The 144,179-nt window shown below is 42.6% G+C and overlaps 1 protein-coding gene across 1 annotated transcript; it reads left to right on the forward strand.

Moving 5' to 3' along the window:
- Nucleotides 1–15,848: 15,848 nt before the first annotated feature.
- mtnr1aa (melatonin receptor 1A a) lies at nucleotides 15,849–74,955 on the forward strand. The gene is made up of 2 exons (XM_014195255.2): nucleotides 15,849–16,310; nucleotides 73,288–74,955. The coding sequence occupies exons 1-2, from the start codon at nucleotides 16,127–16,129 to the stop codon at nucleotides 74,154–74,156; spliced, it is 1,053 nt and encodes a 350-aa protein (XP_014050730.1). The 5' UTR covers nucleotides 15,849–16,126; the 3' UTR covers nucleotides 74,157–74,955.
- The last annotated feature ends 69,224 nt before the right edge of the window (nucleotides 74,956–144,179 follow it).

Consider the following 144,179-nt stretch of genomic DNA (forward strand, 5'->3'; position numbering starts at 1 on the left):
GAATGGTAGAGTTATTTCTTTCATGGCGTTATCAGAATTGTACGGGAAGGTCTGCTCAATCCAAGAGTACAACCAATTGATTACAGCATTACCCCAAAAATGGAGGAGGCAGGTGGCCGCGGGAGGAGGTAGGGAATTGGTCTGTCTGCACAATATAAAGGATCAAATCTGGCGGAGGAATAAAAATAACATAAATAGGAAAGTATACCAGTTTCATGTTGACAACTACAGATTGCAAAATAGTTGGGAGGAGATTTTTGATGTACCGATTCTATAGTACAGGGTGCATGAGTGGATATATAAAACAACGCAAGATTCAAGACTTCATGCTTTTCAGCTAAAATTATTATATAGAATTCTTGCCACCAACAAAATGTTGAATATTTGGGGCACAACAACATCGAAGCTCTGCAGATTCTGTTGTGAGGATACAGAATCCATAGACCATTTATTTTGGTATTGCTCTAAGGTAGCCTGTATCTGGTCTCAGGTTCAGGAATGGCTGAAAATGCATAGCATTGATCTAAAATTGACCCTAGAAATAGTACTGTTAGGAGATCTGGAGAGACCAGGTCAGTCTATTACTAATATACTAATAGTCTTAGTAAAAGTATTTATCTTCAACGCGCAATCTGTGGATTCTATTCGATTAGATAGATTGAAATTGTACGTTAAACATCACAGGATAGTTGAAAGATATGTGTTGCGTAGAAACCCGAAGTGGGATGAAGCTGAGGGTTGGGATGTGGAATTGGAGACAAGTGGGAGTGGAGTTGCTGTGCGAGATATAGAATGATGGTCAAAGGTTTGCCTGAGGCTGATGCCATGCAGGTGTTTGTACAAACACTCTCATTCAAATAAACGCATACAAGAACACACACATACATGTAATAGTGCTAGACATGCACACAAACATATACAGTTGGCATTGCTGTTATTATTTTAGTTGTCCTTGATGTCCTTTGTTTTAAATGTATTTTTATTTGTAATTTTTTTGCATTGTTGTTTGCTGTTTTTGCTGTCTTTTTATTTTTTCTCTTTAGTTCATTATCTTGGTTGTTTGTGCATTGGGTGGGGAATGGAATTCATTTTATTTTTTATTTGATTATTTTCTTCTGGGGGGGACTGTGGGAGGGGTCTCGAATGGTTGAGGGACAGCTATTGGGGAACTGTGGGGGGATCTTGGAGGGTTTGGGTTCATAATTTTTGGCCTGGTGGGAGATCTGTTAACATGCCCTTGAGCAGGGCATTGACCCGGGATGCTTCTGTGTGCCGCTCTAAATGGGAGTCTGTTGGATGACTGGTATGATGTAGTTGTTGAGCGGCTTAACTGCAAGTATATTGTATGTTTCGGATATTCAATATAAAAAAATACAAAATACACACAAAAAAAACGCCATCCTTCTACACACCGTTCTTAAATATACTCTGTCTGTCTGCACACACTTGAAACATGGCAATTACAATTCTTACACTGCAATGATTTGGGGACGAAAGCTCTTACAGTGCATATTATATAACCAAGCTTCACATGCGTAGGTATTTGCTCTTTATCAAAAAACAACAGGACTGACAAACCTTCTTATTTTTCTCCGTTCACCCAACGGGTCAGATGCCGGGCACCAATCACACCAGGAATTCTCTTCAGGCATTAAATCTGAACATCCGTCATCACCCCTGAGATGACTCCTTTGACTAATGTGCTACTCCGAAGTTCAAAACACAAAACTTCTGTTGTCCAGATTCTTTTGAGGCTCACCGCAATCTTCCTCAGTTCTTCGGAAATACAATGAATCAAAATACTCTGGCAGACTCCACTCCAGTGCATACTTCACCATTTTCAACACCTCAAAGGGGTCTCCCACATATGTATCCTTTCTCAACAAACTCATCCCAACAAGAAGTGATTCATATTCATTCATAGAAGTATCCACTTGTCTATCCAGGCTGTATCACAACCGGCCGTGATTGGGAGTCCCATAGGGCGGTGCAAAATTGGACCAGCGTCGTCCGGGTTTGGCCGGTGTAGGCCGTCATTGTAAATAAAAAAAATTCATAACTGGCTTGCCAAGTTAAATAAAGGTTAAATTGAAATAAAATAAAACATTTAAAAAATCCTCCACTGCAATTTTTGGCGATTTCCTTTTTGTTCAAGGTTTTGATACGACTCGTTACATTTTGAATGCTTAGTAGGACAAGACAAGGGTCCAATTCACACACTTATCAAGAGAACATCCCTGGTCATCCCTACTGCCTCTGATCTGGACTCACTAAACACAATTTCTTCATTTGTAAAGGATATCTAAGTGTTGGAGTGTGCCATTGGCTATCCGTAAATGTAAAAAAAAACATGAAAATGTTGTCGTCTGGAGTATAAAAGAATATATTTTAAATGATTTATACTTTTACTTTTGACAAGTATATTTAAAACCCAATACTTTTACACTTTTACTCAATTAGTATTTTACTGGGTGACTAACTTTTACATTTTCTATAAGGTATTTTTACTTTTACTCAAGTATGACAATTGGGTACTTTTTCTACCACTATTTATTATTATGTTTTTATTTTTTGCATTACTAGGCTTCCATTTGCTGTCCTGGCGATATGGGGTAAGGGGTTGGGATGTATTTATTATTGTTTTGTTTTTTTGCGGACCGCAACCCCAAAAGGTGTGTTGAAGCCACCTACTGGATGCGGTGATTCCAAGTGAATACATCCTAAATCAGGCTTCTCACACTGACGGCCTGGGGGCCGAATTTGGCACGCAGGGGTTTTATTTGGCACCCCAAGTTTTCGGAGCAATTTATTTTATATATACAGTGCCAGTCAGTAGTTTGGACACACCTACTCATTCAAGGGTTTTTCTTTATTTTTACTATTTTCTACATTGTTGAATAATAGTGAAGACATCAAAATGATGAAATAACACTTATGGAATCATGCAGTAACCAAAAAAGTGTAAAACAAATCAAAATATGTTTTATATTTGAGATTATTCAAAGTAGCCAGCCTTGGCCTTGATGACAGTTTTGTAAACTATTGGCATTCTCTCAACCAGCTTCATGAGGTAGTCACCTGGAATGCATTTCAATTAACAGGTGTGCCTTCTTAAAAGTTAATTTGTCGAATTGCTTTCCTTCTTAATGCGTTTGAGCCAATCAGTTGTCTTGTGACAAGGTAATGGTTATATACAAAAGAAAACCCTATTTGGTAAAAGACCAAGTCCATATTATGGCAAGAACAGCTTAAATAAGCAAAGAGAAATGACAGTCCATCATTACTTTAAGACATGAAGGTCAGTCAGTCAGGAATATTTCAAAAACTTTGAAGGTTTCTTCAAATGCAGTAACAAAAATCATTAAGCGCTATGATGAAATTGGCTCTCATGAGGACTGCTACAGGAAAGGAAGACCCAGAGTTACCTCTGCTGCAGAGGATAAGTTCATTAGAGTTACCAGCCTCAGAAATTGCAGGCCAAAAAATTGCTTCACAGAGTTCAAGTAACAGACAGGTCTCTTCATGAACTGTTCAGAGGAAACCGCGTGAATCTGGCCTTCATGGCCGAAATACTGCAAAGAATCCACTACTAAAGGACACTAATAATAAGAAGAGACTCGCTTCGGCCAAGAAACATGAGCAATGGGCATTAGACTGGTGGAAATCTGTCCTTTGGTCTGATGAGTCCAAATTTGGATTTTTGGTTCCAACCGCCGTGTCTTTGTGAGACACAGAGTAGGTGAATGGATGGTCTCCACAAGTATGGTTCCCACTGTGAGGCATGGAGGAGGTAGTGTGATGGTGTGGGGGTGCTTTGCTGGTGACACTGTGATTTATTTTGAATTCAAGGCACACTTAACTAGCATGGCTACCACAGCATTCTGCAGCGATACACCATTCCATCTGGGACCATCATTTCTTTTTCAACAGGACAAAGACCCAAAACACACCACCAGGCTATTTGTCCATGAAGGAGAGTGATAGAGTGCTGCATCAGATGACCTGGCTTCCACAATCACCAGACCTCCATCCAATTGAGATGGTTTGGGATTAGTTGGACCGCGGCGTGAAGGAAAAACAGCCAACAAGTGGGAACTCCTTCAAGACTGTTGGAAAAGCATTCCTAATGAATCTGGATGAGAAAATACCAAAAGTGTGCAAAGCTGTCATCAAGGCAAAAGGTGGCTACTTTGAAGAATATAAAATCTAAAATATATTTTGATTTGTTTAGTACTGTATTGGTTACTACATGATTCCATATCTGTTATTTCATAGTTGTGTCTTCACTATTATTCTATAATGTAGAACATTTAAAAAAATTAAGAAAAATCCTTGATTGAGTAGGTGTGTCCAATCTTTTGACTGGTAATTGTAAGTATTCAGACCCTTCACTCAGTACTTTGTTGAAGCACTTCTGGCAGCGATTACAGCCTCGAGTCTTCATGGGTATGACGCTACAAGCTTGGCACACCTGTATTTGGGGAGTTTCTCCCATTCTTCTCTGCAGATCCTCTCATGTTCTGTCAGGTTGGATGGGGAGCATCGTTGCACAGCTATTTTCAGGTCTTTCCAGAGATGTTCGATCGGGTTCAAGTCCGGGCTCTGGCTGGGCCACTCATGGACATTCAGAGACCTGTCCCGAAGCCACTCCTGCTTTGTCTTTGCTGTGTGCTTAGGGTCATTGTCCTGTTGGAAGGTGAACCTTTGCCCCAGTCTGAGATCCTGAGCACTCTGGAGCAGGTTTTCATCAAGGATCTCACTGTACTTTGCTCTGTTCATCTTTCCCTCAATCCTGACTAGTCTCCCAGTCCCTGCCACTGAAAAACATCCCCACAGCATGATTCTGCCACCACCATGCTTCACTGTAGGGATGGTGCCAGGTTTCCTCCAGACAGGATGCTTGGCATTCAGGCCAAAGAGTTAAATCTTGGTTTCATCAGATCAGGCTGTCATGTGCCTTTTGCTGAGTGATTGGTCAGTTTGGCTAAGTGGCCAGCTCTAGGAAGAGTCTTGGTGGTTCCAAACTTCTTTAATTTAAGAATGATGGAGTCCACTGTGTTCTTGGGGACCTTCAATACTGCACAAATGTTTGGTAACCTTCCCCAGATCTGTGCCTCGACACAATCCCGTCTCTGAGCTCTATGGACAAATCCTTCGACCTCATTGCTTGGCACTGTCAACTGTGGGACCTTATATAGACAGGTGTGTGCCTTTCCAAATTATGTCCAATAAATTGAATTGACCCCAAGTGAACTCCAATCAAGTTGTAGAAACATCTCAAGGATGATCAGTGGAAACAGGATGCACTTGAGCTCAATGTTGAATCTCAAAGCAAAGGTTCTGAATATTTATGTAAATAAGGCATTTCTGTAACAAAATGTGGAAAAAGTCAAGCGGTCTGAATACTTTCCGAATGCACTGTATTTTGGGTAACATTCCACTCAATAGGAGTAAAATGGGTGGATAGGCCTTACTAATGTTGGATATGGTAAGTCACATTTTAGAAAGGTGTTACTGTCCAGTGTTACAAAGGGCAGAAATGTCTTTATACAATAATATAATTCACCCACACTTATGTGGATGATGTCGCCATAGTCTAGGACCGGAAGGCAAGTTGACTGAATGATCTGATTCTACTACTTAGTGAGAGGCATTTTTCCTGCTGCTCCTATGAGCCGTTCTGGCTCCCACAAGCCAAGGCTCCTGCAAGGCTTCTTCTTACTTACCTACATGGAGGTATTGGAACCATGAGGTACACTCCACCACACTTTTTGCTTTATCTGGTGATATGTGAGTTATTGTAGATCATCATCTACAGCCCATAAGTTAACATCCTAAATGATCAATTTGAGAAACATACAGTTTAAAGTAATTTACCAATGGATTGGGAAAGGAAGATGCTACATCCATTGCTGTTTTGTTAGACTTCAGTGTGGCTTTGTCATTATTGATCATAGTCTGCTGCTGGAAAAACATATTTGTTATGGCTTTACACCACCCTGCTATATTGGATAAAGAGTTACCTATCTAACAGAACACAGAGGGTGTTCTTTAATGAAAGCCTTTCCAACATAATCCATGTAGAATCAGGAATCCCCAGGGCTGCTGTCTAGGACCCTTACATTTTTCAATCTTTACTAACGGCATGCCAAAGGCTTTGAGTAAAGGCTTTGAGCCAGTGTGTCTATGTATCCGGATGACTCAGCACTATACACGTCAGCTACTACAGCTACTGAAATTACTGCAACACTTAACAAAGAGCTGCAGTTAGTTTCAGAATGGGTGGCAAGGGATAAATTAGTTCTAAATATAAAAAAACTAAAAGGATTGTATTTAGGACAAATAATTCACTAAACCCTAAACCTCAACTAAATCTTGTAAAGAATAATGTGGAAATTGAGCAAGTTGAGGTGACTAAACTGCTTGGAGTAACCCTGGCTTGTAAACTGTCATGGTCAAAACATATTCTGGGATACTGTAAAGTCCATAGAGAATAAGAGCACCTCCTCCCAGCTGTCCACTGCGCTGAGGCTAGGAAACACTGTCACCACTGCAAAATCCATGATAATTGAGAATTTCAATAAGCATTTCTCTACGGCTGGCCATGCTTTCCACCTGGCTACCTCCACCCCGGTCAACAGCTCAGCACCCCCCCACAGCAACTTGCCCAAGCCTCCCCATTTCTCCTTCACCCAAATCCAGATAGCTGATATTCTGAAAGAGCTGCAAAATCTGGACCCCTACAAGTCAGCCGGGCTAGACAATCTGGACCCTCTCTAAAATTATCCGCCGCAATTGTTGCAACCCCTATTACTAGCCTGTTCAACCTCTCTTTCGTATCATCTGAGATCCCCAAAGATTGGAAAGCTGCCTTGGTCATCCCCCTCTTCAAAGGGGGAGACACTCTAGACCCAAACTGTTACAGACCTATATCTATCTTACCCTGCCTTTCTAAGGTCTTCGAAAGCCAAGTTAACAAACAGATTACTGACCATTTCGAATCCCACCGTACCTTCTCCGCTATGCAATCTGGTTTCCGAGCTGGTCATGGGTGCACCTCAGTCACGCTCAAGATCCTAATCGATATCATAACCGCCATCGATAAAAGACAATACTGTGCAGCAGTATATTCATCGACCTGGCCATGGCTTTTGACTCTGTCAATCACAGCATTCTTATCGGCAGACTCAACAGCCTTGGTTTCTCATATGACTGCCACGCTTGGTTCACCAACTACTTCTCAGACAGAGTTCAGGGTTAAATTCTCGGGCCGACTCTTTTCTCTGTATACATCAAAGATGTCGCTATTGCTGTTGTTGATTCTCTGATCCACCTCTACGCAGACGACACCATTCTGTATACTTGTGTTAACTAACCTCCAGACGAGCTTCAATGCCATACAACTCTCCTTCCGTGGCTTCCAACTGCTCTTAAAATGCAAGTGAAACTAAATGCATGCTCTTCAACTGATCGCTGCCCGCACCTACCCGCCCGTCTAGCATCACTACTCTGGACGGTTCCGACTTAGAATATGTGGACAACTACAAATACCTAGGTGTCTGGTTAGAGGTTATCGACTGTTCAGAAATGTTCTCTCAGACACAGCTTCTGTTCCTAACTACTCTTGAGTACCCTCCCAGAAGTTACCCCAGCACTCCCAACACTCAGAAGGTGAGCTAGTGTTCTTAATACATATAACAATTAACACACATTGACATACAACAATTACCACACATTGACTTATACATGAGAGAATTCTCAAGAGAATTCGAGAGAATTCTCAAGAGATTTCGAGAGAATTCTCAAGAGATTTCAAGAGAATTCTCAAGAGATTTCAAGAGAATTCTCAAGAGATTTCAAGAGAATTCTCTTCGATCATAATCACAGTCGTATATATTCCCCCCAAGCAGACACATCGACCGCCCTGAAAGAACTTCATTCGACTCAATGTAAACTGGAAACCACATATCCTGAGGCTGCATTTATTGTAGCTGGGGATTTTAACAAGGCTAATCTGAAAACAAGGCTCCCTAAATTCTATCAGCATATCGATTGTGCGACCCGAGCTGGCAAAACCCTGGATCATTGTTATTCTAACTTCTGCGACGCATATAAGGCCCTCCCCGCCCTCCTTTCGGAAAAGCTGACCACGACTCAATTTTGATGCTCCCAGCCTATAGACAGAAATTAAAACAGGAAGCACCCGCCCTCAGGTCTGTTCAACGCTGGTCTGACCAATCGGATTCCATGCTTCAAGATTGCTTCGATCACGTGGACTGGGATATGTTCCGCATAGCGTCGAACAACAACATTGATGAATACGCTGATTCGGTGAGCGAGTTTATTAGCAAGTGCATCGGTGATGTTGTACCCACAGCATCTATTAAAACATTCCCCAACCAGAAACCGTGGATTGATGGCAGCATTCGCGCAAAACTTAAAGCACGAACCACAGCTTTTAATCATGGCAATGTGACCGGAAACATTACCGAATACAAACAGTGCAGCTATTCCCTCCGCAAGGCAATCAAACAAGCAAAGCATCAGTATAGAGACAAAGTAGAGTCGCAATTCAACGGCTCAAACACGAGGTGTATGTGGCAGGGTCTACAGTCAATCACGGATTACAAAAAGAAAACCAGTCCTGTTGCGGACATCGACGTCTTGCTCTCAGACAAATTAAACAACTTCTTTGCTCGCTTTGAGGACAATACAGTGCCACTGACACCGCCCGCTACCAAAGCCTGTGGGCTCTCCTTCTCTGTGGCCAACGTGAGTAAAACATTTAAACGTGTTGACCCTCGCAAGGCTGCCGGCCCAGACGACATCCCACGCCTCGTGTTCAGAGCATGTGCAGACCAGCTGGTTGGTATGTTAATGTGCATATTCAACCAATCCCTATCCCAGTCTGTTGTCCCAACATGCTTCAAGATGGCACCCATTGTTCCTGTTCCCAAGAAAGCTAAGGTAATTGAACTAAATGACTATTGTCCCATTGCACTCATCATGAATTGCTTTGAGAGATTAGTCAAGGATCATACCACCTCCACCCTACCTGATACCCTAGATCCACTCCAATTTGCTTACCGCCCCAATAGGTCCACTGACGATGCAATCGCCATCACAATGCACACTGCCCTATCCCATCTGGACAAGAGGAATACCTATGTAAGAATGTTGTTCATTAACTACAGCTCAGCATATAACACCGTAGTACCCTCCAAACTCATCATTAAGATCCCCTGCGTTTCGATCCCACCCTGTGCAACTGGGTCCTGGACTTTCTGATGGGCCGCACCCAGGTGGTGAAGGTAGGAAACAACATCTCCACCCCGCTGATCCTCAACACTGGGGCCCCACAAGGGTGCGTTCTCAGCCCTCTCCTGTACTCCCTGTTCACCCATGACTGCATGGCCATGCACTCTTCCAACTCAATCATCAAGTTTGCAGACGACACTGCAGTGGTAGGCCTGATTACCAACAATGAGGAGATGGCCTACGTGGAGGAGGTGAGGGCCCTCGCAGTGTGGTGTCAGGAAAATAACCTCACTCAACATCAACAAAGCAAAGGAGATGATTGTGGACTTCAGGAAACAGCAGAGGGAGCACCCCCCCCATCCACATCGACGGGACAGTAGTCACGGACAAACTGAAATGGTCCACCCACACAGACAGCGTGGGGAAGGAGGCGCATTAGCGCCTCTTAAACCTCAGGAGGCTGAAGAAATTTGGCTTGTCATCTAAAACACTCACAAACTTTTACAGATGCACAATCGAGAGCATCCTGTCAGGCTGTATCACCGCCTGGTACGGCAATTGCACCGCTCTCAACCACAAGGCTCTCCAGAGGGTGGTGTGGTCTGCACAACGCATCACCGGGGGCAAACTACCTACTCTCCAGGACACCTACAGCACCTGATGTCACAGGAAGGCCAAAAAGATAATCAAGGACAACAACCACCCGAGCCACTGCCTGTGTATCCCGCTATCATCCAGAAGGTGAGGTCAGTACAGGTGCATCAAAGCTGGGACCGAGAGACTGAAAAACAGCTCCTATCTCAAATACATCAGGCTGTTAAACAGCCATCACTAACACAGAGAGTCTGCTGCCAACATACAGACTCAAATCTCTGGCCACTTAAATAAATGGACTTAGTAAAGGTATCACTATTCACTTTAAATAATTCCTCTTTAATAATGTTTACATATAGGTATCAGTAGAACATCTAGGCCATGTGCTGTTATAATCTCCACCTGGCACAGCCAGAAGAGGACTGGCCACCCCTCATAGCCTGGTTCCTCTCTAGGTTTCTTCCTAGGTTTTGGCCTTTCTAGGGAGTTTTTCCTAGCCACCGTGCTTCTACACCTGCATTGCTGGCTGTTTGGGGTTTTAGGCTGGGTTTCTGTACAGCACTTTGTGATATCAGCTGATGTAAGAAGGGCTATATAAATAAATTTGATTTGATTTGATTTAGTCACTTTAAATAATGCCACATTAATAATGTTTACATATCCTACATTACTCATCTCATATGTATATACTGTATTCTACACCATCTACTGCATCTTGCCTATGCCGCACGCCATCGCTCAACCATATATACTGCTCAAAAAAATAAAGGGAACACTAAAATAACACATCCTAGATCTGAATGAATGAAATAATCTTATTAAATACTTTTTTCTTTACATAGTTGAATGTGCTGACAACAAAATCACACAAAAATAATCAATGGAAATCCAATTTATCAACCCATGGAGGTCTGGATTTGGAGTCACACTCAAAATTAAAGTGGAAAACCACACTACAGGCTGACCCAACTTTGATGTAATGTCCTTAAAACAAGTCAAAATGAGGCTCAGTAGTGTGTGTGGCCTCCACGTGCCTGTATGACCTCCCTACAACGCCTGGGCATGCTCCTGATGAGGTGGCGGATGGTCTCCTGAGGGATCTCCTCCCAGACCTGGACTAAAGCATCCGCCAACTCCTGGACAGTCTGTGGTGCAACGTGGCGTTGGTGGATGGAGCGAGACATGATGTCCCAGATGTGCTCAATTGGATTCAGGTCTGGGGAACGGGCGGGCCAGTCCATAGCATCAATGCCTTCCTCTTGCAGGAACTGCTGACACACTCCAGCCACATGAGGTCTAGCATTGTCTTGCGTTAGGAGGAACCCAGGGACAACCGCACCAGCATATGGTCTCAAAGGGGTCTGAGGATCTCATCTCGGTACCTAATGGTAGTCAGGCTACCTCTGGCGAGCACATGGAGGGCTTTGCGGGCCCCCAAAGAAATGCCACCCCACACCATGACTGACCCACCGCCAAACCGGTCATGCTGGAGGATGTTGCAGGCAGCAGAACGTTCTCCACGACGTCTCCAGACTCTGTCACGTCTGTCACATGTGCTCAGTGTGAACCTGCTTCATCTGTGAAGAGCACAGGGCGCCAGTGGCGAATTTGCCAATCTTGGTGTTCTCTGGCAAATGCCAAACCTCCTGCACGGTGTTGGGCTGTAAGCACAACCCCCACCTGTGGACGTCGGGCCCTCATACCACCCTCATGGAGTCTGTTTCTGACCATTTGAGCAGACACATGCACATTTGTGGCCTGCTGGAGGTCCTTTTGCAGGGCTCTGGCAGTGCTCCTCCTGCTCCTCCTTGCACAAAGGCGGAGGTAGCGGTCCTGCTGCTGGGTTGTTGCCCTCCTACGGCCTCCTCCACGTTTCCTGATGTACTGGCCTGTCTCCTGGTAGTGCCTCCATGCTCTGGACACTACGCTGACAGACACAGCAAACCTTCTTGCCACAGCTCGCATTGATGTGCCATCCTGGATGAGCTGCACTACCTGAGCCACTTGTGTGGGTTGTAGACTCCGTCTCATGCTACCACTAGAGTGAAAGCACCGCCAGCATTCAAAAGTGACCAAAACATCAGCCAGGAAGCATAAGAACTGAGAAGTGGTCTGTGGTCACCACCTGCCGAACCACTCCTTTATTGGGGGTGTCTTGCTAATTGCCTATAATTTCCACCTGTTGTCTATTCAATTTGCACAAGAGCATGTGAAATTTGTCAATCAGTGTTGCTTCCTAAGTGGACAGTTTGATTTCACAGAAGTGTGATTGACTTGGAGTTACACTGTGTTGTTTAAGTGTTCCCTTTATTTTTTTGAGCAGTGTATTTATATTTACATATTCTTATTCATCCCTTTACATTTGTGTGTATTTGTGTGTATAAGGTAGTTGTTGTGAATTTGTTAGATTACTTGTTAGATATTACTGCATAGTCGGAACTAGAAGCACAAGCATTTCACTACACTCGCATGAACATCTTCTAACCATGTGTATGTGACAAATACAATTTGATTTGATTTGAGTCTCAGTGGTCAGGTATTCTGTCACTGCGTACTCTCTGTTTAGGGCCAAATAGCATTCTAGTTTGCTCAGTTTTTTTGTAAATTCTCTCCAATGTGTCAAGTAATTATCTTTTTGTTTTCTCATGATTTGGTTGGATCTAATTGTGTTGCCGTCTTTCTACTCACTCTCTGTCTTTGCTCTGTTTCTCTCTCACACACACACACACACACACACACACACACACACACACACACACACACACACACACACACACACACACACACACACACACACACACAATCTGCCCCCCCCTCTCTTGCTCTCGTTCATTCAGAAGTGTGTGCTCTGTTCTGAGGTCAATGTTCTGTTCATTGCCTGCATGCCCTTTAGTCAGTGTTCCCCCTTCACCGTCTCTGCTCACATCAGTGCCTTTGTATTTTATTCAAACCATTGATTTATTATTGACTGACAATGCAGCAGAACCATGTGTATGATTCTGTTCATTGCGGATGCTTTGTGAGACTCAGTTCCACTGTGACCAGGGTTCTTGTTTGGACTAAAACGTTTGGATGCATTGGTATTCCCACTCCGTCTCTATTGTCTGAAATAGTTTGGGGGTGTTTGGGTTTGGTTGGCCAGTATCAGACCCAAAGTGGATGATAGAAATCTCAACAGATCACAGCACTGTGTCAAAGGGTCTCAGAGCTCAGAATCTCTCTCTTTTTCTTTCTCTCTCTCTCCCCTCTCCCATTCTCTCCCCTCCCCATATCTCTCTCTCTCTGGATAAACAAAAGTAAAACAAACAATGGCTAGAATCTGCTGACTGAAGCTGGTCATTTTCACAAGCAGTCAAACCTTAATGAGTGTGGGACGAAGCCACATCAAAGACATGCAATGAATTACATTGCTAGCGTGAGACGTGTGTGTGTGCGGATGTGTGTGCTCTCTCTCTCTCCCACCCTCTATCTCTCCTCCCTCTCTCAATTCAAATCAAGGGGCTTTATTGGCATGGGAAACACGTTTACATTGCCAAAGCAAGTGAAATGGACAAACAAAAGTAAAACAAACAAAAAGTCTACAGTAAATCTCCCTCTCTGTCTCTCTCTTCCTCTCTCTCTCTCTCTCTGTCTCCCTCTCTTGTTTTCTCTGTCTGTAGTGTATCATGAGATTAAGCAGTGAAAAATAGAGGTAGGGTTGTAGAGAATCGAAGGACCATGAATGTAATAAGAAACCTTAGGTGCTGGCTTAAGGCCGGTCGTAACCACTACAGGATGTCTGGTCAGAACAAGGATGAGGCGGATGACCAGGTTAGGGAGAGTTTAATGGAAGAAGATGTCCACATGCACACATCTGAGAACTGACATGAACTATGTGGTGGTTTGGATGCATGCACAATTAAACATCAGACATAGAGGGATTCAGTCTAGAGGAGGAAAAGTTCAGCAGGAGGGAAAACTTTTTGAAGTACTCATTATGATGGGGAAAGCATGTTTCGGACCACACAGCGGGCTGGGATCATTAACTAACTGAAACTGAAGTCCTGGGAATCAAAGCCACTGATAGGCTGAAGGAGATGTGGTGATAAGTGTTTTGCATGACCTTGACCAATAAGACACTAACAAAAGTGGGGGTCCTCTGAATGGGAGACTAAGCTGCCCGACTAGAACTAACCAGAAGGAATGGCTAGAATCAGCTGACTGAAGCTGGTCATTTTCACAAGCAGTCAAACCTTAATGAGTGTGGGACGAAGCCACATCAAAGACATGCAATGAATTACATTGGTAGCGTGAGACGTGTGTGTGTGCGGATGTGTGTGTATGTATATGTCTGCAAGTTCGAATCCAGCGATAGAAAGTTGTTTTTGAGATTTTTGTTCAACTATACCAAACCTTAACCCTTACCTTAACCATTCAGAGTTAATGCCTAAACTTAAGATTTTGGGGTTAATGCCTAAACTTAACCCCTAACCTCAAAAATTCGAAGTTAATGCCTAAACTTAACCTTAAACACTTCAACATTTGACTTCGAAAGTTGTTTGTGAAACATGGATGAATGTCTAATTGTCAGACCTAGTTGGTTTATGTCCTGGTACTCAATGTGCCTTCCTCTGCAAAGACAGCAAGTGCTTGTTTTACTTCTGCAAAATGCAGCGCTGTGGTTTTTGTTTTCTGACTGGTTGAAGATGTTCCAATCGCTTTAAAATGGGTTTTTCTGCAACTCCACTCGGGCAAAAAGGCTTCAATGGTATCTTTTCCAGCAGTAATCAGACTATTTTAACTAAGTGGTCTGGCTCACAGCATCTGGACTCACTCACTGACACACACACACACACACACACACACACACACACACACACACACACACACACACACACACACACACACACACACACACACACACACACACACACACAGAGAGAGAAGGATAATGTGGAGAGGTAGAGCTGAAGAGGGAAAGAGAGTAAATGAACAAAAGAGAGAACGCATGAGGAGGTTTGGCAGAGGAGGTTTGGGTGACAACCCCTTAACAGTGTGTGTGTGTGTGTGTGTGTGTGTGTGTGTGTGTGTGTGTGTGTGTGTGTGTGTGTGTGTGTGTGTGTGTGTGTGTGTGTGTGTGCGCATGTGTAAGGGTAGGTGGGAGTGTAGAGTACCTGCCACGCGCTGATATTTGTGTGTGTCTCTGTGTGTGTGCGTGTGTGTGGTAATTTGTGCAGAAGAAACGATTATAATAGTACTTATAGGTCGCAGGGGCTCAGTTTTCTTTCGTAAAATTAATTCAATTTACCATGTGTTGGTTTTTCAAGTCAGGTCCACTAAATTTCCCCAGCTCAGCTACAAGCAGTCTCCTCAACCTGTCTCTATAAGTCTGCATATTCCCATATAGTGCACTACTTTTGACCAGATCCCAATGAGACCTGACCCTGACTAGTACATAGGGTGCCATTTGAGGCGCAATTAATGTTTCTATGTTAGAGTTTGTAGTTTATTTTGATATTCTGTAGATACTAATAATGTGGATTATTCTTTACAACACCTGCTGTTGGGACACAGATATGAGAGAGAGAGAGAGAGAGAGAGAGAGAGAGAGAGAGAATTTTCTCTATCCTAGTAATTGGAATAATTCCAATAATTGATATTAAGCATAATCCTCATGATTATCTTAATAATATCATAGTCTAGTCAACATCCTTATATTGATATGTTAGAAAAGGTGCATGTTATCCGTTTCTTTAATTGTGAATGAATCAATGTGGGAAAGGATAAAAAAAACATGAACGAATCCTTAAAAAAATTATCAATGAACGCTTGAATAAAGGAACGACGAGTCGCTGGAACCAAAGCAATAATTGCGAGGAGAGCTCGCAAACATGCTTCAAAAGACACTGGAAACGAGTGCGCCGCGTGCCGTCCACTGTTTTTTCCCTCTTTCAGCCGCTGAGAGGCAGCACTAGGCAACCACTTACCCGTCAGCCACTACGGGCCCACTAATCACACCATGTTAACATGGGAAGGTCTGAAGTTTCCTCTGAATGTCACATACCAACAATGTGATGGGGACACATATAGCCATATAAGTGTAGACTCTGACACACGAGCATTGTGACTAGAAGGAAAAACAGAAGGTTGTCTACGGGAGCTTATAACGGGCAATATGGAGAGGAGGAAAGCCACGGGAGAATACCACTGCATCTCTGTGTCCAAAATGTAGACTGCATATTATGGGACAGGCGGCACGTTTATTTCGCTAATTGGGAAAGTTACAAAATATACAATGATTATAAATGGGTCTTATCTGAACAGGTCGTCGCTGGACCCGTACGAGGAAGTGTTGAACCGCCCACCGTGGGTTACTACAACTTTGGGGTGCTTTCTGATATTCACTATCGTGGTTGATATTTTGGGCAACCTTTTGGTGATATTCTCTGTCTACCGGAATAAGAAGCTAAGGAATGCAGGTGAGTAATGTATACTATTGTGCATGAGGTCGGAGTAGCCAAAGTATTGTATTGTGTTTATAAACAAGTTTCAAAGTGCTGTATTTGACACGACATTGTTGTTTTGATACATTTGAGTCCGAAATATAACGATAAAGGACGGGCGTTTGGGTAAAGCTGTATACGCTGTTCGCGCGCAAATGTAGAAATTAACTAAACAAGTAGGCTTATTTGTGCAGACTTTGTGATAGGCCTACTACCTATATCGAAGAAAATCAATAAAATGCACTGGTATATCCCAATTAATTTAGTTTGAGCTTAAAGCAACGGTGAAAGTAATGGCCCGGTGGCAATTGGAGGTAGCTATCCGCGCGTTATAGAGGATGCCGTGCAAATTTGGTAGTCTGATCGTATGCCCTATGATATTATACCCCAGGCAATAACAATAGCTAGAGAGGCTCAATGAAAAATATACTCGCGGAGATAGATTGACACGCGCCGCCCGGAGCTACCCAAGATAAACTTTAGGATGGACAGCCGTGTATTTCAGCAGACATGTGCGCCACAGGCTCCACATGCTTAGTTTGGGTTTGCATTTCACATCCTATCAATCATGTAACTAAACTGGGATGTCTGAATGAGAACATCTTCAACTATTCGTTTTATTTTTCAATGGAAAAATTGGATTAAGTGACGGAACATGCGTCACGTGCGCACTTGGAGTTTTATAAATTGGGATCGGAGTGGGGCTGCCTACTATCCTGCCTATTATCACCAGATGGCAAATTGGATATAGAATGTGTTTGATATTATAATGTAGGATAATGTTGTATGTAGGATAATGTTGTATGTTGTACAGTATGGATATTTTAAATGCATTATAGTATTGTACTGTGATGTGGTTGTTTAACTTATGTTTTGATATTTCTTGTCTTAATGATTATATTCCAAAGTACAGTACTGCTGTAACCCTGTGATAAGAACCTACGACATTCTTGTGTGAAAACGCAATAATATACATATCATAAAAAAAAAAAAATATCTTCAGTAATAACATTGTGATTTGATAGGCTACAGATAACATGTGCGCCAGGTAGAAGTTAAGCTGTTGAGAAAATACATATTTAGTCCTACGTTATTACTGACTGGTGAGTTCTCCAAACACCAAATGGACATGCTTTGGGCTCCGGTACCGCTCTGGCCATTCAATGTCAGATTGGAATTTTAGACGAATCCACATTGTACACAGATTTGAGGGTTTATTGTTTACTGGACTGTGTATCTAGCTAAATTACAATTTTTTTTAACCCCCCCCCCCATAACTTTTTTTTTCTTTGACGTTTCATGATATTAGTTGAGTTTGATTGGCACAGCCTAGACCTAATGTCAAACGCAGAGCATCTTTTAAGTGATTTAAGAAAAATTGATTTGTGCCAGTCATATTAAGACCCTCCCCCCTAATGTGAAGAATATGATTATTATTAAGACTAACTGTAATTCCTCGTCCCACGCCCCTCTCCATCCTGATTTATCATTATAATCACTTCCGTTTGATATAAACATACACAGAATTGCACAATCGCTTTGTCCTGGATTTGAGTCTTTTAATAGTTTATACAGTAAATAGAATTGCAGATTCCATCAGGTGCAGAAAAAAAATCACATATTTTAAATTTGGTATTACAGGTTTGATCACATTTTATGGTGCCCAGTCTGTGACAAAAACCAATACTTATTTAGGGAGCACATCTTTGAGGAGGGGAGGGACGATACATTTAAGTGCACAGAGTTCAATTGATTTAGCAAGTGCAGTCTCTCTGGGTGCATCTCAATAGTCTGACGTGGCTCCCTCTCCTTCTGCGTCAATAATGGCTTCATCTCAACAGTCTAAAGTGGCGCCCACTCCTTGTCTCATGTCCTTCATTTGCACTGATCTGAAAGTCCTAATGGTAGTCCCGAATTATTAAACTGCTTCACCTATCCAGTCCAGTCCTTTCACATCAGAGCAGATGAAGGAAAGGAGACAAGTCGAGGAAGCTACTTTAGACTATTGAGATGAAGCCGTTATTGTAAACTTCACAGTAGCTGGTGTCCTATTTATCCTTGTACATACTCACCCTAAAGTTATTGTTTGAGTTGTCAGTTATCTCCTTGCGTTGTCATTATAGTTGCAAATCCTTGCTACGCCACTGCTTAAAACGAACTATAAATTAAGTATCTAAGATGTGCCAAATCAATTGTCTCCAGCTCAGGGCTCCAGCTAGGTATTTTGGCTCCCGAGTGGCGCAGCGGCTTAAGGCACTGCATCTCAGTGGAAGAGATGTCACTACAGACCCTGGTTCAAATCCAGGCTGAATCACATCCGTCTGTGATTGGGACTCCCCTAGGGAGCGGTGCACAATTGGCCCAGGTTTGGCCAGGGTAGGCCGTCATTGTAAATAAGAGTTTGTTCTTAACTGACTTGCCTAGTTAAATAAAATAAAAATGTGGTTTGTGAGCTAACTTGCTAGATCAACCTTCTTGGTTACAGCAGAGACAATTAATCCCCAGCTGGATCAAGATCCCTGCTGCCTAAATGCTTTTTTATTTATTTTATTTTTATGCTTGGAAAGAAATAGCGCCCCTTGTCTGCGCTGCTGGCGATACCGTATACCCCGGTATGGTACAGGAACGGTATGAAGGTATGAAATACCGCCCAACCCTAGTTAGAATATCTGCTTTGAATGAAACCATTTACATTGACATGAATATCCATTCAGTCTTTTGTCAGCTTTCTACACAACAATAATTGGCTCTGTATGATGTCATCAATAATGGACCTATGTGACAGGCTTCATTTGAGCCACGAATACTAACATCCCTTAAGCAGGCCAGCCACCCAGTTCCCCTGTATCCGTAGTTTTATGCCTTTCAGGAGCGTTTGCAATTTCCCAGCCCTGTTCCCAAAGATCGTGCATGTCCAACTCAAAGCCCTCACAATTTTCCTTATTTTCAAGCCCCCCAAAAAGGAAAAAACCCTACATTGGCAAATCGTATGCCTCATGGCGGCCATATTGATTGACACTTTTCCTTAGTACTTTCTAGGTCTATTGGCATGGAGGTGTCTCACCAGACTACATAATGTTTGACATGGTTGTTATTTATGGGATGGAATGGAATGCATGTGCCGGTTCGTTTTGTCAATGTAAACACGGATTATGACTTGACTCGTCGAGCAGTCTGCGAGTGATGGATAAACCGCAGACAACCAAAGTCTGTTTGTTGATGCTGACCAAAATGGAGTTTTGTGGTATGGGAAAACTCAGGCATGGGAATAAACTAAAATAACAGAATGGGTTTGAATTCCATGCAAGTTTCCATTTATATGCATCCCAAATGGCACCCTCTCTATGCGGTGCACTACTTTTGACCAGGGCCCATAAGGAGAATAGTGAGCCATTTGGGACACTGCACATGCCTATTTTCCCCTCAGCGGATATTTAAGTCTTTTGTAAAGTTCAGACAAAGTGCAAAGTCCCATAGCGTTGCTTTGGGACAGACACTCCCGGTTAGGGAGGGACCCGGTGGACTGGCCTGGCGTCAAATGGGCATTAAACAGATTGGTCCAATTGTGGAGTAAGGCTCATTTTGGGCATCCGGGGAATGTGGAAGCCACCACCACCTCTGCCCATGTGACCTGCCCCTCTGCCAGCGAACGGAATGGCTGTGCCGCAGGAGAGTGTGTGTGTGTGTGATTGACTGCACATTGAACTTTAATCTGAAGCACTCTCGCTCAACCCAGTGATGTTGCATTGTTTTCCATCCTTTCAGAAGCAGAATGTTGTTTGTGTGCCCAAGTTTTGTATACACACAACTTGCACGATGGTGTGTGTGTGTGTTTGTAGTACACCAGGCACAACAACAGTGTTTACTTGTCGTTTTGTGTATGATTGAGGGCAGGTCATTCAATTCAATTCATCAATTCAAGTTGTGCCAGACAATAAATCTTGGCAACAGAGAACTTGAAGACATGACATACATGTACAGTGCATTGGGAAAGTATTCAGAACCCTTCACTCTATCCACATTTTCTTACATTACAGCCTTATTCTAAAATGGCTGAAACCTTTTTTTCCCTCATCAATCTACACACAATTACCCATAATAAAAATAGGTTTTTAGAATTTTTGGCAAATGTATTAATAAATAAAAAACAGAAATACCTTATTTACATAATTATTCAGATACTATACTATTAAACACAAGTGCATCCTGTTTCAATTTATCATTCTTGAGATTATTTTTTTAACCGTTATTTAACTAGGCAAGTCAGTTAAGAACAAATTCTTATTTACAGTTCCAGCCTATGAACACTGGGTTAACTGCCTTATTCAGGGGCAGAACGACAGATGTTTACCTTGTCAGGGATGCGATCTACCAACCTTTCAGTTACGGGCCCAACGCTCTAACCACTAGGCTACCTGCCACCCCATGTGTCTACCTCTGGTAAATTCAATTGATTGGACATGATTTGGAAAGGCAGACACCTGTCTATATAAGGTCCCACAGTTGGCAGTGCATGTCAGAGTAAAAACCAAGTCATGAGTTTGAAGAAATTGTCCCTAGAGCTCAGAGACAGTATTGTGTCAAGGCACAGATCTGGGGAAGGGTACCAAAACATTTCTGCAGAATTTCAGGTCCCAAAGAACAGTGGCCTCCATCATTCTTAAATGGAAGGTTTGGAACCACAAACACTCTTCCTAGAGCTTAGCCAAACTGAGCAATCGGGGGAGAAGGGCCTTGGCCAGGGAGGACACCAAGAACCCGATGGTCACTCTGACAGAGCTCCAGACTTCCTCTGTGGAGATGGGCGAACCTTCCAGAAGGACAACCATCTCTGCAGCACTCCACCAATCAGGCCTTTATGGTAGAGTAGGCAGAAGGAAGCCACTCCTCAGTAAACGGCACATGACAGCCCGCTACGAATTTGCCAAAAAGCACTTGAAGACTCTCAGACCGTGAGAAATAAGATTTTCTGGTCTGATGAAACCAAGATTGAACTCTTTGGCCTGAATGCCAAGCGTCACATATGGAGGAAACCTGGCACCATCCCTATGGTGAAGCATGGTAGTGGCAGCATCATGCTGTGGGGATGTTTTTCAATGACAGGGACTGGCAGACTAGTCAGCATTGAGGGAAAGACGAACGGAGCAAAGTACAGAGAGATCCTTGATGAAAGCCTGCTCCAGAGCACTCAAGACCTCAGACTGGGGTGAATGTTCACCTTCCAACAGGACAATGACCCTAAGCACACAGCCAAGACAATGCAGGAGTGGCTTCGGGACCAGTCTCTGAAAGTCCTTGGGTGGCCCATCCAGAGCCCGGACTTGAACCAAATCGAACATCTTTGGAGAGAACTGAAAATAGGTGTGGGGCGATGCTCCCCATCCAACCTGACAGAGCTTAAGAGGATCTGCAGAGAAGAATTAGAGAAACTTCCCAAATACAGGTGTGCGAAACTTGTAACGTCATACCCAAGAAGACTTATGGCTGTAATCTCTGCCAAAGGTGCTTCAACAAAGTAATGACTAAAGGGTCTGAATACTTATGTAAATGTTATACTTCCATTTTTCTTTAAAGAAATTTTGTACAATTTCCAAAACCTGTTTTGCTTTGTCATTGTGGGATATTAAAGTACCAGTCAAAAGTTTAGACACACCTACTCATTCCTTGGATTTTCTTAGTTTTTACTATTTTCTACATTGTAGAATAATAGTGAAGGCATCAAAACTATGAAATAACACACATGGAATCATGTAGTAACCAATATACACTGCTCAAAAAAATAAAGGGAACACTTAAACAACACATTATAGATCTGAATGAAATAAATAATCTTATTAAATACTTTTTTCTTTACAGAGTTGAATGTGCTGACAACAAAATCACACAAAAATAATCAATGGAAATCCAATTTATCAACCCATGGAGGTCTGGATTTGGAGTCATACTCAAAATTAAAGTGGAAAACCACACTACGGGCTGATCCAACTTTGATGTAATGTCCTTAAAACAAGTCAAAATGAGGCTCAGTAGTGTGTGTGGCCTCCACGTGCCTGTATGACCTCCCTACAACACCTGGGCATGCTCCTGATGAGGTGGCGGATGGTCTCCTGAGGGATCTCCTCCCAGACCTGGACTAAAGCATCCGCCAACTCCTGGACAGTCTGTGGTGCAACGTGGCGTTGGTGGATGGAGCGAGACATGATGTCCCAGATGTGCTCAATTGGATTCAGGTCTGGGGAACGGGAGGGCCAGTCCATAGCATCAATGCCTTCCTCTTGCAAGAACTGCTGACACACTCCAGCCACATGAGGTCTAGCATTGTCTTGCATTAGGAGGAACCCAGGGCCAACCTCACCAGCATATGGTCTCACAAGGGGTCTGAGGATCTCATCTCGGTACCTAATGGCAGTCAGGCTACCTCTGGCGAGCACATGGAGGGCTGTGCGGGCCCCCAAAGAAATGCCACCCCACACCATGACTGACCCACCGCCAAACCGGTCATGCTGGAGGATGTTGCAGGCAGCAGAACGTTCTCCACGGTGTCTCCAGACTCTGTCACGTCTATCACGTGCTCAGTGTGAACCTGCTTTCATCTGTGAAGAGCACAGGGCGCCTGTGGCGAATTTGCCAATCTTGGTGTTTTCTGGCAAATGCCAAATGTCCTGCACGGTGTTGGGCTGTAAGCACAACCCCCACCTGTGGACGTCGGGCCCTCATACCACCCTCATGGAGTCTGTTTCTGGCCGTTTGAGCAGACACATGCACATTTGTGGCCTGCTGGAGGTCATTTTGCAGGGCTCTGGCAGTGCTCCTCCTGCTCCTCCTTGCACAAAGGCGGAGGTAGCGGTCCTGCTGCTGGGTTGTTGCCCTCCTACGGCCTCCTCCACGTCTCCTGATGTACTGGCCTGTCTCCTGGTAGCGCCTCCATGCTCTGGACACTACGCTGACAGACACAGCAAACCTTCTTGCCACAGCTCGCATTGATGTGCCATCCTGGATGAGCTGCACTACCTGAGCCACTTGTGTGGGTTGTAGACTCTGTCTCATGCTACCACTAGAGTGAAAGCACCGCCAGCATTCAAAAGTGACCAAAACATCAGCCAGGAAGCATAGAAACTGAGAAGTGGTCTGTGGTCTCCACCTGCAGAACCACTCCTTTATTGGGGGTGTCTTGCTTATTGACTATAATTTCCACCTGTTGTCTATTCCATTTGCACAACAGCATGTGAAATGTATTGTCAATCAGTGTTGCTTCCTAAGTGGACAGTTTGATTTCACAGAAGTGTGATTGACTTGGAGTTACATTGTGTTGTTTAAGTGTTCCCTTTATTTTTTTGAGCAGTATATTTTATATTTGAGATTATTCAAAGTAACCACCCTTTGCCTTGATGACAGCTTTTCACACTCTTGGCATTCTCTCAACCAGCTTCATGAGGTAGTCACCTGGAATGCATTTCAAATAACAGGTGTTCCTTGTTAAAAGTTAATTTGTGGAATTTCTTTCCTTCTTGATGCATTTGAGCCAATCAGTTGTGTTGTGACATGGTAGGGGTGGTATACAGAAGATAGCCCTATTTGGTAAAAAAACAAGTCCATAATATGGCAGCTCAAATAAGCAAATAGAAACAACAGTCCATCATTCCTTTAAGACATGAAGGTCAGTAAAGGCAGAAAATTTCAAGAACTTTGAAAGTTTCTTCAAGTGCAGTCGCAAAAACCATCAAGCGCTATGATGAAACTTGCTCTCATGAGGACCGCCACAGGAAAGGAAGACCCAGAGTTACCTCTGCTGCAGAGGATAAGTTCATTAGAGTTACCAGCCTCAGAAATTGCAGCCCAAATAAATGCTTCACAGAGTTCAAGTAACAGACACGTCTCAACATCAACTGTTCAGAGGAGACCGCGTGAATCTGGCCTTCATGGCCGAATTGCTGCAAACAATCAACTACTAAAGGACACTAATAAGAAGAGACTTGCTTCGGCCAAGAAACACGCGCAAGGACATTAGACCGGTGGAAATCTGTCCTTTGGTCTGATGAGTCCAAATTTGAGATTTTTGGTTCCTACCGCCGTGTCTTTGTGAGATGCAGAGTAGTTGAGCGGATAATCTCCGCATGTGTGAAGCATGGAAGAGGAGATGTGATGGTGTGGGGTGCTTTAATGGTGACATTTTCTGTGATTTATTTAGAATTCAAGGCACACTTAGCCAGCATGGCTACCACAGCATTCTGCGGAGATATGCCATCCCATCTGATTTGCACTTAGTGGGACTATCATTTGTTTTTCAACAGGACAATAACCCAATACACCTCCAGGGTGTGTAAGGGCCATTTGACCAAGAAGGAGTGTGATGGAGTTCTAGGTCAGATTACCTGGCCTCAATCACCCAACCTCAACCCGATTTGGGATGAGTTGGACCGCAGAGTGAAGGAAAAGCAGCCATCAAGTGCTCAGCATATGTCGGAACTCCTTCAAGACTGTTGGAAAAGCATTTCAGGTGAAGCTGGTTGATAGAATGCAAAGAGTGTGCAAAGATGTCATCAAAGCAAAGGGTGGCTACTTTGAAGAATCTCAAATATAAAATATATGTTGATATGTTTAACACTTTTTTGGTTACTACAATTCCATATGTGTTATTTCATAGTTTTGATGTCTTCACAATTATTCTACAATGTAGAAAATACTAAAAATAAAGAAAAACCCTTGAATGAGTAGGTGTGTCCAAACCTTTGACTGGTACTATATGTGTAGATTGATGAAGAAGAAAAAACGATTTCATCTATTTTATAATAAGGCTGCAACATAACAGAATGTGGATAAATCCAAAGGGTCTGAATACTTCCCGAATGCACTGTATGTCTATACTACAGAGTCTGATTATAGAGTCTGGTGTAAAAGCTATATATGGTCTACAAGTCATTCGTATACTATCAAATGCATGTCTTTTCATGTATTCACATTACAAGTTTCAATGATGTTTAGGTAAACTTCAGATTCAAACTTCAAGTTCAAAGTTTGTTTTCGTTTCATTAATGTTATTTTGGATCATCATAGAATCCAAACCCCGCTGCCACTCCTGAGTTTGTTATTGTAGCTCCAAGCATAATACATGATTTCTAAGCATATAATACGGCATTAAGTGCTTTGCGTATGTCTCCATTTATGACAAGCGTTTACGGCCCCTAAATATCCCACTGGCTTTGTTGCTAAACCTCTTTAACGGAAATGGGTACACAGCACAGTGACGTCAAATTAGAGAGCTCAGTGAAAAACAAAAGAGAAATCTTCTTTTTGGAAGGAAATTGATATTTTTAATTGCAGTGATTCCCCCCAGCGCCCTGTTTGAATTTCATCTAGAGGGAAGCCATTTTAAACCCCAATTCAACTCTGGATCAAACTAGATTGAGGTTTGTATTTTTGGGACTATTCCGTTGTACTAGACACACCGAACCAACAGCAACTCTAAAGTATAAAAAAAGTGTTTAAATATTTAGATTAGATTAGATAGTACTTTATTATGTGTTTACACAGAAATGTGTATTAGGTACAGAATTTGCACTGCGTTCAAAGAGATTCCACAACAAAAGAGAGACATGATATAGTCATAACATCAGACATACAAATTCATGAATTTATTCATATTTGACACAGGTCTAGTATTCACTAATCATCTCGATGGTCAATGGACAGCCTAGAATGTTTGAGTGACAGGGAAATACATGGGATGTTATGAACAAAGCTGTTTGTTCACCTCTCTGAAAATCTGCTGCCCAATATCTGTCATTGGAGGGCACCATACAGAAGAAGAGTCCCATTTTAGACCTGTTTTGTAAAGTCCAAGGTTCCTTTTGCTGGATGCAACGTGGCAAACAAAGTATTACCAGAATGTAGTGTATCGTATTGTATTTACATCACAAGGATTGGAATGAGTACATGTTGGCACCAGGTGGATTTGTTAGATCTAGTTGCAGCAGTCAACTTCTGTTGCATAGTCAAAACAATATCAAAGTGAGCTGTCATGCTGTTCCATAAAGACGTCCAATACTGTAAACAAAAAATGGGATGGGCCAAATAAATGATCTCCAGCTCATAGTTCCAGCTATGCATTTGGTTTGCTAACTTGCTAGATAAGTGGCTAGCTTGCAAGATCAAGTCTCTTGGTTACAGCAGAGACAATCAATTATAATGATAAAAATCCAGTGGGCTGGTAGTATCATTAGTTTCCAGAGTTTTCACCTCGGAAAGTGCGACTGGCGCTTCTTTGAGACCTGCCGGGACCCCATTTTGACTTGGCCCGGTAGGCTTCTTCTGTTAGATCAGTGCAGCTATAGGTGATTTGAATGTGGGTAGAGTACCACACACCAGGTGTCCACTGCCACTGTGTCTGAAATTGAACAGCGGATGGCTGATGTGTTATTAAGTATTTGAAATCCGCCACCACTGTGAAAGCCACTACATTTGACATATTGTTACTCAAACACTGTGCGTGCTCGCTTTCTCCTCTGGGTGCAGCGGAGAAGCTATCATTAACTATCTCCTTGAAACCCCTGTTCACATTTCTACAGAGACATTGTAGACATGGTGGTCGTATCGACTGTATTGTGTACATGAGGCATCACTCAATCTTGCAAGGTGAATACCAGTAATCTGCTTTCTCATTCGCTCTGTAGACATAGTCCCTGTCTTCTTTAGTTGCATAACTGTCTAAGCTGGATATGTATAACCTTGGTTGATATGCTCAAACTTTTCATGATGTCTGTCAGTTGGAATTTCTACAAAACCATCAGCCAAGAACCAGTCTGTTACCACAGAGTTTGCCTCACTACACTACACACAGCACAACTTGCCTAACAGGGGAATTGGTACCATTCCCTCAGTATAAGAACATGTTTAAAACAGCACCTCAATGCGTCAAATCGATAACCAGGAAGTCACATTGCGATCGACATCCTTGTCAACTCTTACCAGTGAGCCTTGGCCAAAAAAGCGGCATGCTCCTGTTGATGTCCGTTGCCGTGGCGACTGACAACACTAGGAGTCAAGCAGTGGCGGGGGGATAGGGCACGTTGTCAGGAGCAAGGAGGATGGTGGGTAAACTCAGGTGACCCAGGTGAGGGGCGCGGGGGTGCATGACCTGGGGGTGCCTTCGCTGTGTGTATGTGTGTTGGTGGCTTCCGTGTGTGTGTGTGTGTGTGTGTGTGTGTGTGTGTGTGTGTCCGAGCTGCATAAATGAATAATTTGTTAGGAAGAAGTGGATTAGAGAGCGAGGCCTGGCTAAGCAACGTTCTCCTTAATTCTCGTCATAACCCACTTAACATCACCTCCAGTCAACTAGGGCAATGAAAAAGGGACAGTCGTCAACACCTCTTCAAGTCGGCTTGCCAGTGTGTGTGTGTGTGTGTGTGTGTGTGTGTGTGTGTGTGTGTGTGTGTGTGTGTGTTGTCTGTGTTTTTGGTATTTTATTATGATCCCCATTAGCTGTTGCGAAAGCAGCAGCTACTCTTCCTGGGGTCCACACGAAACATGACATAATACAGAACATTAATAGACAAGAACATCTGTGTGTGTGTGTGATGTGTGTCTATCAAGCCACCCTGGAGCAGTGAGCAAACCTAATGAAAGGTTTTGATTGTGTTGTGTGGTAGAGTTATAGTTCTGCTGTTATCATCACTCCCTTGGGGGGGGGGATGGACGGATAGGGGAGAGAGAGAGGTAGAGAGAGACTAATAGAAAGGGAGGGATACAGAGACATTTCATCTGTGGAATTTGTTCATTGAAGATGAAAGTAGAGCACTTTTCTGGGCCCCTATTATTTTGCCTATTCCGTTCCCACTGGGCACAGACGTCAATTCAACGTCTATTCCTTGTTTGTTCAACATCATTTCATTGAAATGGCGTGGAAGCAACGTTGATTCAACCAGTGTGTGCCCAGTGTGTTGCTATTTATAGGGCTCCCGAGTGGCGCAGCTCTCTAAGGCACTGCATCTCAGTGCTAGAGGTGTCACTACAGACCTGGTTTGATTCCAGGCTGTATCCTAACCGGCCATCTTTGGGAGTCCCATAGGGCGGCGCACAATTGGCCCAGTGTCGTCAGGGCTTGGCCGGGGTAGGCCCTCATTGTAAATAAGAATTTGTTCTTAACTGACTTGCCGAGTTAAATAAAATAAAAATACAGTGCCTTGCGAAAGTATTCGGCCCCCTTGAACTTTTCGACCTTTTGCCACATTCAGGCTTCAAACATAAAGATATAAAACTGTAATTTTTTGTGAAGAATCAACAACAAGTGGGACACAAACATGAAGTGGAACGAAATTTATTGGATATTTCAAACTTTTTTAACAAATAAAAAACTGAAAAATTGGGGGTGCAAAATTATTATTATTATTATTATTATTATATATATATATATATATGTCTCTCTGTCTTCAATACTCTCACAAGTACCCTAAAGCCCCATGAGCCCATCCTCTTCTTTATCCTAACCTTTTAATTTTCTTTATCCCCCACCACTTCTTTCCTCTTCTTTATCCCCCACCTCTTCCTTCCTCTTCATTATCCCCCCACCTCTTCCTTCCTCTTCATTATCCCCCACCTCTACCTTCCTCTTCTTTATTCCCCACCTCTTCCTTCCTCTTCTTTATCCCCCACCTCTTCCTTCCTCTTCATTATCCCCCACCTCTACCTTCCTCTTCTTTATTCCCCACATCTTACTTCCTCTTCATTATCCCCCACCTCTTCCTTCCTCTTCATTATCCCCCACCTCTTCCTTCCTCTTCTTTATCCCCCACCTCTTCCTTCCTCTTCTTTATCCCCCACCTCTTCCTTCATCTTCTTTATCACCCACCTCTTCCTTCATCTTCTTTATCACCCATCTCTTCCTTCCTCTTCTTTATCACCCACCTCTTCCTTCCTCTTCTTTATCACCCATCTCTTCCTTCCTCTTCTTTATCCCCCACCTCTTCCTTCCTTCCTTCCTCTTCTTTCTCCTGCTTTTCCTCCCTCTTTCCAGGGCTGTATTTAATCATTTACAGTATTATACAGTGCAAACCTCTTTCTGCTTGAAGTACACTGGGGATGACGCAATTTGGCGGGCTCAATCAAGTACAACCTAATGCTCGTCCGAGGGGCACCGTGCACAACTTATGCATACGGTAGTGTATGCCGGGTTAGAGTATAAGAGATGTTTTGAACACACGCACCCACACTTGCGCCATTGCACAAAATGGTATGCAGCATCATCTGAAAATTCAACGTTCAGGTTCTGCTACCATTTATGTCAAGCCTTCTACACATACGATTTGATACAGACGTTTGTTAAATTCAACGTATGCACCACACTAAACGCACTACAACTGCCTCTGACGCAATGTTGCAAGGCAAACTCAGCGTTCCGTTGGAAATGAATCTACTTCTGGTGTGTCTCCCCTCTGATGCGCCTGTCTGTTTTCCCAAAAGAGCTTGGGCGTGATCCACTTATTTTTGATCCCACTCTCTCCCCCATCCCATCATACTAAGCCAAATATGAGTGGGCTACCTTGCAGGCAAAAGGGGTTGCAATGATCTCATTCTAACATCTTTTGTGACATCATGGGCATGTTTCATATGCTGATTGTGAAATTGTGTTTTTTCGCCGTCTTTCTAGAGACCAGAAAACCAGATTACAACCAGGTAAAGATTTATTTATCTGTCAACTCTACAACCAGGAAACCAATTTACAACCAGAAAATGTCATACATCGCCTGACACATTTTGAGTTCTAGTTAAACTCAGGAATCTGAAATAAAGGAGACATTACTACATTAACTTTGGAACTAGTGAACCGATGTATCATAGATGAACGTGAACAAGAGACTCTCCACTCCCCCCCCCCAGTCTTCAGAGTGATTAGCTGATTCACTAAGTACGTCCCAAATGGCACCCTATTCCCTAGTGAACTTCTTTTGACCAGCGCCCATAGGGACTATATAGGGAATAGGGTGCCATTTTGGGACAAACCCATAGTCGATGATACACACAGGCACTTGACGATAGACATATAGGCACTTCATTAATATCCACTGTGAACACTTTGTCCCCTTCAAGCTTTATCTGAACGCTGACCGGTGTTTCCTTGTGATTATTACTGTAGATTAGCAGGGTATCCTTACTATGGCCAGTTACACTTATTACAATCAGATCTCACAGAAGTAAGAGAGAGAGGGGTAGAGAGGTAGAACGATGGAGAGAGTAAGGTAAAGAGAGAGATAAGGAAAGGTAGAGAGAGAGAGGATGAAGAGAGGTTGAAAAAGAGAGAGAAAGAAGGGGAGAGAAACAGACAGTGAGAGAGGGAGGGAAGGAAAACAGCATGACATAAGCAGAAACCAGAAAAGGATGACACGATGTGATGAAACATTACTGTTGTCTTTGTGTGCGGGAGGAAAAGAGCAAGCCAGGCCAAAATATGAAGAAAAAAACTAAAGAAAAATCGTATCTAATGCGCCTCTTTATTTTGGGCAAAAGATTTGTTGAAAATGATCAAGTATCACATTGCTCAAAGTATAATTACAGAGACAAAACTTTTATCAAATGGGTTTTTGTGCTCAGCAGATTAGAAAGAAAGCCAATTCCACCCCAAGGCAAGATGCATTCCATGTGATAAAACAATTAAATGTTTGTTTTTTCTTCTAGGGCTAGGATCAATTACTGTATCTGGGTTTTCAGCAGCGGTTGGAACCCAAATTATTTTCCAATGATTTCGTTCTGAAAACAAACATTATTTTGCTAGAGCCACGCTCCTATAACTTGAGCCATAGAGGACCAGCGAAACCACGCAGCTGTGAACTGCCAAGATCATGTCACGGTCGTCGTAAGGAGGAGCGGACCAAAGTGCAGCGTGTATGTCGTTCCACATTTTATTTATACTATGAAACTATGCAATACATAAATAAACTGAATGACAAAAACAACAAACCGTGACGCAGAGGTGAAACATACACTACTCAAAATGAATCTCCCACAAACCCAGGTGGGACAAACACCAACTTAAATATGACCTCCAATTAGAGACAACGATGACCAGCTGCCTCTAATTGGAGATAATCTCAAACAAAGCCCAAATAGAAATACAAAAACTAGAACAACCCAACATAGAAATACAAAACTAAAACATAACATAGAAAAAACTAAACTAGAAAACCCCCCTGTGTCACAAAAAGAGCCGTGTTGAATAGACCAAACTGCCGCGGGAATATGGATGCTCATGTTTTAATTTAAAAAAAGGAGTAACGCATCCACTGGAAACCAATATACACGACAGGAACAGTTTTGCAGGCACACAACACGCAGTGCAAAAACAACTACCCACGAAAACCAAACAAACACACACCTACTTATGGGACTCCCAATCAGAGGCAACTAGAAACACCTGCCTCCAATTGAGAGTCCAGCACCCAAAACTACACATAGAAAAACAAACCTAGAACATATACCAAACTAATACACCCCACTACACCACACACAAAACCCCATAATACAAAACAAATATACCTCTGCCACGTCCTGACCAAATATAATAGAAATAATACCTAAATATTGGTCAGGACGTGACACCCTGTCACGCCCTGACCTACTCTACCATAGAAAATAACAGCTTACCATGGTCAGGACGTGACAGATAAGCCAATTAGCTTACCCGTCCTCGTCACACGATATGCCAATATTACCCTATACGTTTTCAATAGCCACTCCATTGAACTGACCAAGCGCTAATGGCTTGTATTGTTGTGGTAACACATGCATCCCAAATGTCACCCTATTCCCTACATAGTGCTTTTCACCAGGGCCCATAGTAGTGCACTGTGTAGGGAATAGGGTGCCATTTGGGATGCAGAGGCATTGTGTCAATGACCACAATTGCACTTCACAGTACTGTATGTGCCACTGTGGTGACAGGGCCGTCCATGCGTCAGAGGACATTGGTGTCAGCTTCTCCCATAGGGCAGCATACATTCCCTTGTATGGATGGATCTTAGGGACAAGTAAGCACCCCCTCTGACTTCTCCTCCATTGTCATTGTCACATAGTGAGAAACATTTGACTTGCTATAAACAGCTAGTGGCTCCCAGTAACAGCCTATATTTACAGTAAATGCATTAACGAAGCCTTAATTCATGTATACATTTATTTTTATTTATTTTATTTAACCCTTATTTAACTAGGCAAGTCAGTTAAGAACAAATTCTTATTTACAATGATGGCCTACCAGGGAACAGTGGGTTATCTGCCTTGTTCAGGGGCAAAATGACAGATTTTTACCTTGTCAGCTCGGGGATTCGATCCAGCAACCTTTCAGTTACTGGCCCAACGCTCTAACCACTAGGCTAACTGCATAATGATTTGCACTACATATAGAAAGTGTGTAATAGTAGCAGATTGTGTTGCCAAACTTTCTAAGGATATTTATACCTCCAGTATGTGTACTGTATGTCACAAACTGCACATCTCTTGTATAATTGTATATCTTTTTTTAGAATTTACAATTGATGTGCAAGCTCAGTCCATCAGAGGATGGAATACTAACTTTCCATTTGCTAACGCTAATGTGAAAGGGGGTGCAAATTGTTTTCCTTCCAAGCAGTATGCTTTCTTTTAACAGGCCATAAATAAACTCTTTGAAATTGTTCTCTACATGAATTCATCAATTTCATACATTTACATTTTAGTCATTTAGCAGACGCTCTTATCCAGAGCGACTTACAGTAGTTAATGCATACATTTCATACCCATACTGGTCCCCCGTGGGAATCGAACCCACAACCCTGGCGTTGCAAACACCATGCTCTACCAACTGAGCCACAGACTTTCAAGTCTGTTACAATCTCTCTCCTCATGCCTGGCTGCTCAGCCCTCGTCCAAGCCAGCTAGTCTGAGAGCAGCCACCGTCAGGGCCATTTGGGCGCAGTCCAAAAAAAGTGAAAATGATGCAGTAGGAAATAAGATGATCTCGCCCATAAACTACCCTCACATCCGAAACTCGGCCGAGCCGTATTTTCTCAGAGGCCTTGAGCCCGTCAGAAAGCACCTTTGGATGTGTTATGAATCCAAAGGAGTGATTCCGTGTTAATGTGGTGGTGAATACAGCCTCAGATTTTTCTATGATTGATATCACCTGTGGTATTTTAAGGGAAAAAATAACATTGATAAGCAGGGCTGCCGAGAGGTTTTGGCGCAGTTGGAAGGTGGGTGCATGGCCGCTGTGTGTGTGTGTGTTTGTCAGAGACTACTCTCTCCCCGGTGGAGCGGACGCGGTTCACAGATATTTTCCCTACGTCAGAAATGGTGCGGCTTCCAATATGAGCGAGCGGTGCTCAGTATCAAATTACAAATCAGACCGTAGCACCTTTGCTGTGGTTACCTCATGGATTACCCCAATTTTCATTCTGCTGCTCATAACAGAAGGAAAGAGAGAGTGAAAGAGAGGAAGAGAGAGAGAGAGAGAGGAAGCGAGAGACGGAGGGTGGAAGAGAGCGACAGGAAGGGACAGAGACAGGAAGGGAGCGATAGAGAGACAGGAAGGGAGAGAGAGAGAGAGAGAGAGAGGAGGAAAAAACGAAGGGAAATGTCAGTGTTCCACTATATTGCAACTTTCTTATCTCAACTTTTTTAATTTGTTGCAACAGGGTTTATAGTAGTGATGGGGGAAAAAATCTATACAGTTGCATGTCAGGATATAATTTTTTACGATGTGTTTTATTGTATCGTTTTGACAATATTATATTTTTGCTCTAGTTGGCTGGACCTTGTTTTTGTTTTCAGCACTTTTATTTCCCAAACTTGTTTTCTCATGGCTCTCTTGTCCCACTGCAGCAGACATATGGTGAGTAATATGTTTGAAATATTGGATTGCAATAAAATCACAGAATCGTATCACAAAACTAAAAAAAACTGAGAATCGCAATACATATCAAATCAAATTTGATTTGTCACATGCGCCAAATACAACAGCTGTAGACTGTACAGTGAAATGCTTACTTACAAGCCCTTAAAACTTCTTAGGGATCAAATCCCGTTAACGGGATCTATTTGACAACATCCGGTGAAATGGCAGAGCGCCAAATTCAAATGAAATTATTTGAAATATTTAACTTTCATACAATCACAATACACCAAATTAAAGCTTTACTTGTTAATCTAGCCACCGTGTCAGATTTCAAAAAGGCTTTACGGTCACAAGCGCCGAATAAAAGAGGTGTAGACCTAACAGTGAAATGCTTACTGACAAGCCCTTAACCAACAGTGCAGTTAAAAAAAATACCTACAAAAACTAAGAATAAGAAATAAAAGTAACAAATAATTAAAGAGACGCAGTAAAATAACAATAGTGAGGCTATATACAGGGGGTACCGGTGCAGAGTCGAGGTAATTGAGGTAATATGTACATGCAGGTAGAGTTATTAAAGTAACTATGCATAGATAATAACAGAGAGTAGCAGCAGTGTACATTTGATTAGACGTTCAGGAGTCTTATGGCTTGGGGGTAGAAGCTGTTTAGACTTGGAGCTCCGGTACCTAGACTTGGCGCCCCGGTACCGCTTGCCGTGCGGTAGCAGAGAGAACAATCTATGACTAGGGTGGCTGGAGTCTTTGACAATTTTTAGGGCCTTCCTCTGACACTGCCTGGTATAGAGGTCCTGCATGGCAGGAAGCTTGGGCCCAGTGATGTACTGGGCCGTACGCACTACCCTCTGTAGTTGCCATACCAGGTAGTGATGCAACCAGTCAGGATGCTCTCAATGGTGCGGCTGTAGAACCTTTTGAGGATCTGAGGACCCATGCCAAATCTTTTCAGTCTCCTGAGGGGGAATAGGTTTTGTCATGCCTTCTCCACGACCGTCTTGGTGTGCTTGGACCATGTTAGTTTGTTGGTGATGTGGACACCAAGGAACTTGAATCCCTCAACCTGCTCCACTATAGCCCTGTCAATGAGAATGGGGGTGTGCTCTGTCCTCCTTATCCTGTAGCCCACGATAATCTCCTTTGTCTTGATCACGTTGAGGAAGAGGTTGTTGTCCTGGCAATATACGGCCAGGTCTCTGACCTCTTCCCTATAGGCTGTGTCATCGTTGTCGATGATCAGGCCTACCACTGTCGTGTCATAGGCAAACTTAATGATGGAGTTGGAGTCGTGACTGGGCGTGCAATCATTAGTGAACAGTGAGTCCACTAGGGGACTGAGCACGCACCCCTGAGGGGCCCCCGTGTTGAGGATCAGCGTGGTGGATGTGTTGTTACCTACCCTTACCACCTGGGGCGGCCCGTCAGGAAGTCCCAGATCCAGTTGCAGAGGGAGGTGTTTAGTCCCAGGGTCCTTAGCTTAGTGATGAGCTAAGGCCCTAGAGTCTGCAACACCACTAAGCAAGTAGCACCACCAAGCAAGCGGCACCATGAAGACAAAGGAGCTCTCCAAACAGGTCAGGGACAAAGTTGTGGAGAAGTACAGATCAGGGTTGGGTTATAGAAAAATATCAGAAAATTTGAACATCCCACAGAGCACCATTAAATCCATTATTAAAATATGGAAAGAATATGGCACCACAACAAACCTGTCAAGAGAGGGCCGCCCTCCAAAACTCACATGCGAGGCAAGGAGGGCATTAATCTCCACAGTGGAGATTGGAGTATCTGTTCATAGGACCACTTTAAGCCGTACACTCCACAGAGTTGAGTTTTATGGAAGAGTGGCCAGAAAAAAGCCATACATTAAAGAAAAAAATAAGCAAACAGGTTTGGTGTTTGCCAAAAGGCATGGGGGGACTCCCCAAACATATAGAAGATCATATTCTGGTTAGATGAGACTAAAATGTAGCTTTTTGACTATCAAGGAAAATGCAATGTCTAGCGCAAACCCAACACCTATTATCACCCCAAGAACACCATCCCCACAGTGAAGCATGGTGGTGGCAGCATCATGCTGTGGGTATGTTTTTAATCAGCAGGGACTGGGAAACTGGTTAGAATTGAAGGAATGATGGATGGCACTAAATACAGGGAAATTCTTGAGGGAAACCTGTTTCAGTCTTCAAGAGATTTGAGGTTCACCTTCCAGCAGGACAATGACCCTAAGCATACTGCTAAAGCAACACTCAAGTGGTTTAAGGGGAAACATTTAAATGTCTTTGAATGGCCTAGTCAAAGCCCAGACCTCAATCCAATTGAGAATCTGTGGTATGACTTAAAGATTGCTGTACACCAGCGGAACCCATCCAACTTGAAGGAGATGGAGCAGTTTTGCCTTGAAGAATGGGCAAACATCCCAGTGGCTAGATGTGCCAAGCTTATAGAGACATACCCCAAGAGACTTGCAGCTGCAAAAGGTGGCTCTGCTAAGTATTGATTTTAGGGGGGTGAATAGTTATGCACGCTCAAGTTTTCTGTTTTTTTTGTCTTATTTCTTGCTTGTTTCAGAATAATTTTTTTTGCATCTTCAAAGTGGCAGGCATGTTGTGTAAATCAAATGATACGAACGATACGGTTGTAATCAAAATAGGAAAAATGCCAAGGGAGGTGAATACTTTCGCAAGCCACTGTAGTTGTTCCTTTTGTACAGGTGTGAAAGTTCAGTGTGGAGTGCAATAGAGATAGCGTCATCTGTGGATCTGTTGGTGCAGTATGCAAATTAGAGTGGGTCTGGGGTTTGTGGGATAATTGTGACAAGTTTGTGTTTAGAGGTAGGTGAAGGAGTCAAGCGCAGGAGAGCAGAGATGTCCGAGATGCGTATTTAATAGGCAAGTCCACAAACATACAGGTCAGGTACAATACCAAAATTAAGGATCAGTGATGGCTAGTAGGCCGGCGACGCCGACCGCCGCCCGAACAGGGAGAGGAACCACCTTCGGTGGAAGTCGTGACAATAATGGTGTTGATGCGAACCATGACCAGCCTTTCTATGCACTTCATGGCTACAGATGTGAGTGCTACGGGTCGTAGTCATTTAGGCAGGTTACCTTGGTGTTTTTGGGCACAGGGACTATGGTGTCTACTTGAAACATGTTGGTATTACAGACTCAGACAAGGAGAGATTGAAAATGTGAGTGAAGACGCTTGCCAGTTGCTCAGCACATGCTAAGAGTACACGTCCTGATAATCCGTCTGGCCCTACGGTCTTGTGAATATTGACCTGTTTAAAGATCTTACTCACATCGGCTGCGGAGAGCGTGATCAAACAGTCATCCGGAACAGCTGATGCTCTCATGCATGTTTTAGTGTTACTTGCCTCGAAGCGAGCATAGAAGTTATTTAGCTCGTCTGGAAGGCTCATGTCACTTCTCTTTCCAGTCTTTTCAGTCCTTTGAAGCAGCAGGTAGTCAGCAGGTTGTCACGGTCAAAAACACCGTCCTTGGAAAGCAATTCTGAGATATACATTTTGCGCAGACTGAGCTGGCGCTTATGAGGCAAAATAGTACTAGAACTGCCCGCTTCCTCCTTCCTTCATGACCTCTACGAGGTAGAGGTCATTCAACCTCTCTACTCTCTATTCCTGTCGTATTTGTAAATGAGAATGTGCTCTTCATTAACCTAGTAGCTGACTGGTTCTACTGATACTCTTTATTTCAGTTCTGGGCACAGATTCACAAAACACTTCTTACGCATAAACGTAATAAGAAGTTCATAAATTAGTTCGTAAGTGCAATTCCTCAACAAAATCATAAGATTGAATGATTTTCTCACGAAATTCTCAAATATCTTCTTACAAATCTTCTTAAGATGTTTGTTGCTAGCTATCTAGCTAGCAATAGCAATCGTGTTAGCATGTTTCCTACTGAGATTACTGTTCTAAAACATGTTATTGGGTTTAAAATAATCAATACTGAAACTTTCAGATGAAGTTTGTGAATGAATTAAACATGTTCAATTGCTTTCATGAGTTTTTACTCTCACTGCCCTGAGTTTAAGACAAGGGTTTAGCTATCTGGGAATTATGAACATTTCCAATAACTTTATTTTCAATAATCTAATTTCTTCTTAACTTTTTGCTTAAGGAGAAACATAATACTCATAATAAACATTCATAAAAGATACAAGTGTTATACATCGGCTTAAAGATTAACTTCTTGTTAATCCAGCTGCTGTGTCAGATTTCAAAAAGGCTTTACGGCGAAAGCATACCATGTGATTATCTGAGGACAGCGGCCCCCTTACAAAAGCATACAAACAATTTACAACCAAGTAAAGGAATTACAAAAGTCAGAAATAGCGATAAAATGAATCACTTACCTTTGATGATCTTCATATGGTTGCAGTCACAAGAGTCCCTGTTACACAATAAATGTTCGTTTTGTTTGATAAAGTCCCTCTTTATTTCCCAATAACTCCGTTTTGTTGACGCATTTTGTTCAGTAATCCACTGGCTCAATGGCGGTCACAACATGCAGACAAATACATCCTAATAGTACCGGTAAAGTTCGTCGAAACATGTCAAACGATGTTTATAATTAATCCTCAGGTTGTCTATTGTCTAAATAATCGATAATATTTCAACCGGACAATAGCGTATTCAATAGAAAGGAAAAAGAACGAAGGGCGCGCAATCGGTCACACGCGCAACCTAGCTCTGGTTCATTCTACAGTCCACTTAGAAAATGGTCTCATTCTTCCTCATTTTTCAGAAAACAAGCCTGAAACAATGTCTAAAGACTGTTGACATCTAGTGGAAGCCATAGGAACTGCATTCTGGGTCCTAACCCAACACATACTGTATAGGCATTCAATTGAAAACTACACACATTAAAAATATCCCACTTCCTGGATGGATTTTCCTCAGGTTTTCTCCTGCCATATCAGTTATTTTATACTCACAGACATTATTTTAACAGTTTTGGAAACTTTAGAGTGTTTTCTATCTAAATCTACCAATTGTATGCATATCCTCGCTTCTGGGCCTGAGTAACAGGCAGTTTACTTTGGGCACGCTTCTCAACCAGATGTCGAAATACTACCCCCAAGCCATAACAAGAAGGTTTTGTGAATCTAGGCCCTGGACCTGTCTAGGCCCTGGACCTCTATACCAGAGTGTGTAGTTGATTACTTGCATCAGGTGTATTAGTACAGTCCTAAAACGCGTACACTGTGGTTTCCCCCCAGACCTTGATTGAAAAGCCCTGCTCATTACTCTAGAATCTGGAGGCACCTTTTGACTTCACACCATGCCATGTGAAGATTCAAAGGGCGTGACGCTCCATTAGTACAGGATGTTTGTGTATTCAGCCCAGTCTCAGTTGAGCTGTATCTACAGACTGATAATGACTAATCATCATTTATCTGGTTTAGTTCTCTCTGCACACTCCCAAACTGCAACACAAGTCTCTCCTGGTGGTCCCTTACGAAAAAGCACTATAGGATTACTATAAAAGAGTATTATACAAATATCACTAAAAAACAGTATTCTTTTGGTAAATTCGGACATACTATAGAATAACTATAGCAATCTTATAGTAAAAATATAGCAATAACTATATCAATATTATAATGATCCTACAGTAATCTTATACAGTGAGGGAAAAAAAGTATTTGATCCCCTGCTGATTTTGTAAGTTTGCCCACTGACAAAGAAATGATCAGTCTATAATTTTAATGGTAGGTTTATTTGAACAGTGAGAGACAGAATAACAACAAAAAATCCAGAAAAATGCATGTCAAAATGTTATAAAATTATTTAGCAATAGCAATCGTGTTAGCATGTTTCCTACTGAGATTACTGTTCTAAAACATGTTATTGGGTTTAAAAAAATCCTTGTCTTGTTAGCGCAATCATCCCCAGTATGTCTTTAATAGGGGTGTGCAGAGTATTTGGACAAAATCAGTATTGTTACCGATATTAGCACTTGGCAGAACACAAATATGAATAGATTATTAACATCATTATCTGTGATTGTAAAAGGTTTCTGAAAACAGAATTTATCGATTCGACTCCAAATTTAACAGAACATTGTTTTTGACATTGTCACATCGTCGCCATTGATGATAGATGTAGTCCTATCCCCCAGCACTAGTGGTAACTATACAACTCTTATCTCCTTCTTTCTCTCTCTGTCTCCCTCGCTTTGTCACTCTCCCCTTCTATCCCCCCTTTCTAAGTACAGTATATTAGATTTGAGTTTTAGACTTAGTCGAGCATATGTTCTCTGCCTACCTCTTAGATTCATGTTTAGATAAATTCTTTGTTCATAAAGTATTATCTTGAAATGTAAACTCTTGTATTGCCTTCTTTAATGTTTTCATCAACCATGTTAAAGGGGTGGTTCATCCAAAATACATTTAATCTCACTAGAACATGTTCCTAGGCATTAGCCTTCACCAGAGACAATTTTTAGGCTGGTTGGATCAGTTTTTAGTTTAGCTCATCAGCGAATTCTACTTCTCCCTCACCCATAGAAACCCCATTTAATGTCAAAGTATATCATAAATACAGTACCTTCGAAAGACACCACCGGTGCCTCCAATCACTGCAATAGCCCTTGTAGTTAAAATCTCGATAAGATTACTTTGCTAAATATTTACCTAGCCTAATATATCGGTAATTGTTTTCATTCAAATCCAGGAATTAATTTTCAATTAATCCGCGCTGAGCCTCGACTCTGGTCAGAGTCAGAACTTACTTACAAATCTTTGAACCAAGAGGAAGAGTATCAACAAACTGAAGAAAACAATACCTCTAGTAGGTCGATTTTTGTAACATGTTTTAAAGCAAACAGATTGTTTTTGGGCATTTCAGTGATGAGACAACATACGTTCTAGATAAAATCGTAAATGTTGCATTTTGAAATAAAATTGCCGAAGCCTAAATACTGATCCAACTATCCTAACAACTGTCTCTGGTATGCCTAGGTAAATGTTATAATGAGGTTAAAATCTCTCAGAGCTGAGATCCCGCTAGCGGGATGAAATTCGACAACATCCGGTGAAATCAGAGCGCACCAAATTCAAAATACAAAATCGTAATATTAAACATTCATGAAAATACAAGTGTCATACATGATTCTTTAGCTTAGAATCTTGGTAATCGAACTGCGTTGTTAGATTTAAAAAAGGCTTTACGGCGAAAGCATAGCATTCGATTGTCTGAGGACAGCGCCTAACATTAGCATATTTTCCAAACCAGCACAGGCGTCACGAAATAACAAATAGCGATAAAATAAATCACTTACTTTTGAAGATCTTCCTCTGTTTGCAATCCCAAGGGTCCCAGCTACACAGTGAATGGTCGTTTTGTTAGATAAAGTCCTTCTTTATATACCAAAAACGCTGTATAGTTGGCGCCATTGAATTCAATAATCCAGTCCTTCAACATGCATACAAAGGATTCCAAAAGTTACCAGCAAAGTTCGTCCAAACGAGTCAAACGATGTTTTTTATTAATCCTCACGTTGTCTAATATCTAATAAATGATAATATTTCAGTCGGAGATTACTATGTTCAATAGCAAAAGAGAAGAACGAAGAGCGCACCCACGTTCATGCCCGCAAAAAGACTACTTTTGCCCTGGCGCTCAACTTGGAATGACTACAAATACTTCTTTATTTTTAAAAAACAAGCCTAAAACCTTGTATAAAGACTGCTGACATCTACTGGAAGCCATAGGAACTGCAATCTGGGAGGCGGAAATTAGATCTTTCAATAGCATTGCATTGGAAGTCATTCTGAGCTCCAAATTTATTTTCTTCCAGATGGATTCTCCTCGGGTTTTCGCCTGCTGTATCAGTTCTGTACTCACAGACATTATATTAACAGTTTTAGAAACCTCAGAGTGTTTTCTATCCAATTCTACCAATTATATGCATATCCTAGCTTCTGGGACTGAGTAACAGGCAGTTTACTTTGGGCACGTCAGACAGGCGGAAATTCAGGAAACTAGCCTTACTCGCAGAGAGGTTAAAAGTATTTTTTCGATGAACCACCCCTTAAAGTAAGTAATTGTATTTGAATTATAAAACCATTTCCTTTCTGCCATGACTCAAGTTGTTTGCTTGCTGTACTCCGTTAGAAAGTTTTAGTAGTTAACGAGAAATTGTTTTATGAGTATGTTTTGCATAATCTTATATGGCGCACTATAAGTTAAAACACTTATAAGACACATTGTCATTGTACTACAATATGCATTAAACATTTATGTGAAATTAAGCAAAACTGCACATGCATACAGTATTTTTCTGCTTGCCGTATTGTTACAATGTTAATACACCTACTTTTGAATTCAAATTGTGACTAGTTTGCATCCCCACTTTACAGCTCAAGGTTTGAAGTCACCCTACCATGCTGTCTGGTAGGTTTGTGACAGCTATGCTTTGGAGTGCTGCTTTTGGGGGTTGGAGGAAGGGTGTGGATCCACCAGCCATGATGTCTGGGAACACACAGTATGACAGACAGTTAAAGAGATGTAATACAGATTCATTCAACCACCTCCTTACAACTTCTAATCATCCCTCCTAATCTCAATCTCTACTCCTCATATTCTGATCATCAACCAACAAACAATCTATAACACACCGTTAGAAACTGTTTTTCGTCTCTCACCATTGTGAGATTTGGGGATGGGTCTCAGACCAGCAGCCATGTCTGAGAACACAGTATGACAGACAGAGGAAAGTGAATACAGATTCCTTCAACCACCTCCTTCCAAGTTCTAGTCATATTTCTTACTCTCAATCGCTATTCCTCATATTCTGGTCATCATGATTAAACCAAACACACACACTGTTAGAAGCTGTGTTTTCTCTCTCACCATTGTGCGTTTTGGAGATGGGTGTGGATCCACTAGCCATGATGTCTGGGAACACACAATATGACAGACAGTTAGAGAAAGTGAATACAGATTAATTCAACCACCTCCTTCCAACTTCTAATAATCTTTCCTACTCTTAATCTCTACTGCTCATATTCTGGTCATCATGCTTAAACCAAACACACAGACACCCTTTGAAGTTGTGTGTCTCATTCTCTCCTTTTTAGGTTTTTCACCTCCTGGAGCAAACCAGGCAACTCTGAAAATATAGAACATAATGTGCTATCATTATACTTGCATGCAATATGCATTCAACTAATCGATTGGTAGACACTTTACAACTGCACCTACTCACAGATACACCTACAAATGAACCTAATCACTGTATCTATGGGTATATACACAACTAAACCTGGACTTGCATGCAGGGTGAGAATATTCTATGGGAGCATCCACAAACAGGAAAGCTTACCTTCAAACACGGAGAGAGATTGTCTGAGTGCTGCATTTTCTTATTTGAAAGTTTGCAGTGGTTATCTGCATTTGCATTTCCTGTATTGACACTAAGGTGAGGTCCTCCTCACTCTCTGTGTCACTTTGAGGTCTGGCCTGGAAGGACAAAGATAATTTGTACAATTTACACATTTAGACATGAATAGGGGACATATTTTTTAAAGACAAAATCCACCAATTGACAATATTTGTGGTGTTTTTTAGTCTCAATGATCGGAGGTTTCAGACATAATTATTCACCTTTAAAGCATCAACTTAAATTGCTCAACTAATGCTACAAAGTGTTAGAAACTTACTTGATGTGATACACTGGTCATTAGTTCCGCCTGATGTTTTTTCAGACTCGGCCCTCTTCTTTTTCTGTGATACACTCTGCTAGAGTAACATAGCTACAGTCCGGAAATTACTGGTTTTGTGCAAAGATATAGCTAGTCAATTTCACAACTAAGCATACCTTTTGTGTAGTATTTTCTGCTTCTTCCACATAATGTGGGTTCTTTCTTTTCTCCCTCATTCCTCTTCCTTTCTTCTCTTGCACATTCTGACCTGGTCCTTATTTCTACTAGTCTCTTGTGATCTTCTAGAAAGTAAAAATGAACATTATTAGCTAGGCGATAGCTAGGAGCGACTCACATCACTCACCATGATGCATCCCCATAATATCATAAGCTGTGTTTGCAACTTAGCTTACTAGCTAGCTATATATTTTATTTTATTTTTATTTTTTCTTTCTTTTACCAGGCAAGTCAGTTAAGAACAAATTCTTATTTACAACAATGGCCAGGCAATCAGCCCAGTTAGTATGTGTTAGCTGCGTTCGTGCTAACCAGAAGCTGGTTAGCTGTTGGATCGGCCTACCGAACAGCTAACTAGCCAGTGGTTAGCATGCTACCTACACATACTAGTGAATTTAAGTGATATAACTAGCTCCTTAGCTAGCTAACGTTAGCTACATTAGTTGTTATTGTTATAGCCAATGTCTTGGCTGTATTACTTTTGTATAACTAAGTTTAACAATTGATGACATTAACCATATATTGTTAGCTAGCTATGTTATACTGTGTCATTAGCTGGATAGCTAGCTAGATAGCTTACCATCCAGAGCCATGACATAGGTGGGATATCTCTTCCCTGTGTGCTGCCAATTAACAATACATTCTTTCTAATTGTCGCACGTCCCATCAAACTCTTCAATATTTTCCACTGGAACAATTTCTGATGTCCCTTCTTCAAAGAAATCCACAAGTGCATACGTTTGGTGATATTTTGCTTGTGCTGCAAAGTGCAAACTGAGAGTAAACCGTTATTTTCTTTGCTCGTGCCTAGTTTTCTAACTTTTGCCCATGCGCACGATTTAGTTATGTAGAGCTTGGCGCCTTTTATGCTTTGCCGCAAAGTTTTTTTTTTATGGCTAACTACGCAATCAGTTTCATTAGCAGTTGACATGATGCAAGCAGTTTTCAACAATTAGCTAATTTGCTTACCCTTGTAAGAAATGCCTCCAGTCCGAGTGATAAGGGGACCATATAAAAAATGGATGCGTGATGGAAACTTCCCTTTTCCTCGACAGACCAGATCAAGCAGAAATATTAAGGTATTGTTGTTGTTATATTGCCTTAGCTAGGTGTGAGCTCTAGAAAACTAGATTTATTTTTTTATGTAGCTACAACCATAATACTGCTTGGGGTGTTCAATTGCTTATGCTATGCTGTTACTGGTATGTATACACTAGCTGTATATCTGCTAGCTAGATACAGTAGCTAGTTAACTTGCTACCTAGATGGTATATTGTCAGTGTTTGTATTCAGTATCTAGTTTCTAGCTAGCTACTTACAAACCTCAATCAACAGCTCTGATTATTTAGAGCTTAATGAGGATTTAGTTGCGTGTCAGGTACACACACACACACACACACACACACACACACACACACACACACACACACACACACACACACACACACACACACACAGTTTTTTAGCCTCACCCTTGTGAAGTCAGAGTCATGTATTCTAGCTAATATTTTCATTAGATAATGTTCTGTGTTGGTTTTCTCTGTTCATTTTTTAGGACCCCCTGAAACACCCCAATCAACCTGGCTCTGATCATTTAGACTATGATGATGCCCCTGAGATGGTAAGTGTCAGGTGCACAAACACACACACATGCACACACACACATATATTTGTTTTTCTATCCTTGTGGGGACTTGAGACCTAAACTTGACACAAAAAATCATGTTCCCTAGCCCTAAACGTAACCCTTATCCTAACCCTAACCTTAACCATACCCTCATCTTAACCCTAACCCAAACCATAACATTTAGGTTATTGAGGTTAAGGTTAAGGCTAAAATTCACCTGGCCCTAATGCCTAACCCTAAACTTAACCCGCAATGCCTAAACCTAATAGTAACCCCAATTCTAACACTATGCACAATTGTATGTTTTTCCCTAAACTTAACCCCCGAGCCAAAAATCGCAATTGCCCTCGTGGGGACTTGCCAAATGTCCCCACGATGTCCAATTTGTCAGGTTTTTGTATACATGTGGGGACATCAGGTACCCACATGTACACATAAATGCGGTACATACACAGACATTCAGTTTCTTAGCCTCACCCTTGTGAAGTCAGTGTTATGTATTCTAGCAAATATTTCAGTTAGATATTGTTCTGTGTTGGTTTTCACCATGTATTCCTAATTTAGGACCCCCTGACACACCCAAATCAACCTGGCTCTGATCATTTAGACTATGATGATGCCCCTGAGATGGTTAGTGTCAGGTGCACAAACACACACAACTCTCAGGCCTTGGCAATCTGTTCTACCTTTACAGATGTATTATACGTTTCCTTCTGGCTTAAACAAATGTCTAAATATACCTTGCATCTAACTCTTTTCAGAACAAAGAAAGGATTTACCCTGGGGCATCAGTAACAAAGGAGCAATGCCTTATGGCAATAATCTTCTTTGTTCTGCATCATCACCTGACTGGAACTTGCCTTGCTGAATTTGCTTGTCCCCAATTTGCTTCCAACATCTAAATATCTCTTCAAAAAAATGTTGGGTAACCCAGCCCTGACAGCTGTCTCTCATTTCTTTTGGGATGAATGCCAAAATTACTTAGGAAAGCAACCTGTTCCACATTGTGGAATGTCCTTCATCAGAGAAACAAAACGTTTATTTTTGTCAATACCTTTGAGGAACCTTCTGCGAGATACACTAGGGAACCATGGAATAGATATTTTTAGAAAAACAGTGAAGGAAGAAGAATATGAAATTGAGGATGTCATGGATGGAAAGATGTACCAGACATTGCTGAAAGAGAAGAGGCTATCATCTGATGATTTAACATGAACCTGGAACTGTGATGGAGTACCCGTTTTTAACTCCTCAAATTACTCAGTTTGGCCCCTTCAATTCACGTGCAACTGTTTGAATCCATGGTACATAGGTCGACAAATTACAGAATTAGACTCTAGACTGCTAAATCTCAAGCCACCAAAGGAAATCACAAGAATACCGTGATCACTGCATATAAGAACATTTTGGAAAGCATCGGAGTGTCGTGCATTTCTTCTGTTTTATTCAACCACTGTTCTGCCTGGCATCCTTCCGGCTCCATTTCTACAACATTTTTTTCCTACTTACATTCAGCATGCATATTTTGCTTCAAGGATCTAGTCCTCATTTTCAAGAAAATTGAAGAATTATATGGACAAGTAAATGTTTCTTTCAATTGTCATCAGCTAATCCACCTTACTAATAGGGTACTGAACTGGGGGCCTCTCTGGACAACGTCATCTTTTACATTTGAGGGTAACAATGGAAGTTTGACATCTCTTTTCCATGGGACGCAGTGTGTTCCACAACAAATTTGCCAGCTGTTCCTTCTTTGGCGAAACATTCCCAAACGTCTTAGTGTTTTAGGATTTCACCCAGAGTCAGAGTTCGGTATATTCCTTAAAAAGCTTGCAGACAGGAAATCTGAAAGGAGAAAAAATCTCAGGCTCTCTCAAAACTCTTGGAAAATCTGTACCTCTTCATCTCACAGCTACTGTAAAACTTGTTGTTGAATAACTAATTACCGGATCTGTCCCGTCCCAGCCTGTGGAGTCATACGACCGATTCGTTTATGAACAGATTGTATATCACACAACTAACTACAAAATCTCAGAAAAAAGGGATGTTTTGCACAACTGCTGTTCTTTTTCTTTGTTAGACTGAGTTGCATTTGTCAAACAAACTACTTATGTCAACCTATTCCCATTGTTGTGGTTCAACCATATGTAATTCAACCTATTCCCATTGTTGTGGTTCAACCATATGTAATTCAACCTATTCCCATTGTTGTGGTTCAACCATATGTAATTCAACCTATTCCCATTGTTGTGGTTCAACCATATGTAATTCAAGCTGACAGTTTGTTCATCAACCGCAATCTAGGCATCTCATTAAAGAAAATGTGTGTGAAAGTTGAGAGGTCGAGAAAAAAAATATATATTTGGAAGACAAGTGTAAATGTATTTATGTGGATGGCTGGCATTGTCCCTCTGCCAAACACTTATGAGAGAGATTAGTTATGGGTGTTTTTTTAGAGAGCTGGTTGATGTTATTGAGCTGATTGATAATGAGAGCTGATTCTCATTTGCGATGGTGACCTGGCCAAGAATAGCATCAACATATAGTACTTTAATTCAGGTCCGTCCAATGTGAGGATATGTTAGGGAGGTGCAGCTTCCAGTTAAAATGCATGCATTTAGTTTCACTGGAGTTGAGCAATAGTTGGAGATCACAGAGTGTGTGTTGTATGTCATTGAATCTGTGTGATTCTAATCGTATCATTCATCGATAACTTATCAGCGACATACATCGGTGACGCAAGGGCCATCGCTTATATATTGTATTGTACATTTGGTTTAACGTGTTCAGTGGAATAGATGTTTTTTAAAAAAAATAAAAAAAATTAACACAATATTACTGGTCTGTTTTTACTAAGATGCAACATGTTTTTGATGAATTTAATGTATTGAAAGTATCCATCCCAAAAAATCACACTATTTTAAAAGTAACCTGGCTATACCCATGTTGGCATATAAAATAAATATTGGTTGGCTTTCTTTTTTTGCTTGCAGAAAATGTTTTTTCTTGGATCATTTTCATCACCTCAATTAGAATACTATTACAAACCTGACTGGAATAGCCTATAGTAATGCTTTCAATAACTTCAGGGGAATACTAATGAAAATAATACAGGAACGCTATTTAAATTCATAAGAAAATTATAGAGATAGTGTATAATATTTGTACTATTGAAAACATATTGGATATTTTGAGGTTATTGTAGGTTAAAAATACATACTATAGAGACTCATAGAATCATTCTATAGTATTTTCATAGCAAAATAATATATCATAGCATACTATAAGCTAACTATAGGGTATTATTAAAAACGCCATAGTGCTTTTTCGTAAGGGGTGTGTGTGCGCGCTTCCGAGCGTGAGCGCGAACGCATGTGTGTGTGAGTAGGTTTGCACATTTTGCGGAATATTCAAATGTGGAAAGTTTCCGTGGGAATTAACGGGAATATATGGGAATTAATGGGAATATATGCAAATTAATATTAATACCATTTAAATGTAGATGTTTTTTGCATTGGGTATATTTAAGGGTATCATATGGAGACAAAAACATAAACCTTTTACCTTATCATAAGTAGACAAAGTTGCAAATCATTAAATCCTTCCAATAGAAAGAAAATAAAAATGTACTTACGAATTGAACTTTAATTAAATTAGGTGACTCTTCACATGGGATGATGTCACTGAAAACAAAAGAAAGGGAATATTGAATGATCCCCAATGATCCATCGCCTCTCCCAAAAACGTTTTCAACATACATCCTCTCAGGCTTCCATGTCTTCTCCCTGGACCTCCTCAATGTCCACCTCTTGAACATCAGACTCTATGAGGCCTCATCTTCACTGTCACTTTCCAACCTTGTTGAGGATGGCTCGTTGTCAGGCTCAAAAATCCTGAAATTTGCCCGGATGGCCACCAATTTTCAATCCTTATATTGGTCAGCCTGTTGCGTGCTTTGGTGTGTGTGTTCCCAAACAAGGACCAGTTGCGTTCTGAGGCGGCTGATGTTGGTGGGATTTGGAGGATGATGGAGGCAACAGGGGAAGGAGCCTCAGATCCACAAAGTCCCTTCCACCAGGTGGCTGATGATATACAGTGCCTTGCAAAAGTATTCATCCCCCTTGGCGTTTTTCCTATTTTGTTGCATTACAACCTGTAATTTAACTTGGGATAGCAGTCCCGTCCCGCTAAACATTTATGTACATATAAGTGTCTTATATCGGAATCTTAAATTCTTGTTAATCTAACTGCACTGTCTGATTTACAGTAGCTATTACAGCGAAAACATGCCATGCGATTGTTTAACCTCTTACATCTAGACGTTCCGCTAGCGGAACACCTGCTCCAATATCCAATGATAGGCGTGGCGCGAATTACAAATTCCTCAAAAAACCCAAAACTTCAATTTTTCAAACATATGACTATTTTACACCATTTTAAAGACAAGACTCTCCTTTATCTAAATACACTGTCCGATTTCAAAAAGGCTTTACAGCGAAAGCAAAACATTAGATTATGTCAGCAGAGTACCCAGCCAGAAATAATCAGACACCCATTTTTCAAGCTAGCATATAATGTCACAAAAAACAAAACCACAGCTAAATGCAGCACTAACCTTTGATGATCTTCATCAGATGACACGCCTAGGACATTATGTTATACAATACATGCATGTTTTGTTCAATCAAGTTCATATTTATATCAAAAACCAGCTTTTTACATTAGCATGTGACGTTCAGAACTAGCATTCCCACCGAACACTTCCGGTGAATTTACTAAATTACTCACGATAAACGTTCACAAAAAACATAACAATTATTTTAAGAATTATAGATACAGAACTCCTTTGTGCACTCGCTATGTCCGATTTTAAAATAGCTTTTCGGTGAAAGCACATTTTGCAATATTCTGAGTAGATAGCCCAGCCATCACGGCTAGCTATTTTGACACCCACCAAGTTTGATCCTCACCAAACTCCGATTTACTATTAGAAAAGTTTGATTACCTTTGGTGTTCTTCGTCAGAATGCACTCCCAGGACTGCTACTTCAATAACAAATGTTGGTTTGGTTCAAAATAATCCATAGTTATATCCAAATAGCGGCGTTTTGTTCGTGCGTTCAAGAAACTATCCAAGGGTGACGAAGGGTTACGCGCCCGACGCGTTTCGTGACAAAACATTTCTAAATATTCCATTACCGTACTTCGAAAGCATGTCAACCGCTGTTTAAAATCAATTTTTATGCCATTTTTCTCGTAAAAAAGCGATAATATTCCGACCGGGAGTGGTGGTTTTCGTTCAAAGAGAGAGAAAGTAAACATGGAGTCGACTCGTGCACGAGCCTCAGTCTCATAGTACTCTGACCGGCCACTATCCAAACGCGCTAATGTTTTTCAGCCAGGGCCTGCAAAGCCACGATTCAGCTTTTTGCCGCCTTCTGAGAGCCCATGGGAGCCGTAGGAAGTGTCACGTAACAGCAGAGATCCCCTGTTTTGGATAGAGATAATCAAGAAGGCCAAGAAATGGTCAGACATGGTACTTCCTGTATAGAATCTTCTCAGGTTTTGGCCTGCCAAATGAGTTCTGTTATACTCAGACACCATTCAAACAGTTTTAGAAACTTTGGAGTGTTTTCTATCCAAAGCTAATAATTATATGCATATTCTAGTTTCTGGGCAGGAGTAATAATCAGATTAAATCGGGTACGTTTTTTATCCGGCCGTGAAAATACTGCCCCCTATCCATAACAGGTTAATACATTCACAAATAACGAATTAATATTCACTTACTTTTTGAAAATCTTCCTGTGATTTTTCATCCAAAGGGTCCCAGCTGTAACAGCTAAGGTAACTGAGCTAAATGACTACCGTCCCGTAGCACTCACTTCTGTCATCATGAAGTGCTTTGAGAGACTAGTCAAGGACCATATCACCTCCACCCTACCTGACACCCTAGACCCACTCCAATTTGCTTACCGCCCCAATAGGTCCACAGATGACGCAATCGCAATCACACTGCACACTGCCCTAACCCATCTGGACAAGAGGAATACCTATGTAAGAATGCTGTTCATCGATTACAGCTCAGCATTTAACACCATAGTACCCTCCAAACTCGTCATTAAGCTCGAGACCCTGGGTCTCGACCCCGCCCTGTGCAACTGGGTCCTGGACTGCCTGACGGGCCGCCCCGAGGTGATGAGGGTAGGTAACAACATCTCCACCCCACTGATCCTCAACACTGGGGCCCCACAAGGGTGCGTTCTCAGCCCTCTCCTGTACTTCCTGATCACCCACGACTGCGTGGCCATGCATGCCTCCAACTCAATCATCAAGTTTGCAGACAACACTACAGTGTTAGGCTTGATTACCAACAACGACGAGACGGCCTACAGGGAGGAGGTGAGGGCCCTCGGAGTGTGGTATCAGGAAAATAACCTCAAACTCAATGTCAACAAAACAATGGAGATGATCGTGGACTTCAGGAAACAGCAGAGGGAGCAGCTCCCTGTCCACATCGACGGGACAGTAGTGGAGAGGGTGGAAAGTTTTAAGTTCCTCGGCGTACACATCACGGACAAACTGAAATGGTCCACCCACACAGACAGCATGGTGAAGAAGGCGCAGCAGCGCCTATCCAACCTTAGGAGGCTGAAGAAATTTGCCTTGTCACCAAAAACACTCACAAACTTTTACAGATGCACAATCGAGAGCATCCTGTCGGGCTGTATCACCGCCTGGTACGGCAACTGCTCCACCCATAACCGTAAGGCTCTCCAGAGGGTAGTGAGGTCTGCACAACGCATCACCGGGGGCAAACTACCTGCCCTCCAGGACACTTACACCAACCGATGTCACAGGAAGGCCAAAAAGATCATCAAGGACAACAACCACCCGAGCCACTGCCTGTTCACCCCGCTATCATCCAGAAGGCGAGGCCAGTACAGGTGCATCAAAGCGGGGACCGAGAGACTGAAAAACAGCTTCTATCTCAAGGCCATCAGACTGTTAAACAGCCATCACTAACATTGAGTGGCTGCTGCCAACATACTGACTCAACTCTAGCCACTTTAATAATGGAAAAATGTATGTAATAAATGTATTACAAGCCACTTTAAACAATGCCACTAATGTTTACATACCCTACATTACTCATCTCATATGTATATACTGTACTCTATACCATCTACTGCATCTTGCCTATGCCGTTCGGCCATCACTCATTCATATATTTTTATGTACATATTCTTATTCATTCCTTTACACTTGTGTGTATAAGGTAGTTGTTGTGAAATTGTTAGGTTAGATTACTTGTTAGATATTACTGCATGGTCGGAACTAGAAGCACAAGCATTTTGCTACACTCGCATTAACATCTGCTAACCATGTGTATGTGACAAATAAAATTTGATTTGATTTGACATGTAGTGTCGTTTTGTTGGATAAAATCCTTCTTTATATCCCTAAAAGTCAGTTTAGTGTGCGCCATCGATTTGAGTAATCCACTCGTTCAACATGCAGAGAAAGAAATCCGAAAATAAATCTACCCCTAAACTCTGTTTCAACAAGTAAAAATACATTTCTATTTACTCCTCAGATACCCTAAAATGTAATCAAACTATATTATTTCTTACGGAAAGAAGTATGTTCAATAGAAAACCGATTTTAGCAGGTGCGAATGTCTACATGGCGCGCAAACATGAATTTCCCAGACTGTGTCCTTCTACTAAACCTGATATTTCTTATTCGTTTTTGAAGTTACCTGCCTGAAACCTTGAACATAGACTGCTGACACCCTGTGGAAGCCATAGGAATTGCATCACGGGAGCTAATTTTGAATATGACCTTACTCTTGCATTTCTAAGAGGATGGTCTCTCAAAACAAAATCTGGTTGGTTTTTCTTTGGATTTTCTCCTACCATATCTATTGTGTTTCATTCTCCTACATTATTTTATTATTTCTACAAACTTCAAAGTGTTTTCTTTCCAATGGTACCAAGTATATGCATATCCTGGCTTCAGGGCCTGAGGTACATGCAGTTTACTTTGGGCACATCATTCAGACAGGAAGTGGAGAAAAAAGGGGCCTAGCCCTATGGATTTTTATTTGGATTTCATGTAATGGACATACACAAAATAGTCCAAATTGGTGAAGTGAAATGAAAAAATATAACATGTTTCCAAAAATTATAACAAATGTAAAACAGAAAAGTGGTGTATGCATGTGTGTTCACCCCCTTTGCTATGAAGCTCTAAATAAGATCTGGTGCAACCAATTACCTTAAAAATTTGAATAGTTATGCACGCTCAAGTTTTCTGTTTCTTTGTCTTATTTCTTCCTTGTCTCACTAGAACACATTTTTTACTTCTTCAAAGTGGTAGGCATGTTGTGTTAATCAAATGATACAAATCCTCAAAAAAATCTATTTTAATTCCAGGTTGTATGGCAACAAAATAGGAAAAATGCCAAGGGAGGTGAATACTTTCGCATGCCACTGTATGTTGGCACGACTGCCATATTGCATCTCCATCCCAAAGCCTTTGCTTGGAAGTGTACTTCGCCAGACTGCCAAGAACCTTGCCCTCATCCAGGCCAAGGTGGCGAGACACGGTAGTGATGACACCACAGGCCTTGTTGATCTCTGCACCAGACAGGATGCTCTTGCCAGCATACTTGGAGTCCAACATGTACGCTGCAGCGTGTATGGGCTTCAGGCAGAAGTCTTGAGGTCTTGAAGTTTCCGACCCTTTGCAATCCTATGTGTGTGAGAGAGAGTGTGTGTGTACGCTCATGCTCATATGTGTTTGTGTAGATGTGCATAGCCTGTAGTTGTTTATGTGGACTCAGTCGGAGCAGCTAGGGTGGACCAGGTAGGGAAGGAAAATCAGAGGGCTGCAAAGACAGTAAAAGAAATAGAAGAGCGAACTGCTGTTTCTCTGGAACATTCTGCCCAATCCTGTTTGTTAAGTTTCTGCCTGCTGGTATGTTTCTAATCATCACCCAAGAGTTGTCAGTGTTTTCAAACGAACTCTCTAAGACCTGAAGACTTGCGCTATAGGTCCCTGAGGTAACCGGGCTAAAACAGTGTTGTGGCGTGGAGGATACTCGTGTTCGAACCCAGTCAGTTGGTCACATCAACAAATTGAAAAATGTTCATGGTGCAAAGACAGTTTTTTTTTGTCACCACAATATGTAAAAAAAATATATTTTTTTCAAAGTATGAGTCTCTTCTCAATGAATGCCACTAGAATTGTGTTACACATAAAACACAAAATAGTCCTTAAATGTATGTAGAAAAGAAAGGTATTATCAAGGTACTGAGGTGATATGTTTACACTGACTCAGACATATACTGTACTGATACATACATGTAGAAGAAGACTGTGTGAACCGTGTGGGTGCTCAAAACAACAACACCAGCTGCAACAGATGGAAAATAAAGACGTATGCATTACCTTTACATGGGTCACTGGGTCTTTTTCTCCTGCACACTTTCTATCTGTAGACTATGTGTGTGTGTGTGTGGGAGGGGGGATGAGTGTATGTGTGTGAGTCTCTGTGTGCATATATATCTCTGTCTCCAGTGTGTGTGTGAGTGTGTGCGTGTGTGTATCTGTCTCCAGTGTGTGTGAGTGTATCTCTGTCTCCACTGTGTGTGTGTGTGTGTGTATCTCTGTCTCCAGTGTGTGTTTGTATCTTTCCCGTGTGTGTGTGTGTGTGTGTGTGTGTGTGTGTGTGTGTGTGTATCTCTGTCTCCAGTGTGTGTGTATCTCTCTCCAGTCTGGGTGTGTGTATCTCTGTCTCCAGTGTGTGTGTGTGTGTGTGTGTGTGTGTGTGTGCACGTGTGTGTATCTCTCTCTCCAGGGTGTGTCTTAGCACTCTTCAATGTTTCACATCTACACATCTGTGTGTGATTCCCCCCCCCCCAATCCCACAGTAGACGAGATCACAATGCAATATAGAAATGGAAAGTGCCGTCAAAAGGGCCGCCTTGTTGTGATACATTGTGGGCCATGGGCTTCCAATTGCAGATGGCGTGCCACCGAATCGGGCAAATGTGTTTAAAAATAGGTACGGAACTGATACCAGGAGCCTGGATCCCATAGAATAACCCCACGTTTAGGCCTGGAGCTGGTGTTTCACTGTCTCCTGAGAGGCAGCTCTGCAGGGTGGGGTGAGAGGGGAGGGGTGTCTTATTAGGGTTGTCACGATACCAGTATCGCGATACTCGGAAGTATCGTGGCAAAGAAACAAAACATTTCTTGAGAAAAACAGTCCTATTGTTTGAAACTAACAGCATTATGTATCACCTAGAGTCACATTTGTTTGTTTTGCAAGCTATAACACCCACAATTTTACATAAAGTCATTTTTTATAGGCTCATTCGTGTGTTTTGTTTTTGCCATGGAAAATCTGGTGCCGTAGTAATGCAATACTGGTATCGTGACAACCCTAGCAATGTGTGGGTGGGGTGTGGGGGGTGGGGATGAAGTCTGGTAATTAGAGCTTATCATTCCTGCTTGAGGTGTGCGAGAGAGAGAGAGAGAGAGAGAGAGAAAGAGAGTGTGGGTGTTTGCGTGTGTGTGTTTGTGCACTTGTGCCTATCACTGAGCTTGTGTGTTACTGTGTTGTGTATAGACTGTGTTGTGTGTGTGTCAGTGTGTGTGTGTGCGTGTGTGTGTGTTAGGGATGTAACAATTCACTGATACACATTGGTCCTGGTACAAATGTTTAAGATAAGAGTGCATCAGTCTGCCCGAACCGATCCAAATGAAGCATGCGTTGGTAGGAAAACCGATTGAAACGTTAAGAATCGCCAGTTCACTAATGTTTTTTACTCATATTGTTTTATTCCAAAAATCTTCTTATCCGTTGTGTCTGAATTGATGAGTCCTCTCCTTCAGTTCAGTAGCCTATCGAACTTTTATGCATGTAACTGTGTATGACTGTCAGATAACAACAGTGTCGGGAGACACAGATGCTCGTGCCAATGAGCGGTAGGCCTATCCTAGCCCAAAGGCCGACAGATGCCGATATTGAGTCGTGTCATTTGACCATCTAAATGCATTATATGCAGCCGGCAATACATTTGTATCCCTCGCGAATCGGTTCGTACCTAAAACATTCTCCATCAGACTGCATAGGCTTTGATTTCCTCCTTAACCTTATTTAATTGTGAGAAGGTGGGGGGAAAAAACTGGGGAAATATGCGTACTTTCTTAATGAAACACCATTTTCCACCATCATGCTAGAAGTGTCTAAATGCTAATCCTGGATGTTGTGTAAGGAAAGTACGCATATTCCCCTGTTTTTTTCCCACTTTATCTCCATCATATAAGGTTAAGGAGGAAATCGAAGCCTATGCAGGCTGAATGGAGAATGTTTTAGGTACGAACCGATCCGCGAGGGATACAAATGTATTACCGGCTGCATATAATGCATTTGGATGGTAAAATGACACAAATCAAAATCGCTGTCTGCCGGCCTTTTGGGCTTTTGGTATCCAAAGCTGCATTATATTCATTCTCTAAATACCGTGCTCATTTCTAAATATAAATATTGATATAGTACTAGCTCAAAACATTTTCAATCTGCAAAAATGACAAGTTAATCAGTGGGTGATGGTGATTTCAGAAAACAAGTGGTGGGAATGAAAACATACATTTCCCCCGACCCCTAATTTGACAGTGGGGTGGTACATGCTCAATCTGCCCAATGGCTCAGCTCAGGTGCCTACACACACCATTGACTTTGACACACACACACACACACACACACACACACACACACACACACACACACACACTAACAGAGAGCCACGTAGCTAAGAGAAGTCATCTCAGACAGGTTCAGTTCAGAGAGACCCAGCTCCTGAGCTCACATCAGCAGCAAATGAATGTGTTCATGCAACAACAAAAGAATCATCGTATCATATCGAATCACATCGATTCGTTATCCTAATCAAACTGAATCGCACCGAATCATTTCAAACTAAAACATCGTTCCTGTATCCTATCGGATCCCATGCATCTAGTTGCGTATTGAATCATTCATGAGAGGAGAGATGCACAACCCTAGAGTGTGTAAGTGCAGTTGTGTTACTATCTGTGTGTGTTGCTATGATTTAATCTGTTATGGTGTGTGTTTATGTGTGCGTGTGAGAGAAAGAGAGAGAGAGATGCACATAAAGGGAAAGAGAGAGTGAGTGTGTGTGTGACAGGGAAAGTGTTTGTGTGTGTGTGTGTTCTGTCAACCCCAATGTGTCGCTTATTTATTTTGTGTATTTTTGGGGTCACTCGCCGAGCTGTCAGAAAAGTAATTACAGGAGTGTCTGAGCTGTCTGGGATGGAGGGAGAGAGTGGTGGGAGGCAGGCGAACGGATGGGATCTACTCACTGTCGGGGAAAATAGGATTAATTTTAATGATGAATTGAAGATAGTGGGTTTTTTAATATAGGGATTAATAAATGTGACGAAATGCTCAGAATTCCGGATAAGGTATTGGCACGTCTTTGATGGTGCACACGTTGCATAAACAGGAAATTGGTGGGCTGGGTGACAGCTTATGCATTGACAGGTCCCTTACTAACCAGGGTGGTGTTCAGTCGGGTACACCGTAGCAAAACGTTTTGAAATGGAAAACAAAAAATCTGTTTTTCCGATTGGACAGGTTCAGGTAGTACCTCCCCATTTCGAAAAACATTTCAAAATGTTGTTTTACCTACTGAACATGACCCAGAAGGCTTGGCTGCTAGTCATCCTATAGGGCCACATTATTCACGTGGGAGGGATAAACGACATGGTTTATCTTTTCATCAAGGGGGGTTGGTTTCATTAGAAAAGACACACGACAGCAAAGTCATAGAATGTCATTGGAAAATGGGAAGATATGAGATTGACATATTATGCAACGCATTCCCATTCAAAGTTTAAGGAGATTAAATTTGAGGTCTTTTAAGTCAGCGGGGCTAGGTCATCTGCTTAATAAATGGGTGATAAGAATAACAACCGTCACACCAACCAATCATATTTTAGAGGCTCAGCAGGCAGATGTTAAACCATTGGCTAGGCACCGGTTGGCCAACATATTTTCGTCAAAACGCTGAACAAGGACTGTCACTTACAATAGCAATGGATAAACCACACTCCGGGGTGAAGTTTACCCTAGGTACAGATCTGGGATCAGCTTCCCCTCCCCCAATCCTAACCTTAACCAATAGTGAGGTTTAGTGAGGCAAAAAAAGATCAGCATCCAGGGGCAAATTCAACCTACACCGATAAACAACGTCTTTATTTCTTAAAATAATATTAATTGTGTATGTTTTACCAGATGTGTATTGGTACTGTGTAGGTGTGTAGTATTCAGCTACTGTAGGCCACAAACTCAACATGGTCATTTTTCAAATGGTCATTGCAAACTCACAGTATGTCGAGGTGTTTCCATTTGGGAGGAATACAATTAAGAGGTAGGTGTAGGAATAATGTGAGATATTGCAGCCCGGTAAATATATTTTCTTATAGAAGGCTTCGTGGTGTCCATACTAATGAGTTTGGCCAATGTACCAAGCTCATATCAATTTAGTTCAGATTTAAAGGGCACAACATTTAAACTTTAAACCCATCATTCTTTGGAAAATGACCCACTATCCAGTCCATCTTAATATTCTATTGTAATTATGGGGATATTCAGTAGCATGATAACAAGTGAACACTCAACCTACTGTAATGCACCCAATCTTCCTCTCCAAAGATAACCGTCCTTTTAAAAGATGTACGTTAACCTTATATACCGTTGTAATTAATAACTTAATCAAGAAAAAAATTATCAAACACCCACACCCTTCCCCCAATCTCCCGCCATTTGTCAAACAGCCAGCATAGTGCTATGCTACCAAAAAGTCTTTGTCTACCTATAGGTAGCCTTTTTAATGGGTTGGCCTGTTTATAATTCAAAAGACCGCGAGTAGCTCATCATTAAATGGTGTCTTTATGAGGACTTCAAAAGCTAAAAGGCATAATGGGTTCAATCCATAGAGATAAATAGAAATCACTACTTGGAAATAACAAATGTTTGCATGGTCATTGCCAATGAGGACTTTCACCATTTTAAAGTAGTCAGCTGGGTGGGACTCCTCAAAGTGAAATCAGCAAAACATTTCACCGTTGCATTGGATTTAGGTTAAAAGTTGGATGAAAAAAATATAAAATTCTCTTACATTGATGACTTTTGAAAAAATCCAATCAGTTTTCCACATTGATTCAACGTCAGCTGTGAATTTTTTAGGTTGAAATGACGTGAAAACAACGTTTATTCAACCAGTTTATATGAGAAGGGAGAAAAAAGGAGGGGAAAACCTGTTCTCCTCTGTTTATCATGACGCTATGAATTTTCTCTCCATTTTTCTTAATTAGCGTTCACATTCCAACACCTAATGGGATTCGACTGCGCTATATGGTTTGTTAGCCTGTTAGCCACTGAGTATTCCTTGAGGAAAATCATTGAGAATAGCCCTGGAATCACTTCCAACTAAGACCTCTCTCACGCTCGTATAGGACACAGAGAGCTTCGACCGTGTCCTGTAATCCTTGTGTCCTGGCTGAACTTTCAGTCTGTTTCCCCCCTATCTGGGTCACCTCATCAGTTCCCTACTGTGTGGTGCCCAGGCTTGTCTCTCCAAATCAAAACTCACGCACCCACTCAAAACAAATTCACCTGGGGGTCTAATTGGAGGTGGAGCGAAGGTGATAATCCCCACACATGCCCTCCCCAAATCTGTGGCACTGTGGCACTGTGTGTTGGCTATGGACAACACTTGGATTCCTGCTGCTTGGCCGTCCCTGGCTTGTATCCTTATGCCCCAAAGCTCAAAATCAAAGGGCCCCATGCGAAAATAATGGAGTTGGCCCCTGGGGCTTGCCCAAAGCACCCCGGCAGGCACCTAACACCCCTTTGATACTCCTGAAGTGGTGGCCATCATTACAGTGGACCTCTGGTGGGACACTGAATTCGCTTTGAACCTCAGATATTTAACGGCACAGAAAAAGGGTTGAAGGGATTGGAACTTAGGACCGAATGGCTTTATTTGCAAACCCACTCAGCATGGATCCGGAAATGGACAGCCTGGCCCTTTGACATCCTTTTCTCTAGCGCACAGTCCAGCACAGTGCAACACAGTGCCAGTGTAGGGTCCTAGTTTTGCATTCACAGTGCCCAGGAAGTGGCTCAGGGACAGCAGCTGTTGTGCATTGGGGGCTTTCTGTCTGTCCAAGTGGTTCTGTGAATATATTTTTCTCTTTCTACTATATCTGATGGTGGATCTCTGGTGAGCAGCTGAGGTAAGGTGCAGTGGTGCCCGGGGCTACAACAAGCCGTAACGCACATGGTTCACCCAACCCACACCCCCCTCAGGGCCTTGAGTACAGTAGCCCGTACACAACAGGCCAGGGCCCCATGTGAAGAAAGTAGTGCTGAGCGATTAACCAAAATGTTGGTTATTCTTAGTTTTTTTAACAACTAATTGACCGACATCGGTTCAATGATTTGAATTCCATTTTATTCGTTTTTTTCCTGTGAGCTTAATGTGCACATTGCACAGTTTCTCTACAGATAAATCAGACCAGCCTGAACTGTGCGATGTAGTAGGGAGATGTAGTTTCCAACAGGCGAATATTCTACATAGTTTAGCGTATAAAACGTGGTAATTAACTACAATGATCATAATCCATTGCACATCTACTTGTCCGGTCTGAGGGGATATAGAGAGTAGCTGTTGCTTCGCGAGGTATCTCTACCTGAAAATTAATGATCCAAGTGATTAATAGCTGATATTCAGCAGTCATAAAAGTATGTCTTATTTACTTTGAAGAACTGCAAAATAGTAATTTTGTCAGACAACATACTGTATGCAGTCGCTCTATAGAAATTTGTTGACTTGTAATGAAAAAATTAAGTAAAATAAAACACATGTATGATGCACAACAACTGAAATATATTTTTTAAAGTAATGTGAATTAAATTATGGTTAATAAGTGATCAGCAGTAATGAACAGTCACTACCATCATGGGACTTTTATTCATTATTTATTCTGTGTTACAGTATTCAACCCAAATAATCGAAACTGAAAACCGTGATTGTTTTTTGAATAATCGAACAGAAACTTAACTGACCTCGAAAAGCACTAATCGCTCAGAACTAGAAACAAGATGAGAATTTGGGAAAATTACATAGCTAATGTGTTATTGTGTAGCAGTCAGTGACTGTACATGTTAACAGCTAGCTAGCCTAAAACACAGCTTTTCAGATCCTCGTGTTGGACCGAATCGTAGTATCTTGGTCATAATGACACATTGAAGATGTTATCTGGGGTTTTTAAACCTGCAGGTCGGTGCCACATCTAGAACGGTGACGCAAACAGCCTTTGTCACTCAGTTCAGGTATGAACAAATACGATACGATACCTTAACTAGCGCCCTGTTCACAGGTTTGATGTTTTCCGTCAATGTTTTTGGAGAAGTTGCAATTAACATTGGAGACGGCGAAACTTCACAAATGAAGGATGGCGTAATCGGAGTGACAACATGACAGGGAACAACTCCGCCTTGGGGGGTTCTGTCTGGCTCCACGACCAACATGGCTGGTCCTGTCATCTCGCTTCATGCCACCAGCTGTGTGGGCCGTGTTGACATCCATTGTGACAACACTCATGGTGTTTTGTCATCGCGGCTTCCTCAGCTTCCCGAGGAGAGACAGTGAGTGCGCCGGACAGGTACATGCACAGCGCATGGTCCTCAAAGCCGCGACACGCGATGGTCTAGCGGTCCATAAAAATTGACTAGCAGCCCGGCAAATTGAGAATGAGACCGTGAACTAGGGAGGAGGAGCAACTTTGGGGGATTCTTTATGTGGCATGTTCTGTGAGTAGGTGGGATATGGGATTCATGTCTATCTGAGTACTGTTAAACCACAGTGCTATCACACCCTAGGATTCGTCTTATTGTGCCGAACACTAAGATAAATAAATAGGGAATTGGAAGAACTTGACAATTGTTTTCCGGTTTCCATGAATTTAACAGTGAAAGTCCGTTCCTGAGGTCTTCAAGAGCCCATACAAGTAGTTTGTCGCAGTTAAGAAAATGTCAATGTGCACAGAACTAAAAACTCACCCTTATCTGAAGAGTTCTGTCTGAATACAGACACAGGGAAGCACCCTGACCTGACAGTCTGTCTGCAAGGCCAAAAGCTGCACTGAGAGAAAAAGAGACAGAATCCCAGAAGATGGAACAAGTCAAAAGCACTTTGCGAAATGTCAAGAGTTAGGTAAGTGCCTTGAAATACCTGTGGTAATGTGAATCTCTTCTGTCTGCAGTTGGGTTCTTTCTTCTCTCCTCTGGCACTAGTCCGCCTCATATGATAGCTTTGACTCCTGTGATTTATGAACTGGTGACAATGACAGTTCACGTGGGGCAGCTTACTGGAGAATCAGCTTTTACTTATACTGTTTCGAATTGTAGGTTTTGTTTTGTCTGGTTAGTCTTTTGTGGTCGTCTTGTGTATTCCGTTGTTGCTTTGCATTGTTTCGGCTTTTGCTTTATTATGTCTGCTGGTGTGAATTGGTCGAATGATAGATGTTTATAGATTACATTTAGGATAAGATATTGCGTTTATATTAGAGGTCGACCGATTAATCGGTATGGCCGACTAATTAGGGCCGATTTCAAGTTTTCATAACAATCGGTGATCGGTATTTTTGGACACCAATTATGGCCGATTACATTGCACTTCACGACGAGACTGCGTGGCAGGCTGACTACCTGTTACACGAGTGCAGCGTGGAGCCAAGGTAAGTTGCTAGCTAGCATCAATCTTAACATAATCACTATTAACTACACATGGTAGCTTGTCCTGCATTGCATATAATCGATGCGGTGCCTGTTAATTTATCATCGAATCACAGCCTACTTCGCCAAATGAGTGATGATTTAATGAGCGCATTCGTGAAAAAAGCACTGTCGTTGCACCAATGTGTACCTAACCATAAACATCAATGCCTTTCTTAAACTCAATACACAAGTATATATTTTTAAACCTGCATATTTAGTTAATATTGCCTGCTAACATGAATTTCTTTTAACTATGGAAATTGTGTCACTTCTCTTGCATTCTGTGCAAGCAGAGTCAGGGTATATGCAGCAGTTTGGGCTGCCTGGCTCGTTGCGAACTGTGTAAAGACCATTTCTTCCTAACAAAGACCGTAATTAATTTGCCAGAATTTTACATAATTATGACATAACATTGAAGGTTGTGCAATGTAACAGCAATATTTAGACTTAGGTATGCCACCCGTTAGATAAAATACAGAACGGTTCTGTATTTCACCAAAAGAATAAATGTTTTGTTTTTGAAATGATAGTTTCCGGATTTGACCATATTAATGACCAAAGGCTCGTATTTCTGTGTGTTCTTATATTATAATTAAGTCTATGATTTGATATTTGATAGAGCAGTCTGACTGAGCGGTGGTAGGCAGCAGCAGGCTCGTAAGCATTCATTCAAACAGCACTTTCCTGCATTTGCCAGCAGCTCTTCGCTGTGCTTCAAGCATTGCGCTGTTTATGACTTCAAGCCTATCAACTCCCGAGATTAGGCTGGCAATACTATAGTGCCTATAAGAACATCCAATAGTGAAAGGTATATGAAATACAAATGGCATAGAGAGAAATAGTCCTATAATAACTACAACCTAAAACTTCTTACCTGTGAATATTGAAGACTCATTTTAAAAGGAACCACCAGCTTTCATATGTTCTGAGCAAGGAACTTAAACGTTAGCTTTTTTTGCATGGCAAATATTGCACTTTTACTTTCTTCTCCAACACTTTGTTTTTGCATTATTTAAACCAAATTGAACATGTTTCATTATTTATTTGAGACTAAATAGATTTTAGTGATGTATTATATTAAGTTAAAATAAAAGTTTTCATTCAGTATTGTTGTAATTGTCATTATTACAAATATATATATATATAAATCGGCTGATTAATCGGTATTGGCATTTTTTTGGCCCTCCAATAATCGGTATCGCTATCGGCGTTGAAAAAATCATAATCAGTCGACCTCTAGTTTATATGTGTAATGGCTGTCGTGGTGAATGGATGAACAAAACGCAGACGGGATGTGAATGCTCATCTTTCTATTTATTTAGAAGAAAATGAACACAAAAAACAAGAAACAATAGACCGACAGGAACAGTCAGCAGGCTAACATAAAGCAGTGCTAAAACAACAACCCACAAACCCCAGGTGAAAAACACACTCCTAATATATGACTCCCAATCAGGAACAACGATATCCAGCTGTTCCTGATCAGGAGTCACAAGACTAACACAGAAACAGAACAAGTAGAAACTACATACAACACACAACTTCTGCCACGTCCTGACCAAATACTAAACAACTACTCCCTCTGCTGGTCAGGATGTGACAGTACCCCCCCCCTAAAGGTGCAGACCCCGGAATGCACCTTAAAAGAAAACACACACACACAAAAAACATTCCCCCAATACTACAAAAAAATAAAATAAAGAATACCCCCTAAACAAAAAGGGGAGGGAGGGTGGCTGCCGTCAACGATGGCACCTGTGCTACACCCCCTCCCCACCCACCTATATTGGAGGCGGCTCAGGTGCGGGACGTGGACCCCGCTCCACCCTCGGCGTCGCCCACTTAGGTGGCGCCCCTGGCCGCGTCGGAGGACTGGTGGGCGACCCTGACTGCGCCCGGCTGGCGGGCGACCCTGGCTGTGCTCGCCTGGCTGATGACCCTGGCGGCTCCAGACTGGCGGGCGGCTCTGGCGGCTCCAAACTGGTGAGGCTGGGCTGACGCACTAGAAGCCTGATGCGTGGGGCTGGTACTGGACGTGCCAGCCTGGAGACACGCACCTCAGGGCTAGTGCGAGGAGCGGGAATAGGCTGAATAGGACTAGGCTGACTCATGGGAAGCTTGATCCGTGGTGCTGGTACTGGTCATGCCAGACTGGAGGTACTCACTCCCGGGTCAGCACGAGAGGCGGAAACCAGACAGACTGGGCCATGGAGGCGCACAGGTGGTCTTGCTCGCCTCGCTCCTCCTGCACAACCCGTCCTGGCTGGGTGGAACTAGCAGCCCTGTACGAGCGGGGTGCTAGTACAGGGCGAACTGGGCTGTGCAGGGGCTTGATGGTTACCGTGCGTAGAGCGGGCGTAGGGTAGCCTGGTCCTAGGAGGCGTACCGGCAACCAGACGCGCCGCGCAGGCATCCTCCTACCAGGCTGGATGCCCACTCTAGCACGGCATCTGCGAGGGGCTGGAATAGCTCGCACCGAACTGTGCGTGCGTATGGGCGAGATTGTGCGCACCTCAGCAAAACACGGCGCCCTCCACTCCATACGCTCCTCCATATAATCACGGGTAGCTGGCTTATGGCTCTTCCTTGGCCTAGCCAAACTACCCGTGTGCCCCCCCCCCCAATTTTTTTTTATTGGGGGTGCCTCTCCGGCTTCCTCGCCAGCGCGTACATAGCCTCATATCGACGCCTCTCCGCCTTGGCCTCCTCTATCTCTTCCCTTGGGCGACGGTATTCCCCAGCCTGGTGCCAAAGTCCTGCCCCGTCCAGAATCTCCTCCCAAGTCCATCTCTCACTATAGTCCATGTATTCCGTCTGCTGCTCCTTTCTCCGCTGCTTGGTCTTTGTTTGGTGGGTTGTTCTGTAACAGCTGTCGTAGTGAATGGATGACCAAAACGCAGACGGGATGTGAATGCTCATCTTTCTATTTAATTAGAAGAAAATGAACACAAAAAACAAGAAACAATAGACCGACAGGAACAGTCAGCAGGCTAACATAAAGCAGTGCTAAAACAACAACCCACAAACCCCAGGTGAAAAACACACTCCTAATATATGACTCCCAATCAGGAACAACGATATCCAGCTGTTCCTGATCAGGAGTCACAAGACTAACACAGAAACAGAACAAGTAGAAACTACATACAACACACAACTTCTGCCACGTCCTGACCAAATACTAAACAACTACTCCCTCTGCTGGTCAGGACGTGACAATATGTTATGCAAGGTTGTGATGCTTTAGTATGTGTTGATTGTAATTGCAGAATCTGCCTATGCCCAGAGAGCGAGAGACAGAATAAACCAGGCAGGCAAGCCCAAATCTACCAAATTATTCTGACTGGTTAAGGCAAGGATAAGGTTTGGGATAAGGTTAAAACTGAAAAAAGGTAAACCAGTGCATAGCACTGGGATTGAACCTGTAATCCTCGGAGCCATGTGCCTACTAGATGGTATTGAAGGCATCTCCCTACTAGACTGTAATACGTGCTCACGTTGCCTCTAGTAGATGGTATTGAAGGCATCTCCCTACTAGACTGTAATACGTGCTCACGTTGCCTCTAGTGGATGGTATTGAAGGCATCTCCCTAATAGATGGTAATACGTGCTCACGTTGCCTCTAGTGGATAGTATTGAAGGCATCTCCCTAATAGATGGTAATACGTGCTCACGTTGCCTCTAGTGGATGTTATTGAAGGCATCTCCCTAATAGATGGTAATACGTGCTCACGTTGCCTCTAGTGGATGTTATTGAAGGCATCTCCCTAATAGATGGTAATACGTGCTCACGTTGCCTCTAGTGGATGTTATTGAAGGCATCTCCCTACTAGATGGTAATACGTGCTCACGTTGCCTCTAGTGGATGTTATTGAAAGCATCTCCCTAATAGATGGTAATACGTGCTCACGTTGCCTCTAGTGGATGTTATTGAAGGCAGCTCCTGACGTCCTGGGGACCTGAATAGAATATTGAAGTAATATCTGGTGTGATCTCGCTGATACTTTACACTGCTTGCATTAACAGATCGTTTCAGCATGCTTTCCAAATGCTGGCCATTTTCCTTTCTAAGCCGTTTGTTTTATGGTCCGCTCTTGAAATAGCCTTAGTAGAGAGGAGAGAACAGATTAACTCTGGAGAGGCATGCCTCATCATCCACGCCTGTCACCAGCCCTCATTCATAAACACTATATCTGCAAATCCAATAATGTCACAAGGGACATCGCTCATGTTTCTCTCCTATCTCGCCCCCTCTCTCTCCCTCTCTCTTTCTCTTTCTCCCTGTCCATCTCTCTCTCTCTCTCTCTCTTTCTCTCTCTCTCTCTCCCTGTCCCTTTTGCTCTCTCTCTCTTTCTCTGTCTCTCTCTCTCTTATATGAAGGACCCAGATTACAGTGAGTGCCATAGAGATACGACACACTCATTTTCTTTTTTTTGTTTGCGTCCACTTTCGTCTCAGTACAGTAGCTCCATCTCACCGTTATCTGTTTGACTCTGATCTGCCACATTGGTGCTGCGAGGGAGTTGGAGCCATCGTAATCCAATTTGATCTTTGTTGTGCTGGTGGCAGCGGTGGGATATTTTGGGTAAATTCCAACTAGCCCTTGCTAAATGCCCGCCATGCCCATCTGTGACACATGCCAATTCTGTAACACCATCATTGACTTAATAAGCCAGTGTTTCCACATTGCTTTTGTGAAAGAAACACTTGAATTATTAACCATTTTATCGATGCCTAAGTACAGAAGGTGAACGTTAAATGTGAAGTTACAATTCATGAATGTCAGATATGTCTATTTCTAACGTCTATTTCTATGGGCACAAGCACTGTTCATGACACAAACTGTTCACACCCCTCTTGTTTTGCAGATTCAATGCTTATTTCCTGAAATTGTATACATGCTCGCTGCAAACATATACATTTTGCCATAGGGTGGAGGATTTATGTGCTGTTTTGAAGCTAATTCCCTGCAATTTATGTCTTATGTGGTGTCGAATGATATCTGAGTGACTCAAACTTTACAACAAAATCAAAACATTAGATGACATGGGCTAGTTAATCAACTGGGCATTTCTGACAAGTTATAAATAGCTCTTTCTACAATGACTGACTGAACAAAAGAAAAACCTCTGATGCACTACCCAATTTTGAAATTGCACCTTTGTCATTTTACTATTACAACTTTCAAGAGTACTGTAAGTTGAAAGTTCCTTTTTCATTTGTTCATCTCCCCTAGTTTGGGAACCACTGGCATACATTATCATAGATTACTTTATAACAGCTAGCTAGCCTATGCATAATAATCTGCCAGGGGCAATAGAGTTAGGCCCCTTGGGACCTTCTCCCACTTGCTGACACTTCGACCTTGGTGCCTCGCTGACCCTCAAGTTGTGGAGTTTACACTTTGACCCTAGGCGTTTAAATTCACACCTCATTAGCGGAGCATAACCGTGAGGCTACAGTTGGCCGGCGCTGACGTGCTTGGACTCACTCTGACTCGCTCTACCTGCTGTCCTTCAAAAAGGGCACGCCGCTCGAGGTATTCAAGGTATCTTATCCATGCTGCTCCATTGAATAAAATTATATCCACTGCCTGCCACAGAAAAAGACCAGAGGGTATTCCCTCATGCCTAAATCCTTATCAAAGTTGGTGGCAAGTGAATTAAAAATGAAAACTTGGAAGAGCTGGGCTGTATCTCCCCTTAAGCCAAATTAATACTTTGAGTGGTGTGTCAATCAGCGGGTCTAGCCTCCACGGTAACAGGAGCCGATAGAAGCCAGGCCTCAGGGCACTTGAAAGCCAGCCATGCTGGCTATAGGGCTCTGTCTCACAACCTTGTCAAGGTCTAGGCTCTGTATGAACACTCCAAGCAGCACAAATAGTCTAAACCCTGGCCCCAGCTTTGCTTTAGCGAGTCTCACATTTAGGGGTAGTGCAATCTTGGTCTTAGAGGTCTTAAAGACGAACTCCTCGACCCTTGCTGTCTCCACCCTTAAGCTCTCACCCCATAGCTTGAGAAACATCTTTGTTTTAGCCGCCAGACCTTCTGTTAAGTCTCCTCGTCCAGCTACAATCGCAGGTGCACAAGGCAGGTGCACATGACAATAGCAGGTGCACATAATCCTCTTACAGAGGGCTCCTGGATGACAGATCCAGGAGAACTAAGCTTAATTTATTGCAGGAAAGGTCTTCGGCCATGAAATAATTTCTGGTATGCTACGAGGGAGAGGGGAGACAAAAAGAGAGGGAAGGCACCGGGCAGACCTGGGTTTTGTTGTGCTTGTGTGTCTGTGCCACCGGCGTCCCAGAGAGAGTGACACATTTCCCAGAAGCGTCTGGAGACTGATCTGTGTGATAGATCATAGCTGGAAGTCAAGGAGTGATGGGTGTGGAAAGACGATACTTCAGCGCTACTGCAATGTTGCTGAGTTGTTGTAGCGATGTTGTAGAAGCGTAGTACTATGCTGCCTTTATGTTTAGCTCACGTCTGACCCAAGAGTAACTCCTCACTAACAGGACCAGGTTTATGACATACATACAGTACTGTAGGTACTGTAGGTGAAAGCTGTTAACTGCCTGATTGAGTAAATTCAATCTTTGCCTTTACACATACAATTTCACTCTTCAGAAGATCTACCGGGCAAACACGGGGAAAAACACTGACTTTGCATAATTAAAGCAAACTTGGAACTAACTAGCATGTGTGTGTGTGTGTTTGTGCCTGTGCGAGCCTGAGCGTAGTCCTGTCAGAATATAATGAGAGATTTGTTCTCGTCCTCCTTCTCTGTGTGAAGTGGCATGTCATGCACTCACTTCACTTGAAAGAGGGGCTGTAGCCCTTTCCTGCAGTCAATGACCAAAAGGCCCCTCTTTTGCCTCATCTGTGGAATGTTATTAATCTTTTTCATAATTTCATTATTAATAAAGATGATAAAAATAAACATGTGATGTTTCTATGTCAAACGGTTTTAGTTATATTTCAATCTTCTGGGATGTATATAAAGTGTAATATTGGGATGCAAAATCAAAATTGAAAACATTTCAGCTGTATATCTGCCATGGTATGGGTGTCTTCTTTTTTGTTGTTGTTGCCCATAACCATCTGTGTGAGGTGTACACTTGTTTTTACAAGTAGATTTGTTTAAGACTACCAAGAAACAGTTTGTGATCCTGATTTAGCCCACTGCAGTAAAAGGTTAAGGTTCAACTGCCCCTAAAAACCAACTTCTCATTTAGAAAACACCCTATGTGGCTGTCACGTCCTGACCAGTAATAGGGGTTATTTGTTATTGTAGTTTGGTCAGGACGTGGCAGGGGGTATTTGTTTTATGTGGTTCAGGGGTTATGTGTATGTAGAGGGGTGTTATATTTATGTGTTCAGGGGTTTTTGGTGTATGTTCTTGCTTTGGTATTCTAGGATTTTAGGTTGTGTATTTCTTTGTTGACCTGGTGTGGCTCTCAATCAGGAACAGCTGTACATCGTTGTTTCTGATTGAGAGTCATACTTAGGGAGATTGTTTTCACCTGTCCCTTTGTGGGTAGTTGTATTCTGTTTTGTGTTTTTCACCTGATGGAACTGTCAGTGTCGTTTTCATATTGTATATTTGTTTTGTTTCACCTTCTTCAATAATTAAAAAGAAGATGAGTATACATTTTCCTGTTGCGTCTTGGTCCTCCACACACGACACTCGTTACAGTGGCATCAATATGAATCAGAAACATTTATTCTACTGTGTCGTGACATGACTATCGATTAATGTGATGACGGTTATTTTATCAAATTAACTATGTTTAATTATTATGTAATTAAATGAATAATGTAACAATTAACGCATTAGCAATCTTGGGGCACCATGGAAAAAGTTTGTTTAATGAGTTACCGTTTCACAAATTAACACAATAATATATTGTTATATATCGTTATCATACCATCATCCATTAATCATTATTACCTCGTATCAGTCTCATTCTGAACGTCATTGACTTCAAATCCACACGAATCCTCGTCTAAGTTATGATTATTCAGGGTACAGCTGGAACCAATTTACACACCGGCAGCAACCCAGCATGTTTTGGTCTAATGTACATTTTGTTAGCGGTCCTTTTATGCACTCACCTTAGAGTGTGGATACATCACGTTGCCACAATGTCTGTGCTCACATGGGCATAGTTACTGACTTGGCAAAAGTTTCTTAGGAAAAACAATTATCTCATTTAGAAGGCTAAAATCACATTTCATCGTCTCACAAATAGTTTCATATTTAATCATATAAGTTCCACAACATTTAGATATAAATCTGATAACTGGGACATATACATTGGTAGAGTTACTGTTATTTAGCTATACCGTCCTTAATGATATCACAAAACAACTGATTTGACATGATTATTGTTTGGAGCCCCACCAACCATTTCCCACACTATTTATGATAGAAATATTGTTTCAATGTCCAACCTTCAGTTGTTAAAGTACTGCAAAGTATCTCTCTGTTGTAACACCCAGACATTCCATTCTCCATACTGCAAAGGGCCTTGTGGTAGTCGTGACTGCATCACAACGTAAATGAAGGTTGGGTTGGTTTCAAACTTTCAATCCTGTCCAAATGCCCACAGCTGGCAGCACACAAGTAATTATGAATTCAGAGTGCAGATGCATGCCGGAGACGGAAGACGAAGCGAGACACCACACTTACCGTTTATTTTGTAAAATGTTTTGGTTCAATGAAAGTTAATAAACTAAGTAGACCAGACGCAGCTGCTATTACACTGGTGTCGATGGGAGACACACCCAATTAAGTAGACCGGAACGTAATACATTTTTTTCAAAAGCTAACGTCCTGAGTGAACTATCTTCATTTATCCACCATCTTTGCTGCACGCGACCCAATCGTAATGTCTGTGGTAAATTTGGGTTGACTTTGGATATCTGTATGGGGCTAGTTAAGGACCATCAGTAAATTACACAATGTACATGGGAGAATATGCTAAAATTTCAATAGCTCCAAATGTCAATGACTTAAAAACCTAAAAACAACTATACATTGTAGAAATTCATATACAAATAAGCTAAAAGGTGTGCAACATGAAAATATTGTCTCATTTACATTGTGTAATTGATTGATCGTCCCTAACTAAGAAACAAACAAAGAAACACACACACACACACACACACACACACACACACACACACACACACACACACACACAGATATTGACACACTGACATACACACACTGACATACACACTTACACAAGCATATGCAGATTCAAAGGCATTGTTTTTCTCTCACCATAAGCACATAGTTGTCAAAGTAGTAGTCTTGAAGCAGATTGCTGTGTTGTGAGGTATGCAAAATGGTATATGTAAATAAATTAGTCAAGCCTCGCTGGCTGAAAGAACGGAAACACAATTACCTGTCCATCCATTCAGCCGCTTATTCAGTGACCTTAACATAGTGTTTGTCCTGCTGACTTTGATTGTGCTCATTGTGATAGGATAGAATAGTTTCTAATTGCCATGTTCTTTGTTTTCTCTCTCCTTATCTCTATGCTCCCTCTATGATCTATCTATCTATCTATCTATCTATCTATCTATCTATCTATCTATCTATCTATCTATCTATCTATCTATCTATCTATCTATCTATCTATCTATCTATCTCTAGGCAACATCTTTGTGGTGAGCCTGGCTGTGGCCGACCTGGTGGTGGCCATCTACCCCTACCCTCTGGTCCTCACCTCCATCTTCCACAAAGGCTGGAACCTGGGCTATGTCCACTGCCAGATCAGCGGTTTTCTCATGGGCATCAGCGTCATCGGCTCCATCTTCAACATCACCGGCATTGCCATCAACCGCTACTGTTATATATGTCACAGCCTTAAGTACGACAAGCTGTACAGTGACAAGAACTCAGTGTGTTACGTCCTACTCATCTGGGCGTTGACCATTGTGGCCATCGTGCCGAATCTCTTCGTGGGTTCGTTGCAGTATGACCCTAGGGTGTATTCGTGTACGTTCGAGCAGTCGGCAAGTTCGGCGTACACCATCGCCGTGGTCTTCTTCCACTTCATCCTACCGATCATGATCGTCACTTACTGCTACCTGAGGATCTGGATCCTGGTCATTCAGGTTAGGCGACGTGTCAAACCGGACAATAGACCGAAACTGACGCCACACGACGTGAGGAACTTCGTGACTATGTTCGTGGTGTTTGTGCTGTTCGCCGTGTGCTGGGCACCACTCAACTTCATTGGGCTGGCGGTGGCCATCAACCCAGAGGTGGTGGTGCCTCTCATCCCTGAGTGGCTCTTTGTGGCGAGCTACTTCATGGCCTATTTCAACAGCTGCCTTAATGCCATCGTATACGGGGTGCTCAACCAGAACTTCCGGCGCGAGTACAAGCGCATTGTTGTGTCGGTCTGCACGGCACGAATCTTCTTCCACGGCAGCTCCAACGACGCGGCCGAGCGGCTCAAGAGCAAGCCGTCGCCGCTCATCACCAACAACAACCAGGTCAAGGTGGAGTTGGTGTGAGAGGACCAGCTGGTCCCAGTGCGCTCCCTACCCCTCCCCCATGACACGAACCCACCGATATCTATACATCTGTAAGGTGGAAGGAAGCAATATGGCAGAATCTCAAGCTGCCCCATTTCGCTTCTTGTACCTATCTAGTACACTGCAGATCTACAAACATTGGAGGAGTTAAGGAGCCCAGGGGAAGGGGTAGGGAGCGATTTGGGACCGGGTGATACTAACACACACGCATGAACAAAGGGGGAGGGAGGCTTAAGGGAACCAATGTGACATAAAATAGTAAAATTAGTTTAAAAAATACAAGTGAACGGAGAACAATTACCAAATACAAAAACAAAACAGTTCCACTTTCTGAACCGTCCGTGATCTGTGCTATCTTCACCTCTATACAGTCAAAGCGAAACGGGGAAAATGTATCTTTGTCTTTTGCAAAAAAAGCACTTTTGTTAGTTTTTTTGGTACTTAAAAAAGTGATAATGTACTTTTGTTTTCATGTTTACAGTGATGATAACAGTGACTCTATGTGTGACATATTAAATGTTTTTATTTTATATGAAGTATATGTTATATAGATGTACGAAAATATATATCAGGTTCATTTCACCAACATCAATAATCCGATGAAAGAAAATGACTAGGGTTGCAAAATTTCTGGAACTTCTCAAAAATTCACAGGTTTCTCACTCACTTCTCATTCTCTTTCTGTCTCTTTCGCTCTCTCTTTCTCTATCTCTGTGAGCTCCTTGTATGCATGGATCTGAAGAATCGTTAATATGCAAAATAAAGGATCAGATGCAGATCTGTGCACCTATTTCAGTACAGCGCAACAAAACACAACCACACACATATTGCAGTCCGGTTTGTTCAAATCCAATGTCATCTTTTAAAAAAAAATATTTTCTTGAAAAACTCATACATGTTATATCGATACATAATGAAATATACTTAGTAAAGACATTTGGGTAAAATGGATTACCTTGCTATTAGCCAGTAGATTTTCACCGCTCAGCAGTTTCCTTAGGACTTATTTGAAGAAAGCCTTTGTCAAACGGCACTCGCTAAGACAAACACACTTTCAGACCCACTGATTACACTTTATTTGCCATTAGAAAACAAACCAATCTGTCTCAGGCTGGGGCCGTATTGATGCGCAACTATAATTGATGTCCCCCAACTTGGCTGAGGTCCTGGCTCCACAACCCTATTTTTTGGGCCAGAAACCAGAGATCAACAGTGACGGCGGCGCTACATATCTGCCCAGGTAATTTGTGATTCGACCTGGCCCATGCTAAGGCTCAATCACTAACAGTAGCTGTAAACCAACTAGATATCTATCCTAGCTGGAATTAAAAAATTATTATGGTAAAATGGACTATATCAGTTTGGATTCCAGCCTACTAGAAACCAGTAGTGAAAGAAGACTGTATTCGTTATCTCTCATGGCAAAAGTAAATTCGTTTACCACTGTTAATGATATAGTTTGATAGCTTTCAGGTATTCTAGTTCTAACAAACCAGATTTTCTATCAAACATTTGAATACACTTCCTGGGCCCAGGACTCTATAACAACTAGCTGGAAACAGTGTTTGATTTGGGATGAAAGAAGTGCTGTCTTTTTCCAATGCGGTCCATTAGGCTAGTTCACCAACTCACAAATGCTATAAAGCTATAGAGACCTCTGATTATTCACAGTTAAGGGTTCATACACATTTTTCATGACTTCTCCATTACTTTTAACCACATTTCCATGACTATTATTATAGCCTTCATTAAAAAGTAAAGCATTATTGACACTGGAAAGCTGCTGTGTCTGATCCCATGTAGGTCTACCATCCCCTGCCGTTGTGCCCTTGATCAAGGCACTTAACCCTCCACAAAGTAGAACTGCACTGTTAGTCACATGCTGTCAATATGTGGTCAACCCTCGATCTGGAGAGCTCCTGAGTGTGCAGGCTTGGCTTTTGATCCAGCCCTGCAACACCCGAGGCTGCTTAGCAAGGTCATGTTGAGCAGCTGATGTTTAGGCTACAATTTGGTTAGACCAGTGCTTGAACAAAAGCCTGCACACCCATTAGCTCTCCTGGAGGATGGTTGCCACCCTTGATATAAAATATTGCGACATCACAATCAAGTACTTTTGTCTTTATAAAATGATTCCCTCATTCAATGAATCAGAGATCAAATGGATAAGGCAGGTTACTTCAAAGCAATGTATCTAACTAGACATTTACATTTTAGTCATTTAGCAGACGCTCTTATCCAGAGCGACTTACAGTAGTGAATGCATACATTTCATTTCATACATTTTTTATTTTTTTTTCCTGTGCTGGCCCCCCGTGGGAATCGAACCCACAACCCTGGCGTTGCAAACACCATGCTCTACCAACTGAGCTACAGGGAAGACATTTATACATTTATATATCAGTCTCAAATATTCATGTTTGAGGGGAGATCTATGTACAGCAAGGTATTTGTCAATTAGGCTATTCTTAGAATATTTTTAACGTTGTCGCAGTTACATGGCTACTGTGTAATAGAGGGGAATCCCAGCATTCCAACGGTGCCAATTTATTAAGGCTATCTACAGTGCAGGTGGAAAGGCAACAATGACATTAATGTTTAGTTAGCGATTGTTAACTAGTGAGATAACTACTACATGTTATGTTTTGAATTGGCTATCTAGTTAGTCTGTTGTCTGTCATTATTTTATACCTGCCGCTAAAATGTTGCGCTCTCTCTCCTGGGGCAACGGGTCATTCGCACTAGCACACACTGAAGGGTCATTACGATAATGGATGATATGTCAATTTGTTGTGATTGATAATATTTAAAAGTGTGCCTTCATGAATTACATTAACAAAAATGATTAAACTAATTTCCATGACGTTTCATGACCTTACAAACCCTCGGTGACAACTTGGAACAGCGCATCATGTGCATTCAGGCTGGTGCATTTTCAGTCTGTGCAATCTCGAACATCCTGCAGTCACGCACAGATTTACAGACTAGCAGCAAATAAACTTGAATAAAGTGGATTCATGAAATGAATGCCCACTTTCAGTTGCTATTCAATGCAGATCCCATCATCATTCCGCTTTGATCAATCTTTTTTTGCATGTCAATCTGGGCCGGCTATAGGCTACTTTGTTTCATAGTGAGGAGTATTGCCTTTGTTTAACCTGTTAGGGCTAGGGGGCAGCATTTGCACGTCTGGATAAAAAAAATGTACCCGATTTAATCTGGTTACTAATCCTACCCAGTAACTAGAATATGCATATACTTATTATATATGGATAGAAAACACTCTAAAGTTTCTAAAACTGTTTGAATGGTGTCTGTGAGTATAACAGAACTCATTTGGCAGGCAAAACCCTGAGACATTTTCTGACAGGAAGTGGATACCTGATGTGTTGTATTACCTTTAAACCTATCCCATTGAAAAACACAGGGGCTGAGGAATATTTTGGCACTTCCTATTGCTTCCACTAGATGTCACCAGCCTTTACAAAGTGTTTTGAGTCTTCTGGAGGGAGATCTGACCGAACAAGAGCCATGGAACGATGATGTCCCATTAGACACCTGGCGCGCGAGTTCATGTTGGGTACCCTCGTTCCAATACGTTATAAAAGAGTATGCATTCGTCCACCTTGAATATTATTCATGTTCTGGTTAAAAAGGCCCTAATGATTTATGCTATACAACGTTTGACATGTTTGAACGAACGTAAATATATTTTTTCCCCTCGTTCATGACGAGAAGTCCGGCTGGCTTAGATCATGTGCTAACAAGACGGAGATTTTTGGACATAAATGATGAGCTTTTTTGAACAAAACTACATTCGTTATGGACCTGTGATACCTGGAAGTGACATCTGATGAAGAGAATCAAAGGTAATGGATTATTTACATAGTATTTTCGATTTTAGATCTCCCCAACATGACGTCTAGTCTGTATCGCAACGCGTATTTTTCTGGGCGCAGTGCTCAGATTATTGCAAAGTGTGATTTCCCAGTAAGGTTATTTTTAAATCTGGCAAGTTGATTGCGTTCAAGAGATGTAAATCTATAATTCTTTAAATGACAATATAATATTTTACCAATGTTTTCTAATTTTAATTATTTAATTTGTGACGCTGACTTGACTGCCGGTTATTGGAGGGAAACGATTTCCTCAACATCAATGCCATAGTAAAACGCTGTTTTTGGATATAAATATGAACTTGATAGAACTAAAAATGCATGCATAATGTCCTAGGAGTGTCATCTGATGGAGATTGTAAAAGGTTAGTGCATCATTTTAGCTGGTTTTATGGTTTTGGTGACCCTGTCTTTGACTTGACAAAACATTACACACAACTCTTGTAAATGTACTGTCCTAACATACTCTAAATTTATGCTTTCGCCGTAAAACCTTTTTGAAATCGTAAAACGTGGTTAGATTAAGGAGATGTTTATCTTTCAAAGGGTGTAAAATAGTTGTATGTTTGAAAAATTTGAATTTTGACATTTATTTGGATTCAAATTTGCCGCTCTTGAAATGCACCTGCTGTTGATGGAGTGCACCACGGGTGGCACGCTAGCGTCCCACCTAGCCCATAGAGGTTAAGGACCAATGTCATAGGCGGCTCGACTGTGTGCGACGCCGCTCACCCCCCTTGTCCTTGTTGTTGCCTAACGTGTGTGGGCAGCGGTGGTTCGTGGGCCACAGACAAAAGCAGCATAAACTGCCACAATTGCACTGGTTGCAAAAGGCTGAACTGAGCATTTGACATCCACTTGACGGACTCTGGCCATCCAACACCATCCTTCACCCACTGAACCAACCAACTCCGAAAGAGCCAGGTCACCGTTCTCCCTACCTCCTCCCCACTTCCTTGTACAATCCCCCTGTTAATCCTGTGAGCTGTGTGTTGTAGGGAATTAATGAGCAGGACAGAGACTAGAGCAAATATACAAATCCCAGGGATGTATGCCCTCCTCAAACAGATCTGGTCCCCCAAGGGGACTTTTATAACCTCCCCTTGGCCCCAGGATGTACAACACACACACACACACAGAAATGCACACACAGAGGGGGGAAAACACAGTGTTACATGTTTTCTTCCCTCTGTCTGTGTGTGTGTGTGTGTGTGTGTGTGTGTGTGTGTGTGTGTGTGTGTGTGTGTGTTTTGTAGATCCTAGTGCCAAAGGAGGTTATAAAAGTCTGCAGGAAGGGACCAGATTACTGTATAATTCTGTTTGAGCAGGGCGTAAATCCCTGGGATTTTTATATTTGCTCCAGTCTCTGTCCTGCGTATTTTTTTCACTGAGCGTCTGTCCACCTCGGTAGGCCAGGGAGAAGGGGGTGAAGTGAACTGTAGGTGACTGACCATGGTGACTTGATTGTGGGATGACTGCTGGGAGGCTTGGCCCTGGCTCTGGATCAAATATTCCACTGGCTGGTGTTCATCAGGCACAGAATGGAAGAAAACAGACTGAAATAGGAAGGCACTAGCTGGTCTAACAGGAAATGCTCATCTTCATTTTCCGTTGCAAAATGTGTTTACAATTTTCTGTTGCGTGCCCTAATGAACATGACCCTGGTTGGTTCTGGGTGGTCCCTTTTGGGTGGAGTGTTCATCAGGGTGAAACGAGACAAAATAAATGTGTGATGATCTCACCACCAACCTGGGCCTCATTTCCCAGTGTTTCAATTAGCGCTGTTAAATTCATTGTTAGATCCCAGTTAAAATGCGTCATTAGCATCCGTACTGTTTCCCAATAACCACGGTTGCACTAACGCTGAATAAGCCACAGAATGTGGTAACTCTCTCCCTTTGGATGACAATGCATTTCTTGAACATAAGTAAAAAATGTACAGATGTTTTCATGAGCTATTTGAGATCAATGTAAACACCATTGAATACAGAACTATCAGCCCCATAGATCAGGACAATATGAAGTTGGATCAAACAGTATGGCATTTTTTACATTGTCCGGCTGCTCACGTGCACTGGATGCTTCTCAGCCAGGTTTCAATTCTCTCCATCCGGTACATAAGTTAGTAGGCCTTATCCGATGCTAGTTTGACGCAGGGCCATACCCCCAATTATGGCGCAATCGCTCCACCATTACCTGCTTGCTAAAACTCAAAAACATCAGTTTATTTGACAAAACAGGCTGTTTTGTGTTTAGTGTAGAAAATAAGTGTACCATCAAAACAAGCTGGTGTACAAAACCAAAAGTAAAAAGATGCAAAAACTGAAGTTAAGGGGGAAAGCATAGAAATAGCACACATAGAACAGATCGACCGCATATCAGACTTGCTTTCAGTCAGAATTACAGATTTATAACACACATTTCTATGTGAATTCTGTCAGGTCACGCACAAAGCTACATACTGCAGCTTTAATGCTGAGTGCCAAGCAGAGAGGCTTCAGGTCCCATTTTCTTTAGTATGACTCAACCAGGGATCAAACCACTGACCATTCTCAGGGCATACAGTCTAACCGCACGGCCACCGATTTGGAATCAGGTACATGCTGCTCTGCAAATCTGAAAAGCCATAGTCTGAAATTGTCAAAGACTCCAGACCGTTCTCTCTGCTACCACACGGCAAGCGGTACCGGAGTGCCAAGTCTAGGTCCAAAAGGCTCCTTAACAGCTTCTACCCCCAAGCCATAAGACTGCTGAACAAATAATCAAATGGCCACCCGGACTAATTACATTTGTTTTTACACTGCTGCTACTCGCGGTTTATTATTATCTATCTATAAACATCCATGTAACTTGATCCATCCATGTAACCGGAACTTCTAATGCAAGCTTAAAACATGCAACAAAATTCATTTATTGACATAAAGAAGACCATGGCTAATTACATTTTCCACGCTTCGACTTGTAAAAACGGTATAAAATGTAGCTAAACACCATAGAGTTCCATAAACTATAGTACCAGTCAAAAGTTTGAACACACCTACAGTACTCGTTCCAGGGTTGTTACTTATTTTTAATATTTTCAACATTGTGGAATATTAGTGAAGACATCAAAACTATGAAATAACACATATGGAATCACGTAGTAACCAAAAAAGTGTTATAGTTTGTATTTGAGATTCTTCAAAGTAGCCACCTTTAGCCTTGGTGACAGCTTTGCACACTCTTGGCATTCTCTCAACCAGCTTCACCTGGAATGCTTCACCTGGACAGTCCATCATTATTTACCCATACAAATGCATTGATTAACAGATTCACTACATGGAAAAACAGATAGTCCCCCCTAAAAACATCTGAAGGAAGTTTGTTCTGAAGTGTCTGTCCTATATCTGAGATATATATATAAAAAAAATGAATACATGTATATATCTTTTTACATGTACAGTGCCTTGCAAAAGTATTCACCCCCCTTGGCATTTTCCCTATTTTGTTACATTACAATCTGTAATTTAACCTGTTGGGGCTCGGGGGCAGTATTGAGACATTTTGAAAACTGCCTCCTACACCAACTCAGAAGCTAGGATATGCATATTATTAACACATTCGGATAGAAAACACTCTGAATTTTCTAAAACAGTTTGAATGGTGTCTGTAAGTATAACAAAACTCATATTGCAGGCAAAAACCTGTGAAAAATAGATCAAAAAAAATGTGAATTTTGTGACTGTACTATTTAGTGTCATTGTTTTATAGATACCATAGTGAGAAAGGATTCATTTCGCAACACCTACGGCTTCCACTAGATGTCAACGATCTTTATAAAGTTGTTTGAAGCGTCTATGATAAACAGAGAGCAAATTAGAATCCAAGGAAGTTGACATGTCATCACTTCATTTTTTGCGCCTGCGCATAAATCTGAGAAACGTGAGTTTGTCATCATTTTTTATCTAGACATAGGATAGGTTGTGTGAAAATATTACTGATGTTTAACGTTAAAAATGGACCAAAAGATTAATGCTAAACAACATTTGACATGTTTGAACGAACATAAATAGATTATTTACTAGGTTTTTTTAGCTTTTCGGCGTGATTTTACCAGCCCCCCAACCACGTTTTGTGGGAGCATAATGAACGCTAAGTACTTGGTGTTATTTGGACATAAATTATGAACTTTGTCAAAAGAAACCACATTTGTTCCGGACCTGGAATGCCTTCCGGACCTGGGATCCTGCCTTCTGATGGAGATAATCAAAGGTAAGGGGGTATTTACAATGTTATTATCGATTTTAGATGATGCTAACTGTATAGCATAGCCTGTTGTTCTTAGCATAGCACCGCGTTTATTGCAAAATGTGATTTCCCAGTAAAGTTATTTTGAGATCTGGCCATTCGGTAGCAATTACGAGATGATAATATATTATTCTTTGAATGACAATATTATAATTTACCAATGTTGTCGAATAGTAATTTTGTTATGTTCACCGGAAGCATTTCAGAGAAGAAAAAATCTGAATTTCACGCTACTGTAAAATGCTGTTTTTGGATATAAATATGAACTTGATGGAACAAAAAATGCATGTATTGTATAACATAATGTCCTAGGAGTGTCATCTGATGGAGATTGACAAAGGTTAGTGCATAATTCTAGCTGGTTTCTGCTTTTGGTGACGCCTGACCTTGAATTGAAAATGGATGTTTGTACTTTTGTGGCTATGTACTGTCCTAACATAATCTAACTTTATGCTTTTGCCGTAAAGCCTCTTTGAAAATCGAACAATGTGGTTAGATTAAGGAGATGTTTATCTTTTAAATTGTGTAAAATAGTTGATGGTTTGAGAAATTGAAATTATTAGATTTTTGATGTTTTGAATTTCCAGCCTTGTTAGCAATCCCGACTCGGGGTTCATTGCTAACCTGTAGCCCCAACAGGTTAAATAGATTTTTATTTGGATTTCATGTAATGGACATACACAAAATAGTCCAAATTGGTGAAGTGAAATGAAAGAAATTACTTGTTTCAAAAAATAAAAATAAATTACAAATGGAAAAGTGGTGCGTGTGTATGTATTCACCCCCTTTGCTATGAAGCCCCTAAATAAGATCTGGTGCAAACAATTACCTTCAGAAATCATATAATTAGTTAAATAAAGTCCACCTATGTGCAATCTAAGTGTCACATGATCTGTCACATGATCTCAGTATATATACAGTTGAAGTCAGAAGTTTACATATACTTAGCATAGAGTCATTAAAACTCGTTTTTCAACAACTCCACAAATTTCTTGTTGACAAACTATAGTTTTCGCAAGTTGGTTTGTGCATGACACAAGTAATTTTTCCAACAATTGTTTACAGACAGATTATTTCACTTATAATGCACTGTATCACAATTCCAGTGGGTCAGCAGTTTACATACACTAAGTTGACTGTGCCTTTAAACAGCTTAGAAAATTCCAGAACATTATGTCATTGCTTTCGAAGCTTCTGATAGGCTAATTCACATAATTTAAGTCAATTGGAGGTGCACCTGTGGATGTATGTCAAGGCCTACCTTCAAACTCAGTGCCTCTTTGCTGGACATCATGAGAAAATCAAAAGAAATCAGCCAAAACCTCAGAAAAAAATGGTAGACCTCCACAAGTCTGGTTCATCATTGGGAGCAATTTCCAAACGCCTGAAGGTACAACGTTCATCTGTACAAACAATAGTACACACGTATAAACACCGTGGGACCACGCAGCCGTCATACCGCTCAGGAAGGAGACGCGTTCTGTCTCCTAGAGATTAACGTACTTTGGTGTGAAAAGTACAAATCAATCCCAGAACAACAGCAAAGGACCTTGTGAAGAAACTGGATGAAACAGGTAACAAAGTATCTATATCCACAGTAAAACGAGTACTATATCGACATAACCTGAAAGGCCTCTCAGTAAGGAAGAAGCCACTGCTCCAAAACCGCCATTAAAAGCCAGACTACGGTTTGCAACTGCACATGGGGACAAAGATTGTACTTTTTGGAGAAATGTCCTCTGGTCTGATGAAACATAAATAGAACCGTTTGTCCATAACGACCATCATTATGTTTGGAGGAAGAAGGGGGAGACTTGCAAGCTGAAGAACACCATCCCAACCGTGAAGCAGGGGGGTAGCAGCATCATGTTGTGGGGGTACTTTGCTGCAGGAGAGACTGGTACTCTTCACAAAATAGATGGCATCATGAGGAGGGAAAATTATGTGGATATATTGAAGCAACATCTCAAGACATCAGTCAGGAAGTTAAAGCTTGGTCGCAATTGGGTCTTCCAAATGAACAATGGCCCCAAGCATACTTCCAAAGTCGTGGCAAAATGGCTTAACCTCTATGGGCTAGGTGGGACGCTAGCGTCCCCCCCGTGGTGCACTCCATCAACAGCAGGTGCATTTCAAGAGCGGCAAATTTGAATCCAAATAAATGTCAAAATTCAAATTTTTCAAACATACAACTATTTTACACCCTTTGAAAGATAAACATCTCCTTAATCTAACCACGTTTTACGATTTCAAAAAGGTTTTACGGCGAAAGCATAAATTTAGAGTATGTTAGGACAGTACATTTACAAGAGTTGTGTGTAATGTTTTGTCAATTCAAAGACAGGGTCACCAAAACCATAAAACCAGCTAAAATGATGCACTAACCTTTTACAATCTCCATCAGATGACACTCCTAGGACATTATGTTAGACAATGCATGCATTTTTAGTTCATATTTGTATCCAAAAACAGCATTTTACTATGGCATTGATGTTGAGGAAATCGTTTCCCTCCAATAACCGGCAGTCAAGTCAACACCACAAATTAAATAATTAAAATTAGAAAACATTGGTAAAATATTATATTGTCATTTAAAGAATTATAGATTTACATCTCTTGAACGCAATCAACTTGCCAGATTTAAAAATAACCTTACTGGGAAATCACACTTTGCAATAATCTGAGCACTGCGCCCAGAAAAATACGCGTTGCGATACAGACTAGACGCCATGTTGGGGAGATCTAAAATCGAAAATACTATGTAAATAATCCATTACCTTTGATTCTCTTCATCAGATGTCACTTCCAGGTATCACAGGTCCATAACGAATGTAGTTTTGTTCAAAAAAGCTCATCATTTATGTCCAAAAATCTCCGTCTTGTTAGCACATGATCTAAGCCAGCCGGACTTCTCGTCATGAACGAGGGGAAAAAATATATTTACGTTCGTTCAAACATGTCAAACGTTGTATAGCATAAATCATTAGGGCCTTTTTTAACCAGAACATGAATAATATTCAAGGTGGACGAATGCATACTCTTTTATAACGTATTGGAACGAGGGTACCCAACATGAACTCGCGCGCCAGGTGTCTAATGGGACATCATCGTTCCATGGCTCTTGTTCGGTCAGATCTCCCTCCAGAAGACTCAAAACACTTTGTAAAGGCTGGTGACATCTAGTGGAAGCAATAGGAAGTGCCAAAATATTCCTCAGCCCCTGTGTTTTTCAATGGGATAGGTTTAAAGGTAATACAACACATCAGGTATCCACTTCCTGTCAGAAAATGTCTCAGGGTTTTGCCTGCCAAATGAGTTCTGTTATACTCACAGACACCATTCAAACAGTTTTAGAAACTTTAGAGTGTTTTCTATCCATATATAATAAGTATATGCATATTCTAGTTACTGGGTAGGATTAGTAACCAGATTAAATCGTGTACATTTTTTTTATCCAGCCGTGCAAATACTGCCCCCTAGCCCTAACAGGTTAAGGAAAACAAGTCAAGGTATTGGAGTGGCCATCACAAAGCCCTGACCTCAATCCTATAGAACATTTGTGGGCAGAACAGAAAAAGCATGTGTGAGCAAGGAAGCCTACAAACCTGACTGTTACACCATCTCTGTCAGGAGGAATGGGCCCAAATTCACCCAACTTATTGTGGGAAACTTGTGGAAGGCTACCCGAAACGTTTGACCCAAGTTTTAACAATTTAAAGGCAATGCTACCAAATACTAATTGGGTGTATGTAAACTTCTTACCCACTGGGAATGTGATGAAAGAAATAAAAGCCTAAATAAATCATTCTCTCTACTATTATTCTGACATTTCAAATTCTTAAGACAGGGCATTTTTACTAGGGTTAAATGTCAGGAATTGTGAAAAACTGAGTTTAAATGTATTTGGCTAAGGTATATGTAAACTTCCAACTTCAACTGTACAGCTGTTCTGAAAGGCTTCAGAGTCTGCAACAACACTAAGCAAGGGCCACCACCAAGCAAGCGGCACTATGAAGACCAAGGAGCAAGTTGTGGATAAGTACAGATCCGAGTTGGGTTATAAAAAATATCAGACAATTTGAACATCCCACGGATGTTATTAAAAATGGAAAGAATATGGCACCACAACAAACGTGCCAAGAGAGGGCCGCCCACCAAAACTCACAGACCAGGCAATGAGGGCATTAATCAGAGAGGCAACAAAGAGACCAAGATGACCCTGAAGGAGCTGCAAAGCTCCACAGCGGAGATTGGAGTATCTGTCCACAGGACCACTTTAAGCCGTAAACTCCACAGAATTGTGCTTTACGGATGAGTGTCCAGAAAAAAGCCATTGCTTAAAGAAAGAATGTTAGCAAACACATTTGGTGCACGCCAAAAGGCATGTGGGACTCCCCAAACATATGGAAGAAGGTACTCTGGTCAGATGAGACTAAAACTGAGCTTTTTGGCCATCAAGGAAAACACTATGTCTGGTGAAAACCCAACACCTCTCATCAACCCGAGAACACCATCCCCACAGTGAAGCATGGTGGTGGTAGCATCATGCTGTTGGGATGTTTTTAATCGACAGGGACTGGGAAACTGGTCAGAATTGAAGGAATGATGGATGGCGCTAAATTCAGGGAAAGTCTTGAAGGAAACCTGTTTCAGTTTTCCAGAGATTTGAGACTGGGACGGAGGTTCACCTTCCAGCAGGACAATGACCCTAAGCATACTGCTAAAGTAACACTCGAGTGGTTTAAGGGGAAACACTTAAATGTCTTGGAATGGCCTAGTCAAAGCCCAGACCTCAATCCCATTGAGAATCTGTGGTATGACTTAAAAATTGTTATACACCAGCGGAACCCATCCAACTTGAAGGAGATGGAGCAGTTTTGCCTTGAAGAATGGGCAAAAATCCCAGTGGCTAGATGTGCCAAGCTTATAGAGATATTTAGCATCTTCAAAGTGGTAGGCATGTTGTTTAAATCAAATGATACAAACCCCCACAAAATATATTTTAATTCCAGATTGTAAGGCAACAAAATAGGAAAAATGCCAAGAGGGGTGAATACTTTAGCAAGCCACTGTATTTAACCACTTCTTCTTGATACTAAACAGTCTACATTGATACTTCCATACATTTTTTCAACTGGTCCTGGGGACATTCAGACGAGTCTTGTCGGGCCACTGACATGTACGTGTTTGTGAGAATCTCACCTTTCCACAGAGGGGTCATATTTGTGTGTGGTCCAAACTGTTCGGATGCTGCAGACAGAAGTTGGCAAATTGGCTGTACCGACTTCAGACGAGTCTCCTTACATTTTTGGAGGTTGTAGAGCAAAACGGAGAACACCATCGTGTTCATGAAAGTCTCATCTTTCCATAAAGGGGCCAAACCGCTGGGACGCTACAGATAATTTTGTGAGAAGACCGATTTTTGGGAGTTCTCATGGTCTGACAAACACCGCTCTAGCTGTGTCACCTTTCACCGCAGATGCGGAAGTACGACATAGGTGGATGCGGTGGATTGAGACACAGCCAATGCAAAGAATGCAGATATGGTCTACACATTAATAATTGATATGTTGGATTCACATCTCCATTTCAACAAAATATCAAAGTTTGGACTAAATCAAAGGACTAAATAGACATTATCCTGACCAACTTGCCCTCCAAATACACCTCTGTTTTCAATCAGGATCTCAGCGATCACTGCCTCATTGCCTGTATCCGCTATGGGTCCGCGGTCAAACGACCACCCCTCATCACTGTCAAACGCTCCCTAAAACACTTCTGCGAGCAGGCCTTTTTAATCAACCTGGCCCGGGTATCCTGGAAGGATATTGACCTCATCCCGTCAGTCGAGGATGCCTGGTCGTTCTTTAAAAGTAATTTCCTCACCATGTTAGATAAGCAAGCCCCTTTCAAAAAATGCAGAACTAAGAACAGATATAGCCCTTGGTTCACTCCAGACCTGACTGCCCTTGACCAGCACAAAAACATCCTGTGACGGAGTGCAATAGCATCGAATAGTCCCCGCGATATGCAACTGTTCAGGGAAGTCAGGAACCAATACACGCAGTCAGTCAGGAAAGCAAAGGCTAGCTTTTTCAAGTAGATATTTGCATCCTGTAGCTCTAACTCCAAAATGTTTTGGGACACTGTAAAGTCCATGGAGAACAAGAGCACCTCCTCCCAGCTGCCCATTGCACTGAGGCTAGGTAACACGGTCACCACTGTCGTGTCTTTGGCTATGCCGGATTAAGTGATATGACATGCTATTCTATAAAGTCCTTTCGCTGTAATTAATATTACCTGATTAAGCTAAATCAGGTAAATGTAATTAACCTCTATGGGACCGGCGGGACGAATTCGTCCCACCTACGTAACATCCACTGCCAGCCTGTGGCGCGATTTTCAAAATCTTCAAAATCCTATTACTTCAATTTCTCAAACATATGACTATTTTACAGCCATTTAAAGATAAGACTCTCGTTAATCTAACCACACTGTCCGATTTCAAAAAGGCTTTACAACGAAAGCAAAACATTAGATTATGTCAGCAGAGTACCAAGCCAGAAATAATCAGACACCCATTTTTCAAGCCAGCATATAATGTCACCAAAACCCAGAAGACAGCTAAATGCAGCACTCACCTTTGATGATCTTCATCAGATGACAACCCTAGGACATTATGTTATACAATACATGCATGTTTTGTTCAATCAAGTTCATATTTATATCAAAAACCAGCTTTTTACATTAGCATGTGACGTTCAGAACTAGCATACCCCCCGCAAACTTACGGGGAATTCGCTAACATTTTACTAAATTACTCACGATAAACGTTCACAAAAAGCATAACAATTATTTTAAGAATTATAGATACAGACCTCCTCTATGCACTCGATATGTCCGATTTTAAAATAGCTTTTGGTGAAAGCACATTTTGCAATATTCTAAGTATATAGCCCAGGCATCACGGGCTCGCTATTTAGACATCCGGCAAGTTTAGCACTCACCATAATCATATTTACTATTATAAAAATGTCATTACCTTTTGTTGTCTTCGTCAGAATGCACACCCAGGACGTCTACTTCAATAACAAATGTTGGTTTGGTCCAAAATAATCCATCGTTATATCCGAATAGCGGCGTTTTGTTAAGTGCGTTCCAGACACTATCCGAAATAGTAAAGAAGTGTCGGCGCGCTTGGCGCAATTCCTGACAATAAAATTCAAAGTATTCAATTGCCGTACGTCGAAGCATGTCAACCGCTGTTTAAAATCAATTTTTACGTCATTTTTCTCGTGAAAAGCGGTAAAATTCCGACAGGGAATCTCCTTTTCGGCAAACAGAGGAAAAAAATCCCAAAGGCGGGGGCGGTCGGGGTCACGCGCATAAGCTAGTGTCTCTTGATGGGCCACTTGAGAAAGGCGATAATGTGTTTCAGCCTGGGGCTGGAATGACGACATTCTCTTTTTTCCCGGGCTATGAGAGCCTATGGACGACGTGGGAAGTGTCACGTTAGAGCAGAGATCCTTAGTAAATGATAGAGATGGCAAAGAAGTTCCAGAAATGGTCAGACAGGCCACTTCCTGTAAAGGAATCTCTCAGGTTTTGACCTGCCATTTGAGTTCTGTTATACTCACAGACACCATTCAAACAGTTTTAGAAAATTTAGGGTGTTTTCTATCCATATGTAATAAGTATATGCATATTCTAGTTACTGAGTAGGAGTGGTAACCAGATTAAATCGGGTATGTTTTTTATCCAGCCGTGTCAATGCTGCCCCCTAGCCCTAACAGGTTAACTAGAAAGTCGGGGCACCACGAAAGAGTGTTTATAGAGCTGTTATCTTCCGAATAAACTCTTAAAGACCTAGTAATATTTTACATCAATAGCAGTCAATATTAATCGTCACCTTATTTCAGTCTCATCTGAAAGTTGTAAATTCTTGGTTATCTTCACGAACCCTGGCTAACAAGTTGAATCAGCAATACAAAATTGGGTTCAATTATTTATTTACTAAATACCTAACTAATCACACAGAATTACATTTACACAGAATGTAAATTATGTCATACAGAAAACGTCCCTGGTGGACGGAACCTGTATGACGGCTTGTTACACAAAGAGAGGGGGTTGGGCTTGAATGAAAGAGCGGGAAGACTGAGGAACAAAGGGAGAAGCTCTGCTATCGTAAATACAGTATCTTATGCATTCTAAATTACCGCCCATTTGGAAAAGGGAAATGCAATAAACATTTACTCTGAGCTGCGCTTCGGTAGGTAGATGCTGGTCATGTTGCCCAGCAGAGATCATGCTGTCCTCGGAAGAATGTCTCTGGTGGTAAATTGGATACGTCGTAGTATCTTCGTTGTTTGTTAGACTGGATACGTCGTCCGTCCTTTCCTAGCCCACGTTTACAGCTGCTGTTGCTAACTCAACGGCTAGGATGTCTCACTTCTTTAGTGAATAAGAGTTCAAAGTTCATACCATTCACAACCAAAGCTCACGCTGAGGTTGGCTTAGTTCTGTAATTGACATGTTAGTCCTTTTTAACGTATGGGACCGTCGTCCTCACGTCCTCGGAACAGAAGGTTACATTTTCGTCAAGGCCTTATATAGTGGAGGGAGAGAAGGGTGTGTTTCATAGTTTATAACCCATGTCTCTTCACAGGGGCGGGCCACTGATTGAGCAGGGCTCTAACCTTATGAAAACCCAATTCTCTCATTTGGAAGCTAAAATTACGTTTCATCTTTTCACAAATAGTTTTATATTTAAACATTTAAATTGCACAACAATTACATGTGAATCTGATAACTAGAATGTGTAGACTTTCCCAGATACAGTTTATGTCGTCCTGTCATCAGTCATAATGTCTCAGATGACAACAGAACTGACATCATATTCATTAAGTACCAACACATATTTTCAACTGGTTGGATTACCGAAATATGGTTCCTTTCCCCCCACCGTTTGATGTTCCCAGACTCTCTATGTTTAACAAAGGCTATTCAAGAGTCCTTCAGTAGAGTCAAGAGAGAGGGGAGAAAGGTATTTATGGGGGGGTCAAAAACCTTCCCCACAGGCCAACGTCATGACACCACCGATAAATCAATGATAATCGAGAATTTCAATAAGCATTTCTCTACGGCTGGCCATGCCTGCCTCCTGGCTACTCCAACCCCGGCCAACAGCTCCGCCCTCACCCCCCCCCGCAGCTACTCGCCTGAGCCTCCCCAGATTCTCCTTCTCCCAAATCCAGATAGCAGATGTTCTGAAAGAGCTGCCCAACCTGGACCTGTACAAATCAGCTGGCTTAGACAATCTGGACCCTCTCTTTCTAAAACTATCCTCCAACATTGTTGTAACCCCTATTACCAGCCTGTTCAACCTCTCTTTCGTATCGCCCGAGATCCCTAAAGATTGGAAAGCTCTTCAAAGGGGGTGACACTCTAGACCCAAACTGCTATAGACCTATATATATCCTGCCCTGCCTCTCTAAAGTCTTCGAAAGCCAAGTTAATAAACAGATCACTGACCATCTCGAATCCCACCGTACCTTCTCCGCTGTACAATCCGGTTTCTGAGCCGGTCACGGGTACACCTCAGCCACGTTCAAGGTACTAAACGATATCATAACCGCCATCGATAAAAGACAATACTGTGCAGCCATCTTCATCGACCTGGCCAAGGCTTTCGACTCTGTTAATCACCGTATTCTTATCGGCAGACTCAATAGCCTTGGTTTCTCTAATGACTGCCACGCCTGGTTCACCAACTACTTTGCAGACAGAGTTCAGTGTGTCAAATCGGAGGGCCTGTTGTCCGGACCTCTGGCAGTCTCCATGGGGGTACCACAGGGTTCAATTCTCGGGCCGACTCTTTTCTCTGTATATATAAATGATGTCGCTCTTGCTGCGGGTGATTCCCTGATCCACCTCTACGAAGACGACACCATTCTGTGTACTTCTGGCCCTTCCTTGGACACTGTGCTAACTAACCTCCAAACGAGCTTCAATGCCATACAACACTCCTTCTGTGGCCTCCAACTGCTCTTAAACGCTAGTAAAACCAAATGCATGCTTTTCAACCTTTCGCTGCCCGCACCCGCCCGCCCGACTAGCATCACCACCCTGGACGGTTCTGATCTAGAATATGTGGGCAACTATAAATACCTAGGTGTCTGGCTAGACTGTACACTCTCCTTCCAGACTCATATTAAACATCTCCAATCCAAAATCAAATCTAGAATCGGCTTTCTATTTCGCAACAAAGCCTCCTTCACTCACGCCGCCAAACTTACCCTAGTAAAACTGACTATCCTACCGATCCTTGACTTTGGCGATGTCATCTACAAAATAGCTTCCAATACTCTACTCAGCAAATTGGATGCAGTCTATCACAGTGCCATTCATTTTGTTACCAAATCACTTTATACCACCCACCACTGCGACCTGTATGCTCTAGTCAGCTGGCCCTCGCTACATATTCGTCGCCAGACCCACTGGCTCCAGATCATCTATAAGTCTATGCTAGGTAAAGCTCCGCCTTATCTCAGTTCACTGGTCACGATAACAACATCCACCCATAGCACACGTTCCAGCAGGTATATCTCACTGATCATCCCCAAAGCCAACACCTCATTTGGCCGCCTTTCCTTCTAGTTCTCTGCTGCCAGTGACTGGAACGAATTACAAAAATCGCTGAAGCTGGAGACTTATATTTCCCTCACCAAATTTAAACATCAGCTATCTGAGCAGCTAACCGATCGCTGCAGCTGTACATAGTCCATCTGTAAATAGCCCACCCAATCTACCTACCTCATCCCCATACTGTTTTTATTTACTTTTCTGCTCTTTTGCACACCAGTATCTCTACTTGCACATCATCATCTGCTCATTTATCACTCCAGTGTTAATCTGCTAAATTGTAATTCTTCGCTGCTACGCCTATTTATTGCCTACCTCCTCATGCCTTTTGCACACACTGTATATAGACTTTCTTTTTTCTACTGTGTCATTGACTTGTTTATTGTGTTATTGGCTTGTTTATTGTTTATTCCATGTTATTCCATGTGTAACTCTGTGTTGTTGTCTGTCACACTGCTTTGCTTTATCTTGGCCAGGTCGCAGTTGTAAATGAGAACTTGTTCTCAACTAGCCTACCTGGTTAAATAAAGGTGAAATACATAAAAAAAACAAAAAAACAATTCAATTCAAACTTTAAATGCACTTTAAATAAAGTTTGATTTGATTTTGATATTCGGTTGAGATATTTTGTTGAGGTGGAGACGTGAATCCAACATATCAATTATTAATTTGTAGAAAAACTGGAATTTAATTCAATATCGCTTTTGAAATACAATAAATAGCCTATTCATTTGTTGCCAAGTTAACCTCTTGGGGCTAGGTGGGACGCTAGCGTGCCACCCGTGGTGCACTCCATCAACAGCAGGTGCATTTCAAGAGCGGCAAATTTGAATCCAAATAAATGTCAAAATTCAAATTTTTCAAAAATACAACTATGTTACACCATTTGAAAGATAAACATCTCCTTAATCTAACCACGTTTTACGATTTCAAAAAGGTTTTACGGCGAAAGCATAAATTTAGAGTATGTTAGGACAGTACATTTACAAGAGTTGTGTGTAATGTTTTGTCAAGTCAAAGACACGGTCACCAAAACCATAAAACCAGCTAAAATGATGCACTAACCTTTTACAATCTCCATCAGATGACACTCCTAGGACATTATGTTAGACAATGCATGCATTTTTAGTTCTATCAAGTTCATATTTATATCCAAAAACAGCGTTTTACTATGGCATTGATGTTGAGGAAATCGTTTCCCTCCAATAACCGGCAGTCAAGTCAGCGTAACAAATTAAATAATTAAAATTAGAAAACATTGGTAAAATATTATATTGTCATTTAAAGAATTATAGATTTACATCTCTTGAACGCAATCAACTTGCCAGATTTAAAAATAACCTTACTGGGAAATCACACTTTGCAATAATCTGAGCACTGCGCCCAGAAAAATACGCGTTGCGATACAGACTAGACGTCATGTTGGGGAGATCTAAAATCGAAAATACTATGTAAATAATCCATTACCTTTGATTCTCTTCATCAGATGTCACTTCCAGGTATCACAGGTCCATAACGAATGTAGTTTTGTTCAAAAAAGCTCATCATTTATGTCCAAAAATCTCCGTCTCGTTAGCACATGATGTAAGCCAGCCGGACTTCTCGTCATGAACGAGGGGAAAAAATATATTTCCGTTCGTTCAAACATGTCAAACGTTGTATAGCATAAATCATTAGGGCCTTTTTAACCAGAACATGAATAATATTCAAGGTGGACGAATGCATACTCTTTTATAACGTATTGGAACGAGGGTACCCAACATGAACTCGCGCGCAAGGTGTCTAATGGGCCATCATCGTTCCATGGCTCTTGTTCGGTCAGATCTCCCTCCAGAAGACTCAAAACACTTTGTAAAGGCTGGTGACATCTAGTGGAAGCAATAGGAAGTGCCAAAATATTCCTAAACCCCTGTGTTTTTCAATGGGATAGGTTTAAAGTCAATACAACACATCAGGTATCCACTTCCTGTCAGAAAATGTCTCAGGGTTTTGCCTGCCAAATGAGTTCTGTTATACTCACAGACACCATTCAAACAGTTTTGGAAACTTTAGAGTGTTTTCTATCCATATATAATAAGTATATGCATATTCTAGTTACTGGGTAGGATTAGTAACCAGATTAAATCGGGTACATTTTTTTTATCCAGACGTGCAAATGCTGCCCCCTAGACCCAACAGGTTAACAAATTATATGCTGGATTCACGTCTCCAATTTAACCAAAAATACAAGTTAATGAATGGGATTAAGCCAGTGTCTCAGACCATCCAAGCAGTAGATACATCTCTTTTAAATCTTGATATCTGGTTGCATTGCATTTTATTACTTTTGTAAAACAAGAAATAGCTATCTTACAAAATAATCAAACATTCAACCTTAAAATGAGTAACACATCCATGGGAAAAAACGTTTTGGTGACTTCTAACATAATCTAATGTAATCATACACTGCTCAAAGAAATAAAGGGAACACTAAAATAACACATCCTAGATCTGAATGAATGAAATAATCTTATTAAATACTTTTTTCTTTACATAGTTGAATGTGCTGACAACAAAATCACACAAAAATAATCCATGGAAATCCAATTTATCAACCCATGGAGGTCTGGATTTGGAGTCACACTAAAAATTAAAGTGGAAAACCATAGCATCAATGCCTTCCTCTTGCAGGAACTGCTGACACACCCCAGCCACATGAGGTCTAGCATTGTCTTGCATTAGGAGGAACCCAGGGCCAACCGCACCAGCATATGGTCTTACAAGGGGTCTGAGGATCTCATCTCGGTACCTAATGGTAGTCAGGCTACCTCTGGCGAGCACATGGAGGGCTGTACGGCCCCCCAAAGAAATGCCACCCCACACCATGACTGACCCACCGCCAAACCGGTCATGCTGGAGGATGTTGCAGGCAGCAGAACGTTCTCCACGGCGTCTCCAGACTCTGTCACGTCTGTCACATGTGCTCAGTGTGAACCTGCTTTCATCTGTGAAGAGCACAGGGCGCCAGTGGTGAATTTGCCAATCTTGGTGTTCTCTGGCAAATGCCAAACGTCCTGCACGGTGTTGGGCTGTAAGCACAACCCCCACCTGTGGACGTCGGGCCCTCCATACCACCCTCATGGAGTCTGTTTCTGACCGTTTGAGCAGACACATGCACATTTGTGGCCTGCTGGAGGTCATTTTGCAGGGCTCTGGCAGTGCTCCTCCTGCTCCTCCTTGCACAAAGGCGGAGGTAGTGGTCCTGCTGCTGGGTTGTTGCCCTCCTACGGCCTCCTCCACGTCTCCTGATGTACTGGCCTGTCTCCTGGTAGCGCCTCCATGCTCTGGACACTACGCTGACAGACACAGCAAACCTTCTTGCCACAGCTCGCATTGATGTGTCATCCTGGACTCCGTCTCATGCTACCACTAGAGTGAAAGCACCGCCAGCATTCAAAAGTGACCAAAACATCAGCCAGGAAGCATAGGAACTGAGAAGTGGTCTGTGGTCACCACCTGCAGAACCACTCCTTTTTTGGGGGTGTCTTGCTAATTGCCTATAATTTCCACTTGTTGTCTATTCCATTTGCACAACAGCATGTGAAATGTATTGTCAATCAGTGTTGCTTCCTAAGTGGACAGTTTGATTTCACAGAAGTGTGATTGACTTGGAGTTACATTGTGTTGTTTAAGTGTTCCCTTTATTTTTTGGAGCAGTGTATAAAGTGTGCATGTTCAAGATAGCATGCATGGGTTGTCGCAGGTCTGTGGAGATCTTCACAATTGCTGTAACAATCTACCTTTGGCTGTCTTTTTGAGTGGGTGAATATAGGTTGTGGTTGGGCTGGGTCGTAATCTCGTTGATCGACATCTCAACCAAATATTACCCAATTATCCAATTATCCATGTTGAAATGATCGTTTGGTCGGGTGTTTCTTTCTCTCTTTAGAGCTCTTTCATAATGTCTTTCCACGATTCCTCCCATCCTATCTCCTCACCTCTTTCCCCCACCCCTCTGACCTTCTTTAAGGGGTTTTATGAAGGATGTGTGGAGAGAGGATGTGAGAAATCATGAGAAAATGTATTGAGAAAGACCCTCTCTGTTGACCCCATATCCCATGATGATACACTTCTATTCCCCGTCTTCTGAATGGACCATGTCAACATTCAGCCATTGACACGTTCTCATAAAACACACGTGGTATAGTCCGGCTTCCAAAATACACTATTAGCAATAATTGGTAAATCAACCCAGAAAATAAGCAAAAGCTACAGTACATGGATGAACAACATATTTATTACACAATTCCAGCTCCCTGTGCTATGCTTGTATGTTTCTTATCAGTGAATGTTTTACCCTTGCTCCTTCCCTAACCCTCGGTTACAATCATATGAGTGAGTGTGTGTGTGTGTTTGTGTGTATGTGTGTGACAACGTTCCTCTCCTCATAATGTTTCACCTAAGCCCTGCTGAGCTACTGGACATGATTGTGTCTGCCAGCATAATATTATGCTACACGCTACATCCAGCCAGCCAGAGAGCACTGACAGTTGAGATAATGTGGTCGCAATGCAGAGGATGTCCAGGACACACACACACAGTCTTGTATAACACACACACACACACACACACACACACACACACACACACACACACACACACACACACACACACACACACACACACACACACACACACACACACACACACACCAAGCATCCCATAGCCACCCATCAGAGGACCAAATAGCCAGACGACTCACCCTGAATTGAATTCCTTTGCTCTATCGATCTCGACATATATTCTGTCTGACACTGCCATCCTAGAAGTTGTTTGTGTGAATTTGTACAAAACAAATTCATCAGCATTTGGATGGTCTCTAAAAAAATGGAACCAATCAGAGTTTCAAGGTTGATACCGTCATCATGTATGCCAGCTCTGGCCCAACCCATTGGTTTCTGGGTTCATTTTCTAGAAATTGTCGTGAGGGAGGCAAATCATGGAGAAGAAATGTCATTTGGCCGGAGCGATGTTGATGGATAGCCAGGCAAGAAACCCATGATTTGGAAAAGGTGTTCTGTCCATTTAGGAGGAGACCAACAACCATCAAATATTGCTCATTCACTGACGTCCGAAGATCAAGGTCCTATTCATTTGTGCATGGACATATTCATGAACGCAACAGAACATTTAGCAACGTTCAGGTCCCACTGGGCACAAAATGGGTGAATAAACATTGAAAAGTGATTCGAAAGAGTCATAAAGGAACCTTGGCAATTGTCTTTTTCTTCACCCAACCTCTGATCTAAATCCAATGACATGGTTAAATTTCATTTTGAATGAATGTTAGTTAATGAAATGTAAATCATTGAGCTGACATCTGTGCCCAGTGGGGTCACTCATGTTGGTCATTTTTCATTTGCGTAAGAAGGCATAAACAAGTATTTCATTTCGTTTTTTTATTTGACTTATTAGGATCTCCATTAGCCGACGCCAATGGAGACAGCTAGTCTTACTGGGGTCCGACACATAATGTATTATTATTTATTTTTTTTACATACATTTTAAAACATTAACATGTAGTGTGTGTGTGTGCATGTATCAGTTACACATACATGTCAGTGTAAATGTATACACACAACAAGTAGGTTACATGGGGGAGAGGCGTTGAGTCGTGAGGTGTTGCTTTATTTGTTTTTTTGAAACCAGGTTTGCTTTTCACTTGCGCTATATAAGATTGAAGGGAGTTCCATGCACTCATGGCCCTGTATAATACTATACATTTCCTTGAATTTGTTCTGGACCTTGGGACTGTGAAAAGACCTGGGGACTGTGAATTAGCCTTCTGTTTACAATTAAGAGCAAGAGATATGGCTCTGTTCTGTGCCAGCTGCAGCTTAACAAGGTCTTTCTTTGCTACACTTGACCATATGACTGGACAGTAATCAAGATAAGATAAAAGTAGAGCCTGCAGGACTTTTTTTGTGGAGTGTGGTGTCAAAAAAGCACATCTCTTTATTACAGACAGACCTCTCCCTATCTTTACAACCATTGAATCTCTATGTTTTGACCATGACAGTTTACAATCTAAGGTAACACCAAGTAATTTAGCCTCCTCAACTTGTTCAACAGCCACACCATTCATTACCAGATTCAGCTGAGGTCTAGAACTTAGGGAATGATTTGTACCAAATACAATGCTCTTACTTTTAGAGATGTTCAGGTCCAGTTTATTACTGGCCACCCGTTCCAAAACAGACTGCAACTCTTTGTTAAAGGTTTCAGTGACTTCATTAGCTCTGGTTGCTGATGCGTATATGGTTGAATCATCAGCCAGAGCTGGCAGCAAGGTGATAGATCTGCGGCTAGGCTAACTGCTACACTAAGCAGGCTCCTCAGACCCGGCCTTGGTCGTCAGGATCCCTGGACAGATAGTAGCGGTCCCAGAAGCTGACGCCAACCGCGTCACGGGATCCAAACTCAATAGTCTTTCAAAACGTTCCAAAACAACAAACTTTCTAAAACAACAAACCGAGCTCTCCCTCATTCCGCGTTCAACAGGAAGTGACGTGGATGCTCATCCAAAGTGATCGGGAAGCTCATCCAACACTCTGGAAAATCGAATCAGGGGGGCGGGATGATGCTGGATGATGCTCTATCCTGCATATAGATTAGGATTAATCCTGGGCTCAGCTAAGTGCCACATTAATCATATTGTGAGTCCCAAATGGCAGCCCTAAATCGTGCACTACTTTTGACCAGAGCCCTACATATGTAGGCTCTTAATTTGAGGCCGTTTACAACAGCAAGAAAATAATCCTGCAGCAACAGAAAATGTGAATTACTATGTGGTTTATGATTAAAGGGACTTTTTTTGTAGGGAATGATACATTTTTTGTTAGGGCAAATCAAGTCTGACATTTTAGCTTTAGAAGCCTTTTTAAACCTTGCATACACCACAAGTTTGCATTTCCTGCTGTACAGGAAATTCTGAGCAACAAAAGAGTGATCATGTCACGGTTGTTTAAAGGAGTGGACCAAGGCGCAGCGTGTGTATCGTTCCACATTTTATTTTAACTGTGAAACTATGCAAGACATATAAATAAACTACTAAACAAAACAACAAACCGTGACGAAGAGGTGCAACATACACTTAGTCAAAATAATCTCCCACAAAACCTAGTGGGAAAAACAACAACATAAATATGATCCCCAATTAGAGACAACGATGACCAGCTGCCTCTAATTGGAGATCATCCCCCCCAAAAAACATAGAAAAACAGAAACTAGAACCACCCAACATATAAAATACAAACTAGACAAAACCCACTGTCACGCCCTGACCTACTCTACCATAGAAAATAAAAGCTTCCTATGGTCAGGACGTGACAGATAAAATGAAGATCCTACATCTATATGGGCCCTGGTTATAAGTAAGTAGTGCACTACGTGTGCCATTCGGGACAAGTCCATAGAATATGTGTGCAGTGCCCTCTGCGATGTGTGTCTTGTGTTAAATGTATGTCTTTTCAGGAACAGAGAAGGGATCTTGGTTGAGTGATATACACGGAGTATACCACTCATTAGGAACACCTTCCTAATACTGAGTTGCACCCCCCCCTTTTGCCCTCAGAACAGCCTCAATTCATCGGGGCATGGACTCCACAAGGTGTCGAAAGTTTTCCACACGGATGCTGGCCCACGTTGACTCCAATGCTTCCCACGGTTGTGTGAAGTTGCCTGGACCATTCTTGATATACAGGAAACTGTTGAGCGTGAAACACCCAGCAGCGTAGCAGTTCTTGACACAAACCGGTGTGCCTGGCACCTACTACCATACCCCGTTCAAAGGCACTTAAATATTTTGTATACACACAACCCCCAAACCTGTGTACATCACACACACACACGCATGCACGCACACACACACACGCAAACACGTGCACACACACACACACACACGCATGCGCACACACACACACACATGCATGCACACACATGCACACAAACACACTTCACAAAGTACAGGGAGGGGGTGGCCGCAACGTCGCTGAAAGCAAAGCAGCTAAAAGCAGAGAGGGGATACAGAGGTGTGATGCTAAAGGAGGTTACAAGTGCTATACCCATCCCGGGGAAACGGAGTCCAACAACTTTCAAACATTCACCATGCTTTGGAAGGTGGAACACGCTAAAATTCCCCATCACCAAGAAGAGAAATGGCATACAAATATGTCACATGACACAAGTCTGTCACACAAGTGTGTGGTCTGGCCACCTTTGATATTGACCTTAATGACACCGAAACATATTTGTTCGCTACACTAGCATTTGGCATGCGTTCCAACTAGTATGCAAGTATGTATGAATTTTAGAACATAGCCAAGGACTTGCTATACACTATTATTGGGAACTCCACAGCAACGTTGTACTTTTTATGCAAAAGCAGTGACACCTGAACCAAAATGCTATTTTTTTGTAGCAAAGGTCTAGACCGACGTCCAGGGATAAGCTGGGGTTAAGTTTCCTCTATGTACAGATCTAGGATCAGCTTTCCCTCTTCCAATCCTAACCGTTAGTTGGGAAAATGCAAAACTGATGCAAGATCAGTGTCTATGGGCCACTTCACCCTTCTCCCCAGTGATAGCCCATTCATTTACAGATTAAACAAAACCTGGCAGTGCCAGTCAGACGATTTCTCTTGTGACAGTTTGGAGACTGGCCCTCGCCGCCGACAAAGCCGTGGATGTGATCCTCTGTATCAGAAAATTATTAAATATCTTTTAATGTCTCATTATGTTGCATTATACATTATTTGAGCGTCAGCAGTACGGTGAGTAATCTCTTTGCTTACCCCAGGCCTTCTGAGCCCCCCCACCCACTCTCTCTCTCCCTCTCTCCCTCCACTCTTTCTCCCTCGACTTTCTCTCTTTGTCTCTCTCTCTCTCTCTCTCTCTCTCTCCACTAAGAAGTGAGATTTTAATCAACATAATTTATCACCATTTAATTCACTTGGTATTGAAAGGTAGGTGTTATCTTCCAATACAATTGCCTATAATTTTGAGTTGCTTCTTGGGACTGGTTGGAGCATCTAGTCACTCCAACCAATGTTACTTCAAGGATCTCCTTTGTGTTATTGTACAACGAGGTAAGTTGGAACAGTTGTTGTCCAAAACAGTTATTCAAGTGTCATGACAATATAATGTTATGACAATATAATAACATATCTAGAGAAAACATGAATAAATGAACACATTAACCTAAAGTCAAAGTCCGCGCCCCCACAGAAATAGATTTAGGACAATAAAAAAATCCTCATAAAAATCTGTTCGTTTTCAACTAGAGATATCTGGTGCATTGGATGCATCTCAATCCACCAACGTCACACTTCCACATTTTAACAGACACTCTTATCCAGAGCGACTTACAGTTGTGAGTGCATACATTTTCATACTGGTCCCCTTTGGGAATCAAACACACAACCCTGGTGTTGCAAGCACCATGCTCTACCAATACTCCACCATGTTCTACCAACTCAGCCACACAGGACCATCTGTGGTGAAAGGTGACAGCGCTAGATTGGTGTTTGTCAGACCATGAGACATCCCGAAAATCGGTCTTCTCAGTTTGGCCTACACACTAATAACCCCTCTGTGGAAAGGTGAGACTCTTACGAACACTTAAATGTCAATTGTTTTGCTTTAGTACGGCCACAGGCCTCACAAGACTTGTCTGTAGGTCAGTTGAAAAAAAAGAATGGAAGTACAGTATATTATGGAGACTGTTTAGAGCCAAAAATAAGGGGTTCAATACATGTAATATATATATATATATTTCCTGATCTTTCTTATATCTCTCAGATATAGGACAGACACTTCAGAACAAACTTCCTTTATATTTGTTAGGGGACTATCTGTTGTTCCATGTAGTGAAACTGTTATTCAATGCATTTGTATGGGCTAATAGCATTAAGGCTGAATAAAATGCTTCATCAAATAATTTTGTATTATATTTTTGGGATACTTCAAGGGGTCTCAAAATTCTAAATCAAATAGCAAAATGATCCTTGGCATGACCTTATTAAAACAATTCCATATAGCTAAGTAGAACCCCCCCCCCCCTCTCAATTGAAACTGTAATGGGTTAACCATTCATATACATTTTCATCACTATCACTGTTAGCCCATTACCTCTTTAGAAGAGTTGAATTTGAGAGGTTATGTTCTTTTCTGTCTCTATTGTCCAGCCGTATATTTCCAGTGTCATACGAGGACATTGGTCAGCGCGTGCAGAGCTGGGTGCCTGAATCCATTGTCTGTGTAAAGGTCTAAATCTGCAGTCTAAACCAGCCTCTCTGCATTATCCATTCTGGTAATATTTTTGGGGCTTTCCAGCTTTGGCTATTTTTGTCGGGCAGACTTGTGCGTCACAAGCCCCGGAACAGTAATGTAATTTTTGAAATGATCCAAATCAATATATGTGTTGGCATTCAAAAGTCTGTCACAGCCACCTCCTCCTCCCCACTCTCTGCTCTCCCATCTCTCCATCCCTCCTTTCTTTTTTCAAAATAGCATCTCAGTAGGGGGAAGGAATCAACTGATGCCATTCGTAATTCATACCAATATCAATGATACCTGATACGTTTTTCATAAACATCTTCCCCCCTCCTGACGATATCTGTGCCACAGTGACAGAGTGGGATGAGTGCCTAAAAGAGCCACGCAAGTGGCTGTGAATGGGGTTTGAAAAGTGATCTGTCTTCCTCGTCCTTGCTTACTGGGTCATGTTCATTAGTGCACTCAATGAGTAACATTTTACAACATTTCTCAATGAAAGTGAATGTTTGCTATTGGACAAGTACAGGTGGGCCTTCCATGTTTCAGACCTTTTTCTTTCGCCTAGTGCCCAATGAACACAGCCCAGGCCTTGGCCATGTCTGACACATACCTGAACATTCCACAAGTAAAGACTACTGTGTCATGGCTGACTTAGATCTAAATCTTTGGAAAATGTATTTCTACCAACTACCGTTAAAGTTCTGGAACTTTCTTTCCACATAGAGGCAGAATAATGAATCCTGACCGTGGATCAAAATTAGTTCAAAAACAATTACCACTCAATCTTCTATGACTAATACAGCCGGTTTGATAATTAACTAGTTAAACCAACTCAAGTGATTAAACATAGTGTTTAATTAAACATGTCTTCTTTTAAAAGTGCCGCTAGAAGTGGCACTGAATGGCAATGAGCTTTGATTTACATCAAATGAACGATGAGTTATTTTCATCCCGCCGTAAACCCCAATCTGGCGGCCATTTTGACCTTCATCATAGCAGCAGATGAAGGAACATGACGCACAAAAACACAGAAGCGTAATAAGGGGCTCCTGCTATTGCTATTCACCCACCAACATTACCCTTGAGAGCTTAGGATCAAACGCCCCCCCTCTCCCCCATCCACGCCACTGGAGATAAGAAATAATTAGTAGTATTACTGCCATCATTAAGCAGTGGCTCCTTATCTAAGCTGGCTTATATGTATTCGCCTAGGATGATAGATGCGTAAGTAGTGTGAGAGGAAAAGGGAGGAAGGAATACGGTGATTTGTATAGACCTGGGGAATTTCACAATGGAAGCGTTTCTCCCCACTCCGTCTGGGCCGAATGTGTCACTCCTTAGCCGCCATGAAAAAGAGGACAGGAGGAGATGTCGCTATAAGCCACTCACACTTGTAACAGGAGAACATAGACTTCAGGAATCAGTTGATATAAATCACTAGTGAGGATGGATCATCTGGAAACACTACAGATTTTGGAAGAGAGTGTCTACCACTGATGACTTACCCAACAATCATCCTCTGGAGAGCCTTAGAGTTTGTAACACACGCTACCATGAAAGCATAACATGACAATGTAAAAAAACACAAGTCCTTAAAGAAATTAAATTATGAAATTATGAAAATAACAATGGCTCAGCCGCGAAGTGGTAGGTAACACAAGCTCACAGAACGGGACCGCCGAGTGCTGAAGTGCATAGCGCATAAAATTCCTCGGTTGCAGCACTCACTACCGAGATCCAAACTGCCTCTGGAAGCAATGTCAGCACAAGGACAGTTCGTCGGGAGCTTGATGAAATGGGTTTCCATGGCCGAGAAGCCGCACACAAGCCTAAGATCACCATGCGCAATACCAAGTGTCGGCTGGAGTGGTGTAAAGCTAGCCGCCATTGGATTCTGGACCAGTGGAAACGCGATCTCTGGAGCGATGAATCACACTTTACCATTTGGCAGTCTGAAGGACGAATATGGGTTTGGCGGATGCCAGGAGATTGCTACCTGTCCCAATGCTTAATGCCAACTGCAAAGCTTGGTGGAAGAGGAATAATGGTCTGGGATTTGACTGGCCTGCGCACAGCCCTGCCCTCAACCCCATTGAACACCTTTGGTATGAATTGGGACGCAGACTGATCTTGAATCAGTAGCCAGGCCTAATCATGCCCAACCTCACTAATCCTCTTGTGACTGAATGGAAGCAAATCCCCACAGCAATGTTCAATCAACCAGTGGAAAGCCTTCCCAGAAGAGTGGAGGCTGCTATAGCAGCAAATGGGGGACCAACTCCATATTACTGCCCGTGATTTTGGAATGAGATGTTCGGAGAGAAGGTGTCCACATACTTTTGGTCATGTAGTGTATGTACTCAGCAAAGACCACGTTAAAATCAAATAACATTTCATTGGTCACATACACATATTTAACAGATGTTAATTCAGGTGTAGCGAAATGCTTGTGTTCCTAGCTCCAACAGTGCAGTGGTATCTAAAAACAATTCACAACAATACACACAAATCTAAAAGTAAAAGAATGAAATGAAGAAATACATAAATATTAGTTTGAACAATGTCGACATTGACTAAAATACAGTAGAATAGAATACAGAATATACACTGCCGTTCATAAGTTTGGGGTCACTTAGAAATGTCCTTGTTTTTTAAAGAAAAGCTATTTTTTTGTCCATTAAAATAACATCAAATTGATTAGAAATACAGTGTAGACATTGTTAATGTTGTAAATGACTATTGTTTGGAAACAACTGATTTTGAATGGATTATCTACATAATTGATCATCAGAAAACCCTTTTGCAATTATGTTAGCACAGCTGAAAACTGTTGTTCTGATTAAAGAAGCAATAAAACTGGCCTTCTTTAGACTAGTTCAGTATCTGGAGCATCAGCATTTGTGGGTTCGATTTCAGGCTCAAAATGGCCAGAAACTTTTTTCTGAAACTCGCCAGTCTATTCTAGTTCTGAGAAATGAGGGCTATTCCATGCGAGAAACTGAAGATCTCGTACAACGCTGTGTACTACTCCCTTCACAGAACAGCGCAAACTGGCTCTAACCAGAATAGAAAGAGAAGTGGGAGACAACGGTGCATAACTGAGCAAGAGGACAAGTACATTAGAGTGTCTAGTTTGAGAAACAGACGCCGTACCCGCAAAACATCAGTCTCAACGTCAACAGTGAAGAGGCGACTCCGGGATGCTGGCTTTCTTATTACCTTTGTGGCCTTCCTGTGACCACTGCAACACACGTTTCGAAAAAGTACCTGATTTCAATGAAGCTTACCACTGGGCACAGACATCAGTTCAACGTATAGTTTTGATTTAAATTTGGTTGAGTTGTCAACTAATGTGAGTTCACATTGAAATCAACCAAAAATTCACCATATCATTGGATTTAGGTTAAAAGTTGGCTGAAAAAAAAGACCAAATTCCCTACCGTTGATGTAACATTTAGGCAGTCAGTTAAGAACAAATTCTTATTTACAATGACAGCCTACCCCGGCCAAACCCAGATGACGCTGGGCCAATTATGCGCAGCCCTATGGGACTCCCAATCACAGCCGGATGTGATGCAGCCTGGATTCAAGACGCCTCTTGTATTGAGATGCAGTGTCTTAGACCAGAAGTCTTTTTGCAAATCCAATCAGTTTGAGACGTTGATTCTACGTCATCACATTACATTTTTTGTTGTTGAAATGACGTGCAAACAACGTTGATTCAACCAGTTTTGGTCCGATGGGTTCGGAAGTCATTGATCACATGATCATTGAAATTTGATTCAAGCATCGATAATTTTGCATCAGACAGCTTTGAAATTTTGACGCAAGCCTTGAAGATTCGGTGTCGTGCATCGCATTACAATGAATTAGGCTGCAGGCCCACAGTTTGAGGAGAACATTGTTTGCACAATGCTTTGGTTGAAAATAGACATCGAATAGTTCAAAGCCGTCTGTTTTCATTGGACCTTTTGGATTTAAGTTGGATTATTGACTTTATAACGGAGTTGCGTTGGTATGACCTATTTGTCTTTTTGGGGGGCTATTTCCTTGGATTTGGACTTTTAACTTCCCTTCAGGACACAATCTCAGGTTCTGGTAGGACTAACGTTTTAAGTTCTATTATTAAATCATTCTTTGTGTTACTTATGTTGAATCTTTATGGTTTTCCTATCAATACTCTATTATTGCACTCACCAAGTTCCCCAATGCCTTATTTCTGGCAAGTTTGTGCTTTATCCAAGTTTTTTACAAGTTTCATTCAACATATACTTTTCTAGCTGCCCTGGTTTTGGGGAAAAATCTCCTTAGGAACTCACCACCATTAAATACTTTTTTTCTTTGATTTTGGGAGCTTTGTTCCAATCTCCCTATTCCACTACTGGCCATACTACCTATACCAGTAATCTTGCTGTATCAATGTGGTTTGGAGGGAAAACGCAGGTGGGTCTTGAATAACTATAACCAGTTGTATTGTTTCTGCACTTTTCATCCACTTGAATAATGTGAGAAATGGTCCTTACCCATAACCTTGGTAGATTAGTACTCAATCAGTTGTGCCAGAAGCGTTCCCAGCTAGCACATGAGAACCATACGTGTCTTCGAGCTTTAAGAAACATATGGTTTTGAACTGGGAAACACCTTCACACATGGAGTTAATTAGAAAGCACAGTAAAGCGACGGATGAGTTGAAAATATTGAAAGCACGCGGTACACAGAACGCACCGCAGCCTACTGCAGCACCCCCAACGTAGCGTTGCGGACTGCTCCATTGACAATGAATGACTTCCGCCTGAAAGAAAAGAGTTTGATGCATCTGGTGGACATGAGGTGTTGGCCAGGGCTGTGAATATTCGATATTCTAGACGTCTACCTCTTTAACCAGTCCTTTATATTATTTAGACTGAAGTGCAGTCATATTTCATTGAGCATGTGTGGATATTTTTAGAACCTCTGGCAGGAGAAAAGAAAGAGTGTGCTTGCACATGAGTGGTTAATTAGGTCACGACCAATTGCAAGCCTGCATTGGAGCTGCACCGTGGGTGTGTGTGTGTGTTTGTGCATGCGTGTGTGCGCGGTCATGTGCGTGTGTGTGAGAGCATGCGTGCATATGCACGAGTGTGTGTGTATCAATGCATGAGAGTATGCGTGCGTGTGCACGTGTGTGTGTGTGCATGTTTTGCATTCAACTGAATTTAGCTAACACTGATTCACACACATTGCATTTTAATACCACATGTTTTACTGACAGATTTGGAGATGTGGTTTTAAAAAACAAAAAGCCATAATCTGCCCAAAACGTGACTGACTGCTCAGTGAGCAAGCAGTGAAATGTGACAGATCAGTGAGAAATGTGAAGAAAAAAGGCAACTTTTGCTTCTTGGTCATTTCCAATGACATACTAGACTGTAAAGCATTTTTTTTTATTTTAAATAGTTATCATTTGCAATTCAGTTCAGCTCAGCTCACTAGTTTGAAAAGGGTACTAGTTAATTAACACAAATGTCACATAACTGTCGCACCACCATCTCTTCAATGTAGACTCAATGTCTCCCTCCCAAAGCAGACCCAACAGAACTCCCAGAAACATATTTTTCCCTTCAAAAGTGTCATTGGGACACAAATCTAGGCTGTCTGTGGCGGACCTTTCGCTAAATAGCTGTGCACTTTGCGTTGACATGTCAATGCGTAAAAGACCAAAGATCCCACAGAAGGGGTTTGAGTTCCAAATAGCAGCCTATTCCCTACATTGTCCACTATTTTTGACTAGAGCCCTATGGGCCCTGGTTCAAAAGTAGTACACTAGGGAATAGGGCACCATTTAGGACACACCCAGGGTTTTCAAAATGGCTAAAGCACTCCATTAAGAGATGAGGCTGCCAGCTCCGGGTTTATTTTTAGAGCTTTTCATTATAAAGTGGCATATTCAGACTACCCAATCTATTCCGGCGACATCAAGGATGATGTCGTCTGAACACGGAATTAACGTGTGCAGTGGCGTCCTCTTTGTGAGCTTTCTACATTTAATGACTGCCATAAAAAGCAGACTGCACCACAAGGCCAGGATGAAATGAAAGTGGGGAAGGGAAAAATGATGGGTGGAAACACACAAGGAAAGATGGAGGGAGCCAGAGGGATGCCCCTAGCTGGAGCAAGGTCCTAGGTGGCCATTCCAGCCTCGGTGGGGTTTTCGTATATGTGCGCGTGGGTTTTTTACCCTAACAAGGCAGGAGGAGCATGTGGCTCACTGGGTAGGGAGTAATAATGTTAGAGGACAGCGTGGTCTTATACACACACACACACACACACACACACACACACACACACACACACACGCTCACTGCAACAAGCTCTCACAGACTCACTGCAGACTCTGAAGTTTGTCCATAAAGGTCCAATTTCAAAGGTTAAGTTTAGGCATTCATTCTGAATGGTTAAGTTAAGGGTTGGGATATGGTTAAAACTAAATATAGATCAGCGCCTAGCACTGGGATTGAGCACACAACCCTAGGTGCCAGAGCATTCACCATTGCCCCTAGTGGGAGGTTTTCAAGTCATCTCCCGACGTCCAGGACAGACGTTGAATTTCTACGTGGATCTTGAGCTCTACACACGCTGTCCTTGTCCCTACGGTGGGTTGTGTTGGACATTTTACATTTACAGTCATTCTTATCCAGAGAGACTTACACGACCAATTACGTTAAGTTCCTTCCTCAATGCGCGTCAATGCCTAGTCCCTGAGTCGAATAGGTGAAACTAGGTGTTGATGCGACTAGGTGTTGACAGGGGACATCTAGTTTCACCTAGTCCCATCAACACCTAGTTTCACCTAGTCCCATCAACACCTAGTTTCACCTAGTCCCATCAACACCTAGTTTCACCTAGTCCCATCAACACCTAGTTTCACCTAGTCCCATCAACACCTAGTTTCACCTAGTCCCATCAACACCTAGTTTCACATAGTCCCATCAACACCTAGTTTCACCTAGTCGACTCAGGGATTCAAACCAGCAACCTATCAGCTACTATCCCAAGCTCTTATCCTCTTAACCTGCCACACTTGCCCAGGAGTGTGGTTAGATAGCCAGATGGAGAAACATGGAGGTTATTTCAGGAAGGAAGGGAAGTAAACCCATATGCTGGGTACAGTAGAGTTCAATTCCCCCATATGCTACCATCAGCGCTAATAGGTAATGTATGATCAGCTTGTGTGTGAAGCGTGCCTCTCATCCTAAAGGCATAGTGCTTAATGTTGGCACAACCCCAAATGCTATGTCCTAATATCACATGGAAGGTCTGTGGATCGAAATGGTTTGTGGGAGGGCTGTTCAAAACATTATGGAGAATAGAAGAGTAGCGCTGTGCTGGAGTTTCTTCCTCTATGCAGCTAAGAAGGCTATATAAGGCATGCAAAGAAACCTGTTTTACAGGGATAAGATATTCATCAAAAGATAAATATATTTGAAACCTGAAAATTGTGAAATGCTAACGATATCAAAAGCAACAAACCCTTTAACCCTCCTGTTGTTTTTGTTGCGTGTTAATTCATTCTGTGTTCCCGGTCCAAAATTACCGCCCCATTATTGCTGATTATAAATCCATAGTAATACATATATTATCACCTAATGTTGTGTTAGATCTTTTTATCAACTTAAGTCCTTGTGAACATTACAAGTTTTTAACTTCTATTTGCTATTTATGGCCTGTAGGCCTCATTGACCTGAGTTCATAGAACTCATTTTTGAGTTAAAAAAAAGCATGGATTATTTTGACTATAACAAATACTCAGACGAAACGTATTGTGCTGTTTATCGCAGACTACTTTGTGTCAAAGTTTAACAAGGACATTTGTTTGAAAACCATTTCACATTTTTAAATAGTGGCAGGACTTAACGTCATCAACCCGGGATATGGTGTATCTCGTTAGTCCTGGGCTCATCCTGATAACATTTTTGGCCGACAGCCGACCTCTCCTCTCAGGTGGGGATGAAGACCAGGACAAATTCCCATTCTTTGACCGGAATGTAACAACAACCTCAGCAGGGCCCTCTTCCTCATCACTGGATTGTTTCACATCGGTTGTCTCTTGGTCTGGATCATATTCTGTGTGGTCATCAACTTCTGACACCTCCTCCTCTAAAGCATCTTCACTGTCAGGTTCCTGGTCTCTCTCCTCACCAGTGTCATGATCAAATGATCAAGAGCCTCACATACAATATATCGTTTGGTCATTGTGCTGCCACAGAATGAATTGTGAGTGAGGCCTCAAAAAAAGTTTTATATACCAGAGCTGCGAGAAAAGCTCTATATATTATTGAAATAATGTTGCGATTGTTTGTGAGAATGAAAACGGGTGTGGTTCACGTGGGGGAAAGATTCTATTGGGGAAAGGTTTTTGTGGGGGTTGCCATGGAAGCCAGGAAGGGGAGTGAGGTGTGTGTATGTGTGCTCAAACACACATGCATGTGGGGGTCTGGGAGAGGAAGTGTGTCCATCTGATGAATTGGCATTTGCTTGAACTCAATTTTAGACACTAATTGTAGTCTCTCCCATTAATTTCTAATGACCGTTTATTTTTTACTGGGAACACCACTGGTGTACAAAAGTTAAGTAAAACACCCAAAATGTTATGAAAATCATCAAAATGTATTTTGTGTGTTCAGATGCTCTGTGTTGACAAAGTCATGGAACCTTATGACAGTCAGATTAAATTAACTACATTTTTCAGAGAGAAAACTTGTAAATCGGTCCAATTCAAATGGAACACAGCAGGAGGGTTAATACGTCGATATTAATGAATAATTATTTCCCATAACGCCTCCTTGCGAAAAACAATACGAAGAACAACACTCAAGAGAATACAAGACACCTTTCCTCAAAATCCCCCAATCCTTCGAAAAAAATTTGCAATTAAATTGGATTGCTGAACGTAAACTCTCTTCTCTTTTGACAACAGTCCTCTGACAACTCCAGACTTTGACGATTTTAGGACTTAAGCCGTGTGCATATTTTTCCATTCCCTGATTCCGCTAAAAGTCTAATATATCCATTGGGATTAATGTCAAAATCGGGGTAAGGGATTGGGAGGCTTAAGGAGGGATAGAGGAGGGCTAGAGGAGCTAATTTTCTCTCTCATATGACAGATGGTGGTTGGAGCCATGGATATAGGCGCCTCAGAACCCAAGGTGCTTCAAATGTCTATTTCCTATTAAAGACTGGGTTGGTTCGAGCCCTGAATGCTGATTGGCTGACAGCCGTGGTATATCAGACCGTATACCACGGGTATGACAAAACATTTATTTTTACTGCTCTAATTACGTTGGTAACCAGTTTATAATAGCAATAAGGCACCTCAGGGGTTTGTGTTAAATGGCCAATATACCACGGCTAAGGGCTGTGTCCAGCACTCCGCATTGGGTTGTGCATAAGAACAGCTCTTAGCCGTCGTATATTAGCCATATACCACACCTCCTCGGGCCTTATTGCTTAAGTAATCACTGGCCAATGCGACATATTCGGAACAATGCTACATTTAAACAAGGTGACTTTGAGTTGTCAGTGTGTGTGCGTGTTTCTGTGTACATGAACATTCATACTGGATACTGCCAATAGGCTGATAGTCTCTTCTTAGTGTGTGTGTGTATGCGTGTGTGGGTGCATACTAGTACACACACACACAAAACCCACACACTACTACCCACACATTTATTCCTGTAGTTGTTGACACACCCCCAACCTCTGCTCAGGCCCCATGTCATAGAAGACAAGCATCGATTATGTAAAGTTTTGTCCCCTTAACAGCAGTGGGGCATATAGGGCCTTGGGGCTTTCATTACAGATACAGACAGACACAGAGGTCAGAAGGCAGTGTAACCGCTGCAGGCGACCAGTTCAGACCATACTGTAGCTGCAGTAGCCTGTGTGTGTGTGTGTGAGTAGGGTTGTTATGGTGACCGTATTACCGCCACGTCAGCGGTCATGAGTCATGACTGCATTCAAATTCCATGTGACCTTTTTGTCATGGTAACTTTGTCACAGTACTAATGACCATCAAAACAAACTCTGAACCAACTACATTCATTTGGGGACAGGTTGAAAAGCATTAAACATTTATGGCAATTTAGCTAGCTAGCTTCCTCTTGCTAGCTAATTTGTCCTGGGATATAAAATTGAGTTGTTATTTTACCTGAAATGCACAAGGTCCTCTACCCCCGAAAATGTATCTACAGATAAAAGAGTAAAATGTAGTTTCTAGTAGTCTCTCCTCCTTCAGACTTCTTCTTCTTCTTTGGACTTTATATGGCGGTTGGCAACCAACTTTAAGGTGCATTACCACCACTAACTGGACTGGAGTGTGGACCTCAGTTTGTCTTTCAATCAACCACGTGGGTATATGCTCCAAGTTCTATTTTAGCACCTGGCTACCTAGACGCTCGTTGACAGTAAGCAGTGTGGGTGAAATGATTGAATAACATGTATGTGTCAATGTGGTCAGCATGTAACTAGCATACATAGGCGGTGTAGGACTTTCAAGTTTGGGGAAGTTCATTATCACCATAAAAATGCACCTTTATAATAAAGCATTACATGCATAATCGCATTTTCTTGCACAGAATAGGTCAACATCTGTACTATGGGGGATAGTAGATTGACGTGGGCTAGTGCTTTTGCTGTTCGTTAGGCCTACTCATCTTGTTGGCTGACAAAAAATACATGTGGACAGTTATTCTGACATACTCACTCATGTGCCTCAGAATTCGATAAGGACGCGAGCCGTTGCGTCCCCGATGTGTCTGTCTTCACTTGTAGCCTGTGAGAAGGACCCAAGATGCCTGTGAGAAGGACCCAATCATGTGAAGGGCATTGGCTAATAAGAGTTGATATATCTTGGAGACATATAACCCAACATTTGTATCACAACTAAAGTTGCATAAATAACTATACATTAAGCATATACAGGGCCTTCAGAAAGTATTCAGACCCCTTCACTTTTTCAACATTTTGTTTCTTTACAGCCTTATTTTTAAATGGATTATAAAAAAAATCTGCAATCTACACACAATACCCCATAATGACAAAGTGAAAACAGAGTTTTAGAAATGTCTGAAAATGTATCAAAAAACTACATAAATACCTTATTTACATAATTATTCAGACCCTTTTCTACGAGACTCGAAATTGAGCTCATGTGCAGCCTGTTTCCATTGATCATCATTGAGATGTTTCTACAACTTGATTAGAGTCCACCTGTGGTAAATTCAATTGATTGGACATGATTTGGAAAGGCACATACCTGTCTATATAAGGTCCCACAGTTAACAGTGCATGAAAGAGCAAAAATCGAGCCATGAGGTCGAAGGAATTGGCCGTAGAGCTCCATGACAGGATTGTGTTGAGGCACAGATCTGGGGATGGGTACCAAAACATTTCTACAGCATTGAAGGTCCCCAAGAACAGTGGCCTCCATCATTCTTACATTTAAGAAGTTTGGAACCACCAAGACTGTTCCTAGAGCTGGCTGCCTGGCCAAACGGAGCAATCGGGGGAGAATGGCCTTGTCCAGGTCACACACGTCACATAATGTTAGCTAACAAGCCAGCCAAGAAACATTAGCCAGTTAAACATCATTGTGCCAACTCATGTCGTTACTAGGAGATGCTACATTAATTAACGGTAAATTACCATGAGACCGGCAGTTATCTGCTTGACAATCACCGGCTGACAAAATGGAATGACCCCCACAGCCCTGTGTGTGTGTGTGTGTGTGTGTGTGTGTGTGTGTGTGTGTGTGTGTGTGTGTGTGTGTGTGTGTGTGTGTGTGTGTGTGTGTGTGTGTGTGCATGTTGTGTGCGTGTGTGACCCGACCAGACATGCCACAACAACATAGCTACAATAGCCTGAAGGATGGGACTGGCCCGCTGCACTGTCTGCACACTACTGGGGAACGAGAGGGCTCGGCTAGGGCTTGCTTTAGCCCTTCACACCCAAATAACTGTCATTCACTTGGTAGCTCTTTACAGTACTCTGTCCTCTACTGAAAGAGAGAGATGATGAAAGAGAAGGGAAGATAAAGTGAGGGGGAGAGAGAGAGAGAGAAATTAGGTTAGAGAGTTAGGGAGAGAGAAAGAGCAAGGGAGAAAGAGACAGGGAGAGATTGAGCAGAGACATAAAAGAAGGGTGAGAGAGTATGAGTGTAGGGAGAGAGAGGGTATGAGATGGAAGGAGAAGGAGGGTATGAGATGGAGGGAGAGAGAGGGTATGAAATGGAAGGGGAGAGACGGTACGAGCTGGAGGGAGAGAAAGAGGGTATGGGATGGAGGGAGAGAGAGGATGAGATGGAAAGAGAGAGGGTACAAGATGGAGGGAGAGAAAGAGGGTCGGAGATTGAGGGAGAGAGAGAGGGTAAGAGCTGGAGGGAGAGAGAGGGTATGAGATGGAGAGAGTGAGGGTACGAGTGGAGGGAGAGAGAGAGGGTATGAGATGGAGGAAGAGAGAGTGTATGACATGGAGGGAGAGAGAGACGGTATGATATGGAGGGAGAAAGGGTATGAGATGGAGGAAGAAAGAGTGAATGAGATGGAGTGAGAGAGGAAATTAGATGGAGGAAGAGAGAGGGTATGAGATGGAGAGAGTGAGGGTATGAGTGCAGGGAGAGAGAGAGGGTATGAGATTGAGGGAGAGAGAAAAGGTATGAGATAAGGGGAGAGAGACTATGAGAAGGAGGAAGAGAGAGTGTATGAGATGGAGGAACAGAGAGTGTATGAGATGGAGGGAGAGAGAGAGGGTATGAGATGGAGGGAGAAAGGGAATGAGATGGAGAGAGAGAGGGTATGACATGGAGGGAGAGAGATGGTATGAGATGGAAGGAGAGAGAGATATGACATGGAGGGAGAGAGGTATGAGACGGAGTGAGAGAGAGGTATGAGACAGAGGTAGAGAGAGGTCACGAAATGGAGGGAAAGAGAGGGCTTGAGATGGAGGGAGAGAGAGGGTATGAGTTGGAGGGAGAGAGAGGGTATGAGATGGAGTGAGGGTATGAGAGGGAGGGAGAGAGGATATGAGATAGAGGGAGAGAGAGAGAGAGGGTATGAGATGGAAAGAGAGAGAAAGTATGTGATGGAGGGAGAGATAGAGAGTATGAGATGGAGGGAGAGAGAGGGTATGAGATGGAGGGAGAAGGAGGGTATGAGATGGAGGGAGAGAGAGGGTATGAGATGGAAGGGGAGAGACGGTACGAGCTGGAGGGAGAGAAAGAGGGTATGGGATGGAGGGAGAGAGAGGATGAGATGGAAAGAGAGAGGGTACAAGATGGAGGGAGAGAAAGAGGGTCGGAGATTGAGGGAGAGAGAGAGGGTAAGAGCTGGAGGGAGAGAGAGGGTATGAGATGGAGAGAGTGAGGGTATGAGTGGAGGGAGAGAGAGGGTATGAGATGGAGGGAGAGAGAGAGGGTATGAGATGGAGGGAGAAAGGGTATGAGATGGAGGAAGAGAGAGTGTATGAGATGGAGTGAGAGAGGAAATTAGATGGAGGAAGAGAGAGGGTATGAGATGGAGAGAGTGAGGGTATGAGTGCAGGGAGAGAGAGAGGGTATGAGATTGAGGGAGAGAGAGAGGGTATGAGATGGAGGGAGAGAGACTATGAGATGGAGGAAGAGAGGGTGTATGAGATGGAGGAACAGAGAGTGTATGAGATGGAGGGAGAGAGAGAGGGTATGAGATGGAGGGAGAAAGGGAATGAGATGGAGAGAGAGAGGTATGACACGGAGGGAGAGAGCGGTATGAGACGGAGTGAGAGAGAGGTATGAGACAGAGGGAGAGAGGTCACGAAATGAAGGGAAAGAGAGGGCTTGAGATGGAGGGAGAGAGAGGGTATGACATGGAGTGAGAGTGAGGGTATGAGATGGAGGGAGAGAGATGGAATGAGATGGAGGGAGAGAGGATATGAGATGGAGGGAGAGAGAGGGTATGAGATGGAAAGACAGAGAAGGTATGTGATGGAGGGAGAGATAGAGAGTATGAGATGGAGGGAGAGAGAGGGTATGAGATGGAGTGAGAGTGAGGGTATGACATGGAGGGAGAGAGGGAGAGGGTATGATATGGAGAGAGGGTATGAGATGGAGGGAGAGAGGGGTTATGAGATGGAGGGAAAGAGAGGGTATGAGTTGGAGAGCGAGAGAGGGAATGAGTGGACATGAGGGAGAGGGTTTTAGAAGGAGGGAGAGAGAGGATGAGATGGAGGGAGAGAGAGGGTTTGAGATGGAGGGAGAGAGAGGGGGTATGAGATGGAGGGAGAGAGAGGATATGAGATGGAAGGAGAAGGGGGTATGACACGGAGGGAGAGAGAGGTATGAGACGGAGGGAGAGAGAGGTATGAGATGGAGGGAGAGAGATGTCACTGGTTGGAGGGAGAGAGAGGGTATGAGATGGAGGGAGAGAGAGGGTACGAGCAGTAGGGAGAGAAAGAGGGTATGGGTTGGATGGAGAGAAAGGTCATGAGATGGAGGGAGAGAGAGTGTATAAGATGGAGGGAGATAGAGAGGGTATGAGATGGAGGGAGAGAGGGTATGAGACGAGAGAGAGAGGGTATGAGTGGAGGGAGAGAGAGAGGGTAGGAGATTGAGGGAGAGAGAGAGGGTACGAGCTGGACGGAGAGAGAGGGTATGAGATGGAGAGAGTGAGGGTACGAGTGGAGGGAGAGAGAGACAGTATGAGATGGAGGGAAAGAGACTATGAGATGGAGGAAGAGAGAGTGTATGAGATGGAAGGAGGGAGAGAGAGAATGAGATGGAGGGAGAATGGGTATGAGATGGAGAGAGAGAGGGTATGAGATGGAGTGAGAGAGAGGTATGAGATGGAAGGAGAGGGAGGTATGACACGGAGGGAGAGAGAGGTATGAGACGGAGGGAGAGAGAGGTATGAGATGGAGGGAGAAAGGGTATGAGATGGAGGAAGAGAGAGTGTATGAGATGGAAGGAGGGAGAGAGGGTATGAGATGGAGGGAGAATGGGTATGAGATGGAGAGAGAGAGGGTATGAGATGGAGGGAGAGAGAGGTATGAGATGGAAGGAGAGGGAGGTATGACACGGAGGGAGAGAGAGGTATGAGACGGAGGGAGAGAGAGGTATGAGACGGAGGGAGAGAGAGGGTATGAGTGGAGGGAGAGAGAGAGGGTAGGAGATGGAGGGACAGAGAGGGTATGAGATGGAGGGAGAAAGGGTATGAGAGGGAAAAAGAGAGAGTGTATGAGATGGAAGAGGGAGAGAGGGTATGAGATGGAGTGAGAGAGGGTATGAGACGGAGGGAGAGAGGGTATGAGATGGAGAGAGAGAGAGGGTATGAGATGGAGGGAGAGAGAGAGGGTAGCAGATGGAGGGACAGAGAGGGTATGAGATGGAGAGAGAGGGTATGAGATGGAGAGAGAGAGAGGGTATGAGATGGAGGGAGAGAGAGAGGGTAGGAGCTGGAGGGACAGAGAGGGAATGAGATGGAGGGAGAAAGGGTATGAGATGGAGGGAGAATGGGTATGAGATGGAGAGAGAGAGGGTATGAGAGGGAGGGAGAGAGAGGTATGAGGTGGAAGGAGAGGGAGGTATGACACGGAGGGAGAGAGAGGTATGAGACGGAGGGAGAGAGAGGTATGAGACGGAGGGAGAGAGAGGGTATGAGGGGAGGGAGAGAGAGAGGGTAGCAGATGGAGGGACAGAGAGGGTATGAGATGGAGGGAGAAAGGGTATGAGAGGGAAAAAGAGAGTGTATGAGATGGAAGAGGGAGAGAGGGTATAAGATGGAGTGAGAGAGGGTATGAGACGGAGGGAGAGAGGGTATGAGATGGAGAGAGAGAGAGGGTATGAGATGGAGGGAGAGAGAGAGGGTAGGAGATGGAGGGACAGAGAGGGTATGAGACGGAGAGAGAGAGGGTATGAGTGGAGGGAGAGAGAAGTAATGAGATGGAGGGAGAAAGAAGGTATGAGATGGAGGGAGAGAGGGTATGAGATGGAGGGAGAGAGAGGGAATGAGATGGAGTGAGAGAGGAAATGAGATGGAGTGAGAGAGGAAATGAGATGGAGTGAGAGAGGAAATGAGATGGAGGGAGAGAGAGAGAGGGTATGAGATGGAGGGAAAGTAAGGGCTTGAGATGGAGGGAGAGAGAATGTATGAGATGGAGAGAAAGAGTTTATGAGTGGAGGGAGAGAACTAGGGTATAGGTCGGAGGGAGAGATAGGGTATGAGATGGAGGGAGAGAGAGGATGTAAGATGGAGAGAGATAGAGGACATGAGATGGAGGGCGAGAAATGGTATAAGATGGAGAGAGAGAGAGGGTATGTGATGGAGGGAGAGATAGAGGGTATGAGATGGAGGATGAGAGAGGGAATGAGATGGAGTGAGAGAGGATATGAGATGGAGGGAGAGAGGAGGTATGAGATGGAGGGAAATAGAGGGTATGAGATGGAGTTAGAGAGAAGGTATGAGTTGGAGAGAGAGAGGGTCTGAGTGGACATGAGAGATAGAGAGCGGGTTTTAGGAGGGAGAGAGAGGATGCGATGGAGGGAGAGAGTGAAGGAATGAAATGGGGGGAGAGAGAGGGTATGAGCAGAAGAGAGAGAGGGTATGAGTGGAGCAAGAGAGAGAGGTTGAGATGGAGGGAGAGAGACGGTTTGAGACGGAGGGAGAGAGAGGGTATGAGACGGAGGGAGAGAGAGGGTATGATATGGAGAGAGAGGGAATGAGATGGAGAGAGAGAGAGGCTATGAGATGGAAGGAGAGAGAGGGTATGAGATGGAGAGAGAGAGAGGGTATGAGAGGGAGAGAGAGAGGGTATGAGAGGGAGGGAGAGTTAGGGTATGAGATGGAGACAGAGAGTGGGTATGAAATGGAGAGAGGGAGAGGGTATGAATGGAGGGAGATAGAGAGGGTATGAGAGGGAGGGATTGAAAGGGTATGAGACGGAGAGAGAGAGGGTATGACAAGAATGGTGAGAGAGGGTATGAGATGGAGACAGAGAGAGGGTTTGAGTGGAGGGAGAGAAAGAGGGCATGAGGAGGGAGAGAGAGGGTATGAGATGGAGGTAGATAGTGGGTGTGATTGGAGGGAGAGAGAGGGTATGAGTTGGAGTGAAGGAGAGAGGGTATGAGTGGAGGGAGAGAGAGAAGTTATGAAATGGAGGGAGAGGGTATGTGATGTAAGGAGAGAGAGGGTATGAGATGGCGTGAGAGAGTGGGTATGAGATGGAGAGAGAGAGAGGGTATGAGATGGAGTGAAGGAGAGATGGTATGAGTGGAGGGAGAGAGAGAGGTATGAAATGGAGGGAGAGGGTATGAGATGTAGGGACAGAAAGGGTATGAGCTGGAGGTAGAGAGAGGGTATGGGATGGAGGGAGAGAAAGGGTATGAGTGGAGGGAGAGAGAGAGGTATGAAATGGAGGTAGAGGGTATGAGATGTAGGGACAGAAAGGGTATGACATGGAGGGAGAGAGAGGGTATGGGCTGGAGGGAGAGAGAGAGAGGGTATGAGATGGAGGGAGAGGGTATGAGATGTAGGGAGAGAAAGGGTATGAGATGGCGTGAGAGTGGGTATGAGATGGAGGGAGAGAGAGGGTATGAGATGGAGGGAGGGAGAGGGTTTGAGATGGCGTGAGAGAGTGGGTATGAGCTGGAGGGAGAAAGAGGGTATGAGTTGGAGGGAAAGAGAGATTATGAGATGGAGTGAAGGAGAGAGGGTATGAGATGGAGGGAGAGAGAGGGTATGACAGAATAGGGATTGATAGGAGAGAGTTGGGAAAAGAGAGAGAATTAGTGTGAAGAAGAGTGAGGTGGAGAGGGGGGAGAGAGTGAGAGATACAGAAAAAAGAGAGTGGGAGATATAGAAAGGAGTTGCCACTCTGACACACCACCACCCTCTAAAGGCAACTGATTCTCACAAGGGTACGATCTTGAAACATCGGCATCGTTATTACAATCATTATCATCATGAAACTGCGTTAAGATGCGCGATTATCTCTGCGAGTTGTGATACTGTAGCAATTGAGGGAAATTCTCTTCTATAGATGAGGCTTCTGTAACAATTTAGCATACAGCTTAAAGCTGGCAGTCCAACACACACTGTGTACAGTTGAAGTCAGAAGTTTACATACACCTCAGCCAAATACATTTAAACTCAGTTTCTCATAATACCTGACATCCAATCCGTGTAAAAATGCCCTGTCTTAGGTCAGTTAGGATCACCACTTTATTTTAAGAATGTGAAATGTCAGAATAATAGTAGAGAGAATGATTTATTTCAGCTTTTGGGTCAGAAGTTTACATACACTTAATTAGTATTTGGTAGCATTGCCTTTACATTTTTTTAACTTGGGTCAAACGTTTCGGGTAGCCTTCCACAAGCTTCCCACAATAAGTTGGGTGAATTTGGGCCCATTCCTCCTGACATAGATGGTGTAACTGAGTCAGGTTTGTAGGCCTCCTTGCTCACACATGCTTTTTCAGTTCTGCCCACACATTTTCTATTGGTTTGAGGTCAGGGCTTTGTGATGGCCACTCCAATACCTTGACTTTGTTTTCCTTAAGCCATTTTGCCACAACTTTGGAAGTATGCTTGGGGTCATTGTTCATTTGGAAGACCCATTTGTGACCAAGCTTTAACTTCCTGACTGATGTCTTGAGATGTTGCTTAAATATATCCACATAATTTTCCTCCCTCATGATGCCATCTGCTTTGTGAAGTGCACCAGTCCCTCCAGCAGCAAAGCACCCCCACAACATGATGCTGCCACCGCCGTGCTTCACGGTTGGGCTGGTGTTCTTCGGCTTGCAAAGCCTCCCCCTTTTTCCTCCAAACATAATGATGGGCATTCTGGACAAACAGTTCTATCAAACCAGAGGACATTTCTCCAAAAAGTACAATCTTTGTCCCCATGTGCAAACCGTTCTCTGGCTTTTTTATGGCAGTTTTGGAGCAGTGGTTTCTTCCTTGCTGAGCGGCCATTCAGGTTATGTCGATATAGGACTCGTTTGACTGTGGATATAGATACTTTTGTACCTGTTTCCTCCAGCATCTTCACAAGGTCCTTTGCTGTTGTTCTGGGATTGATTTGCACTTTTCGCACCAAAGTACGTTCATCTCTAGGAGACAGAACGTGTCTCCTTCCTGAGTGGTATGACGGCTGCATGGTCCCATGGTGTTTATACTTGCTTACTACTGTTTGTACAGATGAACGTGGTACCTTCAGGTGTTTGGAAATTGCTCCCAAGGATGAACCAGACTTGTGGAGGTCTACGATTTATTTTCTGAGGTCTTGGCTGATTTCTTTTGATTTTCCCATGATGTCAAGCAAAGAGGCACTGAGTTTGAAGGTTGGCCTTGAAATACATCCACAGCCTTTCAGAAGCTTCTAAAGCCATGACATAATTTTCTGGAATTTTCCAAGCTGTTTAAAGGCACAGTCAACTTAGTATATGGTACCTTCTGACCCACTGGAATTGTGATGCAGTGAATTATAAGTGAAAGAGTCTGTCTGTAATTTTTTGGGAGAAATATTACTTGTGTCATGCACAAAGTAGATGTTCTAAATGACTCGCCAAAACTATAGTTTGTTAACAAGAAGTTTGTGGAGTGGTTGAAAAACGAGATTTAATGACTCCTACCTAAGTGTATGTAAACTTCCGACTTCAACTGTACATATGTGTGCGTGCACACACCAGAACAGACACACGTGTCACACACACAGTAACACACATACAGTGTAACACACAGTCACACACACACACACGCACCGCACACACACCAAGACTCACAATTTCACTTATACATACGTATAACACGACAGAGCGTTTTTCTGATTAATCAATTTGCACATTGATTCCAACGTTTGCATTAACTTAATTAAGTGGTGGTGTGTGTGGTTGCCATGCTGGAACATGTTTACCCTAAACAAGGGCGAGAGGACAGCAGGCCGATAGGGAGGTAGGCGAAGTTAAGACGTAAACCAAAACAGACAAACTTGGCAATTCGACTAAACCAACTTTAACTCAAAATGGAACATTCAATCGGCGCCCTTATCCATGCTATGTTTTGTTTAGCGTTAGCGCTACTTAAATGTTCTGTCGGTAATATGAGAACGTTCAGAGTAAAATAACATCCTTGTTGTTGAGATTTCAGCTGTTAAAAAGAGGTGGGGGGGTTGGGGGGGAGGGTAATTAGATCTTCTCGATTCTCTCCTGCCATCTGTATAAGCTTTCTCCCATGCTAGCAATGTTATGATAGCTAGCTCTAAGACCTAAGATGGCCGTGCTGTTTCAGTGGCATTACCCACGGATTAAAGACAAGGCACAGCAAAGCCGTTGATCAGGCCTGTTTGTTTTCACAGTCGTTCACACGTCACCACACTAATCCCAGGAAGCAAGGGAGCCGGTGACCCCAAAATGGCGCCATCTAGGGGTGTGACGAGTGGCAGTTTCTCCTTGACACATGCGATTTACCATTGATGGGCGACTACTGCTCGTGTAGCTCAGCTGTATAGTACACAGTATGGATCCACACATGGAAAATCTGTGTGGATTCAATCTTGTAGTGTTATTAGTGGAGAGACAGAGAACAAGAGAGAGAAAGAGAGGGAGGAAAGAGAGAGGGAGAGAGAGATAAAGCAACAAAGGGAAAGCGAGAGACAATCAAAAACATATAAATGCATTGCACATTGCTGAGATCCGTGAGAAATAGAAATTTGACAACCACACATAGTAGGATTTCATTATCTGCCAGATTCCATTGCATTTCTCATCCCAGTGCTTTCTGTGGAGGTGACAGGCGTGTTATCCGAACATGTTTGTTCAATGCATGAGAGGAATCGCATGAATTTGTGTCAGGGCAATCAAGCAGAAAACCTACTGTATGTTTTCCATGTTATTTATATGGATGGAGGCAGAGAGAACACGGTTAGTACAGAAGGAGGTATTGTGGTTGGATATAATTAGAAATAAAAGAGAGGCGAGATAGCAAGATAGTGTGTGTGCATGCATTTGTTTGTGTGTACTGTATGTGTTTTACAGATAGATGAAATGTCTCTGCGTGTGTGTGTGTGTGTGTGTGTGTGTGTGTGTGTGTGTGTGTGTGTGTGTGTGTGTGTGTGTGTGTGTGTGTGTGTGTGTGTGTGTGTGTGTATGCTTGCGTGTTTGTTACGGTGTGTGTCTCTGTCTGTGTCAGAGCGAGAGCACCAGAGGCTGGAGCTAAGAATAAAATGTTTGATGCCCTGTTGGTTTACTTGCTGCTTGCCTGGCATATTCTCTGCTGGATGAAATGACATTTCTGTAATGTCAGCACATATTAACCTCCCCAAAACACAACACAACTAACTGGGCGACACTCACACTGGGCTGTGGGAAAGGAAGCTGATCCTAGATCTGTCCTACCCCACCGGACCTAAGTAGCATGTCTAGCAGAGTACAGGGCCTGAGCCATGAAAGAGAACATGCCACAAGTTCCAAAAGAAACGAAGAAAGGAACCTTCATGGGGACTCCTTCTATCTTGGGGGCAAGTTTGGAGATCCAAACCACATACTATAAGAACCTTATCAAGAAGTTCAATACTCTTGGCGTAACAGCTAAGGTGCTGGATTGACAATCACAGGACTTGGGTTTGTATCTCGGTCGGGGCTACCCCTCATATACACTGCAGTACATCACTTTATCCACAAGGAGTTCTAACATTTAAAAAAAAGAAATGCTACTTCAGATGACAGATATTTTTGGACAGTTTTTGACGTTATAGGAAAATACCACTCAAAAACTGTCTTTTGAAATTTGTTTCATTAGTGCACTGTTGATACAGTCCCAAAATGTTTTGCATGTCAGCAAATCAAGTTATCAAGATACAGAACTTTCAAAATAGAGAAAGTGTCACAGGAATAAAGCATAATGTTTTTGAGTGGTGTTTTCCTTTAAGCATACATATATTTCCTCATTGGTTGAAAAAGAGTAACTGTAATTGGAAACTTTCTGCTGTACAGCCCTAGGCCTAATTCTTTATTTTGCTGACATGTATTGCTAATAACATGAATAACATATGCATATATCAGTGCTTATTTGAATATGCATATTTGGAAAGCTAGGCTCGTTGAATAATTGACATGACCTCATGTGTGCTCATTGGATTGATTGATGTGTGGACTATATTTATTTCTTGAGTTGAGTGAAGAGCTGTTCCAGTGAAGAGCTGTTCCAGTGAAGAGTTGTTCCAGTGAAGAGTTGTTCCAGTGAAGAGCTGTTCCAGTGAAGAGCCGTTCCAGTGAAGAGCTGTTCCAGTGAAGCGTTGTTCCAATGAAGAGCTGTTCCAGTGAAGAGCTGTTCCACTGAGAAGTTGTTCCAGTGAAGGGCTGTTCCAGTGAAGGGCTGTTCCAGTGAAGGGCTGTTCCAGTGAAAGGCTGTTCCAGTGACGAGGTATATATGCCGTATTACTTGTGTCGTTTTTGGGGGGTTAATTGAAAGAGGTGTAGGTGTGTGTGACTGTGTGTGTATATGTACACATGGATGAGTCTGTGTGTGTCTGAGTGGTCTCTGCATTTCCTCAATCAACACAGCCATTAAGTGTCCAACATCTTAGAGAACAGCTCGGAGAGGCTGTCCCAAATGGCACCCTATTCATTATAACGTGCGCTACTTTTTTATGGCTCTGTTCAAAAGTTGTGCATTACATACGGAATAGGGTGCCATTTGAGATGCAACCTCTGTCTTCCTTACTACAGACAGTTCTGTGTTTCCCCACAATCCCCAGCGGTTCCCCTGTGGGTCGGCATGCTAATTTGAAGGGGTCCCTGGACCCAGACTAAAGCCTCGCTTTTTAGCACTTAAAGGGACATTTCTATATATTTTTTTACTTCATATTCATCATCTCTAGCACCACTCCAACATCAACATGTGTGAAAATGGTGCATTTCCATGTTTTGAGGTTAAAAAAAAATTCAACCAATCATCAATTGGTTGATGATGTCATTGGAAACACTTATCTTCCTCTATATTGTTTACTACAAAACCTAGAAACACAACATTTTCACATTATGTTGATGTTGGGATGGTGCTGGAGATGATGAATATGAAGTTGAAAATTGTTTAAATGTCACTTTAATACCCCTCCTCGTTCTCCAGCCATCTGCAAAATGAGAGAGCTGTTTTTAGAAGACACAAACTACGCCGGTGGACATAATTGTGTAATCAGGTAGCTTCGGTGGAGCCAAAAATAGTCGAGGAGGGCGAGTGAGGCAAGGAGGCGAGGCGTCAGCTCTTGTCAATTGTTAATGCCCCGGATGGTGATTCGTTTTGAGAAGCCCACGCACAACAAGTTCAGTGACAGAGGGCGAGCAGTAAAACATGGGGAAATACAGGCAGACTGGGGAGGCTAAAATTAGATTTGGTCCTGGCCTCACCTTCCCAAGGGTCCATTATGTATGTGTGTGTTTGTGTGTGTGTGTGTGTGTGTGTGTTTGTGTGTGTGTGTCTGTGTGTGTGTGTGTGTGTGTTGTGTGTGGGTGGGAGGGGAGAGATAGATAAAATATGTATTTGTCACATGTGCCAAATACAACAGGTGTAGGCTTTACTGGGAAATGCTTGCTTACAAGCCCTTCCCAATGATGTAGAGTTAAAAATAAAAACATAAAAAATAACACAAGAGGAATAACAAACACAAGAATGTAGCTATATACAGGGAGTACCAGTACCAGATCAATGTGCAGGGGTACAACGTATTTGAGGTAGATTGTCACGGTTCCTTAAGGCAGGAGGAAAGGGCAGAGTCAAACGCAGGAGACGTAGTCCAGTAGTGTCGTAGAACGATATATTTATTGCACCGAAAAACCACTCGGCGTAACAAAAGGGCATAGGGTGCGCCCAGAGACCACACGGGAACACAGTAAACCCCGAGAAAACAAAAATACGCACGGGGCGCAGCCCGGCAAATGCAAGATTCCTCCAGCGAGAATCCGCTGGGGAAAAATGTGCAAAAAGCACAGAACGTTCACAGACCTGCCCGCTGACAAACAAACAATCCCGCACAAAGACGAACCCAAAGAAACAAACTAAATACCTCCCCACTATTGACAGACAAGAGACAGGTGCGGGCTAGATCAGACAAAAACCAAAGAACACAGAAACATAGATCGGTGGCAGCTAGTAGACCGGCGACGACGACCGCCGAGCGCCGCCCGACCGAGGAGGGGCGCCATCCCCGGTGGATACTGTGACATAGATATGTACATGAAGGCAGGGTAAAGTGACTACCCAATGGGTACAAACTGGTTGCATTGACATTGTTGCCACATAATTTCAGCCAAAATAAATCTATGTCATTGTTAAATCAACATGGAAAACCGATTGGATTTGAATAAAAGTAATCAATGTAAGGCCATTTCGTCTCTTAACTCTTAACCTAAGTCCAGTGACATGGGGAATTGTTTTGTGGATTTCACGTTGAATTCACATTAGTTGACAACTCAACCAAACGTAAATAAACACTAGACGTTGAACTGACTTCTGTGCCCAGTGAGTAGGCATCGGGACAGATAATAATAAGAGTAAAATAAAGAACAGAGTAGCAGCAGCACATGATGTGTAAAAGTGAGTGTGTATGTGAGTGTGTGTATGTGTGTGTGTGTGTGGGTACATATGCGGTGTATGTGAATATGTGTGGGTTTTGTGTGAGCTTGTCAGTGTAGTTTGTGTGAGTGGGTGTTTATATAGTGTGTATACAGTGCATTCGGAAAGTATTCAGAGCCCTTGACTTTTTCCACATTTTGTTACGTTACAGCCTTATTCTAAAATGCATTAAATTACTTTTTTTCCTCATCAATCTACACACAATACCACATAAAGACAAAGTGAAAACAGGTTGTTCGGAATTGTAGTATTTTTTTGTGTGCAAAAACCCCCTGAAATACCACATTTACATAAGTATTCAGAACCTTCACTCACTACTTTTTTGAAGCACCTTCAGCAGCGATTACAGTCTCGAGTCTTCTTGGGTATGATGCTACAAGCTTGGCACACCTGTATTTGGTGAGTTTCTCCCATTCTTCTCTGCAGATCCTCTCAGGCTCTGTCAGGTTGGATGGGATCGTCGGTGCACAGCTATTTTCAGGTATCTCCAAAGATGTTCGATAAGGTTCAATCCGGGCTTTGGCTAGGCCACTCAAGGACATTGAGACTTGTCCCGAAGCCACTCCTGCGTTGTCTTGGCTGTGTGCTTAGGGTTGTTGTCCTGTTGGAAGTTGAACCGTCACCCCAGTCTGAGGTCCTAAGCGTTCTGGAGCAGGTTTTCATCAAGGATCTCTCTGTACTTTGCTCCGTTCATCTTTCCCTCAATCCGGACTAGTCTCCCAGTCACTGCAGTTTATAAACATCCCCACAGCATGATGCTGCCACCACCATGCTTCACCATACGGATGGTGCCAGGTTCCCTCCAGACGGTACACTTGGCATTCAGACCAAAGAGTTCAATCTTGGTTTCATCAGACCAGAGGATCTTGTTTCTCAGGTCCTTTAGGAGCCTTTTGGCTAACTCCAAGCGAGCTGTCATGTGCCTTTTACTGAGGAGTGGCTTCCGTCTGGCCACTCTACCATAAAGGCCTGATTGGTAGAGTGCTGCAGAGATGGTTGTCCTTTTGGAAGGTTCTTCCATCTCCACAGAGGAACTCTGGAGCTCTTTCAGAGTGACCATCAGTTTCTTGGTCACCTCCCTGACCAAGGCCCTTCTCTCCCGATAACTCAGTTTGGCCGGGCGGCCAGCTCCACGAAGAGTCTTGGTGTTTCCAAACGTCTTCCATTTAAGAATGATGGAGGCCACTGTGATCTTGGAGAACTTCAATGCTGCAGAAATGTGGTGCCCTTCTCCATATCTGTGCCTCAACACAAACCTGTCTTGGAGCTCTACAGACAATTCCTTCGACTTCATTGCTTGGTTTTTGATCTGACATGCACTGTCAACTGTGGGACCTTATATAGACAGGTGTGTGCCTTTCCAAATCATGTCCGATCAATTGAATGTGTCACATGTGGACTCCAATCAAGTTGTAAAAACATTTCAAGGATGATCAATGGAAACAGGATGCACCTGAGCTAAATTCTGAGTCTCATTACCAAAGTGTCTGAATATTTACTCTCAAAGGTTTTAGAACACCTACACATTTTTACTATTTTCTACACTGTAGAATAATAGTGAAGACATCAAAACTATGAAGAGACTTGCTTGGGCGAAGAAACACAAGCAATAGACATTAGACCAGTGGAAATGTGTCCTTTGGTCTAGAGTGCAAATTTGAGGTTTTTGGTGTCTTTGTGAGACCCATGTGTATTTCCCACTGTAAAGCATGGAGGGTGAGGTGTTATGGTGTGGTGGTGTTTTTCTGGTGACACTGTGATTTATTTAGAATTCAAGGCTCACTTAACCAGCATGGCTACCACAGCATTCTGCAGCGACACGTCACCCCATCTAGTTTGGGTTTAGTGGGACTATCATTTAATTTTCAACAGGACAATGACCCAACACACCTCCAGGCTGTGTGTAAGGTCTATTTGACCAAGAAGGAGAGTGATGGAGTGCTGCATCAGATGATCTGGCCTCCACAATCCCCTGATCGCAAGCAAATTGAGATGGTTTGGGATGAGTCAGACCGCAGAATGAAGGAAAAGCAGCCAACAAGTGCTCAGCATATGGGGAAACTCCTTCAAGACTGTTAGAAATGCATTCCAGGTGAAGCTGGTTGAGAGAATGCCAAGAATGTGCAAAGCTGTCATCAAGGCAATGAAGAATCTCAAATATAAAATATATTTTAATTTGTTTAACACTTTTTTGGATACTCCATAATAACATATGTGTTATTTCATAGTTTTGATGTCTTCACTATTATTCTACAATGTAGAAAGTAGTAAAAATAAAGAAAAACCCTTGAATGAGTAGGTGTTCTGAAACTTTTGACCGGTAGTGTATGTAAATAAGGTATTTCTGTTCTTATTTTTAATAAATGTGCATACATTTCTATAAACCTCTTTTCACTTTGTCATTATGGGGTATTGTGTGTAGATTGATGAGGAAAATGTTTTATTTAATCCATTTTAGAATAAGGATGTAACATAACAAAATGTGAAAAAATCAAGGGGTCTGAATAATTTCCGAATGCGCTGTATATAATGTTGTGAGTGTGCATGTAGTCAGTGCAAGATAGGGTCAGTGCAGATAGTCCGGGTAACCATTTAATTAACTATTTGGCAGTCTTTTGGCTATTTAGGAGTCATTTGGCTTGGGGATAGATGCTGTCTCGGAGCCTGTTGGTCCGAGAACCGGTGCTCCGGCACTGTTTGCCGGATGGTAAAAGAGTGAACAGTCTATGGTTTGGTGGTCGGAGTCTTTGGCAATATTTTGGGTCTTCCTCTGACACAGCATGATGTAAAGGTCCTGGATGGCAGGGAGTTCGGCCCAAGTGGTGTACTGGGCTGTCCGCACAATCCTCTGTAGCGTTAATACACATGAATGATTAGGATAATACCATTTCACTAATACCAGAACACAATGCCGATGTCAATCCACTTCATACCAATAGTGATATAACCTAAACCTGCCATCCACCACAACCAAAAAGACCTGGGTTCAAATACTATTCAAAATAATTTCAAATACTTTAGCTGCTCTTGATTGTTCTTGTCAGTTTCAATGGAACCATTGAATGCACCGAGCTGTCTGTTTAAACTACTAGCACACAGCTCAGACACCCATGCATACCCCACAAGACATGCCACCAGAGCTCTCTTCACAGTCCCCAAGTCCAGAACAGACTATCCCTAACCCTAACCCTGCTGTACATCTGTAGCATTTGAACCCAGGTCTGCAGCCAAATACGACTCAGAAACAATCAACTCACAAAAATCACTTGGAACATGTGCTAGAGTGGGGACCACTGCACCACAATTGACATCGATTAATTTGGAGGCAGTAATCAGCATAGAAAAGCAAGAAGACCCTTGATTATCTAACTATGGTGGAACAGTGTGCAAATAGATTGCCCCAAATTTGTTGCTGTCGCCCTTTGTTTGCACCATCGGTTAGTGCAAACATCGGCAGAATAGAGAGAAGGAGAAAGAAAGCAAGAGAAAATGAGAGGAAAAGTGAAAGAGAGGACAGAACGAGAGAACGTGAAAGAGAAATAGATTGAGGGAGAGAATGAGAAAGAGAACAAGAGAAAGAACGAGAGAATAAATGAATGGGAGGTAAACAGCAATCTTGGACCAGGAGCGGAGTTGTAGCGGGTGGAGGGATTTTATAAAATAATGCGTTCTCACTCGATAAATAGCGGAGGGCCGGAGTACCTAATCTCATTAATAATGAATGAGGGAGATATTAAAAAAATGCTCACTCATATCGGGCACCAGGGAGTTGGGGGCTGTGCACTGTGCCGAGTTATTGTTAGCTCCTACTGTTTCGGCAGGCACGCGAAGCGTCAGTAATTTGACCAGAACGGCTGGGCTGATAACAAGATGGAAAATAGGAAATGCCAAAGATGACAGAAGAGCTTCACTGCCCAAGTATCAGTCATTTTTTTTAAACGTCCCCGCAAGCGTCGCCGTGCTTAGCATTAGAAGGCTTAGAGAAGTGACATTTCCATCCCTTCTTCGCTGTTCGATACCGATGGTGTAGTTTGTCTTGTTTGTGTTTGTTTTTCTAGAGAGAAAGAGAGGAGGAGATAAAGAGGGGGATTTTTATGGAGCAGGCATGAAAGTCAGTTGGCTAATTAGAGAACGAGAGATGGAGAGATCAAGAGAGAACAAGTGAAAGAAAAGAGAGAGAGAGAGTGAGGGAGAGAGCACGTTGACATGAACAAAACATGTACAGCTAGCTAGGTGTGACTGGGGTCACTCCGTCACTCCCTCATTTCTTCCATTTCCACTCCCTAGACCCCCTGCCTTACGTTTTGTTATTGTTCTTTAATGCCTCTGTGTTTCATTTTGCAACATCAAACTTGTTCCAGGGATGTTGGGAGAGGCCCTCAAGAGTGATAAGGGCCCCCGAAATAAAGCCTAATCAAAGAAAACACAGCTGTGTCGCTTTAACACGGTTATTTATAATAGAGTATATCAGACCATGGCTTCAAAAACTATTCAAAATATATATATTTTTTTTCTCTGTACTTGATTGAGCTTGGCTGGCTTAATGAACCAATAGAACAGTCCTAAAACTGTAAAACCTACCCATCTGGCACTCTAGACAGGGTATAACACACGTGAAGGTATTTAAAAGATTTCAAATAGTATTTGAACCCAGGTCTGCTTTATAGTAGAGTATATATAGTCTGGTATTGGTCTACGGCCCAAGAATGTCAACCAACAGTATCTCTCTCTGAATAGGTTCTTCTACCCAGGAAGAACAAACAGGAGCAGGCAGGGAGGAGGCAGGGAGTGTTTGGTCAAACCCTGGTTGTCTAGGCCAACATGTCTTTGAAAGAATGAGACATTTATTGTATTAATATGGATTTATCAAAAATGCTTGCGTTTTAACCAAGTATATATTATTCTACAAATCACGTACACATGTAGCTGATGATTTATGCATCTGTAAATTGGAGGATGCCCTCATTGATCGTGTCCCTGCTTATAAATATCTGGGCATCTGGATGGACGAAAAGCTATCTTTAAAAAAACATTTTGATGAGTTAGCTAATAAATGAATACTAATAAATTAATTTGGTAGCAGAAAACAAATCATTCGGTCCAAATGCATACCGGTTATAGACTATGGTGATATTGTCTGTATAAATGCAGCGGCCACTGTATTAAAACCATTGGACACAGTTTATCATAAAGTACTAAGATTTATCACAGGAGATTGCATACTGTATCAGAAATTGATGCATTCTGTATCAGAAATTAAGCTGGCCCTCTTTGAAGTCTCCTGGATTGATGCATTGCACTCTTTTTGTTTTAAAGCCCTCCTGCATAAACTTCCACTGTACCTTACTTCCTTGTTAACTTATAGACGTACGGGATACCAGACCTGGTCTCAGGGATGGCTAACTCTGGAGATCCCTTCAATCTCAACTGAGTTTGGTAGATCTGCTTGTAGTTTTTTTTCAGATGGTTGTTAGAGGACCTTTTTACTGAAGTATTTTAATGTGTATATGGATGTGTAATTTAATGTGTTTATTGTATTTGGATGTGTCACGCCCTGACCATTTGAGAGCCCTTGGTTCCATATGGTGTTTAGGTCAGAGCATGACTAGGGGTGTGTTCTAGTCATTCTTTTTCTATGTTGGTGGTTTGTATGGTTCCCAAATAGAGGAAGCTGGTAATCGTTGCCTCTAATTGGGGATCATTTAGGAAGGCTTTTCTCCCACCTGCATTTGTGGGATATTGTTTTGTGTTGTGCATATTGCACCACGTAGTTCACGTTTCGTTGTTTGTTTATTGTAGGAGGATTGGCTCATTGTGAAAACCACGTGTTTGATGTGTTTGGTACCTTTCCATTCATTCAATTCCAACCATTATAATGAACCTTCCCACCAATATCACCGCCTACCAGCCTACACTGATGGAAATTGATATTTTCCATTTCTGGTTGATTTAATTTGTAATTTTTGCAGTAGTTACAGTGGTCACAGCTATACCATAGTATTTTGAAAATTGGCCTTTTAGGGTGTTCGTACAATGTAGGATATACCAGATTGCGAGGTAAATGCCTCCCGTGTTTTTCAACTCCCAAATCGTCCCTGCTTGATGTGAAATAAAACTGGGCTGAGCGATGATGTCGTCACGATTAGAGTGTGAAAATTGGCCCCAGCTGTCACTCATCTCATCGTTGGGGCAACCATCAAAGCACCCAGACACATTAAAGCCAAGGGCATAGCAGAGCGATTAGACAGACAAAGACCGAAAGAGATAGCGGGAAGAGAGAGAGTGAGGGGTAACCAAAATACATACGAGAAAGAGAACAAGTGGGAAAATTGAGAAAGGGGGATGAGAGAGAGTGAAGGCGAAAGAGAGATTGTGAAATAATTTGAGAATAAAGAGAGGGTAAGTGATTAAAGGAGAGAAATGGGATTAGAGAGTGATGAGAAAGTGGAAGAAGTTTGGGGGTAGAGAGAACGGGAGATAAAGAGGGAGAGCGAGAAAGAAATCAGATGACAGAGAGAATGTGAAAGAAGTTAGTGTATGGGGGATGTATAAAATAAAGACATCTAGGCAATGAGAGAGAGAGAGAGAGAGAGAGAGACATTTTTTTTTACAATATGCAGAACTTTGTGGGGTTGGGCGGAACTCGCACAATCAAGCATGGGGCTCATAATCTGATCCCCAAATCCAGTCAATGTTATTCATCTGCGCACTCGCCAAATACGGACCATCGAACACTCACAGGAATCTTTAGCCGTCTGGATCATTTAGATTCACTTAAGCCCATTTGGTAGGCCAGAAACATAGCATGCCTGTCATTGGAAGACACTGAAGGACAGAGAGAAAGATACAAAATTACTGTTGAGTTGTCTCAAAAATGCTAAGATCCTTTGACATCCATTCTCTCTCCATTCCCGATGTGAGTCATTCCATTCAGGTAGGGTAGTCAACACATTAAAGAGAGAGTGTGTGTAAGTGATAATATGGGGTATCATGATAAGCATTACCTACATTTTACCTGGCCCATAAAGCAGCAGTACAAGATGCCTCACAAGCTATGTGATTGATCAATTTGCCATAGTTATGCAGGGATGTAGTGGTAAATAAAATTATGGTAAAAGCTAAATAGAGATGGAAGAGCTGTCACACCCTGATCTGTTTCACCTGTCTTTGTGATTGTCTCCACCCCCCTCCAGGTGTCACCCATCTTCCCCATTATCCCCTGTGTATTTATACCTGTGGTCTCTGTTTGTCTGTTGCCAGTTTGTCTCGTTTGTTCAAGTCAACCAGCGGTTTGTGTCTCAGCTCCTGCTTTTTCCAGTCTCTTTTTTCTCGCCCTCCTGGTTTTGACCCTTGCCTGTCTTGACTCCGAGCCTGCCTGACCACTCTGCCTGAGCCTGCCTGCCGACCTGTACCTTTGCCCCCCTCTGGATTACCGACCTCTGCCTTACCCTGACCCTGAGCCTGTCTGCCACCCGGTACCATTGCTCCACCTCTGGTTTACTGACCCCAACTGCCTTGACCTGTCTATTGCCTGCCCCTGTTGGAATATTAAACTAGTGTTTATTCGACAGGGTCTGCATCTGGGTCTTACCTTCATACCTGATAGTACAAACTGGCATTGACTGACCCAGCAGACCTAGACCAGCTGTGCAACGTCATCTCCTCCCAAGGAGCCTCCATTGGTAGGGATGAGGAATTACTTCATGGGCTGATGGAGGGGATCCAAACGTTGGCTGAGCGCCATGACTGGGTGTTGGACATGCTGCTGGAGCAAAATCCGTGGGTCGTCTTGGGGGCAGCCTGCCACGGTGGTAACCCAACCGCCCCTGAGCAACTCGGCAGTTAGCAGCGCCGCCACTCAACTTTCGGAACGCTTTAATGGAGAGCCGAGCACTTGTCCGGCGTTATTAGCTAAGTGTGCCCTCATTTTCAAGCTTCAGCCCTCCTCCTTCCCCTCGGCTCGCTCCAAAATAGCCTACCTCATCATGCTGATGTCTGGAAGGGCTCTCACCTGGGCTACCGCCATACGGGAACAGCAGCCGGCCATATGCGCGAGCCTGGAGGGGTTCGTGGGAGAGGTGAGGAAGGTCTTTGATGCCCAGTTCTCTGGGAGAGAAGCTGCCTCAGCTCTGGCATCATGCGGTGGATTTTCGTATGTTGGCTGAGGAGATTGTGTGGACCCAGGAAGCACTGTTCGACATGTCCTCCACGGCATCTCGGAGGAGGTTAAGGACGAGCTTGCGTCTCGGGAGTTACCCACAGATTTTGACCCCCTCATCACTTTGACCATCCACATCGATGGGCAATTGCGGGAACAACGGATGGAGAGGAAATTCGATTTCACTCACACGTCCAGGGATTCCACCTTGCCTCCGAGTCATCCCTGAAGTCCCCGACGGTCCGGTGGCCGAGAGCACCCGAGATTTCCCGATCTTCCTCAAGAATCACCGTGGAGAACCAAGCCCATGCAACTAGGCAGGGCTGGGCTGTCACCAGCGGAACGGCAACACCGGATCAGCACAAGGAGCTGTCTGTATTGCGGGACTTTTGGTCATTTTGTGTCCTCATGCCCAGTAAAAGACTGGTACGAGCGAGTACTCTGGTGGGCCATATGGGGAACTTTTGTGCTTCCCTTACTCGCACACCTTTTCATGTAATTCTGCTGTGGGGAAACCAGTCCAAGTCCTCATTGACTCTGGGGCCAATGAAAGCTTTTTGGACACCACACTGGCTTCCGAGCTGAACATCCCACCTCAGCCCCTCTCCATTCCCGTAGATGTTAGAGCATTGGACAGGCGCTCTATATGTCGGGTCACCCATAACACCACTCCCATCAACCTAATGGTGTCAGGGAATCACAGTGAGACTATTCAGTTCCTGCTCATCAAGTTCCCCCAGATCCCAATGGTTTGGGATTCTCCTGGCTCTAGCGCCACAACCCACTCATCAACTGGTCTGTGGGTGCCATCATGGGCAGGAGTCCATTCTGCAATGTCCATTGTCTGAAGTCGGTGCAACCTGCCCCTGGGACGTCTTCCTGGGTTCTCAGAGGTGGTTACGGATCTCTCCGCCATTCCCGCAAAGTACCAGGATCTCCGGGAGGTGTTAAGCAAGTCCCGGGCCACTTCCCTTCCGCCGCACTGTCCCTATGACTGCGGGATTGCCCTTCTCTGGAGCACCACTCCGCCCCGGGGGCATCTGTACTCGCTGTCGGGACCTGAAACCAAGACTATGGAGACATTGTGGACTCCCTAGCTACTGGATTTATCTGTCCCTCTTCCTCTCCCACTGGAGCCGGGTTCTTCTTCGTGGTGAAGAAGGACGAGACCCTGCGCCCGTGCATTGACTACCAATAACATCACTGTTAAGAACCATTATCCGCTACCACTCATTTCTTCGGCCTTCAAGCCATTCCAGGGGGCCACTGAGTTCTCCAAGCTGGATCTACATAACACCTACCACCAGGTGCAGATCAGAGAGGGAGACGAGTGGAAGACTGCCTTCAACATGGCCAGCGGCCACTATGAATATCTGGTCATACCCTTTGACCTCACCAACACCCCTGCCACGTTCCAGGCTCTGGTGAATGACGTTCTCCGTGACATGCTGAACCGCTTCGTCTACATCTACATTGATGACATCCTCGTCTTCTCCCGCTCCACCCAAGAACACGTGCTCCATGTCCGACAGGTTCTCCAGCGCCTTCTGGAGAACCAGTTGCTCATTAAAGCAGAAAAGTGCAAGTTCCATCGCTCCACCATTTCCTTTCTGGGCTACATCATCTCTGCTGGGAGCATCAAGATGGATCCCTAGAAGGTGAAAGCAGTGGTGGATTGGCCTCAGCCTACATCCAGGGTGCAGCTGCAACGCTTCATGGGGTTTGCCAACTTTTATTGCCACCTTATCCGGGGTCACAGCACCCTGGCCTTCCCCCTGTCTGCCCTCACCTCTACCAAGGTTCCGTTCACGTGGTCCACGGCCGCAAGCCGGACGTTCCGGTACCGCTTCACCATGGCTCTGATCATGGTTCATCCGGACCCTTCCCGTCAGTTCGTGGTGGAGGCCGATGCTCCGGATATCGGAGTGGGGGCTGTTCTGTCCAAACGTTCTGGCGTGGACCTTAACCTGTTATGGCTAGGGGGCAGTATTTTCACAGCCGGATAAAAAACGTACCCGATTTAATCTGATTATTACTCCTGCCCAGAAACTAGAATATGCATATAATTATTAGCTTTGGATAGAAAACACTCCAAAGTTTCTAAAACTGTTTGAATGGTGTCTGTGAGTATAACAGAACTAATTTGGCAGGCCAAAACCTGAGATGATTCCATGCAGGAAGTGGCCTGTCTGACAATTTCTATCCCTTCTTGATTATCTCTATCCATTACAGAGGATCTCTGCTGTTACGTGACACTTCCTACGGCTCCCATGGGCTCTCAGAAGGCGGCAAAAACCTGAATCGTGGCTTTGCAGGCTCTGGTTGAAAAAAAGTAGCGCGTTTGGGTACTGGCTGGTAACAGTACTGTGAGACTCAGGCTCGTGCCCGCGTCGACAGAATGCTTTGTTTTCTTTCGTCTGTTTACCTAAACGCAGATTCCCGGTCGGAATATTATCGCTTTTCTACGAGAAAAATGGCATAAAAATTGATTTTAAACAGCGGTTGACATGCTTCGAAGTACGGTAATGGAATATTTAGAAGTCTTTTGTCACGAATTGCGCCATGCTCGTGACCCTTCTTTACACTTCGGATAGTGTCTTGAACGCACGAACAAAACGCCGCTATTTGGATATAACGATGGATTATTTTGGACCAAACCAACATTTGTTATTGAAGTAGCAGTCCTGGGAGTGCATTCTGACGAAGACAACAAAGGTAATCAAACTTTTGTAATAGTAAATCGGAGTTTGGTCAGGGCTAAACTTGGTCGGTGTCTAAATGGCTAGCCGTGATGGCTGGGCTATCTACTGAGAATATTGCAAAATGTGCTTTCACCGAAAAGCTATTTTAAAATCGGACATATCGAGTGCATAGAGGAGTTCTGTATCTATAATTCTTAAAATAATTGTTATGTTTTTGTGAACGTTTATCGTGAGTAATTTAGTAAATTCACCGGAGGTTTGCGGGGGTATGCTAGTTCTGAACGTCACATGCTAATGTAAAAAAGCTGTTTTTTGATATAAATATTAACTTGATTGAACAAAACATGCATGCATTGTATAACATAATGTCCTAGGGTTGTCATCTGATGAAGATCATCAAAGGTTAGTGCTGCATTTAGCTGTGGTTTTGTTTTTTGTGACATTATATGCTAGCTTGAAAAATGGGTGTCTGATTATTTCTGGCTGGGTACTCTGCTGACATAATCTAATGTTTTGCTTTCGCTGTAAAGCCTTTTTGAAATCGGACAGTGTGGTTAGATTAACGAGAGTCTTGTCTTTAAAATGCTGTAAAATAGTCATATGTTTGAAAAATGGAAGTTTTCGGATTTTAGAGGAGTTTGTATTTCGCGCCACGCCCATCATTGGATATTTGAGCAGGTGTTCCGCTAGCGGAACGTCTAGATGTAAGAGGTTAACCTGTTGAGGACAGATGTTCCGCTAGCGGAACCCCGTTCCGCCTGCGGAACCCCTAGCCAACAGCCAATGGTATCGCACGGCGCGAAATACAAAACCAACTAAATTACCGCAATTCAATTTTCTCAAACAATCAACTATTTTACACCATCTTAAAGACAAGACTCTCGTTAATCTAACCACATTGTCCGATTTCAAAAAGGCTTTACAGCGAAAGCAAAACATTAGATTATGTTAGGAGAGTACATAGACACAAATAATGACACAGCCATTTTCCAAGCAAGCATATATGTCACATAAACCCAAACCACAGCTAAATGCAGCACTAACCTTTGATGATCTTCATCAGATGACACTCCTAGGACATTATGTTATACAATACATGCATATTTTGTTCAATCAAGTTCATATTTATATCAAAAACCAGCTTTTTATATTAGCATGTGATATTCAGAACTAGCATACCCACCGAAAACTTCCGGTGGATTTACTAAATTACTCACGATAAACGTTCACAAAATACATAACAATTATTTAAAGAATTATAGATACAGTACTCCTTTATGCAATCGAGGTGTCAGATTTTAAAATAGTTTTTCGGCGAAAGCACATTTTGCAATATTCTGAGTACATAGCTTGGCCATCACGGCTAGCTATTTTGACACCCACCAGTTTGGGGCTCACTAAACTCAGAATTACTATTAGAAAAATTGGATTACCTTTGCTGTTCTTCGTCAGAATGCACTCCCAGGACTTCTATTTCAACAACAAATGTTGTTTTGGTTCCAAATAATCCATAGATATATTCAAATAGCTCCGTTTTGTTCGTGCGTTCAGGTCACTATCCGAAGGGTGACGCGCGAGCGCATTTCGTGACAAAAAATGTCAAAATATTCCATTACCATACTTAGAAGCATGTCAAACGCTGTTTAAATCAATTTTTATGCTATTTTTCTCGTAAACGTTGTATTCATTCAAAGGCTGAAAGAAAAAAATGGAGTAGTCTCGTGACCGCGCATCTCCAGTCTCACTGTCCCCAGGCTGACCACTTACAAACTCTCCTGCTGTTCTTCGCCCAGAGACAGCAGACACCCCATTCCACTTTCTGGCGGCTTTAGAGAGCCAATGGAAGCCTTAGAAAATGTCACGTTACAGCACAGATGCTGTATTTTCGATAGAGATGCAACAGAAGGACAACAAATTGTCAGACACGGCACTTCCTGTATGGAATCTTCTCAGGTTTTGGCCTGCCATATGAGTTCTGTTATACTCACAGACACCATTCAAACAGTTTTAGAAACTCTAGAGTGTTTTCTATCCAAATCTACTAATTATATGCATATTCTAGTTTCTGGGCAGGAGTAGTAACCAGATTAAATCGGGTACGTTTTTTATCCGGCCGTGAAAATACTGCCACCTATCCCAAAGAAGTTAAGCTGCATCCCTGCGCCTTCTTCTCCCACCGCCTCACCGCCACGGAGCGGAATTACTCATGGGGACACTACATCACTGCAAAATCTACGGGGGGAGCTCGATAATTCAAGCCCCTTGGGTGCTGCCATAGAGCTACATTAGAAGTGCCCATCCAAGAAGTTTCAAGGTCATTGGCCACAGAAATTACGTCAAATCACATTATTTCTACTGTAGCTTTGATTGGCTTTGATGTCAACATCATACTTTCTAAATCTTTGCTAGTAAGCTAGATAAACAGTCAACATCATGAAACAAGTTGACTGTCTACTTGCAAATCCTTTTCAATCCTTGTCATATAACGAGAAATTATAGATAAAACGTATTGGTGCTCATGGGCATTGGACATAAACATTACACAACAAGTTGGAAATCGCAAATTCAACAATTAGTGGTTTGGAAGGAATCAGTGGCTAACTGCAAGCGTTGCAAAGCTATCACTAGCCTGCTATTCAGTGGAGTGTGTGTGTGTGGTCCAAGTCTGGGTTTAAGGGTCTTTTTCCAAGCTTAAAAGGATAAAGACTTGGTGTACAGGGAGAACACTGTAAGAATGGCCCATGTTCTGAATTCTTTAGCTGTACATTTCGTCCTTCCTAGCTTGCTCATTAATGTCTTTATCGAAATTACAGATTGCCTCTTATCCACTTGTCATCCTCTTATGCCATAGTTTGTACATCTTAATTTGAAGTCACATTTGTTTAAGCAAGACAGACATATATTTTTTTTAAAGGCAGTAAATGAGGCTGAATGAATTGTTTTGCTGCCAGGTAAGGCTCCGCTGATAGCCAGGTGTAGCAGTGGTTGGGACAGGTGTTGGGACAGCTTTATGTAGGCCCTAACAGTTTGTGGGCACCGTTTGTCACCATACTATTGCAATTAATGTATTCTTTAGTGTTGTGTAGTGGCTAGGCTGGCACGCTTTTTTTTTTTTTTTCGCCCACAGAGATTTACATGCTAAAATCGCCACTGCCTGTAATGCTTAGAGAAGATCTCATGTCAAGTGTTATTGAAGTGTTGTGACTGCAGGTTAACCTGCCTTATCTAAAGCCTATTATTTTGTATGCTAACTATGGAGAGATTAATCCCAACAGAAATTGTATTTGAATTTCATGATTTTAAATTTGTGTTAGGATATTGAATTTTATAATTTCGAATTTGTGTTAGGATTTTGTATTTGACTTCAATATTTTTGAATTTATAACTCACAAATTGATTCATAAAATTCCTAAATTGAATTTCTATTTCATATTTTAAACTGAATTGAATTAATATTGCATTGAGATTTAAAATTCAATTTCAATTAAATTTCAAATTCATTTTTCGTATTCAGTTTCTAATTCAGATTCAAAACTGCTAGCAACAACCATTAGTTACTTTTCCAGCCAGGAAAAGTAGAAGAACAATAATACAATTAACTCCCTCTTCCAGCCAATCGCAAAGGTAAACAGGCTACCACTTGACCTCATTAATGGCTGTTGCGTTGACTGTCTTTGCTGGCAGTAGATGCAGAGACAATAATGATCACTGAGCAGTCATATTAACTAACTCTTCTAAGACAGGCGTGTTCTTTGATATTACACCTGATCAAGCACAAGGTGGCGCGATGTTAATGGTAAGTTTTAACTGTATGTCATACTTTGATCACTTGCAGCACTAATTGGTGGAATACTGGATAGGGGTTAAGGTTAGCTAGCTAGAATAGGTAAAACATACAAAAATAAAAGCTTTTGACCATGTTGCTAATTAGCTGCTTGTAAACTGCAATGTAAACTCTTGGGATAACTACAACTGTCAAGTGTGCTCCTTCTCCGGCCTCTACGTCACTAGGCTGCACGTTATGGCGCACATCTGTCACCATCGTTACGCGCATCATAATGACACTCACCTGGACTCCATCACCTCCTTGATTACCTGACCTTTATATGTCACTCACTTTGGTTCCTTTCCCAGTCGTCATTGTTTCTGTTCCTGTGTTATGTCTGTGCATTGTTCCTGTTTATTTATTTATTTTATTTATTTAACCTTTATTTAACCAGGTAGGCAAGTTGAGAACAAGTTCTCATTTACAATTGCGACCTGGCCAAGATAAAGCAGAGCAGTTCGACACATACAACAACACAGAGTTACACATGGAGTAAAACAAACATACAGTCAATAATACAGTAGAAAAATAAGTCTACATACAATGTGAGCAAATGAGGTGAGATAAGGGAGGTAAAGGCAAAAAAGGCCATGGTGGCAAAGTAAACACAATATAGCAAGTAAAACACTGGACTGGTAGATTTGTAGTGGAAGAAAGAGCAAAGTAGAAATAGAAATAATGGGGTGCAAAGGAGCAAAAATAAATAAATAAATACAGTAGGGGAAGGGGTAGTTGTTTGGGCTAAATTATAGATGGGCTATGTACAGGTGCAGTGATCTGTGAGCTGCTCTGACAGCTGGTGCTTAAAGCTAGTGAGGGAGATAAGTGTTTCCAGTTTCAGAGATTTTTGTAGTTCGTTCCAGTCATTGGCAGCAGAGAACTGGAAGGAGAGACGGCCAAAGGAGGAATTGGCTTTGGGGGTGACCAGAGAGATATACCTGCTGGAGTGCGTGCTACAGGTGGGTGCTGCTATGGTGACCAGTGAGCTGAGATAAGGGGGGACTTTACCTAGCAGGGTCTTGTAGATGACCTGGAGCCAGTGGGTTTGGCGACGAGTATGAAGCGAGGGCCAGCCAACAAGAGCGTACAGGTCGCAGTGTTGGGTAGTATATGGGACTTTGGTGACAAAACGGATGGCACTGTGATAGACTGCATCCAGTTTATTGTGATTTATGATTTTGTATTATGTTGTGTTTATTTATTAAAACTCTCACCTCTGAACTTGCTTCCCAACTCTCAGCGCACTTCCTTACAAAAACCAAGAGAAACTGTAACACATTGGTTGAAGTTTAATAACATTTTACCAAGCAACCAAAATGGCTCAAAACAGGCTTCTTATGAGGGTAGCTAGCTATCTGTGCTAGCAACAGTTTACCCCATACCATGGCCTGGTTAGCAAGATCCAGATGTTGAGACGCATTAGCATGCGGCCATGGTTTACCCCCCCAGTCTCATACAGTACATGACCAAAACTATGTGGACACCTGCTCGTCGATCATCTAATTTCAAAATCATGGGCATAAATATGGAGTTTGTCCCCC

This window comes from Salmo salar, chromosome ssa04 (assembly GCF_905237065.1).
Source record: "Salmo salar chromosome ssa04, Ssal_v3.1, whole genome shotgun sequence".
Classification (NCBI taxonomy): Eukaryota; Metazoa; Chordata; class Actinopteri; order Salmoniformes; family Salmonidae; genus Salmo; species Salmo salar.

Bases quoted from the DNA above. Each gene is read 5' to 3' on its own strand.
- mtnr1aa (XM_014195255.2), top strand. From the start codon at position 16,127: ATGATTATAAATGGGTCTTATCTGAACAGGTCGTCGCTGGACCCGTAC. The intron at 16,311-73,287 runs GTGAGTAATGTA...ATCTATCTCTAG, and splicing joins TAAGAAGCTAAGGAATGCAG to GCAACATCTTTGTGGTGAGC.